This window comes from Neltuma alba, unplaced genomic scaffold (genome assembly GCF_004799145.2).
Source record: "Neltuma alba isolate B1F8T4 unplaced genomic scaffold, ASM479914v2 tig00011218_pilon, whole genome shotgun sequence".
Taxonomy (NCBI): Eukaryota; Viridiplantae; Streptophyta; class Magnoliopsida; order Fabales; family Fabaceae; genus Neltuma; species Neltuma alba.
The window spans coordinates 260,125-367,568 of record NW_021635941.1 but is presented as its reverse complement, the minus strand read 5'-3'; the positions used below and the strand labels follow the sequence as shown (position 1 = coordinate 367,568).

Below are 107,444 nucleotides of genomic sequence, written 5' to 3'. Positions count from 1 at the left end.
AGATATATGTTATTATATGGCTCAGTAAAACGACGTTAGCATGATAATTTAATTAAAGAGCAAGGCACGGTTCGTGGGACAACGGACAGGAATCCTGGCTGGAACCCATTTAAGCCTAAACAATACTCTTTTTCTGTCGTTGATCCATACCGAACAGCCACTGAGGAACACTATATCATGAAAAAGTGCAAATTATATTACTAATACTGTTTCTGTCATGGAAGCCAAGCTTACTCATCAACCATGTCAACACGTACATTATCGTAAATGTTGTAAATTTTATATCTAAGTGTGGAGAATTGTCGAATCAAAAACACATTCACACACAACATATATATAGTATTACGTGGCAATCCAATTACTCCCTCTCATTATTAATATACAAGCTAGCTAAAGGGTTGAATTTTGTTATAAAGGGTGTTTGGATATTCTTAAAAATATTTTTTTAAAAATATTTTGTCACAAATCAAGATAAATTTCTCTAAACATTTACTTTACAAACTGTAAAATTATTTCTAAAATTATGGTTTAATTTCCATCTAGACATCCCCTAAATATAAAATTTTAATCATTTTCATCTCTCATATTCATTATTTTTACTAAAATTAATTTACCTAACTTATAAATTGATATATAATTTGATATCGTACATATATATTTTAGAAAAATTATACCATATTTATTATAATTAACTAATTTATTTAAATTCTTCAATCTATTGAAATTAGTATAATAATTCTTATATTAAATAGATAGCACCATTGTCTTTGCGTGAGTGAGTGACTTTGTGATGAAATATACTTCATTTCATCTTAAATGTAAAAGTCCTATTAACTAATTTTATAGAATTAAAAAAATTAAGACAACCATTTATAATTATTTTATAGAGAATTTATAACTTTTTAACAAAAAAAATTACATCAATCATTTAATAACCAAGCCTTTCAAGAATATCAAGTTGATCCTTAAAAACTATCTTCATCTGATTGCACTTAAAGGGCGGTATTCATCGGCATTCTACTAAATGAACCACACCAATTAAAGGGTAGTATTATGCTAAAAAAAATATTAAAATTTTTTTGCATTTATTAACTAATTCGAACTAATTACTTCCTTAATTTCATGAAAGGAATGATCCCATACGAGAACCGGAGGAAGTAGTTTAATTTTGACGGGCATAAATGAAAGAATCATACCAATGGTAGTAATGGAACACGCAACAATGAAAGTAAACAACTTTGGTCGACATCAAACAATATTATATATAAACAAGATTGAGGATTCATTATCTGTTTATTAGATTGGATAAACTTTAGACGTATTGCCAGTGTCACCCTAACGTCTTTAACAAATCCAAAACCAGGTTTGTGTTGTATGTATGTGACCCTTGGAAACTCTCGTGAGACCAGTAACAAGTAATTTATAATTCCTGTGAAAACTTAACTACAGTATTTAAAGTACATGTAGGTATTTTTTTATTATCAAACTCCTATCATATTGAATCTAATCTGATATTAATTAACTTGTGTGACTATAAAGTAGGAAAAATTGCTCTTTAAGCTTGGATTTGGCAATGATAGCTGGATATAATCAGTGATTTGTGAAATCAAAAGGTTTCATTAAACTAATGATAAAGTGTTAAGCTTTTTCCAGGATGTCGAAATCATGGTAGGTTTTTTACACCAAGATTTGTCTTGTTCGTGACTTTTTTTTCCAGACGATGAACATTAATTACGTATATATCTTTGTCCTTGGACCAAGTTGGCACTAAACCTATTCTTGTTGAAAGAGATAATGTATTTATATAAACAATCTTTAACTTAGTTAATTCCGTGATCGATTGTTTTCGTCTAATAATTTTTTTTTTTGTCAAGTTGTTTGAAGTTGCACACAGACATTAACAAATTGTAAATAATAGTTGCAATTGTGAATATAATAAAAATCTTGCAATATATGTGCAAGCCACCCAACCAAATTTTAACATCTGTGGAATATATCATATTTAAAATCGCCATACAATTACATCTACAATTGTTATGCCATGTGACAATTAGAAACAATGGTTTTTACATAACGAAAGAAGACCAAAAAAAAAAAAGAGGGAAAATTGTTTTATAACCCAAGGATTTAATGCTCGTCATTAATTAACCTCTGGTCCGGGCGATATATGTTCATATCACCTCTTACTAAGAGTGGAGTGGAAGAATGCGGGATTTAATGAAAGTCTATGTGCTTATTATTCTCTCAGAAAGAGTTAGATAATTAGACTATAAAAATTAATAGAATTAGTTAAATTTGTTGTTGTCAAAATCTTAGAATTTAACATTTTTATAATTTTAACTTATAAAATTGTGTCACTTTTAAACTCATGTTAGCTGCAAACTTAGTTAGAATTACAAGTTCACTTACCAAGTCTATTGTTTTTAAGTTTTTAACTTACAAAGTCATGTCAATCTCAATTCGCTCTCAAATTAAACTTGTTCTAAATTTTTAAATTTATTTACATTTAATAACTCTATATGTGAATTTCATAGAAATTCTTTGTTGAATATAGTAGATTCTGAAGTTTGATAAATTTAATTTTAATTATTTGAATTTAAAATAAATTTAAATGAAATTATTGTCATTTTTATATTTTAATTATTTAATTATATATTTTTAATATCAATTTATTAATAAAGTAAACTTTTGCGCCTATACGATTCGAGCTTATAATTTATATCCCAATCATGATGATTAAACTCATAAGTTTGGCAATTTTGATTAAATCAGTTATTTATATAAAATATGGGTTGACTTTCCTAAAATATTTATTTCATAATTTATATGAAAAATTATCTTATTGGTACAAACCTCCCTTTAATAAGTGTAATAACAGGGATGGTTTAAAAAACTAATTTTGAAAGATAAAGTAGATCCTAAATTGAATTCTTAAAACAACCCTACAAATAGCTACTATATTTAACATGGAAAGGGGTAAAATATGTGAAGTTGAATTATGTCCTTGTCATATAAATATCTAATAGTGAAATATCTTTTTTTTTAATTTAATCATTCTGCATACTGAAACATAAAAGGAGAAATAAATGTCAATTATTTTTCCACAAACAACAACGAAAAAAGAGTTGAGATCAATCAAAATCGTGCTGGCTATAATTTCTAGCCGTGGATGTCATTTTTCCTTCCAGTTTGAATTTTCTATAATTTGGAGCTCTCAATAAAATAAATAACAAGATAATTGTAAATAGGGACCAAAAATATAATTATACCATAAATAAAAAAAGCAATACAAAAAAATGTGTATGGGATTTTTTATCCGATGATTTTTTGAAAGAGGTTTTTTCTTTCCTCCTCTTATTGTTATCTTTCCGTGTTTAAATATCTTCTTTTTCACTCTATCAATCGAAATAAAAAGTTTCATAGCATCAGAAAAAAGAACTTTTTACCCTTGAGAAAAACAACTTTTTAAAAAGAGTCAAAAGAAATTTAGAACTGTCGAAATATTTTCGACAAATACATCTGACATTCTGAAATATTTTAAAATAAATTCAGCATTATGGAGTATTTTTTATATGTGTTTAGCATCCTGAAATGTTTTTTTTTTTGTTTTGGTGCCAAATGAATCAAACAATATTTTTAGATGATAGACACGCCTAAAAACATTTTAAAAATACTAAATGCATCAAAAAATATTTTAAGATGTTAGATGTATTTGAAAAAAATATTTCGAGATACTTTAAAATATTATGTGTACTTAAAAAAAATTATTTTGAGGGTGCTAACACTTTTAAAAATTAAAACCAGAAAGCTCCTTAGACCAGCAAAACAGCAAAAGGTGCCAAAACCTATTGTCTTTTTAGGCACCTTTCCAACCATTTTTGTTCGCTTTTTCACTGAATAAAGGCTTCACGATCCTCCTTAAGCATTGCCGTTGTGGGGTTTCAAAGTTTTTTTCTTTTTTCCTCCATCGGATTTCAAAGTTACTTTCCGCGACTTAGCACTGAAATCTTGGAATGTACAGCTTATATATTCCAAATTTTAACAAGTACATTTATGAGGGGCAGAGAATATTTTTTAGTCCTAATTATAAATTATTGAGAGAATTTTTTTTTATAAATGTACAGTTTTATCTTTTATTTATTATTGTATTAATTTTGTTTGGATGAGGTATAATGTGTATTAAATAAAGATAAAATTAAAAATTATTTAATTTTAAATGAGATTTAATGAAATTTAAGATTTTTCTTAGTTTGTGTAAAATATTTTAAAAGTAACTTATAGATAGAATCAGAAAAGTACATCTGAGTGTAGGAATTTCTGGTCATTTTTTTAAAATTTGATGCTGACCTTTGACAATCTATGACTCATGCACCAAATTTTAATGTGGAATATTTAAAAAGTTTGTTTAATATATGTACATTTAGGTGCATAAAATTAATACTAACTCCAATCCTTAGTATAAGAGCTAATTAAAATTTAGATTTAATTTCAAATATAAGACCTAATTTACTTTATTTCTCATCTTTTTTCAAAATATTCCTATTAATTACAATGAGTTCTTAACAAGAGATAATTACAATCATCCAGTACACATGATTGAGAATGAGAGTTTCGGGATACTAACTAATTATTTGTGACAAATAATTTTTTTAAATATTTTTAAATTAATTATTTTACTCTTATATTAAGTATTGGTAGTGGTAGTTCTTTTTTCTCACTTGACATATATAGATATGATAATTTACAACTTATATTCTAAATTTTAACATAAAATTCCAAGGGGGGCCATATTTAGCCAGTAAATAGTCTCTCCATTTCTCTTCCTCTTCATTTTCATCCACTTTTCATGTCAACCATTAACATTAAAAGTTTAACGGTTCAGATTTCATGTTTTTAAAAAAAATTTTGTAAAGTATTTTTTTATTATTTTGAATTATACTAACTAAAATTTAGTGGTTTTATTTGATATTATTTATTTTTGAAAATTTAATATTTTATTTAATATTTTTTAAATATGAAATATAAACTATTAAAATCTCAATCTTATGATTGAGATGAGAAATGGATGAAAATTGGAAAAAAAAAAGGTGAAAACACCTCTTGCCCCACATTTAGCCAATAAATATAGATGCAGGATATTAGACAATTTGATACAAGGTGCGAGAATTTAAAAAATGTGACCTAAATCTTAAAAGAAAATCCAGATGTATTAAATTGCAATTTTACAATGAAATTAAATTTATCTATTTGTGTAATTTTTTTTTAGTCACCCACTCATTACGCTTTGCGCCGCCCCAGGGGCGAGGGATGAAAAGGAGTCATCGGGTGGATGGACAACAAATATTCATAATAAGTTTCCTTGCATTTGGTATAGGATTTAAAATAATATTTTACTGCATAATACAAGACTCAATTATTAAGTTAATATTAGTTTTAAATATAAAATTTTTTAAAATTATTCCTATTAATACTCCTTCAATTAAAACTAAAATAAGAGAGGTAGGAAGGATATTAAAGAAAATAATTATGATATTTAAAAAATAATAATATGTATATTTTACATACCACAAGACAAGGACTTTTTTAAATTAATTTTTTAAAATACTCTATTTATTTATTTTTTTAATGAAAACTTCTTTGCCGTGTGCGCTCAGCAGGATAATTGGAAAAAAGGGCAATAAAGTCAGGAAATAGAATATGGTTTAAGGAAAAACTATATTGGAGGTACCTATACTTTCTCTCAATTTTTAATTTGGTACCTATGTGTTTTTTGTTCTTAACTAAATCTTTAATTTTGCTCTATCAACATCATTAATCTTTATGTAGAGACTAAAAATATTAATAGAACAGAGTTATAAGAGCTAATGTTACTAACAAGATAAAATTAAATGTTTAATTAAAGGGAAAAAAACACATAGGTACCAAATTAAAATTGAGAGAAAGTATAGGTACTTCTAATATGGTTTTCCCTATGGTTTAATATTTAAAAGTAAAATAAAACTACTTCCGGTACTTAATATAAGAATTAGTTTACTAATTTGAATAGATTAAGAAAACTAGTTAAGTTAGTTATTTGTAGTAAATAGATATTTTTTCTAAAACATCCTTACTAATCAAAAGTATTGGTTAAAACTATTATTATTACGAGGATTACCTTAGAAAAAATAAATAAATATGATAAACAAAATGAATTAGATTTATATTTATAAATAAAAAAGTAGTATATATTTGTCTCTGCAGAGATCAAATAGAGATAGACTCTTCTAAAATACAGATGTAGAATGTAAAAATAGAGAGTAATAACAGTGTGATTGAACGAGAACAACTGTCGTCTATATTTCTCTTGATCAGAACGGTTTCAAACTTTATGAATGAAAATACTTGTCTAACAAACTTTAATTTAACTACTGATATCATCAAACAAGTGAAAAAAATAATTGAACCATAATATTTATATCTTATAGAGTAAATAATATGATTTATTACGCAAATTTTAAATTTACAATTTACATATCAGAATTGATGTTGAGAATTGAGATTGATATCTACTATGATTATCAGTTACATAAAATATCATGACAACAGTCTTAAGCTGGAGGCTATGATTAATTAAATTATTGTTCGGATAATGGTAGGACTCAATCAGCAAGCTGGCATGAAATTTAAAAGGATTCCTCGTTCTGTCAAGTTATTATCATCTCCGATTATGTATTCCTTCTTTTCTTTCTTGGTAGGCATTTATAACTGAGTAGAACTTTATTCTTTTTTTTTTTTTTAAGGCACCTCTTTACCACTTCACTATCATACTGTTATAATCTATTGCCTGTTTGGAGGATTCAGACACATTTATTCATCTAGTTCTTTTTCTTTCTGTTACTATTTTTTTGCCCTGAAAAATAAAGCTTTGAAATTGTTGTCCTGTAAAAATTATGGTTGAGATCACCAATGGAATCTTTACATGTTTTCATGATAAAGTCATGATTAATTTATATTTAAATTAATCGGATCACAACTACAAAAGAAGAATCTTATCATGAATTTTCTTTTTTCATGCTACTTCCGGTCTAAATACAAGAATTAGTTAACTAACTTGAATAGATTAAAAAAATAAATTGAATTAATTATTTATAATAAATAGGTGTTATATTTCTTTAAATATTTTTATTAATCAAGTGTATTGACTAGAATTACTATTATTATAAATACCACTTTGAGGGAAAAAAAATATAAATATAAGAGACAAAGTAGATTGGTTCTTATATTTAGGTTCAAAATAACAAATACACGAGAGTTTTATATTAAAGCCGGAGGTAAGTAAATTAGTAAAACTCAAAAATTTTCTGTTTAAGAAAAAAGGAAAAACGCCAAATATTTTTCGTTTTTAAAGATGTCCTTCTCGCTATTTAGTTTTCTGTTAAAATCCAAGCATCTAATCTGTGAACTAATTACAACTTCTAATTGATGAACTGATTTAACTAGTGGAGGTGCATGTAATTTATTGTCATATGTGAGGATTTGGTGGGTGGATGATTAAAAACGAATGAGTATCTCCACGACAATCTCTTAAAATGTGTTGTTTTGAGGGACCTTGGCAATCTCGCAATCACCTGAAAAAAAATATTTTCGCATAAATACAAATAAATCTTTTTATATACTTACCTCAAAAAAATAAGAAAAGTCTGGAACCAGACAATAAAAGAGAGGAGAGATAGGGACAGCGGAAAAATTTCTCACCTGAACGGGATATTTGAGCAACTTTAAAATCATTTTTAAACCTATTTTGTAATAAATTGAGATAAATTGTTCTACATATTTATTTCTCATATTGTAAAAGTATTTTTAAAATCAAAATTTTATTTTTACCTAAATACTTGAAGATCCCAGCCACGCGTAGCTCACCTAGAGGCCATAACAGCATTTTTTAACTGTGTCAGCATTCTCTCCTGCCATAGAGGATGACGGGGGATTAATTTATTCAATCGAAAAAGATAAAGATTAGGAATTGGGTTTTAATCAAGTTAAAAATTAAAAGATTGTGTTTCAACCGAATTAAAAATTGAGAGACTGAGTCGTATCGAATGATGCTTTATTGATTAAATTAAAACTCGAACAACCAAAAAATTAATTTTCTCTTAAATATTTCACTGCTTAGTTTTATCTCCGCTAAGGCGGTGAGTGATGTTTCTTGCTGTTAGTTATAAAATAAAAATATTTGGCAGAAATGTACGTTTGGTATAAACTGCTTGCGAGGAACGGGACAGGAACCGGGTTCGAATTTTTCCTTTGGTTGGGTTTTTTTTTTTTTGAGAAAAATAAGGGGGGAAAACAGAAGAAAAAGACTGCTTTTATTCTATTCCCCACTCAGATTTAAATAATAATTCATGCACAACTTGGAAGTAGCAAGGCAATCTTAAGTCGTCTAAACCACACACCAAATTATTAAATGACAAATGGATAGAGAGGAAGATGGGAGGGATTCCATCTTAGCCAAAAATGTGCACACAAGCATTAAATATTGAATTTTAATGTTTAAAACTGTGTTATTATATTTTAAAGAAATCACACCCACAGCTGTTCCAAACCAGGAAACCACTCAAAGGCGCCTGTTACCAAATCTTAAAACTATGGGCACTTTTGTGGAATGACCAGTATATCCATCCATATTTCGTGAATCCCAAGTCCAAACGCGTCATCTATGATTTATCAAGGTTTGTTTGAAATGGTGATAAAATTATTTTTAAATAAGTTTTTAATTATAATTTACAAGATGTAAAAAAATATGTCAGAAAAATTTTATTTTAAATTATCAGAAATACCTACTGAGCTGTGAGGGTGTCAGGGCGGCAACAAGAAGGATAATTTGGTAAAATAAAAGGGTGAGCCCGGATTGGCACATGAGATGAGCGTCCTGGGTTTAATGATTCCCATGTTGTGTGAGAAGTGAGCACAAGTGATCGAAATATCACTTGTGGGACCCACGTGCTTCTTTGGATAAGCCCTCTCCTCTCTGTCTCTCTTCTCTCACTGTTTCGGATAAAGTCTCAACTTTGTTCTCCTCCCAGCCCCCACTCCCCGCTTCGCACACCAACTCACGATTTTTTCTTCATCATGATTAAAAATCTAAATTTTTTGGCCATTTTTTTTTTGGACTGAAAAGTTTTTTTGCCAACTAAAAATATAAAATCTTAAATGAATGAAACTGCAATCTTCTCTTTCTTGTATTCGTTCATCTCACGATGATGACACATTATATTAAGCTACTCAAACCGTCTTAATATTTTCCTGTATTTCTAAACTACGTTAACACCATCATATCAATATAAAAAAAATCTGCCCAATAATTTTTTTCATTCATATCATCTTTAAAAAAATGTCCATTCACTGCTTCCATTTTGTTCTATTCACTCCCAATATAACATATTCCTTTACACTATTGTATCAACGTCGATGGTATTCTTACCAAAAAAAAAAAAAAGATTATTTGATGTCTGTGTGTTTCATGACTTAACTCCCATAAGTCATAGCCTCATAGGTTTTTATTTAAGTAATTTTTATATTATTATGTAAGAAAAATATTTGAACATTTGCAAAGTATAGTTCTCTCCCTAGACCTATTTATAAGCTTTAAATTTGAGAATCAATATGGTCCATTTTATAAGTTTTAATTTGAAATTTGTCTTAATATTTATGTATTTTATATTTTACTCTTAATTGTTTATTTTTTCTCTTTTATCATACTCTGTCTTTTTATATTTTTTTCATATGTTCCCTTTCATTTTTTTCATTTATTTTAAAAACATATTTAAAAACAAAACTATATTTTTAACTTATTTATTACTCTTTTTAAACTAACATTACTTCAGATCCTAATTATAAAATAATATTTATAGAATATAAATAAGGTTTTATAATTAAAAACAGATATAATAATAAGGGAAAATTGCAATTAAAATCCTGGAATTTGAAAAACACAGATAGAAACCCATGACAGCTTGACTATGGCTTTTGACAATAATAATAATATGTCATGAAATTGTCAAAACCCATAATGAAGTTGTCACGGATCTTTATCTGTGTTTTTCAAATTCCGGGATATTTTTTGTGATTCCCCCAATAATAATTGGTTATTTAAAATAAATGATGAAAGAGTATACACTGGCTACGCGGGGAATGATTGGTCAAGCTGACATGGCACTGCGCTGTTCATTGCACCAAACAACAAGCATGTCCCCCTGATTACTCCCGCCACTGAACCCATGACATGTGAGCTAATCAGAACAAAGGAGCATAATAAATCCAGGATTAGATCTTCTTATGCTTCTGCCCCTCTTCATTTCTCTATTCTAATTATTCTCTTTTTTCAATGATCATATCAGAGGACATACATTAATTCACACGTCCGAAAATTGGTTTTTCATCAACAAAATTTCCCTCACATCATGCTTTTCAAGGGAAAAGATTATAATTTTTCAGAAAATAAAAACTCAAAGCATTTTGCAGATTCACCAAGTTATTTGGAAGTGACTAAAATACAATATTCTTTTTCTCCTGTTTTTCACACAAAAAATATTGACATTAAATTTTTTATATTTATTATGTCAATTTTTAATGTCCCATTTTTAAATTATTAGCATTTAATTACCAAATTTACATGAAATAAAAAAGACACATGACCATGATATAATAAATATAAAGAACTTAACATAAGGCTTTTTTTTTCACACATGAACAATAATAAAACATAGTCCCCCTTGTACCTTGAAAGAAAGGAGAGTTAAATATCTTAAGTAAACCAATTATCATTAATTACTTTATTTCTTCTTTAAAAAAAATCATTCCATCAATTTACCAATCAGCATTGATCTTAATAAAAAAAGATTTTAACTACTTAAATATGAGATCATGAGGTGTTTGGGTAACCCCGTAATCACTTTTCAGAATGTTTTTTCGTAAATCGAGACAAATTCCTCCACATATTTACTTCGCATACTGTAAAAACATTTCTAAAACCACGATTTTGTTCTTATCTAAACACTCTCTAAGTTCAATTCTTATGAATGCAAAAATACTTTTAAAAAAACTACCCCAGTTAAATTCGATAATCATTTTTTTGACTTGAAATTCGATAATCACTAAATCTGACTAAATCAGATGTTTATATGAAAAAATATCATTCTCGCTGATCGAATAAGACCTAGTCTCCACTTTATATCGGATTTACATTGGGTGCTCATCAGTTTGATGAGCACCCAATGCTCATCAGATCTGGACGGTTTAGATTTATTTTTATTTTTTAAAATAATTATTTTAATAGGTATAAAATAAAAAATAAAAATAATCTCTTAACTATCATTTTTAAAAATATAATTTTTTCAATTTTAAAATAATTATTTAATAATATTAAATTTGAACGTCCAGATTTAATTTAAACGGTTAAGATTGCTCATCAGGTGATGAGCATTAGTTGCTCATCACCTGATTAGCACCGAACGGGACCCCTTTGTATCCCTGTAATTGGTCTCAGCACCAACTCAACAAGTGATTATTAAATCAACCCAAGAACTTATCATGTTCGCAGCGTCCAGGGTTTGCAGGGTGGAGATGCGGGTCCCGCGTAGGGCCAGACAGCCATCGCTTCTTTTTGTATATAAATCGCAGACATATCCATATGAGCTGCCCAACCCAACCCCACAGATTTCCCACTTCAAGCAGTTCTGAATCCTGATGTACAGAAAATCGGAGATGTTTCCGGCCACTCGCCTGATTTCCGACGAGATGTACAAAAACGGCGATGTTGCCATGAGTTTTCCCGATACAGTTTTTGCGTTTTGGGAGGATGTCAACTCCTCGTCGAAGAATTCATCTAACTCCGGCGACTTTCTGGATGAAGACAACAAGGAGTACGAGAATTTCGGCACCCTGCAACACAACAAAGCTTACTGGGACGAACAAGACCAGCTCCTCCAGGTACTAAATCAGATCCCAATATTTCATACAAGAGCCACCAAAACTTGATTGACTTTTCCCCACAAGTCAAGTTTACCAATCTCTCATCTCGTCGCTCAGAAAGCTAATTCCTTTTCTTTTCCATCCTTTTTTCAGGCCACTTTATGCAGAACAACCTCAATAGAGTCAAAAATTCGGCAAGCCACAAAGCAGGCTCTAAGAGAATCAAGCGTATCATCGGGTATGCAAACGCAATGCGCTTGCCGGCGACCGGCGATGTCGTACGGATGCCGGAGTTGCCTCCAGAGACAAATATGCGATCGCCTTTTGAACCAGGGCTTCAATTGCTCCATTTGTCAATCTAAATGGAAGAGCTCTTCAGAAATCCCATCAGGTATATCCATGATTCCAATTATAAAAGAGGGAAGGGAAAAAAAAAAAACAAACAAAACTTCCCTGAAGAATTAAATTAAGAAAATTTAATAGTGAAATATTAAATGCTTCTCTGGTAACTATTTCAGGAGAGCACACCTATCTGGAAGTGACTGATAAATCAAGCAGTAAAAGAGGAGAAGTGAGGGTGGTGATAGAGTTAAGTTTTAGAACTGAATTCGAGATGGCACGTGGGAGCGAAGATTACAACAGATTAGTTAGCCGATTGCCGGAAGTATTTGTGGGAAAGGTTGAGAGATTAAGAGTGTTAATTAAGATTTTGTGTTCGGCTGCTAAGAAATGCATGAAGGAGAAGAAAATGCACTTGGCACCGTGGAGAAAGCAGAAGTACATGGAAGCAAAGTGGCTGATCGGAACCTTCGACAGGTCGGCGGTGGCCCTGTCGGTGGCCGGAGACCATGTCCGGCCACTGAAACCCAAGACTTCAATGCTCACCTGTGACTTACTGGAGAACATTCCCGGCATGCGCCGTACTGTAGTTGAGGTTTTGTGAGATGAGAGTTGAGAAGAGGATGAAGGAAAATTTTGCTCCCGCGTGTTGGTCTCATTTCCTCTTTAATACCAGTGAGAAATAAATAAGATTTAATGGGGTGTGTGTGGATATATAGTTACCCAGACTCATTCCTGAGCTAACTTTCACTGGGTTAAAAAAATTCACTCAATACCTTTAAAATTTAATATGACGAGCTCCCAGATTCCTCCTAAACTAACTCTCACCAACCTTATGTTTGAGTCAAAAATATTCACCCCATCCCTTTAAAATTATATGACATTTTTAACTAATTTATACCTTCAACAAGTTGGTTAATGGCCTTTACAATTGCTGGTAAAGAAAAAAAAAAAAAAGACCTTTACAATTATACATTCTTTGTATATTTATCTAATGAACGTTTGAATTCTTTCCAAAAAAAAACGTTCATATTTAATATATGGCAGAATTTTAAATAGAATTGATTTTAAAAAATGATACTTGGGAAAAAAAAATGTCAAAACCTTATTAATTACAATCCTAATTAAAGACATTTTGGGAAAAGGTTTATTGATTACACCTTAAAATACTAAAGAATGCTATAAATTTGTTAACATAATACTATTTCTAACCTTTAATATAAGAGTTAGTTAGTTAATTTAAGTATAAGAAAAAATTTGTTAAGTTAGTTATTTATAACAAATATGTGTTATCTTCTTTAGAATATGTATTAGTTAGAACTAACATTTGATAGAACCTTTAATATAGTAGATTGGAGTCTTATATTTAGAATCAAATTAAATATCAAATTCACTATTGTATTAAGGATTGGAGGTAGTGTTCTAGAAAAAATGTCTTGTGATTTTATAAGGAGGGAGTTTTTTTTTTTTAAAAAAGCTCGCCAATAAAAGTTGACATGAAAAAGGGAGTTTGAATTTATTATTTTTGAAAATTAATTCGATAGATATACTTTTGACAAACTACAAATCAAATGTGTAAAAAATGAAACATACAATTAAGGAGGAAGGGGGGAAAAACCTGGTACCTTCAAACACTAGCAGATTAGCCTGCCTCGTGCTTTTGAGGGGAAAAAAGGTATGGGTGGGTGGGGCTCTGCTCTTGTCTCAGACTCTCAGCTGCCGCTGAAACCTGAAAAATTGAAAAGCTGCAGAGAAGGCCCTGCTTTATTTTGGTACAAAAGACAAAACAAAACTCTAAGCCGTTTGGGTGAAAACCGATCACGGCATACAAAGTAAATACATAAAAATAGTTTTGTGTCAGTTTGTATGCAAAAAGTGTTTCAGGGTTACCAAATATCCTTTAAGATTTGAAAACGAGAAGGCTCTAACTCGTATGTGTTTGTTGGTCTAAGGTAACAGCTCCCCCCCCCCCCCCAAAAAAAAAGCACAAAGATTCTCCGTTTGAAAGTAAATAAGTTTGAAATACTTTCAGATACTAAACATGGATACTTTTCTAAATAAGAATATTGTGAAAGACTAACATCTTCTACTAGACTCAACTTATTAGTGAGGTGACAGGCATTGAATTGATTAATCTGTACATGAAAATAAAAAAATGTCCAATAACCCCCGGCGTGGAGGTATGATCTTCATTTGTCTTCTTATTGTTTTTGTCATTCAGGTACACATTTTATTTTTGTCTACGTGAATCTCTCGTCCGATCCTCTTTTATTTTTGGGAAGACGGATAGATTTCATTTTTGACAATCAGCAGGAAATTGGGCCTAAGTATGGACCGAGTTTGTTGGGCCTACCTTATTCAGGTACACAGCTACATCAGAGGGCTGGGAAGAAAGGAAGAATAAGATTTTAGGATTTAGGGGGTGTTTGGATGAAACCAAATCATGATTTGGAGAATAGCTTCTAAAAAATAGATTTTGTGAAGAAATGATTCTGAGAAGTGAGAGTGTTTGAATAGTTATTATTAGAAGTATTTTTATATATACAAATTACTAAAAAAACACAAGTTAATATGATAATAACATAAAATATAGATTTTATAATATATTTTAATTTGAAGGAATAAAATTATTAATAATATATTTTTTCAACATAATTAATAATACATAAGATATGTAATTAATAATTAATTAATATATGTGTATATATATTATAGATATAAGATTAAATAATTTATAAAAAAATAATTGATGGGTGTTTAAAGTCATATTATTGTTGAGATCTGTGACAATCGTTTTTTAAAACCCATTTAGATCAAAATTTTCAATTTATTCGAACGATTAACCATGATAGAAAAGAAGAAACCTTAAAATTTTTAAAATCTATCATGATTAAAAGAAATAAATTATATTACGAGCCACATCAATCGTTAACTTGGGCCTTGGACTTTCAAAGTCTAGAAAAATTATTTAACGTTAGCCCAAACCAAACTTATACTTTCAAACACACGAACTGATAAAACATTTTAATATAAGTCATAGAGCCCATTAGTCAAAAGTCAACACTATCAAATGAGTGTAATACGCAAAGTCTTAAATATCTCTGGCCCTTCCAATGACCTCCCATATCAGATAGTAGTGATTAAAAGTATTAGTTTACAGCACTAGAGTATATGGGCCTTATGTGGCAATATATAACAAGTCAACACATAAAACAAAAGCAGGGAGGCTATACAAGCTATAACAGCACATTATGTCTCCGGAGCCTTCCCTGATAGGCCATCATCTGAACTATCACCTGAAGATAGTAAAAACCACAGGGTGAGACAAACGCCTCAATAACCAATTTTCCAACTCATCATACATACTAACATGTGCTCGTGAGGTGTCAAGTGGGATAATTATTAAATCTCAATATCTATATACCAATGAAAATACAAATATGTATACTCAAATAATCTCAATCATCCAAACCCTCATTACGGGGGCTAGCACACAAGCCACATAAGTCTATCCCTCACTATAGGGGATCAAACCAACCTATAGGTCTATCCCACACTTTGGGGGACGATTAAGTAGTCACAAAGGTCCATCCCACACTTTGGGGGACGAATAAAAAGTCACAAAGGTCTATCCTTTACTCTAGGAACGAAGGAAGAAGCCAACCAATGTGTACCAATGGCAGCCTTACCACGTGGTAGGATAGCGTTCAATCCAAAATTCAAATAACAACCAACCATTCACAATATAACAAAAATGTCTCAATCTTTTTCAGTATAATCCATAAGATATAAATCATAATCTTTTCCAAACTTCTCAATCACAATTCCAAAAATCTCACAAGACAATTTTCATAGCTCAAAAGATATAATTTATCTACTCGAGTTTCAAATAACAAATCATTATACCAAAATAGCAAAATACTCACAAACAACATATTAGCATATATAACAAGTGGAAAGTGGTTATCTTTCGCCAAAATAATACTAAGGATTATCACAAAATCAATCATTTGTTCAACCAATAATTAATCTACACAATTAATATAACCACGTATTAATATAAATTGATTAATTAATTACACTTCTCTATATTAGTTAAATTTCTAATTTAATTAAATTTTTATTCTAAATTCCTGCAACTCTCATAACCCAAAAATTTTAAGTATTTAGAAACAACTTAAAATTTCTAACAACCCAAATTATTTATTTACCACCTCCAAATTATTTACCTTAATAAAAAGAATTTTCCACAATTTCTAAATATAAAATTATTATGTTCTAAATTCTAAAAATCTCATTTTAAGTTTAAACCTTAAAACTAAACTATCAAAAATTCAATAATACTTCAAGTGTTTATAAATAAATAATCAGATCAAAAACTTTAATGGTATAACTACCACACACACACATATATATTTCCACAAATAATAAACTTTTTAGCTACAATAATTATTTTAAAAACCTCCAGTCACCCAATAAATAAAAAACTGATTAAAATCTTAATAATATGCCAAACAATCCAAATAAATTACTTAACTTGAATTTAATCGGTAAAAATATAATATAAATCATATATAACAGATTTTTCAACTAGAAAAACTAATTTAAATACTAAAAACCAACAAATAGACAAATCTAAACAATTAAAATTAACAACTCATTCACTTCTAAATTTCTATAGTCATCTTTTATTAAAACTCAATACTTAGATCATATATAAGTCTCAAAATTTTCTCTAATCACTATAGTAATAATGTAAATAGGAAGCTTAAAATATACAGGAAATATTTATAAATAAATTTTAATAAAAAGAAGAAATTTTATATACCTAAAATATCTTCAAAACTTGCCATCTGCTTCACCGGTATGCTCCTCTTTCTCACGCACACTCTAATCTCTCTTGCTCTCTTTCCTTCTTGCGCTGGGGAATTGGGTTGTGGGGAGTGTTAAAATAACACTCCCACACATGTATCAGGTCCCCTCGTAATAATCTTCAAACTCCTAACTCCCAACTCCAACTCTCATTTCAACCTTCACCCCTCAATTTCAACATTCATGCTCAACTTTCCACGCTACTCCAAATTTTCCACCTTCACACTTTAACTTTTCACCGAAAGTTGGTGGAAAGTTGACTCTTATATATATATTTTTTAATTAAATTAGATATTACAAGATCTATTTTGACAGACACAATCATAGTCTTTAATTTGAGCCAGAAGCGGAATGAATTTACTATTGAAATCATGGTTTTGGGTTCAAAATCATGGTTTTGACTCCAACAATGATTTCGGATTATACTACAAAATTGATGCTGTTTGAATGACATCCCACTCAAAATCATGATTTTGCAAACCATGGTTTTGGGGGCACTCAAACTAGAATTCTAAAACCATCCAATCATGGAAGAGAAGCGCTTTGCTCGACGCAAAACTCGTCCAACAGCGGCTAGCATGCCGACCGTAGAATTAAGAGTCTAAGCCAATGGCCTTTGTAAAATACTCATTAATTAACAAAATACATTAGAAAAATATTTTCATCTTAGGGGGCCCCGCAAATAGGTATTAAACGGAAGCATTCACTCTCCTCACCGGCCCTTTATTGCGCGGGTCAACAGTATTGATGAATTAGGTAAAGATGTGTGTGGAAACTGGAAAGAGAGGGATTCAAAACTCTCAGTGAACAAAAAACCTACATAGTAGTTCTGATGCTACGTCTTGAATCACTGGCCATCTCTCCTACGTAGCGATTACGTCCCAATGAATAGCGAGTTCTAATAAAAGTTTGAGATTTGAAATTCTACATTAATAAAATGAATTTAATTAAAATTAAAATTAAATAATTCAAATGAAATAATATTAATATTAAAATAATTAATTTTGAAATGAAAGGAAATAATATCTATTTAATTCGATTTAATTATATTAATTCTATTTATAATTTATAAAAAATAATTAATATAAATATTTATTAAAAAAGTAATATAATAAAATAAATTAAAATTAATTAGAAATTAATATAAATAAATATGTAAATATTTTGCCAAACGCTCAGTTCTATTTTTACTCCTCTGATGCTATTTATTGTAAAATAGAAAGAAAAGATTTTTTATTTATTCATAAGTTGTATTATTAAATTTTTTATGTGAAGGCATATTATTGGGTTAATTTTGCTCTCATGAAATATGGGTATATTAAATATAAATAAAATGAGAAAGTTGTTAAATTTTAAAGCCTAGTAATAAAATTTATATTTTCTTTGTTGTTATGATAAAACCTGTCAAATATGACTTATAAATAAGATAAAGAAGCTGTCTTTAGAAAATATAAACAATTTCCTCATTTATTTTCTCTCTCTCTCTACTCTCGACAAATGAGGGCATATTTATATATTTATTATGCATTTATTATCTCTGATTAATCTTAATTGACTTTTCAGTTAATGTAATCTAGTTGCTATAAGTTATAACAAGAATCGTTATTACTCGAAGCCACAAACTACAAAGGTGAAATTTCCTCATGGCATAAAGGCTGAATCTACAATTGCAAAAAAACCTCGTTAATATTAGAAAAATGCTTTGTTTAAGTTTGAACTATTGGCACCCTGCTCTATCAGTTTATCTACTATCCCTATTAATATTTCCTTGGACCAATGCCTTTGCATTGTAATAGGGAGCCAAAAAAAAAAAAAGGGAGTTTGTGTTGTTTGGTGTGTTGCAAAAGATCTGTATATAAAATAAAATGATTGTGTACAACTTACAAGTCCATGTTTGTGGGGATCATATTTTATATTTTTATTGTTATTATTTTGGAGCCATTCACTTTAAAGGTTTAACTACAATGTAGAAACTTTGAACCTTGCCACAATGGCATTTGAATTTTGGTGGGGAAAATGATGCGCATGACGCTTGATGCATAGTCAAGGTGGGCTGCTGGGCCTGGGCCTACTACATTCCTTTTTTTAATTTGATAAGTAATAAAAATAAAAGAAAACTATTGCATGACTTGATACCAATTAATACGTCATTATGCCTATGCCCCTTGAAAGCGATCGTTCTAGAATAGAACTCAAAGCCCGATGTTTAGTAGAAAGACTTCGGTCTCACAGCAAGTGTTGTACACTTGGAACTTCGATTGGCTTAGGCGAGCATGGGCAATATCACGGTCTTGTGTATTTTCCCCACCTAAACAACTTGAGTTTTATTATTATTATTATTTTTTCTCATTCAGTGGAGTTTTTAAGCATTAGTTGCCAAAATACTCTCTCTCATCTTATTTATAAGCTTTAAATTTGAGAAACGTGGTAGTTCATTTTATAAGCTTTAATTTGAATTTGTTTACTTTAATGTATTTTTTTTAAATATTGCTTTTAATTATTTCTCTTTGATTACATTTTTTTCACATATGTTTTTTATTCTTTTCGCTTTTGGTATAAGGGTATATTTGAAAACAAAAGATACTACTCTTCTAACCTATTTATTATTTTAAACCAATTTAATTATTTATTTATTATCTATAAATTAGTTTATTTAAAGTTTATAATAAGAATCGGAAAAGAGTATAAATTTTAGAGGTAATAAAACCCGGTACTAGGTTGACTCGCAAAATTTTGGCCGCGCCTGTAGACTTCAACATAATTTAAAATTAATTGCATTTTTTTAGAGTCTCCGGCGCACTTAAGCTAAGCCGCATTTGGACAAATCTTGAGTCTATATGTTCAATAGACGGTTAGGCCAAGCGCTAGTTGAATCACCCCCACCTATACGTCCATGCGTGTGAGGTATAATATGAAGGAAAAAAAACATTGAAAATTCTATTTTTAATAGAGTTAGGGTATATGAACTTAATATGCTGAGTTTAAAAAGTGATGTGCCAACCAGTTATATCATAAACGCATCTCTTTTTTAAGTTTAACGCCCAGATCGAACCCTATTTAGGTAAATTTTTTAATTAATCATTTTGACTAATTTTTTAAAAAATAATAATTTTAAAATTTTATTTTTATTTTAAATTTACACATGTTTAAAATAATTATTTTAAAAAATACAAGCAAAAACAAAAAGAGATCAAAAGCAAAGAATGCCACGTGGCGTTCCTGTTACCGCTGGATTGCCTTAGTGGCTGACACTGCCTGACTGAGCTCATTCATGCTAATCAATAATCTTAGTTAAATAAACTAATCTCTAACACAGGCCTCTAAGACTAATTCATTGCATACCAAATTAACTATATTTTTTAAAACTACCCGAATGCAAAGTAAAATGATTGCATACAAACGTACGATCCCTTGCTTGTGGGAAAATCTTTTCATTTTTTATTGCAAACTTTTTATTTTTTTAAACTACAGCGGATAGAAACTCTGAATCTGGCCATTAATTACATTCTTTAATTAAGCTTTTTACTGTTACATGAACTTGATGGAAATACGTCATTAAGATGATGTGTGCAGATCATAATTATAAAATATGCATGTGGGGTTCTAGGATCATTGTATCCTAGGATCAATGTGTTGGACCGAGACATCATACCTGCTTTATCATTCGGATTGTTTTATATTAATATATACTTCAAATCCAATTATTCTGTGAGCTTTTCATTGGGACGGACGGATATGCTAAATAATCAAGTGTCATACAGTCACCGACGGTTAGGTTAGGTTGAGTAAAAGAAGCTCAGATATTTTGTTAAAAAAAATAAAGTTAATTATTTTAAATTTTATGAATATAAATAAAATAACGTTGGGATGAGTACTTTCAAATTAGTTTGATAATATTCAAACATGATATGCCAAAAAAAGTGCCCTCACCGAGTTGATTTTGAAGCGCGTCACAGTATTAGGAAAAGCATATTTAAATGGAAACCATATTGAAGGTACCTATATTTCTCTCAATTTTAATTTAGTACTTATGTGTTTTTTCTCTTTAATTAAACCTTTAATTTTATCTTTTTAGCAACATTAGCTTTTATAACTTTGTTCTATTAATATTTTAGTCTCTACATAAGGATTAATGATGTTAATAGAGGAAAAAATAAAGATTTAGTTAAGAACAAAAAACATATAGGTACCAAATTAAAAATTGAAAAAAGTATAGGTACCTCCAATATGGTTTTCCCTATTTAAATTGCGGGTGAACCCCACTTCTTCCCTAAAATTTCTTTATGAAAAATATAATTGTACGGAAAAAAGGTGTTTTGTGTGGGATTCTTTGTATGCTTATTTTGCAATGATGTGTAATTGTTTATGCTCAAAGGCAGTCTATTTCCTATCTTTATGAGTTGAAAAGGGTGGCCTCATATTAAAAAATAGTTGCCCGGTTCTTAATATAATACTTGTTTAACTAATTGATTAGATTACGGAAATTAGGTAAGTTAGTTACTTATAAAAAATATGAATGTTTTTTCCTAAAACACCGTAATCATCTTTTTAATATTCCTTCTCTTATTCTATTTGATATGGTTGGAAAAATATTTATAGGGACAATTTGAAAAAAATTGATAAATATGAGAAATAGGTCTTATATTTAGAATCAAAATTAACTTAACAATTATGTCTTATATTAAGAACTGGAGGAGTATATATTAATAATAGTCATCGGGATACAGAACAATTGCACTTTTTTTTTATTTGAGCTCTTGATCTGAATACGTCATTACGATGACATGTGTGGTGTATAAGTTAAATATATTATATTGTGAGTCATATTAGTAATTTAGATTCAGAGGAATGGAAAGAAGTTTTGTACATGAGAAATCATTTCAGGGAGATACTCCAATACCGCCTCGACTCACGTGTATTGGGCGCACATGTCTACTTAATTAATATTTCAAAGCAATTTAAATTAATTATACTTTAATTAGATCCTAAGCCTTGTATCTAAGTGAGGGAATGGGATGAGCAGAGTAGACAAACACGAGAATCAAAATCTCTATCTTACTTAAATCATAGAAAACTACAAGTGTCTTGCTTATTCGTAAATATATTTATTTTGAGCAATGCGGTGTTCAAAAAATCTGTTTACTTAAGTAAATTTATTCAATCAAATTGGAAGCATTATTTTTGAGGAAAAATTAATTTGCAAATTCCCATAATTTTACATTTTTAATCGGGTTCTTGTATTTTTGTAAAATCAGATATATGTTGTTTCACTTAATCTTAATCAATTACTTGTAGTTCCCCCCTTTATTAGTTTCATCTGATTTTTAATCAAGGAAAAATTCCAAAAAAGCACTTAGAATATAGGGAATTTCATTTGGGTCTTGAAATTGTGTAAATGACAAAAGAGTAATGACCCAATTTATCATTTGTAAAATCAGGAAAAATTGACAACCTTTACTCTCATTTGTATTTATTTATTACAATGATTTAAGGAATCACTATAAGAGTTTAGGCGTCACCTAGATTCATGAGAGAAAATAACTATTTACTTTTTCGTAGTTAGGTGTCTTGTTATAACTACAATAATAATGTAATCACTAGAACAGTGTAAGCGTTACCTAGATTCGTGTAGAGAATAACTACTTATTTTTTCGTAGTTAGGTACTTGTTATTAATTACAATTAATTATGTAATCACTAGAACAGTGTAAGTGTTACCTAGATTCGTGTAGAGAATAATTACTCACTTTTTTGTTATCAGGTACCTTGTTATTAACTACAATTAATTATGTAATCACTAGAACAGTGTAAGCGTTACTTAGATTCGTGTAGAGAATAACTACTCACTTTTTCGTTGTCAGGTACCTTGTTATTAACTACAACTAATCATGTAATCACTAGAACAGTGTAAGCATGGTATAGATTTGTTTAGAGAAAAACTCACTTTTACTTAACCGGGGCAAAATTATCAATTCCTCTTAATTTTACAAATACATATTTGGTCATTGACCCTTTATGTTATTTGTACAATTTCAGGACCCAATCAGAAATTTCCTATATTCCAAGTTTTTTTTGGAATTGTCCCTTTAATAAAATCTTTGTAATTTATTTTTCTTCATGTTTAATGACTTGAAACTATGACTCGACTAAGAATCTTGTGAAACTATAAGAACTTGATATAACAAAATTTATAGGACATGATTAAAAATCTTGCAAAATTATGGGGACAGGAAATTATTTTTTTTATTCCACATACAAATTTATTAATTTTTTTCAAAAATTCACATTTTCTAATTTGATCTGAGAAGATCATATTAAATATATAGAGTTGAGTGTCTCATCCTTATCATTTTAAACGTGTTTCTTGAGTTGCCTACTTTTCATCAGGATCATATTGCTAATAGCATATGTTTAGATTCAAAGCATAGGGAGAGGAAAAAAAAAACTACCCATATACATAAACAGTATAACCCTGCTCAGTTTAAAATGGAAGGGGCGGGCGGGAGATTCAATTGGGAAATGCTGAAAATCAAAGGCATTTAATTAAGTGTGAAAATAGAGCATAGAAAAGCACGTTTAAAATAACTAATTAATAAGAGTTGACCCAAAACAGCAAGAAAAGGGACAAGATAAAGATAAAGCATGGATGGGAAAAGGCAAGTTGAAGAAGAGACCACAGTATTACCAGCGTTAGTGTTAAGGTGTTTGTTCCGGCAGCAAAGATATGACCAATAATTATGATTAGCATCAAATTAAGAATAGTTATGGCAAAACCGGACAGAGAGAAAAGGAGGAATTTCGAGGAAAAGGAAAGGAAATTAAAGCTTTTGGAAAACAGAGGAAAACAACAATAAACACTCATTATAATGACACGATTGACCAGATCCTTGCCAAAATTTAATCATTTATTTATTGTTACAATTTTTCAAAGAATATTGATTAAAAATCATAAATATGAAGTGTAAAATTAGATTTATATGATCTAGGCGTGTTGAAAGTGATGCTTGATTGGAAGGAAAAAGGGAGGAAGTGCGTGACTGCAGCCGCGACGTACGCAGAGATGCATTTGGATGTTCAGTCCTTAAGAAGAACGGCCACTCTCCCTTGACTTTCTTCTGTGATACACGCTTCCTTTCGTTGTCATTAGCCTGTCCCCCTTGCTTTATTTCCAGCGACACAAAATCAATGCTAGTACTCTTCCAACTCTAAATATAAAACTTCCTTATAAGACTAGTTGACTGATTTAAGAAGATTAAAAAAAAAATTAGTTAGTTACTAGGTGTTGTCTTTCCTAATATATTCTTGCTAATCAAGTATATTGGCTAGAACTATCATTGTTAGAAGGACTACCTTAAAAAAAATATATAAATATGAAAGACAAAGTAGATTGGGGTTTTATGTTTAGGACCAAAATAAAACTCAAACGAAATCTTATATGAAGGACCGGAGTTAGTACTTATTATAACTTATTCTTTTATATATTATAAAAATAATTTAAAATAGTTTGTCTTCGCTTTTTAGATATTTCTCAACACCGACTTTCCGTTATGTTTTTATATATATAACTCACTCATAGAAAAAAAAGTTTTAAATACAAGATATCTGTAACGTAGTTAGACGATATTTGGATAGAAACCAAACCATAATTTTAAAAGTGTTTTTACGGTATATGAAGTAAATATGTGGAGGAGTTTGTCTCAATTTATAAAAATATACTTTTTATTATTGCCAAACACCCCTCTTAATAGTCTTTTTCAATTTTATCTACTATGTTGAATACGCTTGAGGAATATAGGCAAGAGAAGATGTACTCTATATTTCAATACCCTTCCTTTAATAAGCAAATGTGAAAAGTTTATTAATTTAAAGCATTTTTTTAGTATGCTTGATATACGAAATGAAATACAAGTAACTTACGTATAGAAATAGAGTGCCGTGTGTGTGCGTATGTGTGTGTATATATTTTGCCGGTCTGTTTATAAGGTAGAAAGAAAGGATTTTTTTATCTTATTTATAAGTGATGTCATTAAATTTTTAATATAAATAGATTATTTTAGCTTTATCTATTATATATAACTGGTTATTTCTTTTGAAAAATGAATATATTAAATATGATAACATTGAAAAAATGTTAAATTTAAAAATATACCTAACGAGGTTTAATGTTTTTTCCCCCCACTGAAACATGAGGATTAGATGAATAACGGTTTTCTATAATGTAATCTACGATGAAGATCAATGGAAGTATGGGACTAATTTTTAAAATATTTTATGGTCTTTCATCAGGGATTTTTTTTACTATATATTCCTTCGGGTCTTATTTGTACGCTTCAAATTTAAAAAGAGACATAGTTTATTTTATAAGTTTTAATTTGAATTTGTTTTAATATTTAATGTATTTTTTTCAATGTTGTCCTTAATTATTTTTTACTTGTCACATTTTCCTCATATTTTTTTTCATCCGTTTTCTCATTTATGATAAAGATATATTTGAAAACAAAAATATATTTTTAACTTATTATTATTTTATTCAAAGTTTATAATAAGCATCAGCTAGTACTCCACATGAGAAACATTTATTAATTATCTTCTGAATATGGCCTTGGTAAAGTAGCCCTCTTTTTCTATTCTTTGAAAGTCCAGTATTAAAAAAATATTTTTATCATAAGTCAAAAAAAAGGTCTTTAGCAGACTCATGAACGCAGTGAATGGGAAGAATATCATGTTGGGTACGCAACGAAGGGGAGAAAAAACATTCCTTATAATTATCAGGTTATAGAGAAATGAAACATGAAAGAGAAAATACCAAGATAATTATTAGGGGAGAGAAGCAAAATATTTTTGTTTGATGAAGAACAAAATTTGTTTATTGCTTAGCTTCTTATAATAAATGAATTGTAGGCAATTCGTTCTTCCCTCGCTCCTATTGCATTTATTGGTGCAAAACGATCAATACCAACCAAAATTTTATTTTTATTCTTTTAAGATTGATTTTTCCTATAATAAAAAAAAATTTGTCATCTTCAAAGGCACATAAACCAAAACTTGTGCACTAAACAGGGAAGCGATTTTAATAATTAGTGGGACATGATGAATTAAGCAGTGTTTTATATTAAATAATTAATTCATATCAAAGTAGACAATATTATCTTATTGCACTTGAAATTGTTCTTTGATGGTTGACGTTCTGATGCTTATAATTGTTCAATGTATCTTCCTAGTGGAAAGGACCGGCAAGCAGAAAGAACAATAAAATATTATTAGCACGGTTATTCATGTAAACTAATATTCCGCATTAACGTCAACCAATGTCTAATTACTTAGTAATTACTTTATGATTTCGTTTCCATCTGAGAAAGTGGCGCTCTCAGCCACGCCAGGCAGCCAAAAAAGGGCTATAGAGAGGGATATTACGTGGCAACACATAAAAGAGGCACGTGGATATTGACTTTTTCTAATTTGACGGCGAGACGGAGGACAGATTGCTGACATCTCTGAGATGACGTTTCGGTGCGTCCCTCATTTATCACTCCCTCACTGTGCTTTTCGCCCACTTCGTCACCTTCCTGTTTCACACTGATCTCACTTCGCAATTCCCTAAACGCATCACACACACACACAAAATCCCATTTATATATATATATGTATGTGTGGGATCACGCAAACATTATATAGCGAACACAAATGAACTCATCCACCATCATCTTCGCAAACACAGCGGCAAGCTTCTTCGCAGAACCAAGGATAACAACAATGGAAGCTCAAGGAAGCCAGAATCATCCTCCCCCTCCTCCTCCTTCTTCCACCAAAGTCGAAAGAAAAATCATAGAGAAAAACAGAAGAAACCAGATGAAGATTCTCTACTCTAAGCTCAATTCTCTCCTGCCTGACCATAACCCAAAGGTTCTTTCTCTTGCTTCTTCAATTCCTCTGCATATTCTCTGTATGTGTGTAGATATGTAATGTACTGATGTGAGGCTCAATAATAATTTGTGTGGTGCAGGAAATACTGCCGCTTCCTGATCAAATAGATCAGGCCATAGATTACATAAAGAGTTTGGAGGCGAAGGTGAAGATGGCTCAAGAGAAGAGAGAAGGCTTGACGGGAAGGAAAAGGCCATTTGCTGCGAGCAGCTCCAGTAGTGTTATTGAGACTAAGAAAACTGTGGCAAGATCACCAGAAATCGAGATTCGTGAAGTGGGTTCGTCTCTAGAAATTGCTCTGATCACGGGATTAGATAACCAGTTCGTTTTCTATGAGATCGTTCGTATACTTCACGAAGAAAACATAGAGGTTGTGAGTGCTAACTCCTCGCTTGTTGGCGACTCAATGCACCACGTAGTGCATGCAGAGGTATATATATTATACGCTTAATAATTCTCAGGTTTTCCTTCACATTCTGTTTATTTTCCGAGAAAATCATATTTTTTCGGGAATCCGTGTAGGTGAACTAATATTTGGTTTTGTTTTGCTTATGTGGGTTTTGCAGATTGGGCAATCGTCGTATCAATTCGGAGCAACCAAGGTAAGCGAGAGGATAAAAAGATTTGTGTACGGGTCATCAAGTGATGTGGAAATAAACCCTGAGTGGTGGGATTTTGAGAACATTGCTTCTGAACCCTGGAACTTCTAATTAACCAGAGGATATATAATTAATTAAGAGCTTCAATAATCACTGCCCTCTATGTCCAATGGATATTAATTAATGGTGGTGTAAGATTTCAACTTCTTGCCGCCAAGACGTTATCCTGAAATCTAGCTTCGGATTTTCTCCTGTACAGTTGTACTTTGTAACTCTTCAATCATCTCATACAATATAAATAAGCGAGGTGCCTGTATTTAGCTTCAGATCTTCAAAGTGAGTATTCTTGTGACCTGTGCTTTAACTATTAGCATTATATTTTCATTTATTATTAAAAATTAGAGAACATGCATATGCTAACTCCAGAACATTAATGAATGGTAAATCTGACTTAAAAGAATTATGCCAATTAATAAGGAATTGATGAAGCTTCAATGAGTTAAACAATGCAAATACAATGGATCTCCTCCTTCAACAACAAGACAATATGATGAAGCTAAATAGCTAATTATAATGAGGAGCAATCTTGGCCAACTGAAAGAAGAACAAAGCAATCGAGATCTCCTCATTATTCAACAAGGCAACATGTCTGGTTCCTCCTTAGCTTCAACGAGCTGGTGGAAGGATCTAGAATGATCTGAAGGAATGGAAGGCTTTGATCATATGGAAACTGATGGAGAATATAATCCTCAATGCGGTATGATCTTTCCAAGCACTTTTAATTACATGATTTTGTTTGAGTATGATCTGAGATAATCATTTCATGATTTTGCTGAAAACATGCGGCATGATAATTTTCTCTCTATTAGAATCACTTGTGACTGAGGGGGAAATTGCTGTTTTGAATAATTTGTTGGTTCAATAAATTATTAGAGCCATGTTTTGAATGGAAGATTGTTTAATTTGGAACCGATGCTTACTTTATTTAGAAGATATAAGAAGACTATGTGAGATGGGTTTCAGAGGGAGATATCTTATCAGTGGCTATGGGTGAGGACTCAATCTTTATGAAATATGGTAGGAGACGTCTCACCCTATATGCTTGAATATTGAATGGTAATTTAACTCAGTTTCGTTGCGAATTGCGATAGCTCTGTTGTTTTGGAGGTTTGCAAAATCTTTTAGAACGCTTCTTTTATCTCTCGCCACAAGAGAGTTTCGTGACTATAGATAGAGATGCAGCTTAGGCATAAAGTAGTTAGCCTGTTTTGATGTGAAACCCACATGTCTTTGAAACATTTTGGAGCTATGTAGTAGCTAGGCTCTTTTGATGTGGAACTTAGGTACTCTTTAAATCATTTTAGACTTGAAACTGAATGCCTATTAATTAGATCTTGAGCTTTAAATAGTTAGATATTTTCTAATATTTAAACTCGTGTTCTTTTTCTTGCAGAAGTGAGGCTACTATTTTCTTAACTAATAACTTGTTAATAAGCGGTTAGGCTCTTTTAATTTAGAAGTCCTCCCTTTGACAATCGCCCATATGATGCATATGGAATTGACCGCTCAGTATTATACTTCCAATGCTCTTTATTACAAGAACCTCGTGTATTTTTTGTAATATAACATGTTTTAACCTCGTGCATTTTATTGAAGATAATTCTGATGTTTTATAAGAAATAATTAACCAATTCAACTAATTTTCCTATCTTATGTAAAGTAGTCAAGTGGAGCTTGCAAAAAAGGATGAGAAGGGATTATCATGATGGGACATTAATTATTTTGATTTTTCTGCCTAGACTCGTTGTCCTCGTGCTGTTTGTGGTAATTTTGTTGTTTTCCTGGAAGTGTCGTTAGTTTCTGTGGTGTCTTTGTACAAAGAGGAATCTAGGAGAAAGGAGATCCAAAAGAAGAGGCATGCAATTATCCAAGTCTAGCAGTCCCCCCCTCCCCACAGCACATTCGTATCCGTTACATGTTCAAATTTTGATGTATACCGCAGACCAATTGGACTTGGATCTAATTAAGTGCCTGTCACTATCTGTGGGTTCTCTTTCAATTGATAATATGAACTTTCCGTCCAGAAAGGAAGAGCAGACGATGCAGTTACGTGCACATAATCAAGTTCTGTCGGATTGTATAATTAAAGGTGCGCGTACCGTTCATTGAATTTTTCAACGACGAGGGTCTGACTTGCATGTGAAAGCAAAAGACTGCAACTTTTATTCTTTGCTGTTTCATCTTATTATCATGTATCTGTTTTTGGAATTTCTCTCTGCTTTTAACATGAATGGCTCAGGTTACCCCACTGATTCAGAAGGTTTTACCAGTATTGATTTTTATTTATTTTCAATAATTAATTAAAAATTCATAATTCTGATCAAACTGGATAAGTATGGCAAATTGGGAGCTAAACATTGATAGTTTAGTTTACAATCTTGTACTATTTGCTAGCCAAATCTGTTGGATTGCATGTAAAATTCCCAAGAGCTAAATAATTAACTCTTCGGGCCGCAGCTTCTTTTTGATTTTTCACATTACCCATTACTAACCATGGTTGTTAATTAATTGCTATGAAATGTTGAACATTTGTAGTTTTTGCTGATCATATAATAGGCCGGTGTGACTTTTAAACACAGCTAGTGAGAAGGGTTTAGGGGAGACTAAAAGTTTAAGGATTAATTAGTGAATGGTTTCCTACATGCTCTCAAAAATATCTACTGGGTGTGCTTTACGGAACCGCTCTTGCCTCTCCAATCTTCCAAGCTTCAAGAAATAGCCAAAGGAAACAAAAATTAAATTCTTCTGAGGCTGAACAATTTTTTTTTTCCCCCTGGAAAAACCACATCAGAAGTCCACAAGTTTCCATTAAGCAGTAAGTGCAAAAGCCTCATAGCCAAAGCCTCTAGAATAGGTTCATAAAAATTATATAGAACTATCTCTGTATCAAAGAAAAAGAAAACTACAAGACAAATTAGATTAGCCTTTGCATAGAAAGCTTACATCTGAAGCACAGAGGTGCTCCGAACTTGTACCGTATGCCATCAAACGATTAAAAAGGCTGCCTTCAAAAAGAATTCTTGTTCATTCAACTGTCGCCAGGCAGTAGAGTTTACATCATGAGTTGTTTCACAGAAACATTTTGTCGATATGCTGAATTAGAATTTAAAAAAGTGGGAGAAATGGCAAAATATTTCTACGCCTTAATTTCCAACTAAGCTAATGATGCTTTTAGATTGGGAACACAAGATATCTTTGATTATGATTACAATCTTTCACCAAAAATATAAGAAGTTTCATTTATAGAATAATTGGGAATGTTGCAGTTATTATTCCCACTCCAATGTCAGATAGGAGACTGCCATGAAACTTTCTGGACGTTTTATTGTTTAAAATGAACTTCTTTTATTCTCAGAAGAAGTCTGCAGAAATACGCTGAACTTTCAATAGAAGTGACATCAATCAAACAAGGACTGCCTCCCATTCAAGCGTTTCACCCGCGAACATGGGCACAATGTCTCCGAAAGGAAAGGAAAGGAAAGGAAAAAGTCTCGGGCACCCTCCGTTGAGCCTTCCTCAGCTTGATCTTTGAGTTGTTTCTTGGAAGGCCATAGAAGTCTGGTCCATTAAAGCTTGTGAAGGCCTCCAGCTTGTCGATTTACAATAATCATGCAAAGTGCGAGCCTTTCCTTCGAGCTAGTTGCATCACACAGATAAGCAGTTTACTACATATATATAATAAGCGAACAGAAATGCTAGTGACCATATCGCCTAGGGATCAATGGATATTTGCTTTAAAAGATTGAAGAAATAATTATGTTACCAGCATTAAGGAAAATAATATGCTTTGAGTCCACCAAGGATAAAGAAATAGCTAAAGGAAGAAGGATAAATCAGCAGAGGTTGGAATTCATACGCAGAAAGACCGCTTAAAGACCGCTTTTCAAACCTTTTCTTTGCATTGATGCAATCAAATGCTATTCATGAACCAACGCACTGAAATTTAAGCAAATACGAGTTCATCACTGGAACTCACCCCCTTCCCCTGCTCCTTAGACCTAACAATATGTTCATACGCCAATAGAAGACTTGAAACCATAAGAATGTAAAATCTAACATATGAATGAGGTGCCACCTCTTCAAAGACCTTGGCATAGAGTGATAGAGCGACAGGGGAGATGTGTATGCCAGTACATCCACAACTACATTCTTTTACGCCTTTCACGAGGAGCGCTGTCAGTTCCAAGGAAAAACCTTTTACTTCCACTAGTGACAGCAGAAACAATGGCCTGTCCTGCAAAACAAAAGTAACAACAAGGAAGCTTAAGGAAAGATAACAATATATATATATATATATATAATTATGAGAAGAAAAAATATCAGAAAATGAGACCGGCAGTAAGAATAATTTAAAACTCAATGGATGCAATCATATTATAAGTAGATCATAACATTCATGCCCTTTAAATCGTTTATTTCAAGTTTTTAATGAAGTCTGATATAGCACATGAAAGATATTGAAAATTGAAATTATTTGGACTAATATAACAGAAAAAACGTACTGTCGATTTCTCTTTTGAGCACTGGAAGACAGTAATTGTGGGGTTGCAGGCCACCTAGGAACAGAGCGTTGCAGTTCAGAAGAAGATGCTGGGGTGTAACAGTTGCAGCAACATAACCTGACAAATAAAGCAAATCATGAGAAAATTATGAGAAAAAAAACGAAATAATAACATAAAAATAAAGCTCATTCAACCTGATGATTAGACATACTTTCTCTGCAAGACTACAAATTTAACAACATACATGGTAGTAATATGTTCCATTACGACCTTCAGCTATGGAAGCCTTCGAAGTAAAGGCTCTAAAATTGTTTCAATAAAGACCTTTTCTTTATCGAAAACATCAACACTTGGATCTGTAATTTCCCCGTGAACCTGTAAAGAAAATGATTCAAGCATAAGGAAGTTACAAGAAAAGGCATCCTAAGTACTTTAAGACAGAAGAACAACCAACAGGAAAGAGGAAAACACGTCACTGGGTGGCTTGCAAAGCATCATTCAGTACATGCTTAAGGCTTCACATGTTTATCATAGCAACATGCTGCGAAATAGGGGTCCATTATGATAAAATCAATCATAAGGGGCTCATAAGATTTGAACAATTGTAAATCAGGAATCCTCCACTGGGAAAAGATTGTAAAATAAAAAACAAAAGACATTCTTAGTTATAGCCACATATAAACCGAGATCATACAGTTAAAAAGGAAAGAAACAATGGAAAGAAACAAGAGTAACAATTTTTTTTTTTTTTAAAAAGAAGACAAATAAGCAAGTTACATAAAATCATATAAGTACCAACAATGGTATATTCTGTCGAACCATCTCCTCTAGAGCAAGAAAACATTTCCCAGAAAGATCAGTAATACCATCTTGGGAGTTTGTGGTGGCACCACCAGGATAAAGCTTTACACCACAAATAACTCCACTTCTTTCTGTCAATGCAGTTAGCATCATCAATTAATGTAACATATTCATTAAAAAAAACAGATAAATAAACACAAAGATGGATGAAACAAGAATTTAAACAACAGATTGAAGAGCATATATATACAACCCTGGACATGCAAATTAAACTTGCTACTTCTTAAAAACTTCTTCTAGTCATATACTGGAATAAATTTCACAGGTAAATTTCTTTAACATTGTGTGCCCACAAACTAGACTCACTTGCAAGTTTAATCTCATCAGGGCTTGTCATGTCTGTTCGGTAAAGAGTCATTAGTGGAGTGAAGTTGCTATCTCCAGGGAGTGCTTTGCAGATGGACTCTTGATAAGCCACAGCAGTAGCCGTGGTAGTAATAGTTGGCCTCAAATTTGGCATAACTAGCCCTTCCAAAATGCTTTGCGCTGTAATGGGGTACTAGTCATTACTCAGGATTCAAAAATTATTTCATTTGTAGGAACATTGAAGGCACTAGAAGCAAGCATTCGTCGCATGCATTCCCTAAAATTCATGAGATTATATATGGATTGACTACAGACCTTTCCGTTATTAGGTGAATTTACTTGGAAGGAATGACAGCTTTGAGAAGGTTGCCATCATGAAGGTGAAGATGCCAGTCATCGGGTTGTGTAATAGTAAGCTCCATCTTTGGTCCTTTAGATCGTAGGTGCTTATGCACCTCAAATTTTTTAGATGAAAAATTTAATACCTATAAATGGAGATAACAAAATAGGCAATAGTATTATCATAGAAAGAGAGATAACTCACATGTAAGGCTGCGAAGCTCATGAAAATAGAGATTGGTTTCATAAATGAAACAAAAAATGAGTCAGATTGCAGAAACAGTTCAACGGGTAGCAGTAGCTGACCTTTAAGGAGAAAAGAGAGCAGCTGCACTTATTAGAGTTCAAATATGGTCATCAGCCAAGTATTGAAGACATTAGAAGGTAGGAATACAGCGGGACGTATCGCTTTTTTTTAAATACACAGAAGACTAGTAAAGGAAGATCGTGTCATTGAGTATTTGACTAGTAAAAACACTTTCACTTTCACAAATAAAGTTATATACAAAATTTGACAATCACTTGGTAAGGAAGGCACAAAGTCTTCATCATTCTTAACGCGGCAAAACCATCACAAGTATCTCAAAACTTGCAGAACTATCTGTTAGGAAGAAATTGTAAGATGGACGGAAATCAGTTTACTTTAGCGGGACCTAAAATGGCAGGCATTTCTATACAAAGGGGAACGAAAAAGATGAAGTGAAAATGGACTTGGTTATCAATCATTTGGTTGTAGTTTAGTCTAACAACCACGAAATAAGATGTAAAATGCAATAATTTGGCCTAGATATGTATGTCAAAAAAAAATTTAACCTGGATATGCTTCCCAATTGTTACTAGCACAATCATTAATCAAAGGCATGAACAATAATCCTTCATGCAAAAGGCCTGAATGGAATGTCACCGAGAATGATAGCTTTAGACAGATTTCTTATAACTTGGAGTTTACCGTGACATAGGGTGTTCTCCTAGGCATTTTATCAAACACCCTCAAATCAATCGATCACAGTGGTCCTCATAGGTCCAACGCATCAATCATCAATCAATTTGCTTGCAAAATAAAGCAACCCAGACTAACAGAATCTCATTGTTCATAAAAGCCCGAAGGTCTAAAGAGTCCACATCAAAATGTCACCCAAAAAAAAAAAAGATAATATCAGCACGATTTGTTGCAACGTCCAACTCTAAAAAGCCAATCCCATTTAGACATTTAAGAAAAAGTAATTTGGAGGTCTTTTAATTATACTCAGTTTTGAATCAAGTTCTTGAGTTTTTTTTCCTTTTTTATTGGATCCTTTAAATTTCCACCGTTATATGAACCACTCCCTAAACCTCAAAATGTTAAGTTAGAATTAACATCGTTGGAAGTTCTATCTGAATCATCATCTTCTTCGCCTTCCTCCCACCATAACCCCCAAGCTTTCTCTCTCCTTCCCGACCATTATACACCTCATTTGTCCATCCCCAACATGTATGCCATTAGAGCTCGACTCTTTTTGACTGCACAGCGGCCATTATTACTTGAACCATTGTACCCGTCATCAACCAGGATGCCTTCACATATGGGCCTGGCCATGTCGGATTCCATGACTGGTGCAGCAACTCTGCTTCTACGACGGAGGTAACCATGATCGATAAAGAACAGATATAATAATGCAGGCTCGACTCCGATGAGACATTTTGGAGAAGGAGAAATGGATGAGTTATATGCATTTCTTTCTCATTTGTTGAGGATGATGTCAATAACTGAACAAAATTCGACTTGGGGTGCTATAGTGATTAAAAGTTGTAATATGGATATGATCGCAAAATAGCACTCTGCGCGGAAACATAGGAATAATTTGGTTCATGCTCTGGTCACTCTAGATATCTTGTTGATTTAATTAGTGTCATAAAAAATGAGTTGGGTGTGAATTAGGTACATTTGCTGAGATATTTGATTAAAAGGCCTTGTGGATGATTTCTAAATAGCATCCACCAGCAAACAAGAAGTCATTTGCTGGTGAGTGCCATTTAGATTGGACATGGATGAGTCATATGTTGTGAGAAATAGATGAGTTATATGTATTTTTTATGATGGATATGCAGTTGGTCGGCCAGGTAAGCCGTTTAATGTGGGGGAAGGAGATGATATTGAGGAATGAAAAAAGGAGAGAGAAAGCTTGGGGTTACAGACTTACGGTGAAAGGAGGTTGAAGAAGAAGATAATTGAGATTTTTAACGAAATTTTTAATAGTGTTAGTTTTAATTAACAGTTTTAGGTCTTAGGGAGCAATAGATCTAACAATGAAAATTTAGATTCAATTAAAAAAAAAAAGTTAGGCACTTGATTCAAGATTGAGTATAATTATAAGGACCTCCAAATTAATTTTTTCCAAATATTTATGCAAGATAAGAAATTTAGAGATTTTTAGATGAAAATTAAATTATAATTTTAAAAATAATTTTACAGTATACGAAATAAATATACAAAAAAATTTATTTCAATTTGTGAAAAAGTGTTTTTAGAAAGTACTTTTGACAATGGCGAAGCATCCCCTTAGTTTAAGATAACCAAATCATATTTTCACAATCTCCACCCAATCTTCCAGCTAGGAGAAATGAAAATGATCACAAAGGGAAGGGCACGACAGTGGACAGGGCTAAGTTCTGAATCGATGACAAGCAGCGAAGGATGGCGGCGAACAGAGCTATTGGGTTTTAGATGTCGAAGGAGAAGATGAGAAATTGAAGATTACGATTTAATAAAAGCAATGGCCGAGATTATACATAGCGCAACGACGCAGTTTTCATGAAAATGCAGGGAGTGCATCTCAAGTGAATTGTAGAGGATTTAGATGGCAGGATCTTAGGGCTGACCCGCTGGTACATCCTATATGGTCACAGACTCACATGCACAGACAGACACAGACAGAGAGAGAGAGAGAGCTCAACGCACGGGTAATCTACCAAGGGCTTGGTGTCATTTCAGAAAGTGCTTGAGTGAAAACTAAACTTTAATTTTATAAATATTTTTATGATATATAAAATAAATATATAAAAAAATTTGTTTCGTTTTATAAAAAAATATTCTGTAAAACGCTTTTACTTGTTGCTAATGGATAACCCCAAAAATATTTTTTACAAATTAAGACAAACTTCTTTATATATTTACTTTGTATATTATAAAAACATTTTTAAAATCATAGTTTTTATTCTACTCAAACATTCCCTTAATAGAAGTTTCATTTAATAACACCCATTTGGTGCGAGGAGTTATTTTTCGAAGGAATTGGAATTGGAAATAAAAGTGAGAGTGAGTTTTGCATGTTGGTAGGTTGATGAAAGTAGGGTGAACTATAATTTTTAATTAAAATATGTATTTATAATATGAAAATACTAAATTACTCTTCAAACGAGGGGGGAAAAAAATGAAAAGCCAATTCCTTCCCTCTCATCTACTGCCGATAGTTCGTTCTTCCACCATCATGTGGCACCACTGTCCCCGGAAATGGGGAAGACCAGGACAAAACCAATGAAAAAAATGCACATCTCCAGCAGAAATGCAATGTAAACTTCACACTTTCGGACCTTCTTCTTCGGTCTTTTTCTTCGAACTTCACTCACAAAGCTCCATTGTCTATTAGAGGGGCATGAACCCAAGATCTGTCCATCATGAAGGATGAAGGATGACAGATCCGATCCGTGAAGACTAGAGGACGGGAAGAGTGAACATAAGCAGGACGGTGAAATCAAGAAGCATGACGGGATGTAGAGGGAGAAAGGCACGACATAGAAGGCTGTAACGAATAGAAAAGCGATGGGGAAAAAAGAAGAAAATTGTTAGAGAAGAAAGGAAGAAAGAAAATCAATGACCTTAGCTCCTTCAGCATCAATGGAATGAATCGTTCTGACCTTTCTCCTATTCGATAAAGAAAGAAATCGCAGATCAAAGGATGAAGGAGAATACAGATAGCCATCCACCATCATCATCGCCGTTGTCTATCGTCCTCGTCCTCACCCGTTGTCCTTGCCGCCGTCCTCATCGGACTGTTATGGCGGGAGAGCTCGATCTTTTCAAGGTGGGGGTGAGGGGCAAAATAGTCTCATTCTTCAGTTCCATGAAACTGGAACCCAGTTCCTTGGGCTTGGGTATGGAACCCCGTTCCACACAGAATTGGGTCCCCACATATCAAACGGCCCAAATTTTCAGTTCCCGCCCCAATCCCACTTCTCACTCCTACTTCCATGCCACCAAACTGATATGAGAAGGTCAATAATAGAAAAGTTCCTTTATCCTTAGCCGTCCCCGTCAATTGAAAGCTAGCCTGGGAATCGGAACATCAATATTAACAACTTTTTTATGTAGTTTTTATTTCACAATTTTTTTTATAAATTTTTTACAGATCCAGTAATAACTCCTCCCATTTTTGGAGGTTAAAATTTCAAAATTAGCAGCTCTTCTTTTATCATGTTTGCCCTATTTAATCATACAAATCATGATAGATTAACACTATTTCGTTATTGTTTAATCTTATGGATTGATACATCCTAACTAGGCAAAGCTGATATGTTTATACAAAAAAAAAAACTAAAAATATATTAGCTGAGGTTTATATATAATTTATAAAAAAAATCATTTTCCAGAAAATGAATGTGCCATTATGTTTACGGGTAGCAAATAGGGTGTTTCAATACCAAACGGCACTCTCATTTTTCTAAACCATTTATATGCTGGGTTACATCACCTATTAAAGACTCCATCATCCTAAAGAAAACATCTATTTATTATTTTTTGATACACAGAAAAAATCTATTTATTATGATAAGAAGGAAGCAGGCAAAAGGAAAGGCTTTGCTTTTTACACGCAAATTCCACCCTTAATTGGTTTATTTATAGTGGAGACGGATAAAGAAAAAGAGGAAAACAGTCAGTTTGAGCTATATATAAATAAAAGTGACCCTATACCCGTGCTGGCCACTGGTGCTGGTGTAAATGGAGACTGCAAAAAGGTGTATGAAGTAGTATATAATACTATTATATTTTATGAGAATAAAATTAATTTCAATGTATTTTACACAAATCAATAAAAATCTTAAAATTTATTAATTCTTATTTAAAATTTAATAACTTTTTAACTTTATCCTTATTTATTATACAATATATTTTATGAGAACAGAGTCAACACAATAATAAATAACAGGTAATTACGTTATATATTCATATGAAAATAGAAAAAAAAATTTCTTCTTTCTCTACCTTATAAATAGGTCCAAAATTTCTCTCTCTCTCTCTGTATCCAATATATAAGACCAAATGAGTAGTGGATATTATAAATAATTAATCTGGGGGCAGTATTAAAGATAGAGATAAAGACAGATTAAGAGAGAAGGGTGCATGGGGGTTTAGCAGTTACATAAAGCGACAACGACTATGTAAACAGAACTTGGAAAATAAAGCTGCCGTAGCGGTGAAGAAATAAGGCCAGATTTTTTTTTTTTCCCCCAACTTGGAGGGACGGCCAATGAAGAGACGGATGCATAAAGCTTGCATGGATAATAACGATAATAGGCGGTCCATATGTTGTTTTCTCTTCCTATGACCAATTGAATATATCTCATCAAAATTTTGAAGAGGTTTTTTTTTTCCCCCTTCCCGTAAGCATTAATTTGAATTTGTCTGATAATTTAGTTTTTTTTATTTTTGTCTGTGATTAATTATATGCTTTTGTCAATTTCTTTTTTTTCACTCATTTTCTCTTCCATTTATCCTCTTTGTAAATAAATGTGTTTTAGAAAAATAAGTTGTGTTTTTTTTTTTACATATGTATTATCTTTAACTAATTTTAATCAACTTTTTGAGTTGCCTAATTTAGTTATTTGATTGTTGTGTTTGAAATGGAATGAATATTATATGCATAGCATTACATATCTCCTGCCATTGGATCTGTGTTGTCTTGTTACATTGCCTCTTAATTTCATTTCCATGGTCTATCACTATCTGACAGCCCCCCATGAAGCACCTGTCAATTGTCCATATAAAATTCGCCAATCAACCATACACACACACGCGTGTGTGTGTGTATATATATATATATAGAGAGAGACGCTAGCTCTTTATGCTGTGTTTTGACTCCAACTTCATCTCCATTTTTCTTCATATTTCTTAAGACTAATGATATAGGCATGTTTCGCTCCTCAAACTGATTGATCAATAGCAAGAGGATTATGGGATTATAGGTTTCATATACTATATTAATCTAAAATATATAATAAAAGACAAAAATTTACTTATATTGGTTAGCTTATAAAAAACAAAATGAAATATGAATTCTTGGCAAGATTATTACAGGCCATCAATGATATTACAATAATACTTTCATGGTTGAAACCATTAACCCCAAACTCTTTAAAATTCTTGAGAGGAAAACATGTGTTAATTAATATCACTCTTTAGGTGAAAATTTAACCTCCCCACATCTATGAAATGATACACGACAATCACCAGCAAACTAACTAGGAGATTAATACTAATCATTACTAGCGAGGTTGTCTAACGGAATTGGCTATAGTCTCTCAGACTCTCACAATGCAGTGAATTAAAATTCAAATCTCTACAGAAAGAGATTATTATATTTAGTATCTGACAATACTTTGATCAGAATTGTCTCTAATAAGAAAATACGTATGCTTAACCAAAAAAACCACCAATCATCTTGACTAATTTAACCTCCCCTCATCAATAAAGGTTACAGTGTTGTACACTCGTTCATGCGTACGTACAAACTATCAAAAATCAACATCAAGAGTACTTTCTCTTGTTTTTGAATCGTTCAGATTCTAGTTGCACGGTACATCTTCTCCCACACAGTACTTTTAAGATTCAAAGAAAATATTTACGGAGAATTATTGAATATATTGTGGCTCATCCTTAATTAAGGTGAGTGACATGTGGCCAAATAAAATATCAGAGTGGAAAAATAAGTAATGACTTGGTCTTACCATTCATTCAATCGAGTATCAACCACATCGATCAAATCGGATTGAACTCTTCCAATTTCTCTAACACACACACACACCCCAAAGGGCAAAAACTCTCATTTTCATTGAGAAATTATGGTATTCATCACTTTCAGTGCGGCCCAGTCAATAATGACAATAGCCACTTTTACATCACACACGCACACACACAGACATCATGAAATAATAATAATAATAATAATAATAGCAGCAGCTTTCAGCTAGTCACCCAATTAACGCGATGATTTGCAAGAGCCATCTGTTCCAAAGGCCCGTTTAAGCTGGAGATTACCATACTTGAATTCTCAAGTGTGCTGTATATTCGTTTTGCTACTGCCTGCAACCACCACCATTTACAACACATGAACTTTTGGATTGTTTTTACTCACGGTTCAGTCTATCTCTAAGATTATAACTGGGATTGAATCCGTGACTTGTCCCACTTATAAAGAAGTTTTCATACTATTAGATTATAGGGCCATACACAATTTTTTAGGCTGGTTAAGACTAATCTCAATAAGGTATGTTTTATGTATAGAAATTGAAATGGAGAATTGAAAGGTGTTTTCAGTTATATAAAAACACATCTAGTATATCATGAAAATTGCAATTTACTTTTGATTACAATGCAAATTGACATATCATGACTGCTAAGAATTTGGTTTCTGCTAAAATTAAAATATATAACAAAATTAGCCTTAAGAGCAATAAAAATTTATTTCATTTGAGAGTTTAATTTGTAAAGATCTTTAAAAAAAAAGATATTGCAATATTGTTTATTTTAAATTAAAAATTATTCTTTATAATCAATTATATATTTATAATCTCAATAATATCTATATATATTGGTCAAGGAAGGTGTAATTAATTTAGAACCTCTTAAAAGATTATGATTTGATATACAGTAAGATACGGTAGTATTAGTATATACAGAGACCCAAAGCGTCAAAGCGATGCGGCGAGAAACATCGATTTTTTTTCCCACCCGCCCACTAGCCAACATAAACACATGCCTACCTCGTGCCCTCTTAATTTCATCTCCAAATCTAGGAGCCATCCAAGGAGAAAAACACCGAAGGATTTCCTCTTCTTCTGAATCAATCTGTGGGCTTTCCAAACAAATTCAAGGGGGTTGGAAATCCTGGCTTGGTTCATCTTAGGAATTGGAATTTGTAACAAGGCAATTTGATTCCCCCAGCGACCCTTGGAATTGGGATCCAGCATGTCCTTCACTGAACTATAACCTTCAGCCTCCCTGGTATTGAACATCACCACTGCTGTGGAATTTGCTTTCCCTGCCTTGCTCTTCATCTCTTGCATGTACTGCCTTATCCCACAGAAGATCATCCCAGCAATCACATCATTTGTTGTCTGCAAACAACATCAATGATTCAATTAGCTTAATCTGATACTCACGTGTGTGTGTGTGTGTGAGCTTAAAGAAACCAACAACAAGGTGTTAATATATATTTGTGTGTGTAGATATATATGAATCTTACCACTCCAAGCCTTGACTTGATTTCTTTGAAACTGTCAAGAGGGAATGATATGTCTGATAAGCCAAAAGGCTGAGACTCAGTTCCTTCAAATCCAGACCTTATGGGTGTAATGTCATCTGGAATCATTCCAGATTTTATCAAGCTCCAACCAAAGTCTGATATGGAGATGAAAGAGGAGGAAATAGCTGAGATCAGCCTCTGAAAGAAGTTCTTTCTGTGAGATTGTACAGGTTCTGAAGATGGTTTTCGTGAAGGAAAAGATAATGGAATAGAAGGATCATCGGCTCTATGAAGACAAGAAAGAAGAGCTCCCATGAGAGAGTAGCCATCTCCAAGTGAATGATGAATTTTCATGATGAGAGTTCCACAAGCCTTGCTCGTTGGATACTTAATCACATGAAATTCCCATAGTGGTTTGTTGCTTGGCGTCTTCTCTGTGAGAATCCTTGAAACATAGTCACTAAAATACTGATCATACAATCCTGAATCACTCTCAGGAAATATTGGCACCTTCACATGTTCTTCAGGCCTCACCTCAACACGCTTCCATATCATATTCCCATCTTCGTCTTTAACCTGTGGCCATATAACAAATAGTCACTACTGGTGTACGAAACTAAGAGCTCATATATATAAAACACTAGAAAAATGGAAGAGAGAGAGAACCATGATACAGGAGAAACGAGGGTTAATAGGGAGGAACACATGTTGAAGCAAATACATAGTTGGAGAGTCATCAATTGGAACTTCTGATTCTAAAAACCCAAAACAATACGAACATATCACCGAGCTGTTGAAGTATCGTCCTGCAGGACTCACGGGCTCTTCATAATCTTCATTCAAGTATTCCATAATGGTAACGTACTCGTTAGAGAGAGAGAGAGAGAGAGAGAGAGAGACTTGAGATGGGAGGACTGGTGGTTTTAGGACAAGTAGCCAAGTCAAAAAGCAAAGGGAATATATAATTGTGCAGCGAATGATGATACCAAAATATACAAAAGCGTATCTCCCTAACTGTTTCTTCATAAATGATTGGTTTTGAGTTTCAACGTTTCGTACTTGAGATGAAAGTTATGAATTTTATTTTGATGTATCGTTCTGCCAAGGGAAAACCATATTGAAGGTACCTATTCTTTCAATTTTTAATTTGGTACTTATATGTTTTTTTCTCTTTAATTAAACATTTAATTATATCTTTTTAGCAACATTAGCTCTTATAACTTTGTTCTATTGATATTTTTAGTCTCGACATAAGGATTGATGATGTTTATAGAGCAAAAATAAAGATTTAGTTAAGAACAAAAAACCCATAGGTACCAAATTGAAAATTAAAAAAAAGTATAGGTACCCCAAATATGGTTTTCCCTTCTGCTAATTGCCAAGAGAGGAACAAGATGAAAAGTTGAAACGTGTCACCCCAAATGAGTTTGATTATTGGAGCAGGAATGCGTGGTAACTAGTACTTTTTTTAGTCCTATTTATAAGTCATTTTATGTTTCACATAAATTAAGAAAAACCTTAAATTTTATTAACTCTCATTTAAAATTCAATAATTTTCTAACTTTATCCCTATTTAATATATATTATACCTCAAGTAAACAAAGTCAATACAATAATAAATAAAAGGTGAAATTATACATTCATATAAAAATTAAAATTTCTCTTAGTACCTATAAATAAGACCAAAAAACATCTTCTTTTCCTGTTCTATAAATAGAACTAGAAGAATAAGTTTCAATATTAATCCAGAATCTAGGTTGAATAAATTGTGGGAACATAAAATGGGATATTCCTACTATATTAGCCAGATTTTCCTTCTAATACGTATAAAGTCAAATAATATCATAAATTTATGAAGTGGATTTCTAGCTATGCTAAATGCGTACGTATAAGGTCAAATATTATCATAAATTTATGAAGTGGACTTCTAGCTATGCTAGGTGCATACGTACAAAGTCAAGTAATATGATAAATTTGTGAAGTGGATTTCTAGCCATGCTAAATGCACCCATTGTCACAAGTAGCTTAGCTGATACTTATTGTTCGATGTTGTTTTCATTGAAATATATACTACCCACTCCTTTTTAAATATCTAATTTCATTTAATGCGGAAAACTAGTATTGAGCATTTTTAGATTATTTCCAAAATTTAATTAATGGTATTTAACTTAAGATATAGTAGGTAGTACCATTTTTATTTCATTATATTATTAGATAGGGGTGTACTGTGACTAGTACTTAAAAAGGAAAGGAGTATATTGTGGTCAACAAAACTAGCTGGTACTCCCTCTTATTCTAAATATAACGTCAAGTTTTAATGTGATCCTAAATACAATATCCAATTTTCTCTTGTGCTATCTCCCATATACTTGTTTTCCATGATATTGTTATCTCTGCACGTCGAATTCTAGTAATTAAATGGCAGTTTTTTTTTTTAAAAAAAAAGGTGTGACAAATTCTATGCACATTAATTACAAATAATAATCTGAATTGTTTTTTAAATTTTACGAATTAGTTAAAATAATCTTATATGCAGTATAAGAAGGAGTAACAAACAAAGTTAAAAGGAGAGATGGAATTGCTTATGAAAATCAAAGCACTGATCCAAAAGGCCAAAGCCAACATGATTGATGATCATTTTGAAATGCTCGCGATGTTTAAGCCGTTGTAGATTTTTCGTACGTGTTTTGGTCCTTCAACACATAGCCAACTATTTATTTATTAGCCATAAATTTAGTTGCAGGCAAATTTAAAATGTCGGCAAAATGCTGCCACTTCATTAATTCTTGATAACGAAACGTGGGCCCCATTTTTATGCCGATATATGCCGTGTCGGAAACAAAATGTTCATAAATAATGCTGAGAAATTTCCTCATGAGTTAAATAGTACTATTACTTAGAATTTTTTTATATTTCTATGTTTTTTCCGGAATATAATTTTATGGTGTAGCATGGAATTAGTATTCATTTATATTATTGATGATATTCCAAAGGGTGGCATCATTAATTAATTCATTAGGCAGCTAATTAAATCAATGCCGATCTGGTAGGTCGAGAGGACAAATCATTTAAAAAATATAATACTACTACATACTCCCTTCATCCCTTATTATAAGATCTTTTTAATTAAATTGTGCAGTTTAAGAAAATAATTAAAATTAGTTAAAAGTAATTGATATGTAGCAAATACAATTTTTTTCAATATACATCTGTATATAAATGGGTAAATGTGAGAGAGTAACAGTGAGATAAATAAATAAATAAAATGTATTAAATATATTAAATTATGAATAAAATAGATAATAATGTATTAAATGCTTAAACAAACTCAAAAAAGATCTTATAAAAAGAAACAAATCTATTCAAAAAATTAGATCTTATGATAAAATACGGAGAAATACCATCCCCATTTGTCTATTAGTATTAGTATTTATTTAACGGTTGAGATATGTCTCTTCAACTGTCCATTATTCCCTTTAAGGAATATAACCGACCACAAAAATTTGCCTAAAACGTGTTTAATCGAAACTCTATATAAATGCAAAATTTTTATTCACTTGAAGTTAACAAAAACGTTTTCATTTTAACTTCAATTTTAATTTTACTTGTCTTTTTCTTTTTGGGGAGGAGGGGGGAATGTTTCACATTTGATTAAATTTAAAGTACTTCAGCTAAAGAAGGTCATATATATTTTAAACTACTCTCAAATTTGCTTGAAGCAAGGATTCCAATCAAAGTACTAAAATTTCAGAAGATGTCAAAAGAATAAATAAATAAATAAAACTAGGTAGGAGCACAATAAGTTCTCTTCTCTTATCTCTTTGCACCTTTTTTCTGGTAAATGACAGGTAACTCGTGGCTCCACAACTGTTGTCGGACATTTCATGACCAGGATACTCCTCTTCTAATTCTTAATACATAATTTATTTAATTAATTTGATTAGATTAAAAAATTAGATAAGTTAATTAATTATAAAAATTATGATATATTTTTTCTAAAATATCATTATTTTCTTTCTTAATATCCTCCCTCCATGAGAGTAATTTAAAAAAAATTGATAAATATGATACATAAGTCTTATATATAGGATCAAAATTAATTCAACAATTAGGTCATATATTAAGAACAAAGCTAGTATTTTCTTTTGAGAATGTAGTAATTGAATGATAATTAACAAGTAATACTCCCATCCTTTATATAAGAACTAGTTGATTAATTTGAATAGATTAAGAAAATTAGTTAAGTTAGTTATTTGTAATAAATAGGTGTTGTTTTTTCTAAAATATTCTCACTAATCAAGTGTATTGTTAGAATTATCATTATTACAAGGACTACTTTTGGGAAAAAAATAAATATGAGAGACAAAGTAAATTGAAATTTTATATTTAGGACCAAAATAAAAGTTAAATAAGTTTTTATATTGAGGACTGAATGTAGTGTTATTTAAATAATTATTTAGTGGTAAATAGATACCAGTATGATCAGTTTATTAATTAAATTGTATTTGTATATTAATAATTAATCTCATGAAGGATGGTGGCTGGGGGAATCACTATGTTTGGTGATCGGTATGTGTCGATCAATAATTCTCCGCGGTGCTCTACAGATGTAAAGCTTTTATGCAAAAGACAATCCTACCCTATGTATGCCTCATTTACCACTAAAATAATAAAGTTGTTGATTTCCATTGCAACAAACAATAATGTGAGAGTGGTCGAATTCTATATGAGAAATTGAGAGCAGGTTTTGTATGTAAGCCCAGTGCTCAAGTACTCAAAATGCACTGTTTTAAGTAAGTAAATTTAATTATGATCTTATGTTTTTTCCCCTCCTTTCTTTCTTAACATTTCGTGCTTAATAGCCCAAATTATTTTCCTAATTCAAAAGAGCATCATTTTGATGATGGGCACTCAGTCTTCAATCTGTTGAGCACCAAAAGGTTTATAGATAAGCACGTGAGAAAAATATTATCTTGACTTGCACCATATTAAGCAACTCCAGCATTGAATTTTGTCTCTATGCTATAATTTTTAATTACTCTCCTTAAAAATGGAAAGTAAGAGAAAATTTTAATAAATTTAATTTTAAAAAATAAAAAAGAGAAATCAAAAGTTTTAAATTAATTATTTTTTTTACTTTTCTAGTTTACATTATTTCTTTATTAAAATTAGTGAAGTTCTATGTATTATCTCAAGTTCTAATGCAGAATTGGTATAACTATACATTTTGTTATGAATTATGATTATCTTGTACGTTGAAGTGATTGGGAAAACTCACTTTTCTAAAATCCACATAATCTACTCGTCCATTTCTTTTTTCGCTTCACCCGAAAATTACTAGAAGGAATCCAAATTAAATAAAATGGTATTAATATGTGTAAAAAATTTATAGATTTTCAACCCGTTTGTTAAAGAGAATATTAATGATAAAAAATTTAAAAAAATAAATAACAGATAATTTACCCGAACGTTTAACTTTGTAGGCAACTAGCATCAATGGATAACAAAATTTTTTAAACACATATATATGGAATAAAAAAAAAAGATTTTTACTTAAACACAAATAAAATTTTTTCCTCTCTAAATAAATTTTTTTTTTTAAACCTAACTCTCTAAAGAACGCTTTATGTCATTTTCTTAGCACTAAATGGTCGCCCAAGAAGAACAGTCTCCGCTTTTAAAAGAGGAAGAAGAATGAATCAAAATTTCCCAATGCAGACTGAGAAAAATCAAACAATCTTCTTATGACTGCAGCGCAGGGCAGCATAGTGTGCAGCCAAATATGTGGATCGGTTTGGACTTAAGATTCAAAATCCTTATCGATCCGGAGGAAAATCTTCAAGCAACAAGCAAAAACCAATAAAAAGAAATTAGAGTGGATAGACGAATCAGAAAGAACGTAGCGAGGATAGTTTTGATCATTGATGATCACACATCCTTTAATTTGCTTTCATCCTCTTCGTCGTCATCTGAATCATTTATTTATTCGTTCAACACAATAAAATCACAACAAATCGAAAGGCCAAGAGAAAGAGATAAATTCAAATAGGACTTCCTGCGAAACAGCGACGCAACTCACCAGCTTGAGGAGACGAGAGAATGGCAGGGTGCAGAGAAACGACTCAGGGGCACGGCATTTAAACTGCTTCAGTGAAAACCCTAATCATTAATGCTTACTGACTTTGGGCTTCCCCGGGCAATCCTTTTCGTTTTGGACTTTGAGACTTTGAGCCTTGGGCCACCTGTGTTCCTACTATGGGCCTCAGTTTATTTGTCATTTTTTGAAAATGCGATGAGAAGATTTGGTCCAATTGGGTAAAGAGCATGGTAGAAATAATTAAAAAAACAAAGAGGGAGAAACACACGTTATTAATTGAGATTAAAAATAAAAAATATGCATATTAAATGTTGTAAATATATTCTGATTAATTCTTATTTGTTAATTTTATTCTTATAATGAATATTTAAATTTGAGTCTAGCTAGATTTTTCTCTCTCTTTAAAAAATTTATTTAATATAAATAAAGTTTGAGTTTTTTTTCAATTACTTAAACTTAAACTGTGAACTAGACGAATAATATTTTTTTTTCCGCCAAATAAGATTGAAACCACATCCTCTCATTTTTTTTCCTCTATTCTCTTCTTATACTTCCGTATCTATCTATTCTTAGATTAAAAATAAATGATTTAGATTTAATATGTGATAGTATCATTATTATAATATTTTATAAATTGATTTTTTTTCATTTTTTTGTATTGTAGTTACTGTGCATGTCAAATTTTAACAGCTTAATTTTTATATATTTATACTTATAATAATTTTATAAAATATTAAATTCAAATTATACATTTTTCATATAAGATTTTGAAAAGAAAAGGAGAAATGGAGAAGGAGAGGATCTTGAACCAAAAAGATTTGCAAGGATTTAATCAGGCTTCCATCTCAACAAAAAAAAAATCAACAAGTGACTGAAAAACCACAAGATAACAACTTATTTATGACCAACAACAGCAAATTACAGCTCAAACAAGCCCAACGAAGCAAACCAACAACAACATCACCCCAGCCCTGCAACCCATGCTAACAGAACCACCAAACCTCGGATACCCCGAAGATTTTGACGGCGACGGTGCCGGAGAATTATCACTAGCAGTTGGGCCCTCACTTGGCCAGGGTGACAAACTCCCCGGTGGCACGGCCGGTGGGCTTCCGCCTGCTGGAGACGGAGCCGGAGCAGCCGTCGGAGGGGAAGAAGGAGTGTTGTGCCTGACAGCCAAGACAACGACGATCAGCTTCTGACCCTTTTTGCAGTTTCCTGAGTTGCCACTGATAAAGAAGAAGGGACCTGATTTATCGAAAGTGAAGTTGGAATCACCGTCGTCCATCTTCTTCATGGGATTCTTGGTGTTGCAGGAATCGTAGTCCGTCTTGTTCACCACTAAAACTGAATCAGACCCTTTCTTGTACTTGAAATCTACATGAACACACAACAACATAAAATATCAAACTATTACGATGAAACATACGTTACGTTCGTTGTTCATGTCGGGTAGTGTTTGTAACTGTAAAAATTAAACGTCGACTTACAGAGCGTATCGTTGACCTGAAACCTAGTTCTTTCAGCCCAGTGATTGTAGTCTTCAGAAGGCTTGACAACCCAACCATCTTTGCCACCGACGTTGAACTTGAAAGCTTGAGATGATGAAAAGAAAAGTAGCAACGTGAGAGTCATCGTTGGAAGAAACAGACCAAGCAATCTATGTGGCTCAGACGCCATTAATGTTGCACTGAAACTGACTCAGAAATTAAGTAGTGATAAAAGAAAAAAAGAGAGAAATCAAGCTAATATGTCTGGAGAAGAAGATGAGACTGTAGGGAGAAAGGGACATTTATGGATATATATAGTAGTGATGGAGGGAGAAAATGAACGTTGGCAAATTCTGAGAATCATCTCTTCAATCCAATGGACATTAATTGATTATAAATCATTTTTTAAGCGTTTCCAAAACAGCCTTTATTGTTCCTTCGCTACATGATCTTATCTCTTTTTTTTTTTTCCTTTTTTTTTTAAACACACAACTATGATTCTGTGTATATTTTATGTTTATCCCCGAATTCAGGTGATACAGAATCTGGATCAGGATGCACGTTCATATTGGAAAGTGAGAAGATTTAGAAGATATACAGATAGATACATACATGTACAATTTTTAAACTTGATTATCGATGATTTTTAAAGTAACGGTTGCAAATTTTGTCCCAAAAAAAATTAACAGTTAAAAATTATCTGTATATTATGTATTTTTTTAAAAAAAGTGAAAGACAAGCAATGGGACTTAAATTATGAAAGCAGCGTTGAGAATCAGGGCAATGGCCAATGGGATACGCACACTGCGAATCCATTTTTGTAGAAACTGATTATAATTAATGATATTCTTTACTTCTTATTTGGGCAGAAGGAAAAAAAAAAAACAATGACATATATACAAAGCTCTCTGCAAAGTGCCAACAGCAAACGGCTAATTGCCAATCAAGGTGAATTGTAATTATTATTACTCTCTATTTTGTGTTTGTATTGAAATTTATTGCAAAATCTGATGATACTTAATTTGCAGATGTTGAGGAAATATGCTTGAAATAAATAGGAAAAAAAAAAAAGTTACCCGATCGGAGGTTTGGATATGGTTGGAAGTTGGAACTTGGAAGGATCTCGTCCCCTCCCCCCTCTTTTTAACCAACATCAGGTTCTTAAAATATCAGTTAAGATTTTGAGGGATTATTCATATTGAAAATTAGATATTCATGTGTATTTTGTTAACTTACTATTCTGGCCAAATAATTATGTCACAAAAGACTAACTACATAAATAAATATAATTTTTTGCTGGCCAAAAACATAGATAAAATCTTTTCAACTTTTTATTAAGATTAAATTCATTTAATTTATTATCAATTTTTCGGCAATTGGTATACTACATAAATAAATGGTATTTTGAGTTTTTTTCAATTGTATTAAGGATACGTGTAGGAATAATTCGGCTGGCAGTATATGTATTAATGTATATACGGGGGAATAATCCCACGCATCTTTACAGGCATGTTTTATAAGCCCATAATGGTCAGGCTTTGCGAGCCCGATTGGGTCGCTAGCTGACCCAAACAGAGAAGCTGGCGTTTTTTCATTCTATTGATTTTCTTATCTCATTTTATTTCTTTGGGCCTAGTCTTTAGTTTGCTTTCCGCACTTTGATTACAGATGTTTTTCTGGAGACATTTTTGATTAAGATACTGTTAAGAATTAGATGTAAACATTAGACTCAAATTTTGAAGGGTTAATTAATCCGCAAGTACTTATAGTTTTAACGAATTTTAAATCAGATCCCTATAGTTTTTTTATCAGGTCCTTATACTTTTACTTTTTTTTAATTAGGTCCTTGTATTTATTTTTCTTTTAATTAAGTCCTTATAATTTCACTAAATTTTTAATCAGGTCCATGTAGTTTTAATTTTTATTTATTAATTAAATATAAGCTTAATTAAATATATTAATACTGAAATATAAAATATTAATAATTAAATTAAATTAATGATTATGTAATAAAAAAGTAATAGAATTAATTAATGCAGGAAAATTTTTTACAACAATTAATTTTTTTTGCTGAAAAAAATAAAATCATTATAATAATTCAATATCTTTAGAATATTATTGTTTATAAACTAATATTAAATAATATATACTATTTTATGTTTATATAATAGTACTATTAGAATTTATAAAATAAGGAATAAAAAATTTAGGAACTTAATTAAAAATAAGGTGAACTTATAAGGACTTGATAAAAAGAAAAATAAATACAAGGACCTAATTAAAAACATGTGAAAGTATAAGGACCTGATAAAAAGAAAAAAAACTATAAGAACCTGATTCAAAATTAGTTAAAACTATAAAGAGCTGTGGATTAATTATCCCAATTTTGAATATGAAAAACTGATACTCCTCCGGTTCTTAATATAGGACCCAATTGTTAAGTTGGTTTTGGTCCTAAATATAAGACTCATTTATCATATTTATCAATTTTCTCTAAATTACTCTCATGGACACTTTCTCAACCATAATCAGGTAGGAGAGGAAAAAGGCGTATTAAGAAAGATGATTATAATGTTTTACGAAAAACATGTCATATTTTTTATAATTCACTAACTTACCTAATTTTCTTAATCTAATCAAATTAATTAAATAGGTTTTATATTAAAGACCGAAGGAATATTTTGTATTAGATCTAACTCCTTATAGTGTCAATTGGAAAGATAAAGAGGTAAAAGAAGAAATCATTTGTTACAAATACGTGTTAGTTTCTTAAAAACACATTTCCAACAATCATATGCTAAGGCGTAAATGCTTTACGAGACAAGTAATGTGTGTTGATTTTTCAGCCCAGAGAGAGCGTGAAGAAAGGGTAGCATGGGACGGGGACAAGCGGAACTGTACTGTAAATTCCAAGAGAGCTGTCTACTATCACACACACACACACACGCGTCTCATCCTCAGAAGCTTCGCGGTCCGCGGACTACGGTCTCTCTTGGCTATGTTAAATTGGACCACCATGCATTAAGGGGAAAAAAAAAAAGCAAAAGAAAAAGGTAGTGCGTGACGAGATAAATAATTTTGCATTTTTGAGGAAGCACGAGTACTCAGATCCAAACATTCACATTTAAGCATTTAATCTCAAGCCTATCCCTGATATTTTGACTCAGACTAGCTAAGATATTTTGGGCCGATAAAAGATCAAAAAATTGTCACCTTTTTACCTGAGTTACCTTTCGTGGCTTAATTATAAGCTTAATTTTGTTTAGCATGAAATGTAAACCAATCTTGCGTTGAAATGATATTATGTGAAATAATGAATAGCTACATGGAATGAGTCAACTATAACATGACGTGATACGTCAGCTTTAGTACATGCATACGGCGTTCTAATTAAAAATTATTAATCAGATTGGATAATCTTTAAGCATCTCAATCGTTGAGTCGCAGACGTATAATTAACCAAAGAAAGACAAGTTAACGTGACAAAAGCTTAGGATCTGTTTGGGTCAATGAAAGGAAGAAAATAAGAGGGATTTTAATAAAGGGAAGAGGATAGGAGGAGAGTGAAAAGATTTTAATATTACCTTGTTTAGATTTATAAAAAAAGAGAAAGAAGGGAGTTTTAATATTATCTTGTTTGGTTTATAAGGGGAGGAGAGAGAAAAATATTTTGACATAGACAATTTTACCCTTATTTTATTTAAGATTATTTTTTTAAATTTTATAGAATGTTTAATAAAATATAATTGTAAATAACATTTAATCTATTAAGCAATACTTATATTAAAATTCTAATATACTCTAGAGCGTGAAATATTATTGAAAAAAAGACTGAAGTAATGTTCAGCAATAACTTGTCCTGTATCCCATTTTTGAATGAAATATTTGGTCAAACAAATAAACTTATTAGACGTGGGATCTTGTTTTCATCTATTTTTATCTTTATGGCTACAAAGCTGTGAGAATTTAAATTTTGACATATAAAATTATATATGTCAAAATTTAAATCCTCAAAACTTTGTTTATTGAATTGTCCATTTTATCTTTTAAAATTTCACATTTACATACAAAGGAGGGAGCAACATTTGGAGACAAGAAGAAAAAGATTTAGTGTAGTATAGGGATATTAAAAATAAATATGAACATAATAATCATAACATGACAAAATATTGCTCTGTTCCTCCAAATCCTCCCAATTTTGGAGGGGAGGTTGAGGAGGGTATGGGAGGAAAAAAATTTTAAAATTTTCTCCCCCTCCTAAAATTTGTGTGTTGCTAAATAAGAAAAAATGATTAAAATCTTTTTCCCTCCCTCCCCTCTCTTCCAAATCCCTTGTACCAAACGCACGCTAGTAGGTTAATGAAATTGATACAAGCATTCATATTTTTCTTATGATATATATATATTTTGCTATGCATGACATATGTATTCTTCTAGAGATAATTTTATTAGAGATATTATCAAATATTAAATATAATCACCTCTTCTAACCAAAAGTTAAATTTTCCACACTCGATTCTCATTCCTAATTGATGCTAACAAGGGAAAAGCACGTAAGATCACAGGTATGGATTCAAAACCATTATCTATTCTGAACTTCTCATATCATTAACCTCGGAAAAAAATGTTTCTTTATGTAGAAATAAGAAGCAAAAATAGTTCCAAGAGAAAATTCTAAAGGGGGAAAAAGGCACAAAGCAATTAATCACTAAAATTTTTTTATAATAAATGACTAACATAACAACGACAAAGTTCCCATATAGGAAATTACAACAGGCTATTGGAATAGAAACAAAGGAACCGGTTGTTTTTCCTTAAACTGAAACCAATAAACTTTATTTTTCCATTTTTACCTCTGGCTTTTATAATTTTGTAATTAGAATTATAATTATTGCGCAGTTGATGTACGTTGTGTTGCAACTAACGCCTGAGTTTTACTTCAATGGCCTGGCCCCGATCCCGACCTAACTTCATGGTTCCGACATCTCACGCGATCTACGTACTGGGCCAGCGTCTACTAAATTGTTTTTCATTGCTACGTGACAACACTTTCCGTAAGGCGCGTGGCGAATTAGTACTCGCCCCCCGAACGAGAGCCAGTCTGACCTGCCTTTTTTTTTTTGGCCAAACAGTCTGACCTGCATTTACCAAAGCCACAGCACGGGGACTCGTCAACTCTCTACTGCTGGAGAACCCTGAAAAGAAATCTCCATGAAACTCCAAAATTATAATCTATTTATTTAATTATTTTATTAGCACAACGATGGCGGCATTTGGTGCTAAACAAGCTGGTGAAGGAATCTATTTTGCTTGAAAAATTGCATTTGGTGGTGATTATGTCGTTAGGCTTTCACTTTCTGTATCTGATGGACTTGTGACTCGTCGTTGGGCGTTGGTGGTTCTCTCCTTTGACTCCTCTTGAAGCAAACGCTCTCCTTCTTTTATGATATGGTAGTTTTTGGGTTAGCATTTCTGGTGCATTGTGATAAGCCGCAACTAAGGACTGCGCTGTGGGATTGCAGTTGAATTTTGATAGATATGGTATGCTTGAGATTTGACATGGTTACCGGCAGAAGATTGGGTTTCTGGTTGAGTAAGAGGAGGGGACTAGGGTTTCTATTGCAGGTTGCGTTTTGGTGGTGGGCTGTCCTGTTGTTTATTCGTCCCGTGGCGGGTCTGAGACCGCTAAGGGAGAGGACTCGGTCGTGGGGCGATGAGGTTAGTGTTGAAACTTGTAATTAAGTGCAGTGTTGATATTTGATTATGGTATTAAAGATGCATAATGTGAATTTTTATTGAGTAAAGTAATCTAGTTTTATCATGGAGCTCTTGCACTTAGTCCTTTATCTGTCGAGCGGCAGGAGTTGCTTTAGTTGTTACTTCTTTTCCTGGTATGAAGGTAGAAGCAAAAAATGAGGAGTTCAATGCGCGTGCTTCTGAATTAATTGAGTATTGTGGCTTAGAGCTGCACTGCATTGTTTTTGCATTAGATTCTGCAGGATTTGCATTGGGTAGGTAGGTCTTAATTTGTTTAGAACGTGATGAGCCATATCACGTTAACCATATTTTCTTTGATGAGAGAACCAGAGACGATTAACAAGTCTCAGCGGAATTGAAAGTGCACTGAAACGGTATCAAATATATTCGCTAAGAGATATCTAGAAGTTGCTCTGTTATTATATATGAACTGATTTACTGAAAACTATCCATCATTCATCTTTTGTATTTATCTTGTATTGTTTTTGGAGGGTAGAAGTATTTGATAATTTTATTAATCACGAGGCCAGTGAATCACAACTCATTCGCTTGCATCTTATTGATTTTACTTCTTTCAGTGGCTAATCACAAGAAAAGTGGAGAGTGAGCTCGGTCCATTTTCACAATGGAACATAACAGGAACATACAAAGGTTCGTATTCTTTACTACAATTACAGGGTTGGAGGGGCGTTATGTTTGCCTTATGGTTTGAGTCTGGTGTGTGACACAAATGAGAGAATTTCATCTAGTTCATTGACATCTTGTTCACTTAAAGGGGTGTTTATTCTTCACGCACACATGCACACTTGTTACGCTAAGGTGTTGCGGACTGAGTTTGCAAGTCTGTCACAATCTGAGGATATTTATTTGCTGCATTTACAGGAACATGGAAATTTTTAGATACCACCAATGGCTCTTCCAGATTTCCTGACATCAGAAATACAAATGGCAATACTGTAATTGAATTAGCTAGTACACCCACAAAAATACATGGTGTGCATTATGTGCAGGTGAGATGTTAAACTGTATTGTTGGTTTCATTTCAGCTGGAATTCTGCACTCTTCTGTGATTTATTTTCTTATTTGTTATATTCACTATTTTAAATCGGTTCAACTTCTGATAAAAGCACTTCCAGCTTAAGGGAGGGCTAGATTAGTGTCGAGTCTAAAGAATATTTGTTGGAAATATCAGTTGATATAGTGATTGTATTAAATAGTAAAGTTTTGATGCAAATCATGCTCGTGATATACTAAATCATGCAAAGTATCTTCTCCTTGCTAGTATCTTGCTCCACTTGAATGCTGGTCAAGATTGGTTTTAAAGTTGTGATGTCACTTGCATCATTTGAGGTTTCTAGACCATAGTTTCTGTTCATTGAGATGCCATCATTCGCATTTAATATTAGGTTGGTTTTTCAGGCCTAAGAAGAAATATTAGGTTGGTTTCTGTAAATTCACTCTTTGTAATATGGGGAGGGTGAGGGAATGCCATAATGTATGATAGAAGCATTTGTGTGCTATACTGATGGTTGCAATCTCAATGATGATAAGTTCTGTACACCTGTACCCATTAATGTGCATTATTTTATTGGGCATTTGGATGCAGCACTAGTACAGCTTTGATTTTCTCCACCTTCTGTCTCTCCTTTTCCTCTCTCCATCCATGTGTGTCATTATGTATTAATTTGTATTTGTGTGCATTTTTATTTTCTGATGAAAGAATTTGTGTGTATATTTTCTGGTATGTATTATAAACAGAAATTGCCGCTTACCGCTAAGTAGACAATGACATGCTGTACTTGGTGTCTTCTTGGGAATCATCAGTTCAAACTGTACTGGTGCATTTTCCATGTACAAATGGCTATTTTAGTGTTCAACAGGATCGAAGCATGACTCTCTTTCCTCCAAATGTTTGTGAATTGATTCTTGAGGGTTTGCTGGATAGTAATTTGTTTCATTGAGTTTTTGTACATATTTGGACATCAGTCTCTTTACTAATAAAATGGAGACTGGAGAGAATAATGATCTGTAAAGGTTTCAATGCTATCAGGGATCGTATTCTGTTGCATCTGTCACTGTTGCTGAGTCAAGCATATCCCTGTATTTCATGCTTCTAGTTTATATGTGAATAATCAGTGTTCTGGTAAAATGATTTAAATTTTCCCCCCCTAACTCTTGACTTTCAGTTATGGCAAGTCCTTATAACTGTTTGTATAATACTAATAATTCTTTTATCAAAGATACTTACCTCATTTTCTTGCTTTTTATCAGGGAGTAGTTATATTCCATGATGTGTTTGACACTGAGTTCAATGTCGGTGGAGCTCAAATCAGAGTAGAAGGTGTATATATATGGCCATTTAGACAGCTTCGAATGGTTGCCAACAGGTGATTTTCATAGATATTAGCACTCTGATGCAAAACTCAAGATTGTATAGTGACTTATTGTCAGATTTGGGGGGAAAAAAATCTTTTTATATTAGTTCAGTTAGATGACTATGTAGAGGTTGATGTATGCTAAAATAACAGCTTTCCCTTTAACAACGAAGCTATAATTTATTGGCTAAAAGAGGATTTGAAATTTAAGGAAAAGAAATATGAACTACACTTTTATGCATGTGGTGAAGATGAGGTAGTATTTAATGAATTTCAAAATTTCAAGCCCTGGTTTCAGAAGTCAGAACTCTGGAAAGTTAGAACATGTGATCATCAGTCTAGAATAAAGCTGATTGATGGACAGTAAAGGAAATAATGGTAAGCAGTTAATTAAGGAAGCCCCTTTTTTGGAGGGTGACAGAGTAAGCTATGCAGGAAAGCTTGGCTGTAGTTAGAGGCATTTTTAATACTACCTCCGGTCTTAATTATAAGACCCAGTTGACTTATTTGAGGAGATTAAGGAAGTAAGTTAAGTTAGTTATTTGTAATAAATAAGTGTTGTCATTCTTAAAATATCCTTGCTAATTAAGTATATTGGCTAGAACTATCATTATCAGAAGGATTATCTTGGAAAAAAATGCATAAATATGAGAGACAAAATGGATTGGGGTCTTATAATTAGGACCAAATAAAAAGTCAAACGGGGTCTTATAATAAGGACCGAAGGTAGTATTTCAATAACAGCTACCAGCAGTTTTAAAGGAATTTTAATGTATTCTTGTCAAACAGACTCAGATCAACAACATCTATAGGACGGTTATGAAAACTTCCTAACTCTGTCTTGTTGCAACTGAGCAGATCAGACATGATCAAAACACTCTTTTTTTGTTCCTTACTGCATAAAATTTTGAAATACATTCCGATTTAATTTCAGTTATGTTTAATCAGGTCTTGCTTTGCTTTTCACAGGAAGCATATTTGACCAATATTAAAATGGATATCCACTTTTCCCCCAACTTTCTTTGAGCCCTAGTTTGGCTTTATATGTTTTCCAATAATGTGTTGGCACAGCTTTTCTTTTTAATTTTATTTTTTTGTCCTTAAATTCTATATGATATTGAAACAGTGATATGTAAAACTAAATATCTGAGTTCTGATAATGCTGTTTCTTTATGTTTCCCCTAATGCAGTGGAAAAGAGGGAGAGTTAAATCAGGGTGAAGATAATATTTTATCTAATCCATATCATCTGGTAATATATCTTGTTTTTAATATATTTATAGTTATAATTGCAATTGTATATGAAACATTTGACTGTCATGCATTAGGTCGGAAAAAGGTTTCTAAAATCGTTATGTTATGAATGTCAGTTCAGACAAAAAAAATTAATTTATGTATTCATATCTTCCCCATGAAGGGGCATTTATACTTTCCAGAGTTCAGGAATTTCTGTAACTCTGATTATATGTTTGGATGGAAATTTGTGCCTTTCTTTCTTAGACTTGTCATTACAAACAGATTTCCTGCGAAGATTATGAAGTGCTGTGTGATTAGGATCCAATGTTTGCTTTGACATGTTATGCTTTTCCCGTCATAAACTTGCCATTTACGCTGGTCTTTGCTTTGTTGGCTTAATCTTACTCTCTGTACAACTATTTGGTCTATCTCTTTTTCTTGGAGGGCGTCTACTGATTCCCATTTGTAATTTTCTTTCTTAATAAAAAATTCTCTTATCAAAGCAAATAGTTGCTTGATCTTTAACCGTTTTTACTGTATTATACATCTATTGCACCCTATGAGTGCTCTCTTACAAAGTTCTTTACCTTGTATTTTTAGCTGGTGAATATAATGTGGCCTTTTCAAAATTTTCAATGTTAGAACGCTTTGTTATCTTTAAGATTTGGGATCCTTATACAGGATTTGGACATTATCTAGACATCTAGATTTCTGTAAATTCATTTGAGAACAGCAAGTGTTAGGTCTTCATTATGGTTGTGCGAATGAGAAGGGAAGAAATTTTTGTTACCTTTATAGTTCCAGTAAGTATCTGGAGTACTTACTACATATATTGGTTTCTCTGCAAGCTTGGAGTCTTCTCATCCCAAGTATTCCAAGAATCTTCACGAGATAAGATGTGGAGAAGAAAACATTGTAATATTCCCTCTTACTAATATACTTTAGTGCATAGTCTTTCTTCTTTAACTTTCTTATGACGTTATAGTTAACTGCTATTATTTGCTGATCACAGCTTCAATATATGACGTGGAGAAACGTTGCAATTTTGAAATTGCCGCACAAATTTCAAGACAGTCATCATCAAAAAATGGTACTTGAGCTCTCTCAGCGTATGAGTACTTTCTGTTCTTTCTTCTTTTTCTTTTCCTCAATGATCATTGGGATAATTGATTTCTTTCTATGATTCAGTGATATTGTAGAAGATTTAGTGATTATTATTTAACAGAATTACCTGCCTCCTTTAACATTCAATTTTAGATTTCAAAGTTCAACTTAAGTGTCCGTGTATGCGTATCTGGTGTTCTGATTCTCTAAACAGATTTGACTTAACATGAGGAAGTATAGATGAATGTTAAGGTGTTTCATGGTTTATGTTTTTCATTTGCATTTGCAACTTTTTGGTTGTGGCATCTGTTTTATGCATGGTGTAATATGTAAACTAATAATAGATAAGATTTCAAATGGCAGACAAGCTCTAGTCTGTTTAAAGAAGCAATTATAAAGGTTTGGATTAAATTGGTATTTTGGATTAGTTGGAAAACAGGTCATCTTTGTAGTGCTTTGATCACCGATCCTTGAATATATTGTCTTGATAAACAAGCCATGAGACAGCCTTTACTAGTCCTGCATTAACAAGTAACTAAAAGGATTTGAATTAAAGTAAGTATTTTTGGATGGATTGGAAAAGGGGTCATCTTTCTAGGGTTTTGCCATCCATCCTTAAAATTATTATCTTTGTAAACTAGCCTTAAGCTAGTGCCCCTCTCTCCCCTGCTTTCCATCTAAATTTTGTTTATGGCAATATAGATCTTGAAAGAGAATAATAGTCTCAACTCATAAGTTGTGGCTAATTCTTCACTGATCACAGATGCCACTATTTTACCTGCTGTAGAAGACATAACATGCTATTGGTCGGGGCCATCATTCATGGGGGGATCAAATGATCTGCGATTTTTTTTATGTTTTGATGTGTATAGACAATACAGAGTCAACCCTGTATTTTCCCCTTCATGTTTGCGTTATGGAGTTGAGTAGCAGAAAAGAGATGAGAGAAATAGGATGAGGAAAATACTTTGAGCAGCCCCATTGTAATGCAAGCGCCAAATGTTTTATCTTGTTATTAATAGATAATCAGTAATGTACAATAACTTGATGATGCTAATATTAACGTGGGGCCATAGTACTTCTGCAATTTTAATCTCTTTCATTGCATTTTTCTTATTGGTATGAAATGTTATTTTGTCCTTATGATCGTAAATTCTTGTAGATGGGGATCAGGATCTTTTCCATCTTGAAGGGCTAACAGAGAGTCCCTCAACTGATGATGATGGGGACTGCTTCTCACCTTTACTACTAAATGCAACTTCTGTTAACATTGAGGTCTATTATAGCAAGGCAGTGAACTACACATTGATGGTTACCTTTGTATCCTTCAATCATTAACATCGTTGCAAATGAGGACACTGTTAGTGCCCATTCCATTATTGCTTGAGCTCCTTAATATGCATATATCAGGTGTCTTTCTTGCAAGTTCTCTTATTGATTCGACAAATGGAGCATAGTAACACGCAATCTGTAAGAATTTATCTAAACACAATGATATTTCACGTTTGTTATTTCTTAATATGAGGAATATTTTAGCTTTCCGGTGGTTTTACATGGCAACATTTGTCTCATGATTTAGTATTGTATTTATTGAAACTAATCTAATTTTGCATATACCTCTGCAGGGAGCTGCCAAGGTTTCAATTTTTATGATTGGCCAACAGGCAATCATGGATGCTTATCTTTGCCTCTTACATCTGACTGCTGGGATACTAGTTGGTAATTTTATATGATAAGTTCTAAAAATTCTAATTTCTTGGGATTGCCCAACAGACTTGGTGCATTCTCTTTCTGTCTTCCCTCATACTAATCTCGTTTGTCTGTAAATTGATTAATAAAGGGGGGAAATCTTTTGCAGCATGAAAAAATTCAAATCATTTGCATTCATAAAATTGTCGATTGGCAGGCTAGCTAAAATATTTTTCTGTGCCCTTATCTTTTCCTTTGTACATACAAGTTGCAATAAATGGGCAATTGTGTACTCGGATGGTCGTGGAAAGGAGATATTGATGTTATCATTGAAACTCATACACACTGGTAGATTTACCTGGATGGCCAGGACCTTGAGACTATGAATATGCTCGTATTAGTACCATTTAATGTCTTTAACACTAATTTATTCCTGATAACTAATTCTGTTCTAGTCTAGACCTTATGATATACTATACTTGATCCATAAAGCCCTCTGCAAAACACTTGTGCATACATCCGCTCACCTGAGGCAATAGAGAAGTGTAATGTTTTCATGTTTTTTGTATTATCATTGTCACAAAAGATGTGGCTTGATGAACGATTATCTTCTTTAGGTAAGATTGTGAATAGCTGGTTGCTTTCTGCCATGCAGAGTCTCTGTTCAATGCTTTTGCAACTGCTGCTTTTTTCAAGTTTGTGGTCTTCTCAATATTTGAGATGAGATATCTCCTTGCCATATGGAAGGCAAGTAGGCCTTTCAACAATGGGGAAGGTTGGGAAACAATGAGACGGGAGCTTTCAGTTTTATACAGTCGTTTCTGTAAGTATTCATTTAGACAGATTTTATACAGGATGCCATATATGAGATAGCTTAAAGCAAGTATTGACTAGTAATGAACTAATGATCAACTGTTACAAAGGTAACGATCAACTGTTCCACTTAGAAGTGAATCCTTGAGCTTCTTAATTGGATAGTTGAAGCATCTGTTACAAGGGTCTTAATCAATTGCTGCCTTCCAGAGATTCAAAACCAAGCGAAATAATACATAAACATACGTGAAATCCTTAGTTCACCCGTATGCTTTCTGTATCTCTCTTATATACCCTAGCCAAATAATACATAATCATTCCTGCGTCCAAATGTGTGATCCAAGTTTTTTGTGCTCTAGCCTTTATGTAGTGCGCAAAATCAGTTAATAACTCTGCCTTGGTCATATAATATGTTTCCTGTTTTAATGGGTATGGAGGGTTCCTTGTTTGAAGAAGTGTGGTTCAAATTTGACTTAAATGTCTGTCGTCTTTTGCAGATGGGATCCTGTTGGGTGGCATTCTGCTCATGTATGAGTTTCATAGTTATTTGAGACCTATCATTCTTCTTATGTACTCCTTTTGGATACCTCAAATTATCACCAATGTTGTTCGTGATTCACGCAAACCATTGCATCCTCACTATATCATAGGGACAACCATCACTCGGCTAGCAATCCCATTATATATTTTCGGTTGCCCTAACAATTTCATGCGCATCGAACCACACAAGAATTGGTGTATTTGTTTGGTCGTATTCGTTGGGTTTCAAGCCGGGGCTCTTTTGCTTCAGCACTACCTTGGATCCCGCTGGTTCATTCCTCGCCAGGTTGGGGATCTAACTCCTATTTCTTCCTGATAATTGCCTTCTTGTTCAATTGGGTTAATTTTATCCAAATATTTTAAATTTGAAGTTTTTATATGAGCAGAATTTTTTCGGTAAGGATGGACAATAACATTATCCTTGTCGTTTTAGATTCTGAGCTCAGCAGCATTGCCTCTAGGATTTATTTTTGAATCAAACTTGCAACATGATTCAGCATGCTCCCTCTTTGCCCTTAACTGGTCGTCATGATTTACAGATCCTACCCGAGAAATACAGCTATTATAGGAGGTTTGATCAAGACAGAAGTCATGCTTCAGACTGTGTTATTTGCATGACGGCCATTGATTTTTCTCAGCGATCCAATGAATGCATGGTATTTGAATATAAGTTCGATCTGCTAGAATCATAATTCACACACTGGGATCAGTCTAAACCTCAAACTCTTTCAGGTAACACCTTGCGATCATTTCTTCCACTCTGGTTGCTTGCAAAGATGGATGGATATAAAGATGGAGTGTCCGACTTGCCGCCGGCCCCTGCCTCCTGCCTAGAGAAACTTCCATTGTGTTTACATCAATGGGACCAATTGACGGTGCTTGGTAATTTCGGTAATGACTTGATGGCACCCAAGGTGTACACTGTTTTGATAGGTGAAAGCACATCGTTAGAAATTTTCTTCCCTCGCACCAGAGTATAGGTTTTGTACATAATTAATAATTTCAGAAGGAAATGAACACTATTGTTTTTCTCGAAATATAAAATTTATTCTTGTTCCTTTCTTCCATGTTATTACTGTTCGAAATTAACATTCATTCCTCTGTTTCTAACTGTGTTTCCCAACCGAGTCCGATGGTAACCAGCGGGGCAGTGATATGATTTTAATTGAGTTCCAATTGTTTTATACTTATGCAGAATTCAAAATCAGCATGCATCTTCTGTAATAGGCAGCAGCATGAACCGTGATCTCATTCTTACTCGTGGCATTGGTTTGTAGCTGACAATGCAGTATCTAGAATATCCACACTATTCCCTTCATTTTTCATTTTCTGGTAATAAACTTACAATATCTTGCACATTAGAAAATCCTAACAGGTGATAATATATTTCTTCTCTGATAAAGAAAATGACCAAGGTAGCTCTATCCAATTCCAGACACAGTACTCATTCCCACGACGTTCTGTCCAAAACATGCAATAATGGAACAGTTCCAAAAGAGGAACGATAACAGCAGGAAAGCCCAAAGAAGGTGATAACCTAATTTTCACTAGGAATTCCAAGAGTGGCCTAAAAGAAAATAGGATAGAAAAAGGAAATCATGTCATTTAGGATGGAAAGCAAAGAGTGCTATTTTAAAAGGAGATTTCTCCCTAATTTTGCCAGAATAACAACCACATTAACATGGACAGCCACGAGTAGAGCATTTCCTTAAACACCCTTTTTTTTTTGGGGGGGGGGGGGGGAGTAATTTCAGGATACTGAACACGATGGACGACGCCAGTATTGTCTATTTCACAAGATCAAGCACAATCCAAACAAACTTTGAAGGATGGGAGAGAAATTTTTAACTTTTTGCCAATAGGACGGTGGAAAATACAGAGTTTGAAACTCCAGATGAAACCCAATCAGAAGTATGCAAAACTAAGATATCAAAATATCAAACACATCAAATTTTAGGAAGCCCAAAAATACCATCTTTAGTATATCCGAAAGTACTAAATTAAAAAGGAACAAACACAACCGTCTTGTGAAATTATCGTCATCATTCTGTCTCAAGTCTTAACCACCACCAGATCCATATTTCTTTCCGAAGAGAATGAGCTGGAGCTTGTCATAACCAGCAAGCACACCAGCACCTGCAACAGCACGCAATATGTTTGCACCAGCACCTTTGAAGAGTGACTTGGCACCCTCGTTCTTGATGATTGTCTGGAAGGCATGGAGAGAACTGTTGTATTTCACAGCTTCTCCAGAAGTCATCATCATTCTTCTCCGCACTGTGTCAATTGGGTAAGATGCCAAACCTGCACCTATTGTAATCCCCCATCCCAGAAAGAAACTAGCGAGGAAACTATCCTGTTAACAAGAGCAATGCATGTGTAAGTAAGGATTAAAATCTATTTTTTTTAATTTAAAAGAAAATGGAGAGGTTTCAAGAAAAATACATCTGTGGGCAAGCACCAAAATCTATTCCCATTTTGAATAATTTGGCACCTATAATGAATTGCATCATTTAAGAACAACTAGAAGCTACATTATGACAGGCTTAGACTCATAACTGAAAAATCAGAAGTGCACTTGAAAATGTCTGGCCAAAGAATCTAACTAGTCATATACCCAAACCCTGTAAATAAAACACTAGGAGAACTAGAAGAATACGAATAGCATGGTTCATGGATATATGACATTCCAGAATGAGGTTATAATTCCAAATTCTGCACGTACCTGTAGTCCACCAACCAGAACGACTGGCTTCAGAGAATCATACATTCCAAAGTAAAGACCCCGGTACACTATGATTCCAACACATGAGATGTTGAATCCACGGTAGAGACCAGCAATGCCATCAGACTTAATGGTTTTCTTGTAAACATCAATCAAGCCATTGAACTGCCTCTCACCACCCTTCTTTGCAGCTTTCGCATCATTAGCCAAACGAGTTCGAGCATAGTCAAGAGAATAAACAAACAAGAGGGAGGAAGCACCAGCAGCCCCACCAGAGGCCAGATTACCAGCAAACCACTTCCAGTATCCATCTCTGTCTTTTTTGAAGTTGAAAAGCCTCTTGAAATAATCCTTGAAAGCAAAATTCAAAGCCTGGAATAGACAATTAGTAATAAATATTAGAAAATAAATGGCAAAGAAATAGAATAGGGAAAGTACCAAAACTATAATGGCACACCATACGTGCATCAGATTTGTTCATGTGTTCAACACTGAATTCAAAGTATTGGTAAGAAGCTGGAAGAGATCATGAGTATGCTTAAATCAGACGGCAGTGGACAACAATCTGAAGGGGAAGACGATGACTCTCCCAGACATGACACCATTTAAAACACAACAACAACGAACAATTTTATGTCTTCCATCAGCAAAGATAAAGATGACAATTGCATACAGCGCTCTTTAAGACGGTCAGGAAAAATACACCTGATGGCAGAGTTAGCTCATACTTGAAAGTTGAAATGAAGGAAAAATACCTGAGTAGGGAAGTATCTGATAACATTAGCAGTGTTTCCTCTCCAAAGAGCCACAACACCTTCATCCTTCATTGTTCGGGCAAAACAATCACCTATCCCCTTGTATGGTTCAGACAATCGACCACTTTTGATCATTTCATCCTGATTTTGAATAAGCAATTTGACTCGTTCAATTGGAGCAGCAGCAGTCTTAGAGACAGCAGCAGATACTCCTCCCATCAGGAAATCCACTAGAAATGCAGATGCCCCTTTCTCTGCTGGAGCATGCGCAGTAACGGGCAACATTGGCGGGACAACTGCCATGCCACTGACATTGCTTGCCAGCTGCAAAGAAGATTGTTCACCTCCAATGAAGTAATTTCCATTTGTACTATAGTTTCTGGAGTGAAAATTGGGGGAAAGCTTGGACACAAGATATGACTGTCCAGCCATCTTCTGAACTACTGATGGATGCCTTGACCCCTCCGCCATGATTGCAATACAGACGGTGACCTGCACATATTTAATCATACATCATACATAAGTTGAAAGCATATGACAAGCTCATTCGCTTTACACTTTGCAACTTTTTGAAAGAAAAATTCTTCCTACATCTGCTGTAATGCTAAGGTGAAATAGGCTAGCACCACCAGCCCCCTTTTCCCTCACATGAACTAATCGGATTAAGTCTTAAAAGTCATATAACCACATTTTCTAGCTACACGAAAAAAGAAAAAAAAACCCCTTAATCAACAGATGGGAAAAACAGGAACATTCCGCTTCAGAAGCACCGCAATACCACATAAACCAAGCCCAAGAATCCAAAGATTTAGTATAATTGTTAAAGTATAGAGCGAGGCAATAACAAGTGCCGAAAAGCCAAACTGAAGCATGCAATTGTTTGACTAAGTTTGACTGAGAAGTAACTCATCACTACCACCTCGACGAAAAAGATCTGAGCTAAGAAAAACCACAAATACACAAGCCATGAAGTAGACTGGTCTATGACAATTCAATTTGAAAGTAAACATAAGGAATGATAACTTCAATGAATGGAATGAGTATCGTCCATTGCGAAATCATCGTTAGGTCACTGACAAAATGCATAAAAAAGAAAACAGATCTGTTGAGAAAATAATAAATTACGGACATAATCACAACAAAAAATAACTTATTTCCATAGAAACAAGAATTGAACGGATTAGAAGCAACAATGGAGATTAGGACCTGAAAAGGCCGCCGAGAGTCACAATGCGTCCTCCTCAGATGCCAAGGGAGGGGGAAATGAACAACGAGAGTGTCGTATAAATGGCAGCTCCAAGGAGACTAGGGTTTTTATTTAATGACGTATTTGCCCTTGCCACGCAAAGAAGACCAAAGTCCAAACCGCCGGCGCGAAAATAAATTTAGATTTCCCCATCGTCTTCCACTTATAAAAATTATTTATGACTTCAGTCAATCTCTTAATTTTCTTTATAATTTTAAGTTTATTTCTCCCACATCATAGTATTATGTAAAGAATAACTTGTACTTTTCAATATTTATAATCTTGAAAATTGTTATTAGACTGTGAAAACAATTATGAATATTCAACATATTAATTTTAACTTTTTGTTAAAAAATTAATAATGAAAAGATTGAAGTGAAGACAATCGGATTCTAGCGCAATATCCAATGAAAAATTTAAAAAAAACCCTAAATTCATACCAAGCATTTACAAGTACTATATAATATATGTAATTCATGAAAACTATAGCTCGATAAATAATATATACTAAAAAAATTGCAAATTATATTTACAAGCATGATATACTATATGCATGTGTGCGCATAACAAGTATGCTTGCATGCTATAAAAATAATTTTTTATATAATTATCTAATATTCAGGGAAATTGAATGTTTTCGACTTCAATTCATCATTGATATAAAAAAGATTTGTTGTTTTCTATGAATAAGTGGAAATGCGAAGGAATTAGCCTTTTGCCTTTAATAAGGAAGAGCTCAAATTTGTATGGATATATGGTTGATTGAAGTTACTAAGGACATCCAGTTTGGCATCATTGAGAATTATGGAAATTATAAATACAAAGGTCAATACAACTTTTAGTCCCTTAAATTTGAGCCCGTCTATTTTAGTATTGGTTTCTAAAATTTTAAACTCGTAATCCGTTAGCAAATGTTAGTACCTAATAGTGGAGGGCTACTGTTAAATTTTGTTGAGATGTAAAAGAAATACCAGGGACTAACGTTTGCTAACGCCCTAGATTTTAGGGATCAAAGTCTGGATCTGAAATTTCATGAACCAATCCAATACTAAAATGAGTCCAAATTTAAATGACCAAAAGTGATATTAACCTTAAATATAAATTTTACATCCTATGTTTGGCGCCGAACCAGACCAGAGACCTGACAATGAACACTTATCCAAGGAGAATAAAATCTTAGGCCAATATAATGAGTCAAGGAATCCAACAGTGTTACCCAACAGATATTTTCCTGTTAGAAGAGGCTTTGACGGCATATGCACAAAATCTCAATATCGAGTCTGTGTGAATGCAAAACACATCTTTAAAAGATCTACCTGATACTAGTATATCACTTCCAGTATCCATCTTCTTTTACCTTTTGTTTTGTTTTTCACCCTCTTCTTTCACTTCAGCGTGCCAAGGCAAGTTGTGATCATTGCGACTTCCATAGCACGTCTTATCAGCAGCACAACAGGCAAAACAGGATTCTCCAATTAAGCATGCCTGACTCCCTGGAGTTTCCATTATTTATTTTCCCGATAAATAACTATAAAACACCCAAGACGCCTGCAGCAATAAAAATGCCTTCCTCGCATTTGTCATATCCAGACAAAGCCAGAACCAGGTGGCATTATAGGCTTATAGTAATAGCCAGCTTTATACTTGACGAGGATCTATAGAAAAATAAAGCAGATGGCCACATTCGTATTCAATTCTTCACAGTCTCATTGTAGTTTTGGCAACAGAAGTTATCCATACTCAAAAACATTTTACATTTTCATATCAAACATGAATAGAAAAACAATCCATATTCTTTTGTAATGTTATATTGACTGGCTTAGCTTAGTATTATGACCAGCTATGCATTTAGGCAAACCAACTACTTTGCGCTCGTTAAGCATACATATAAGAAGGTACTTAGGTCTGTCTCCAAGTTTCTTACAATAACTCATTGGTCTAAATCCATATTTTCACCTCAAGATGCGACATAGGAATAGTTAAAATGGACATACACATCCACAGGATGACAGAAGAGAGAGAGCATGCTTTGAAGCAGCAGGCAATTAGATTATCTTATCTCATCTGGAAATGCTTATAAGTAGCATTATCTTGGGTGCTGTTCTGAATTCTCCCTCTATCATCACTCTGCTCACGAGTTTTGTCCTTCAACTGCTTGCCTGACCCTTTGCAGCTCCAGCCTTCCGACTGGGACTCGCAGTTCTTTCTTCGCCGTTCGTTGTGTCCAGCCAAACGCTGGCGACAACTCCTTTTAGCATCATCAAATTCAGCTAACTCATGAAACCTGCAGCACTATATGTAGTTTAGATGCATAAACAAATTAGCCTAAGGTTGAAATACATGAATGTACTACGAAATCCTGACAATTTAAACGGCAAGACAGCGCAATAAAGATATGACTTCAGTCCATTTCCTAGAATATTATCACACCATATGTAACATACGCTAAGTACAATATTAATATCCAGAGAGTTGCAAAAAAAACATTCCAAGAGATGAATATATCACTTCAATATATAGTTGGTACAGAATTAGAGTCGAACATAGTATGGATTAGTCCAGTCAGATTGAATCCCAAAATAGCAAAGAGTGAAAACCTATCCGGATATATATATAATAATACGTCTCTTGCACAATGAAGAAACTAAAGCACAACTCCTCGATCACCAATTTGGATATCAGATAAGAAGAAGAAAGGGGAGTTGTGAAGTAAGCATACCACTTAGATCTTAATCCCAAGCCTTCTAACGTATATAAAAATTTGTTCAAACTCTGCGATTCTACTTTATGAAACTTGATCAGCAGAATATATAAATGAAAACAAAAATCCATACATAAGAGGTGATTCCCCAGTAGAGGAACCGAAATTAGGAACAGTGAAAAAAACCAGAGAAGACAAAGAAAAACAATCCTAGAAATTAAATGGGGAAAAAGCCCCCAAAAGTCGAACCTCCCAAACCTGCTACATTGCTGACAAAAACGCTGTCGTATCCCACACACAAGCACTGCCTGAGCCTTGGCATGATCCTCACACACCTTGTGCCTCCTGTGATAGTACTTCTCATCACTGAGATCGGCGGTGCAGTTATCCGCTTGGCAGCACCGTGAAGCACCGGATCCTTTCTTCCCATTGCCATTTTTTCCGGCGTATTCCTCCGTCGCCTCCCTCTTCGGCGGCTTCTGGTTGGCCATTTTTGGCATGAAGCCGTCTATTTTTGCAGCATCCATCCACGAACGAGAGAGGGAGTGCAGAATCAGGGAAGGTGAAGCATATGAGAAAGAGATGCGAAGGAGGGATTGAAAGCAAGTCCAAGGCGAAAGGGAATATAAATGGGAGAAAAAGTGGAAAACTGGTAGAGGAAGAGTGAGCCAGTGAGGACCACAAGCTGCTCCATTTTTTCCACACCTCAATTTTGTCTCTTTGCTTTCAATTTCTCGTACATATAGCGGGGAAGGTGGTGAAGAGTGTGAATCGCATCAAAAGAAAAAAAATTGAAATCTCCCAAGGAGAAAAGTTTTCTCTTTCTTACAGCAGTCTTGCTAGCTGGCTGGCTCCCGTGCTTCTTTTCCTGCGTTGAAGGAGACTTGTGAATGTGCCTTTCTTGTTAGCATTATGCAGATCGAAATGACAGCAAAATTAAACTAATTGGGAAAAAAAAAAAACTCGTCTATGGATATACAGGAGTATTCTCTTATTCTCTTCACAAATACATATAATTAGTGTACACTGTTTACGCACTAGTAAACATATCAGCTTGTGTTTAATACTAAACAGATGCATGATTTTAGATATAATTTTACTGTATATGAAATAAATATATGAAATAATTTGTTTTGATTTGTAAAAAAATATTTTTAAAAAGTATCTCTGCTAATATCTAAACACCCCCTAATGCTTCATCCTTTTTATTATTCATGGATACGAGTGCCAGTAAAAGACTCACACCCAGAAGAAAAGATACGCACAATAAGCCAAGTATGTCCTTCTGAACTGGGCGGCATCAAATTCATAAATTCATTGAGTAGAATGGTAAATGCAATTGTTGGAATCACATACCGAAAAGGACTGCGTCCGCGTGCTTAATGACGATACTGGTCCCAGGAGGGAGATGCGGTGTAATAATAAAGCAAGAGGAAGGTGGCTCGGAGACGGGATCCGGGGGAGATTTCAAAAGGCACGGCACTGAAAATAACTGCCGACAGTGACAGTTAGCGTAGCGGCTTCTCGAGGTCGAGGTGGCCATGCCGACAAACGACTCTCGGCCGTACACTGTTATTTCATGGATCCCTCTTCCACTGATTGCATTATCGCAGCCACTGTAATGCAATTGCAAGCTTCCACGATAATCCACGTTTCAGCACATATTCCCCTCTCTGTAAAGACACGAGAAAGCATCAATAATATCTGCGTTTATTTTTGGAGCCGCTAATTTGGCTGTCTATTTAGAATAATTTATAGTTAATTTTTTAATTATTATTTAAGAAATATAAGTATGTAAAAAAAATTTTGTTTCGACTTATATAAAACATGCTTATAAATAATTCCAAATATAGTTCTAGACAAAGCCTAAGCATTTTTAAACACGACTTATTTTTCAATCAGAATTTATATAATAGGAGATAAGTATGTTATGAGAATTGTTTTGCTCATGTAAATATGTTTACAAGTATTTATATTAATCAGCTTCAAATAAGCAAAGCCAAAATAAAACTTCCGCTATTTCTGATAATATCTACTGCTATTCTAAACAAGCCCACATGTTTGGAGAGCAAATACACAAGGTTGCATGGAATTTGATCAAATTATATGTTGTTCCCTTCACTGTTCAAGACACAGGAGGAGACGGGGGGAAAAATCAACGTCCTTTCTCTAGTAGAGGAGCATGTTTTCAAAGATTGAAATGCCGTACATGAAAAATAAATAATTGTGAAAAATTAACTTAAGGAGGAGTGAATTACTTAAGATCTGTCGCGTAACATTATCGCAAGGTGCAGAAATCCAACATCAAGATTACATAGAAGGTTAAGAATTAAGCTGCTCATGCCATGGCCGATGCACGAGTGCTCGAACGTTACGGAATCCGAACATCGGAACCATTTTTATTGACAAAGTGACTCAGTTGCATCATTCTTTTGCCATTTAGTTTTAGCGGCAAAATCAAATTTTTACCGCCTTATTAATCATCAATTAAAATTATACGATCGGCGGTACAAGCAAGAGACGTTGACCAAGAATAAGATCCAGTGAATTTCACTTCCTCTCAAATTCCATGAAGCCTCTAACATGCGATGAAAAAAGAAAGTGGAGTGACCATGGAACTGGTTCGCGTACAGTTCAAAGAACTTTCTGCGTGGACTTGTGCACTTCGCAAGCCTGTTTTATTTATTCGTTTCCTCGGCCCAAGTGCGAATTCTAAAATCGGTAAAGAATAATCTGCCCAAGAAATGGGGGAAAAACCCAAACCGAACAAAATGAAGAGGACAGGTGTCGTTGACTTCATGCTCGAGGGGAGGTAAGGGCAAATGTGTCATTATATAAAACCCTAGTCTCTTCCGCTGCTGTCATTTATACGCCTGGCACTTCTCCTTCCTCACGATCCGAGAAGGAGTTGGCGACCTTTTCAGGTTTTATTTTGTCCGGTTGATTCTGCATCCCTTCGTTTCGCCTACTTGGAAATTTGAGCATGTTATATTGTTGATCACCTTCTCTTACTACTTTTTTCCGTTGAAGGTCCGTAATTTGTTTTTTCTCTCTCCATGGCCCAGCGTATATTTTAGCTATGGGCCGTGCTTGATCAGCAAGTTCATTCTTTGTAATGTAAAATGTTATCGTTTACTGTGCTTAGTTGTGAATTAAATGGTCTTAAGTGTAGTCCCCGAAATTTGTGGAGTAGTACGTGAATTTTTTTTTTCTTCTCAAGAGCAATGATGCGAGTCTGAGAGGTTAACTTCACTGAATAATCTCATATGGACTGCTTACTTCTTAGTCAAACTGAGTCAAATAATTACATGGGACTTCAGTTTAGCTCATTGGGGCTTATGACTACCCCTCGATTTGGTGGTTCTTCGGATTCTGTTCTGTATGGTCGTGGTGTGTTTAGGATTGCCGTGCTACTAAAAGGACATGTTTCTGTAGTGGCTAGCTTATTGCTACATGGTCAAAAGTAATTTTTATGCGGACGTAGATTGAAGATATGGAGCAAATCATCTATAAAGATATTTGTGTACTTAAGTGAGTCACACTTCTGAAGAAAAAGGGGGCTGGCAGGGAATTTCAGCCATGTTTGCATTTCTTCTGGTTTATGCATATCGTCATGGTAGTAAGGATTCCGAAATTTTTTCATTTATGGTATGCATTTTTATTCAATTAGAAACTCTAACTTTACGAAGAATGATGCATTATACCATTACAGTAGCGAGGAAAAACTTTTATTTATTTTTTCCTGACGTTTTTAAATTAAATAAATGAGTTGGCCCGGTGCTGTCATCAAATATGTGATGATGTAGGATTAAATGTTCACAGGTCACCGTCTAAATTGCAATCATGGCTGATGGTTCGCGGCAGCCTTCTGTAGTTCAGAAGATGGCTGGACAGTCTTATTTTGTGTCCAAGCTTTCCCCCAATTTTCACCATCGAAGTTATCCTACAACTGGTAGTTACTTAAATGGAGGTGTACGGCCTTCTTTGCAGCTGGCATGCAATGTCAGTGGCATGGCAGTTGTCCCACCAATGCAGCCAGTTACTGTGCATGCTCCAGCAGAGAAAGGGGCAACTGCATTTTTGGTGGATTTCCTGATGGGAGGAGTGTCTGCTGCAGTCTCTAAGACTGCTGCTGCTCCAATTGAACGAGTCAAATTGCTTATTCAAAATCAGGATGAAATGCTCAAAAGTGGTAGATTGTCTGAACCATACAAGGGAATAGGTGATTGTTTTGCCCGAACAATGAAGGATGAAGGTGTTGTGGCTCTTTGGAGAGGGAACACTGCTAATGTTATCAGATACTTCCCTACTCAGGTATTTTTCCTTTGTTTCAAGTATGAGCTAACACTGCTTTTATGCGTTTCTCTCATGATCTTAGAGATCACTAGACTCGACCATACTATTTCTGTGCAAGTTACTTTCTATTTTTAATTTTTTGTTTTGTCTATTCTAGGCTCTTAACTTTGCTTTCAAGGATTACTTCAAGAGGCTTTTCAACTTTAAGAAAGACAGAGATGGGTACTGGAAATGGTTTGCTGGTAATTTGGCCTCTGGAGGGGCCGCTGGGGCTTCCTCCCTCTTGTTTGTCTATTCTCTTGACTATGCTCGAACTCGCTTGGCTAATGATGCAAAAGCTGCTAAGAAGGGCGGTGAGAGGCAGTTCAATGGATTGATTGATGTTTACAAGAAAACCATTAAGTCTGATGGCGTGGCTGGTCTCTACCGTGGATTCAACATCTCATGTGTTGGAATCATAGTTTACCGTGGTCTTTACTTTGGAATGTATGATTCTTTGAAACCAGTGGTTTTGGTTGGCGGGTTGCAGGTATGTTCAGGATCTGGCTTTCCCCCCTCTCTCTTTTTTTTTTTTTGGGTAGAATTCACTCACCTTTCTGCATCTCAGTTCAACTTGCATTCAATTTTCTTTGCATTTTATGCATGAATACCCAGGCTATAACAAGTTGGTTGAATTGACTTAGCTTTGGCTACACCTGTCCTATTGCACTTTTGATTTCAGTGACCCTGTTCTTGAATTTTATTGTCAGAGGCCAGGTAATGATGTGCCTCCGACAGTTTTGAAAGCGAGGCAATTTGCTGTTGCTGTCCTTATTCAACATGCGAATATGTCTCTTATTGCTATTGCAAATGTTGACTGACCCCCCCGCCAACTTTTTGGAATGATATTCTGTCTATGCTTTCTTACACATGCCTCACTCTTGTTGCCAGGATAGTTTCTTCGCTAGTTTCCTTTTGGGATGGGGGATCACAATAGGTGCTGGTTTGGCGTCTTACCCAATTGACACAGTGCGGAGAAGGATGATGATGACTTCTGGTGAAGCTGTGAAATACGATAGCTCTCTCCATGCCTTCCGGACAATCATCAAGAAAGAGGGTGCCAAGTCACTCTTCAAAGGTGCTGGTGCAAACATTCTACGTGCTGTTGCAGGCGCTGGTGTTCTTGCTGGTTATGACAAGCTCCAGCTCATTCTCTTTGGAAAGAAATACGGATCTGGAGGTGGTTAAGACACAGATAATGATGACAAAATATATATGGGACAGTTAGGTTAGTCCCTCTGAATAGAATAAATTTTGGATACGAAAGATAGTGGCCGAGATTTTCGAAAGATTTGCAGACTTGAAATTTAGATAATAGTGTTGTGAACCTGTAATTTTATTGTTCGTGACATGGAGCTTTTGAGCCGTGTAGTTTCCAGCCCTCTTATTGAAATAATTAAAAACCGGTGGCTTTCTCGGTTGAAGTTTGGTTGGATTGTGCTCTATGTCCCCAGGAAAGTCTTATTTTATTGTCTCCTTCCGGTCCGATATAAAGGCGAGTAATGGTTTCAATTGTCAAATATTTGCTATATATGTATATGGAATATTTTCTGCTGATTCCTATCAAATAATTGGGATGAAAAGTAGCACTGCACTTCACGTACGTTATATTTTTCCAAATTCAGAAAATGTTATCTGTTGTACCTGGATTGCCATGCAATGAATGCAGTGGTGCCTCGATCCTCACATGTTTGACTCGCGCACGAAGCTAGGTTTCCATAAACAAGCATCATTATAAACAAATGAAATAGTCGTTATCTTGAGGTCAGCCCCGAATGTCATATTGCTCTCATGCTCCCACACTTTCGCGCTAATTCTGACAGCATTAGATTGCATAATATAGGGAAAATGGCCTAATCAGCAAATTTATTAGGAAAAAGGACCTGAATTGGACATGACTAGATGAAATAAGGCTCAGAGAAAAAAATTTGCGAATTCTGAAGTAGGTCCTTTATTTGTCAATTCATTTGCTTTTGAGGTCCGCCCATAATATTTGTTCATCTTCAGGGGGACACCACGCTTCTATTTCAAATAACATTGCTTAAAGTTAGTGTTGATGGTGTGCCAAAAAAAAAAAAAAGGTTAGTGTTGATGCGAAGAACATTGAAGAATTTTTCTTTTGGCACAAGTATTGAAGATTTTATAATCTTTCATCCCCAACCAACTGCATCTAGCAACAAGTGTGATCTCGGTAGCCCTAATAAAATAACACTTCGCCTTGTCATTTCAGTATCGGTTATGTAAGTTAGTTTCTTTCGTTTGTATGTTTTTGAGCTTGCTTGGAGCTGTTTGCAACAAGTGCTTATAACTACTTTATGAGTTTCACATAAATCGATATGCTTTGTTTGAAAGATTCAATTGCAATTACAAAGTAGCCTTTTATTGGATCTATGGTATCGAATTCGTTATTCATACTATGCATCTTGTAGTTTTTTTTATTAAAAAAAAATGGTGATCTTATGTTTACAACTAAGGTTAATATAAATTTTAGCTCTTTAAGTTTGTTCTTATTTTGATTTTGGTCCTTTAAATTTCAAACTATAGATTTTGATCCCTTAAGTTTGTTTTCATCTAAAATATTAGTTCTTATGATTTAATAAAAACTTAAACAATTTTGCCTATTGAGGGATCAAAACCAAAATAAGAGTAAACATGAAGAACTAAATATTATATTAACTTTTAAAATAATATATCACGTTATTAAAAAAGAGAAAAAAACACTAAAATATCCTCAAAAATACTAAAGGACAAATAAGGGTAGCTAAATTTTAAAATTTCAAATCAGACCCCAAATATTATTTTGAAATTTTTAAATCTTGTGAAATAACAACACTGTTTTTACTCTTAGTAACTACTTTCATATAACTATTGACTACTCTAATTTAACTATTGACTATTTTTGTTTTCAAAGTTCTGGTGACTACTTTTATATAACTATTAACTATATAAGAATAGTAAATAACTAAACAAAAAGTAATCACCAAATCTCCAACAACACTTAATGTATTTTTTGAATTTTTGAAACAAAAGTAGTCGATAGCAAAACTAGAGTAGTCAATAACTAAATAAGAGTAGTCACCAAAATTTTAAAAATAAAAGTAGTCAGTCATAATACTAAAGTAGTCAGTAGCTAAATAATAGTGGTCACCAGAGTTTTAAAAAAAATATAGTTAATAACTAAAAAAGAGTAATCAATACATTAGAAAGAGTAGTTACCAGAGCTCTAATGACCGGTTATCGGAGTTTCGGTGATATGTCGCCAGAGCTCTGGTGGCTGGCCACTAGCAGGGTCACCGGTGCCGGAGCTCCGATGGCCGAAAGTGCTGAGTTGACAATATTTAAAAAACATAATAAAAGGTATTTATATAATTTTACAAAATTTAAAAATTTCAAAAAGGTACCTAGATCTGAGTTGAAATTTTAAAATTCACCTACTTTCACTTACTTTTTAGTATTTTTAGGGTGTTTTAGTGACCTTTTTTCATTAAAAAAATTGGTCTTATCTTGCCCTCAAGAGAAAAGAATAAATGGGAGAAGGGAAGAGCGAAAAGAACAAAATATGGTTAATAACATTTAAAATAAAATATAATTTTAACAAAATTAATGAGGGGCTGATATGTTGTGTTTATATGTTTTAAGCAAAAGTACGTCTTAGTTGAAAAATGAAGAGCATAATCTTCGTTGGACTTTTTTTTTTTTTTGCCTGTCTTCGTTGTACCTAAATTTATACAATGGTTTACCAAAGTAAATGCTATTATTATTTTGTAGTACAACACATTTATATGGCATTAAACTTTATTTTATACCACCTACCAAATCAGTTCGTATGTTCCCTACAGATAATAAAGATATTACTACCTCCAGGCCTTAATATAAAATCTGGGTTTGAGTTTTATTTTAATCTTAATTATAAGACCTCAATCCATTTTGTTCCTCATATTTATGTATTCTTTTCTAAGATAGTCCCTCTAAAATAGTAGTTCTAGCTAATAAATTTGATTAGTAAGGATATTTTAGGAAAGACAATACATACTTATTATAAATAATTAACTTAACTTATTTTTTTAATCTTCTCAAATTAATCAATTAGCTCTTATAATTAGGACCGGAGGTAATATAATTTTGACGTCGTGATACCAAAGACATGACCTCTAAGCCTTAACTTTAATTTAAGTCTTTTTTTTTTGTCAACTAAACTTTAATTTAAGTCATACTATTTATAATTAGTTTTTTTTTTGGTTAGATACGCATTTTGTATTTTATAGGGGTTCCCTGGTTTCTTTTTCTCGTAATAATAAATAAACCCCTTACTTACAACTCGTTTTATTTTTAATAACGGTTATCACTCCTATATATTGACCTAAATACAAGACATCTTAGAAATTCCCATCCTCTTATAATATTCAAGCAATAAATAAACTAAACTTTCTACACGAGAAGACAAAGAGGTTTAATATATTATTACACGATTTATTATTATTTCTTGCATAATTAAGATTATTTACAATTTTTAGAGGATATCTCAGGCTATAAATTGAAAAATTGCAATCTAAGTTTAAATTTTTGAAAGAGTTGTACTTCAACTCAGGTTACGAATAATGTTGCTGCAAATTTTGAGTGTTAAATTGTTGTATTCTCTCCATTTCTTAGCAAAAATTGAGACCAGATAGATAATTATGTTGATGACTCAATTATTACATAGAGCTTCGTTATTAATTACTACCTTCGGTCCTAATTATAAGAACTAGTTGACTAATTTGAGAAGATTAAGGAAAGAAGTTAAGTTAGTACTCCTCCGATCCTAAATATAATACCTTCATATTAGTATGTATAAGGGTTTGATATTTATATATGAGAATCTTATATTTAAGACTAAAGGAGTAGTATTTATATAATAAAAACTATTTAGAGTTGCATCATTTACATGCCATAAAAAGTTATCGCCAATATTGAATTCTTAACAGATGGACAAAATGGACTAAATATAGAGTGTTAACGGAAATGTCAGGTTCGTTTAAGTCAAACTAATTAAGTCTGTATTAATTTTTTTTTTTTGGAGATTTATTCTCTTGCGTGGATGTAAGAAATTAAAATCCTGAACACAGTGTAGACAATGATGAGCAGCTAATAATAATTGCTAATCAGATCTCATTTTATACAACAAACTATTACAAATAGAGCCAAGAAAATATGTCAATATTTTTAGGCTATTAAGGTACCTAGATACATTTTGAATGTATTTATTATAATTTCTCAATAAAATTGCAACACAATAAAAATTACATGAAAGCAGTTATGTGTACAGTAATATAAATCATAGTGCAGAAAGAAATATTGTTGAATGTGTTGGAAATTTTATTAGTGAAAAGGATTTGATAGATCTTGTATACCAAAAGTATTAATATTCTGTAAATTTTGTGTAAACAAAGTACCATGATATAAATCTTTTTTAATGATTAATATAATTTTTAGTTTTTTAAATTTGTTCCCGATTTATTTTTGTCCTTAAAATTTTAAAATATAGGTTTTGGTCCTTCGAGTTTTTTCTTATTTAAAACATTAGTCTTTATAATTCAATAAAAACTTAGACTATTTTGCTTTTTGAGGGATTAAAATCTATTATTTGAAACTTAAAAGACCAAAATTAAAATGATGACAAACTTGAAGAACAGAAAATATAGAAACCTTTATTTTTATTAATAAAATTTTTAATTGAATTTTTTTGGCTAATTCTCCGAATACTTTTCTCCTCTCACAATTTAATCTTTAAGAAATAAATAGGCAATAGGGATAGAAAAGTTCTTTTCATGTCCTACAAAGATACAAAGATGAGAAGTTTCTGAATTTGTATCAAGAAGAGAAGCTTCTATACGAGTGAAGACAGAAAGGAGAACCAGAGATATTGATACATTACTCCTGTAGTTAACTTAAAATCTATTTAATTAGATTAAGAAAGTTAGGTAAGTTAGTTACGTGAGATTTTTTTTTAAAAACATCATAATCATCTTCTTTAATATCCTCCATTCCTCTTCTACTTTATTATGATTGAATGAATATCAATAAAAATAATTTAAAAAAATTGATAAATATAAAAAAAATTATGTCTTATATTTAAAACTAAATCAATTCCATAATTAGATACTATATTAAGTACCAGATGAGTAAGATAAGATAATACTTATCTAGTTCCTATTTATAAGTTACTTCCAACATATTTTACACAGACCAAGGAAACATTGAACTTCCTTAACTTTCATTTAAAATTTAATAATTTTTTTTAATTTTATCCCTATTTAATATACATTATACTTCATATAATCAAAAACAACACAATAATAAATGAAAGGTAAAATTACACATTCAGACAAAAAATTCTTCCGAGTATCTTATAAATAGACTAAAAAACATCTTCTTTCTCTTTATAAAGAGAACCGGGGGTACTTTTTTATTTCTGAAATATATGAGTTAGTCAAAAGAATTAACTTCATTCCTAAATATACTCCTCCGGTCCTAATTATAAGACCCAATTGACTTATTTGAGGAGATTAAGGAAGTAAGTTAAATTGGTTATTTATAATAAATAAGTGTTGTTATTCCTAAAATATCCTTGCTAATTAAGTATATTAGCTAAAACTATCATTATTAGAAGGATTATCTTGGAAAAAAATGCATAAATATAAAAGAGAAAATGAATTGGGTCTTATAATTAGGACCAAATAAAAAATCAAATTGGGTCTTATAATAAGGACCGGAGGAATAATATTTTAATGTATTTTTTATGCATTAATTTTTTCAAACTAATTTACACAACTTACAAATTGGAGAGTTAACTAATTTATTTTTTAAATTTATTTAAATTAATCAAGCATGTACGCATATGAATATGCGTGAGAGGGCAAAGCCAGGCGAGGTTAGAATGCAGTGACAGAAACACCCTCGACAGACAATTGGCCGTCCAGTTCAGTCCTTCCCACCGAGCCACCATCCATGTGCATCCTTTTCTTGCCGTAACATCTGATTCCGAGCTCCTCTCTTTCTTACTTCCCTTCGTTATATAATAATACGCAAAGTAAAAAAAATCACACAAGCGAGAAAACAACAACCCAAAATCTCATCTTGATTCTTCTTCCTCTTCCTCTTCTTCGTTGTAGTTCGCTTTCTCTCGCTCTCTCTCCTTCTCTCATCTGTTTCACAAGCATATATATAGAGCAGTGAGTGAGCATTTTACCAATCCCTCTTTCTGAAGCACCAATGCCTGCGCAGAAGCGGTCTTTGCCAGAGTCTACGGACGATGGAGAGGTCTCAGAACTTTACAACCACCGCCATGCGAAGCAATCTCATCGGGACCGAGAGCTACAAGGCGAGGAAAAGAGGGCAGAGGAAGATGAGCAAGGGGAGCTTGGTGAAGGGGAAGAAGAAGGACAACAGAACGAGCAAGAGCAGGATAAGGAGGAGAAAGCAGAGGGTTACGTATAATTTTTTTTCCTTATTCATCTTGCTTTGTGATTATACGTTTGTACAGTGCCAAATTGGTTTTTGTCAGCTGGGTTTTGGTCTGGCTTCGCGATCCCGCGAGTTCTGAAGTTTTTGTTTGTCTTGCCAGATTCTGAGGAAAGCCCATCTTCTGAAACCGAAGAGAAACCTGAGTATACTCTCTCTTTCTCTTTCTCTCTCACGCATTGCTCATATTCTTCCACACTTGTATGTGCTTCTAGATTTCACGTTTTGATCGTATATATCTGTTTCGGGCGGTGGCTGGGGGTGAATTTTGTAGTTTCTACTCTTCTTTTGTTGAATTCGAACGCTTACATTTTGTGTAGCACTGGATTTCCTTCTCTGTTGAAGGGGGTAGTGACAGTTCAAGTCATTTAAGTTGCGACGTCTGTATGCTTTGGTTCTCCCTAATCTGATTCGTTATATGTCGTTTGCATGCCTGGCTTTTCGTCTTGTTTATGCTCGAAACTCTGTCATTCGTTCCTCAGTGAACGAAAGTTATTTTTTTTTCCGCATAGATTTTTGTTACCCTGTCTATGGCGTGAATTCTACATTTTAGTGTTATTTCATAGCCTTTCGATTCATGGAGTGTTGGAAGAACCAGTGACTGAGTGCGTAATGACGCAGTCACGAGCAGTCTTAGCCTTCCAGCTTGGATCGAGTTTTTAGCGATGTGCGTTAGCGGGCATCGAGTTGTCAAATCTAATTTATACTGATTTGTATGAAAAAGATTCGGAGCTAAATTTTACTGAAACTCCGTGATCGTCACTTGCTATGGTAGAAATGGTCTAAATTATGAATAATCCCGAGTTTAGGACCTGGGATTCTTTTAAACTTCTGATAGTTTGATAATTAGGTATTGCTGTCTTCCTTGAAAAAGAAATCTGTCTTTCATGTTCAATGGATGTTAGTAGTTCCGTAATGACTTTGAATTAATAATAATTGGATACTTAATCATAATATTGAACGGTGACCGCAAAGGTTCACATATGACAAAAAAGCATATTAGTATGTGTTAGGCAGTTTGCGTGAGTTAAAGGTTTGATGACTGGTGTACATCCACCAAATCAGAAAGCAAGTGTTGAAGTTCTTGCAACTGGTGATCAAATATATGTTGCTGTTGTAGCTTATACAGGCTGATCATCGCTTGTACCGTAGAGGCCATATTGTTCATGGTCTTGCAGGTTTTTCAGAGCATTCAAATGTTGGATCTTTTTCCTTATTTAAATAAGCTTAAGAAAAGAATGAAAATGATATCCACCAGGTATTAGATATGGCTTATCTGTACTATATTGTTCCGTTACATAGAGCAACCGATTTGGATAACTTCTTTCTCTCTTGTTATGATTTATAAATATGATGCTTGGTGGGAATTAGATAATCTATAAACATGCTGGAGAAGTGCCTTTGATAAACTCTCCACGTGACTGGTAATTCTTCGCATGACTAAAATTCAGCTGGCAAAAAAACCTGATGAGTTTGACTGTAACAGATATATTGAACACATTTATCAGTGTACATCCTCTTTCACTCTTGATATTGGGAAAATATCGCAAATGATTTGCATGCTGTAAAAGGATTTGACGGTCTAGAATAACATGGTGCTGTCATGCTTCCGACAATAATTTTGGAGGCCGGATCAAGTTTTGTTCACATAACAAGTTTCAATATTCTTAACCTTTTTCTGGCCAAAAAAGAAGAAGAAGAAAATCTTAGCTTCTTGCTAGCAAAGGCATTAGTCTTGCACAACCACTATAAGCGTAATAAAATCACCATGGCACTTCCATTATAGAGAATACATATAAATCAAGATTTCTTTATTAATAATTGTTATCAGTCTTTCTAAGGATCATATCATATTGGATGCAAGAAGGTCAAGAAAGCAATTGGTAAATTGCAATTATAGGAAGGATGATAACTATCTATCACAAAAAAAATTGGCATTGATTATCTACGAGACTGTAACTATAGTTTGAAACAAATATCTTTTCTACCCTGTCTAATTTTTTGTCACTTTGTAGAAGCTATAAATGAATTGTGAAATTTCATTCTACCACCATCTTTAGATGACCAAGGAGCGCGGTGAACATTTTATTCTGATATCTTATTTTGTATTACTCAATACTCTATTTCATTAGTTATGAAGGGAGTCAACATATTTGTGACAGCAGAATTGATGGGCACATGCATTAAGTCAATTTGAGATTTACTTTAAGAAGCCGAGGCTTATCTTCTGTGTTTAAGATTTTGGATATTTTGTTATTGTGCTATTGTTGTTACTACTACTCTCTCTCTCTCTCTCTCTATATATATATATATATATATATTTATATTTTTCCTATCAAGACTCAGGTCCTTGTAGATATGCTGATGCAAATACCTCACGAAGTAATGGCCTCTCAAGTTTATGTTCATTTTTTTCTTCCGCAGATTTGTGTTTGTCGAACTTCTGGAAATTCGTAAAGATGTCCAATGTCCAATTTGCCTCGGTAAAGTTTTTTACCCTCTCGAATGACATAATTGGGCAGCTAAATCGTGTGATTTTTTTTTGTTATAGTCAAATTATATTCTGAGCTATAGGCTAGGACATAGGAGTTAGGATTGCTTTCCTGCCTCTGATCAGTTCTATCTTTGATGGCACTCGTTTCAAATCGTAGAAATCTTGCTTTCTCAACAATTGAATCAAATAATTAATGTTTATGTCAAATGCTGATACTATAGTGATCACAAATTAGTGTTATATTTTCTATTGTTGTCAATGTTTTAGATTTGGACTTTAAAGTTAAATTTTTTATGCTTCTTCTTCTCTTATCTGAAGTTTCAAACCATTGTTACATTTATTATGTGTACTAAGCTAAATTGTCGAAATATTGTATTCAATAATAGTTTGAAAAGATGAATTGTTAATATACATGCCTCATTTAACAAAATCTGTGAAACCTCTCAATTCTTTTTTTTTTTTTTTTTGGGGACCAAAATGTGAAACCTCTCAATTAGTTATTCAGGTACTAGCTAAAATCAAATGAGTAAGTCCTACCCTGTCCCCTCCTAAAGCAAAACCAACAAACAATCTGTGAGTTTTTCTTTATTGTATATGGAAGATTTTCCCCACTTTTTCCATTCTCGTTTACGCCCATTTACAATTATATATTACTTCAGTTCTGCAAAGGACTACCATATTATTTTTGCATGAAATATTTTTGTTAAAGATAAAAGGGTATTCGGTGAAACATGAACAATTCAAAGTTTAGGGGCAGGAATCAACTGACCCTGATTTCATGGATTAACCTATTGTGGTAGAAATGGAAGGAGGAATCCTGATAGTGTTGAAATCCAGGAACTTATGGTGTAATGGAACTTCTTACTAATGATACCATCCTTTGTTTTTCAAACCTTCCTTTCTGTGAAGGAGAAGTCTCCACTGTGATTTAAGCATTACTTCTGTCTTCCTTTTCTGGAGTCCCTGATGTCCTATCAAGTAACATCTGGAACCTAGAAAATGTAAACTTCGTTGTGCAAAATATAAATGCCAGTTAGCTCAAATTTCCAAGTGGATTATTAGGCTCTTGGTTGTGCTATACCTAAATCTTTTTCACCCACACTAAATAGCGTTTATAGAAAGGGAAATCCAGAAGACCTCAATTACTGACAAGTGAAAAAAACACTGGCTGCTCATGTCTGTAATTGGGATGCTAGTTTATTTAGTATGGGCCCTTTTTTCACTCTAGATAAAGTGGTCAAATACTAACAGTAATATTATCTCCTACTGCTGTTTTTAAAGATGACTTTGCTAGGTTCTGCATTTCATTGTGCAGGAAATTTTTGTGACCTGCAGCCCCCAATTCATGCTTGATTTCTGGCAAATGTTTTCTCTGTGTTAGAAATAACCAACTACTCTAAGTGCTTAAACAGGTATTATCAAGAAAACACGGACCGTCATGGAATGCTTGCACCGGTTTTGCAGGGAATGCATTGACAAGTCAATGAGACTAGGGTAAAACACAAGAAGCCATCAGTGTTTTTGCTTCTGTTTGATATACTGCTGATAGTTGGAATCTAGGTTTTTGGCTTGCTTCTCATTGAGCTTTCTGGTTGCGATTTCTGTGTGGGATCAGATTTATTATTTTTGTGTTGTCTCAGGAATAATGAATGCCCAGCTTGCCGCACACATTGTGCCAGTCGTCGTTCCTTGAGAGATGATCCAAACTATGATTCTCTAATTGCTGCTCTATATCCAGACATTGAGAAGTATGAGGAAGAGGTATAACTTGACTTGTTTATTGTTTATTTCTCCATCTCTACTGCACATGCATGAATCTTTACTTAAATATCAATAGCAATACTTTTGATTGTCTCATTCTAGGAGCTTGAATTTCGTGAAGAGGAGAAGAACCGCAATAAGCAGGTGAATATTTTTTTTGAACAAACTTGTTAAAGCATGGGTTCACCTTCTAGATGTGTGTTCACTGGTTAGACTAGTGAGGCCTTCTGTAGTCTCAAGTTTATCTGACTTGGTTTTACTCCTAGTCAACAAAAGTTAGTCTTGTTAATCACCTTTATTGTAATTTCTTTTCCTCAAACACTTGTTGGCAAATTTTATTCATTTATTGATTATTGATATTGAGTTGTTGAGAACCTGGGTGACATGTTATCTTTGAAATACCTTTCTCATTTTAATATATATAAATTTCTGCCGTGGTTATCCTCGTGCATTCTGAAAAGTGAAAAGTAGTGAAGTGTAATCTTTGCTAGCATTCTCTAATTATCAAATCCTTAGTCAACATTACTTTTGTTCCTGGTGTGTCATTTAATAGCTTTATTGACAGATTCAAGCTTCAATTGCAAAAGTGGTTCAGCGGCAATCTGAAGCACTGGTTAAGAGGCGTAATAAGGATACACCACCAGGTGCATTTGTCACCAGGTCACAGCGCAATAATAGGAATGTTGGTAGGAGACAAAACCATGGAATTGATCAAGGATCAGAAGACAATGAAGAGGAAAATGAAAATAATGGAGAGAAAGACTCATCCTCCACTGATGAGCGGAGTGCAGAACCAAAGAAAAAGCGAAAGAGAGGGACAAGAGTTCGTCCCTCCCAACCTTCCTCATCAATGGCAAGCCCTGATGGTGGCTTTATAGAAAGTGATGTTGATATAATCAGAGAAAATCGAGGAATTTCTTCAAGGCATCTGTCAAAACCTCAGAAGCTTACTTGGGGAAGGGGTGGTTTTAGGAGCCACACTCGACATGGCAGTGGCAGCGGCAGCTCTAGCAAGAATGCTCGCGGTAGTCGCGTGTCTAAGTTTGTTGATTATTTAAGAAGCTTAGATGAAAACACAGATGAGGTATAGGATGTTGTTATCTGCATGTTTTTTTGTCTCTTGTTAGTGTATACATGGGTGACACGTTTTGCTCCTGGATTCTTTTGTTGTTTTGCTTCAATCCAATAAATTAACTCTAATATTCTTGCTCACAGTATGACATCCATCTTATGCTTGTTTCCTTGGACAAAGAAAGTATACCAAGTTTGCAGCAGCCACACCTTTGCTGTCGGCCAACTCTGTCCGTCAAGCACCTGTGCGAAGTGAGATGTCTCTTTTCCTCTACTGTTTCATATCATAGTTGTGACAAAAGTACCTTTGTTGGCCACTTTGATCTGAATATTTCCCCTAATTTATTAGTTCATATAATAAGTATCAACTTTTTGGATTGAAAAATGTAAATTTTTTTTTTTTTTTTAAATTTGGGTTGCAATTTTTGTGTTGTTTGTTGGATACCTTCACCATTCCAATTTGAGGCGTAGGCTATAGAATAATGGAGTAAATTAACAATTTGATCTCAAGATTGTCAGGCTTATGTAACTTGGCCTCTGAAAGTAAGTGCACCGGTTCCCTTAAAATAGCAAATCGGTTGCATGTTAGTCTTTTTATCAATTCTTGTGATCCAATCATAAGTTTACTCCAAAGATAAAGCTTTTGATTTCCTAGACTTCTCTCTTGTTGCTTCATTTTTGCGCAGTATATTGCTCAGCAGACCCTATTGCCAGCTGAAGAAATTGAGATATTGGCCGTTAAAGGATGCTGCAGCATCATCTGTGATAAGTCAGCCGATGAGGCTTCAACCTTGCACAATGACGAGCTCACCACACTGGTTTTAGATCCCTGCAAAGATGAACTGGAAATTTTGCAAGTACATGAAACTTTGGCGGGGCTCAAGTCCAAATTCACGTCTAAAATGGAGCACCTGGTGAGTATTCACTATTCAGGGCAATCTAACTTCTCTATATTTTAAAAAGTGAAAGAATGTAATGGATTAAAAGACACAAGAGAGCAAGAAGTTGATGATTTGGATGAGGTTTATATCCCCTGTAACCTCTCTGTTTTTTTTTTTTTGGGGGGGGGGGGGACGTAACATGATTTTCATATATAGTTGCATTCTTTTTTGTATTTTTTCCTCCCAATGCATATATATGTGTGTGTGGATATAAAGGTTCCAATTTGATGCCCGTCGGAGATATGTGATGTTTTCACTACATGTGTAATGGCTGGCTGATCCTCTTTCTCCTGTTTCAGATTCTGGCATTTAGGAGGAAGGAGAAAATATAGTCAGGCTTGAACAGACCGTTTTGATGTCGAGGATGGCCGAACTACCTGTACATATAAAGTGACCGATCGTCAATTCTAGTTGCATTCTCAAGGAAGTGAATATACAGCATAAATTATAGAAACATGTTATCTTTGAAGCCTAAAAGATTATATATCTCACAGAAATTTAGATACATTTTCGAGAATAATTATTATATAGAGGGGATTTGTGCATGGCGTCATCACAGTCGCGGTCTCTTTTTCTTTGGGATTATTCATGTGGATACGTATCATAATTAGGATTTTGAAGCATATGCATGCTTTGTCATTAAATGTTTTATAAAGGGGACGCTATAATTGTTGAATGTTTTGTCATTAAATGAGGTAATGATCATAACATTTTAAAGTGATGAATTTACGGATGGCAAAAAAAAAAATTGATAAATTTACGAATTAAAAAGTTGTGTAATTTTTTAATGGTCAAGGTTTATTTATAAAAAAAATTAATTTTTGTATAACTGTATTGATACTGTGGCGTCAATACAATAATAAGAGAGTACTCCCATGATCTCTGATTTCTCACTTCGTTCATGTTAAAGATGTTTATGAGATGCCCTTTCTGATTTCAGATACCGTATGTATGAAGCAAATAACTAACTAATGTGGCAGTTGGGATTTTTAATTCTGACCCCAAATAACTTTTTTGGCCCTCTGTCCCAAATAAAATTTATTTTCCAAGAATACTTTCGTTTAATTGTATGTTTTTAATTCCACATATGAAAAATAACTCATAAAAGAACACAGTGCAAGTTCCAAAAACAAGTTTCTCTCCGGCATGCAATGGGGGGGAGTAGAAGGACCTATAATTTCAAGTCATTTTACGTTGGATTCTTGTTTCAAGTAGAAAGACACGTCTCAAGGTGTAAGGTTTTGATGTGAGGTTTTAAATTAAAATGTAACGTGGTGACCCTATATGTGCATTATTCCTCTGCTGCTCCATAGTAATATGATTTGTCTGAGTTGGCGAGGAAAACAATACATGTTTTCAGAATCAATATGTTTTTTGATCTTACATCATCATTACAAAAGAATTGATATTGATTTAATTGACATTTTACATGATTCTTTCCGGACAAATGTACACAAGAAGTGTGTCAGATGGGTTCAGGAGTTCTTGAACGCTCGCAACCCTAATAAATCATCTTAATCTGGCAGCAGGACTAGAAGCCACTGTCCCATTTAAAATCTTTCGTCTCTCTTTTCTGTGTATTACACGCAAGTTTGGTGACTTTGCCTTCGTTGCCTCTTTAACCGACCTGTTCACACGCAAGTTTGGCATCAGGAGTGCTTTTGAGCAAGTATAATAATCAAAGGGGAGAGATGGTTATATCATTGATCATACTTTTGGGGAATAAATGGATGCTCAAAATTAGGAACTGGTCTAGCATGGGGAACCATTGTCCGTCTCAACTGTTTTAACGCCTTCTCTTCCTCAATCTGCATATTTGCAGTCAAAATGTGAAATTTATATTTATATTTATAAATATATTCGCATTGGCATTTATAGTAAAGAAAGAGTAGTGGAATACCATTCTTGCAGTCTCACTCTCCTCCCTATACCGCTTGTACATCATTTCCTTCTCCTTGATCTGTACAACAACTATAAACTCTTAGTATTGTCCAAATCATATATTCTAACTCATTCATTGAAGAACAACTTTTCCCATTTGCAATGAAGATATTCCCATTGAAGAATAAAAGTACTTGCCCTTTGATCAAATTCTGCTCTATCCACTGCTCGCTCATTCACATGCAGGCTGAACTCCTGAACTTGTGTAAGGGGTTTGCGAACCTTCTCAGGAACTGGGATAGGGTCCCTGCACAAGATAAACATTCAAAGAGGAAGAATTTAATTCACTTGTACTTATTTCTTCGGCAACACATGCAAACGAAAAAAAAAAAAACTTTTTCAATGCAAAGTGCTTACTCTTGTAAGATTGGCTGCGCTCTGAAAATTCTCATTTCGGCCTCTTCTCTCTCTTTTCTAAGCCTTTCTTCCATTTCCCTCTCCATCTCTTCCTCATGTCTTACCAGACTCTCTAGTTGGAATGGCTCTGCTTTGGTACATGGCTTGGGTTCCGGTTTTGGTGGGATCTGTATGTAATATTAGTAAATTTATATCGATAACAGTTATTTCATTCAACAATTAGAATCAAATCGAGCCAAGAATTAGCAATTAGTACCACAGGATAGTCAGTAGTGTAAGGGTACGGATTCGCCTTGCGAACTCTGGCTCTTTCCTCTTCCAACTGTTTCATTTGAAGTTCCATGAGAAGTCTCTTCTCTTTCTCAGCACCTCTTTCCTGACAAATAAGAAGTATGTTGGGGGAAAAAATTTCCTAAAAACCATCCAATTACTGCACTTTAGATGAAACGGAAAGAAATGAACCAACCTCCGTGTAGAGATGAAATGGATTTGGGATTGTATTTGTTGGAATTGGGTTTTTATGTGCAGGTTCAGAATTCAAAGATAACTGCAAAACCAGAAAATGGTGACATTAATATTTTAGTTTTACGGGAAAAGTCCAAAATTTATTTCACATTACACTGTTACGTTCAAAATTGATTTCAAATTACCTTGTCAAATAGATCTACTACAACAGAAGGTGGAGGAATCCTTTCATTTGTTGCAAAATGAAATTCTCGTGGTTGAGTGACAAGTTTCTTGGTATGGCAAAAAATTCCAATATCTCCTTTACTCTCAAAAATCTAATAAACGGAATATGTTCTTGGGTTAGCTGAATGATGGAATGAAGCTCAGTTTATAACATAAAAAATTAACAAAATTACCTTCTTATTTAGGGGCCTGGCTTTAAATTTAGGAATCTTTTCAAGCTCCTCCTGCTCTAATTCCAGTGAACTTTTCACCTTAGGTGGGCGGGCCCTTAGTGATGTTTGGAGCAGTGGCGTTTTAGGCTCCGTGAGATGAGGCTTCCATGGTTCCTGATTCGCAGAATGGAAACACATTGACTAATTGTTGAGTAGTGATCCAAACTTCTTTTAAGAAAAAAAGTAGTGACCCAAAGGGTTGATATCGGCTTCAACAAAATACCTGATGTGACGATTTTCCTGAAGCCACTGAGGCTGAATCTGCATGCTGAATGGCCCTAGCTGCTGTTTCTAGATGAAATTCCTGAAAAGAAAAGTTGCTTAATTCAACATTATGGCTAATTTGCTTAAAGTATCAGTTCTCAATGGGAAAGTGCAAGTCACCTTGAACTCTGGTGGTTGGGGTGTACTTCTTGATACAATACGCACAGTAGGAGCTTGCAAAATCTGAAATGCCAAATCGCAGACAAAGGTAATCATGAACTATACATTGTTCAAGACTTGGCAAAATTCGAGTGTAAAAATAAGAGTTAAAAAATTGTTTTAGGACTTCACAGATAATGATAATGTTTCAAGGTTACTCACTAGAACTAAATAACATCTTACGATTTTACAAAGTAACTGATCAGGACCATTTATCATGTTATTATTGATGTTGAAGTTAGGATTTGAAAAGTTGAGGTTATGTACCTTCTTATTTAGGGGTCGAGCCTTGAATTTTGGCATTTTAGCCATCATCTCTTCCTCGAGCTCGGCGGTGCTCTTCACTTTGACCGACCGGGCTCGTTGAGCAGTCTCAAATTCCGGTTCTTTAGGCCTGGTCAATGTGAGTTTTGGTTTCGGCTGGATCATGGAACCGGCATCTCCCTGAATTAGTCAAAAGTATTTAACCAAAGGGAAAAAAACAAAAGAAAGAATTCAAATTATAGTGGAGGATATCATAACAGGATCTATGTATTACATGAGAATGACCGGTGTTGGCATTTGGCAAAGACAAGTCTCTGGTGCTTGAATGGAATTTTCTCATCATTTCTGCCATTGATATAAATGGTACTGACGCTGGTGTTGGCATTTCACGAACATAAACCTTCATCCAAAGTTCATGGGCTTTTAATGCAAAGTTCAGCACCAAAAAAAAAAAAAAAGGTTATACAGCATTAATGGATCAGACAAACCAACCTTTCTATCTTCCCTGTTAGTTTTGCTAGCATTTGAAGAGATACTAGCACTGCTAGTGGCTGAACTCAGTTTTGACTTGTGCGGCAAATTTTGAGGTTTAACGTGCAAAATCTGAAAATTCGTAGAGAAAATTAAGCGTCATTATTATCTTTTTAGTTTTTTGGATAGTTTTTAGTATATTACCATACAATGCCAAGGGTGTCGAAACATGAGAAAGTAATTCAGGAACGACCCGGATGTCATAGCCTAGTCTACTGCAACTAGAGTTAAATAGTTCATTGGAAAGATTCTGAAAGACTAGGATTAAATGCAAAAGAAGCCTAAGCAGCCAACTCTCGTCATAACCTATCTACTTTCAAATAACACTTCCCTAAGGAAGCGGAAAGAGAGGAGGAATGATAAAAAAACCAATCATTGCAGTTCAAAAGATCTAATCGCAGACATTTCTTATTAGATCCAGATACTGAGTTGCTGAGAAAGAAAAATGGGCACAGCAGCTCGTTTTCAAGGAGGTGCGTGCTAAATATAGTGACAACACCCCAATATTTTGTTTGTCAAGTGAGAAATCTTACTAACTCTTTTAAGTATTTCAGAAATTTATTTTGTCTATCTGGATAGAAACTTGGGAGCTTAGAATTCTAAATAAAAGCCTGACACAAAATTAGAAGTGTTGTCACTTATTCGATATGAATATGTATGAGCTATACACGTATGATAAACAAAAAATAAAATTAGAATTAAAAATAAAATGACAAAAATGATGACAGTTACCTGTCTTGCTTTTCCTCCTTCCAATTTCTGCCTCTTAATAGCTTGATTTTCTTGTGATAAGTGGGAACTCCCACCGGCGCTCTTCATTGTTGAGGACTGAGCTTTTGTCTTCATTGCTGATGGTGGCAATTTTGTCTTCAGAGCTGATGACTGCAACTGAGCTTTTGCCTTCAATGCTGATGGATTCTTAACTAAAGCGGCTATCTTTCTAGCTGTTTCTTGCTTCTTCGAAATCGCAGTCATGACTCTTTTCTGCGATGCTATACACGGATTGGGCGTACATGCTTCTTTAACAACTTCAATGCATGCACACTCCCCTTCATCAGCATGTGGATGACTTCTTCCTCTGTCACCAGAAACCTGAGAAAATGAATTATGAGGAGAAAGTGAGAACTGGGAAACCAGATATGAGATTAGAACGATAAAAACTGAATCACAATTTACCGCATGAAAAGGAGTCATGTATATTACCTCATCGCCGCTACATTGTGCTTCTTCCTTCAGTTTGGTAACCGTGCGTTGTGGCAGACTATCGTCACTTAAGCATGCGTCTTCCCCATCATCATCATCATTGCGACTTCTTTCCTCTTGGACTTCACTGGAAAGTACTTCTTCCTTTATTTTGGCACTCGTGCATTGAGGTTGAATGTTGACATCCAAATTATTATTACCATCAGGTTTTAGATCGGCTGACCCTGATGTCTAGTGAGAACAATATTAAATCAGTGTTTTTAAAGAAATCATATTGTGTGTGTACCGCTATTGTGAGTATCGCTATTGGAACTAACAGTACCTTCTGCATTTTGTCAGCTTCGCTAAAATCGCACAAGCTCTCAACGGTAATAGATCTTCCAGTCTTGATTTTTGGCATGAATGCTGCAACATATTAGAACACCCAAAAAAATCAAGTAGTTTTCCCTTACAAGAAATTCAGGAAAACAAAGAAAAAGCTGGTCTGAAGCTCAAGCATAAACCAGGAAGATAAAGCAAAAACGCAAGAATGTTGTGCATTCAAGTGATAGATAAACGTAATATATGAAAATACAATTAGGCGCGAATATTTAATCGACAGAAAGCGCCAGTTTCAATAATTTAAAACATCACGTGCTTTCGATGATCTGCCCTCAGTCAAACCATAAATGCAAGCAAAACCAAAAAAAAAAAAAAAAATCAGGCCATCATTGTAAAACATCTACCTAAACAAGCACCAAAGAACAAACCAAACCGGAACAGAACAGAACTCGCAAGTGAATTTATCAACCAGCCTTCAATTCAAATGAATAATGCTAACGTAATTCAACAACCGACTCAAAAAGCAACAATTTTAAACTGAAACCCTATAGCTTCCAAGAAAATCCAATTTGATCGGGAATAGAACAGGAGTAGACCATTTAGGGTACGAATTAATAAAGAAAATATAGGAAAAAGGTTGCAAGAGGAAGAACCGTACGAGAAGGTGCGTAAGAAAGAGCAGTTTCAAACCAGAGTTCTGCTCTTCTCGAGTCCTCCTCGGACTCCGCCTTCATAAAATCGAAGAAGCGTGGTGCCGAGAATTCGTATGTCTCGTCGATCATCGTGATCCCGCCGGTGCTTTCCTCTGCCACCGCCATTTTCAGGTTCAGTTTTTATGTGTAGGACTTTTACTGCTTTAAAAGAAGAATCAGAGGATCTTCGCGGCTTATGAAGGAGGCTGCAAGAGAAATGTGTGAGAGATAAGAGTCGAGGGAGAGAAATTGTAACGTTTGGATCTCCAACGGTCGAAAAATTGAAAATGGGGCCAGCTCTCTTAACGGTATGACTGGTGGCATCTGTCCAAAGCGTAAAAGAAACTTGCCAACGGCTCTCTCTCCATTCGCACGCTCCATAGTAACATAAAACGCTGTCGTTTTAAACGCCCTATAGGGCTTTTATTTCCAGGGCAAAACCGTCTCCATGACGTGGCTGTTTGCTATTGGTCGCTGAATTCTCACCCCATGTGTTCCTTTTTTCTTAACCTTCCAAGATCAGCAAAGCTAAATAAGATAGATGGTTAATACAAATTTTTTGTCTTTTAAGTTTATTTTTATTTTAGTTTTAGTTCAAGTCTTAAACTATAGGTTTTGGTTCATCAAGTTTTTTTTTTCATTTAAAATATTAATATTTATAATTCGATAAAAACTTGGATTATTTTGCCTTTTGATGAACCAAAACCTACAATTTGAAATTTGAAGGACTAAAACTAAAATGAAGGCAAACTTAATAGACCAGAGATTATATTAACTTTAAGATAAATAAAGAAATAAATTAAATCTAAATTTTTTTGTTGTGCAAAGTGTGACCATAAGACCCCCTGTGTGAGAGGTTGGAATCCCTATTAGAAAACATGTCACATTTAATACATAATAGTGTCTCGAATAAGATTGACTTCAATAAAAAATACATGTATCATTAAAATAAAAAAAAAGATCCACTGTGAGGGAAAATGGCTTCTTTTTTATGTTATGTGATAAAACTTCTCCCATACTTTATATTATTTACTTGATATGGTATAAAATCACTTAAAGTAAGTTAATTCAAATATTTTTAGTTGATGGATCAATATAAATATACTCTGACGGCAACCTTTTTGTCAATAGCAGAATAGCAGGATAGCTCTTATAAGTGAAGTAATGAAATCTTAAACTGTCGAAAATCCTACTGAGAACATGTCATATATCCAACTCTATTTCCTTAGCTAGTTAGCTTGAACGTATGAATTGCTTCTAAATCATCATCAACCCCACCGCCAACAAGAGTACTTAGTTCAATTGATAAAAAATTGACTCATAACTCACAAGATCATGAGTTTAAATCTCGCTGCCGATGTGAAGACCTTGTTGGTAGATGATATATAAATACCTCTATAAGTATTTTTTGAGTTTAGAAACATGTCCTGACTATGATGAGTCTCTAGGACCTAACTCACCTAAGCTTTTTTATAAATAAAAAAAAAAAACATCAACCCAACCATCTACCTTCTAATAGTCTAATTGATTATGTTTTTAGGTTTTTTTAGGAACAAAACACAGACAAATAAATAAAGTTTTATAATAGTTACAGATCCTTTAAAGATGTCAGTCAATGACAATAAAAGATGGCAAATTTTGAAAATTCCAAATAATTATACATTACAAACTAAATTTTATATTTAGGACCAGAAATAATATGTGTGTGTGTGTGTATATATATATCATCTCATGGGATCCATGTTTAATAATTAATTATTTGTTGTTAGATCCATGAAGATTCAGTGACTTATTCCTTATCTAATACTACTTCTAGTCCTAATTATAAGAGCTAGTTAATTAATTTGAAGAGTTTAAGAAAATAAGTTAAGTTAGTTATTTGTAATAAATATGTGTTGTTTTTCCTAAAATATCCTTACTAATCAAGTGTATTAGTTAGAATTATTATTATTAGAAGGATAATCTTGAAAAAAAATACATAAATATGAAAGTTAAAATAAATTAAAGTTTTATATTTAAGATTAAAATAAAAATTAAACAAGATTATATATTAAAGAGTAGAGGTAGTATATTTAATATTCCCAAAGAAAAATGGGAAAATTACACTCAAGTCCCATGTAAGGGAATCTATTACTGACAGGTCCCGTGAAATCATCAAATGATTAGTAAGTCCCAAGGGACTTGAGAGTAAGAAAATCTAATTGTGAAATCACTAACATACCCTTGTCAATTTGGGGAAAAAAAGTGGAAGAAAATAGAGAGGATTTTGCTCATGCTCATTTACACGAGGGTAGCTATAACTCGATGGGTTCTTCAGCTAGGACCTTCTTCTGTGACGAAGAGAGCAAATTGGGTAGAAGACTGAAGAGGCAACTGGAGCGGAGACCAAAAGACGCTGTTAACAAGACCAGAGGATGTGAATGAAGTTGACAGAAAAGGGAGCTAGTTTGTCTTCTTCAACCTTTGATGGCAAGAGCTGGAATAGGGGAAGAGGAAGATGTCGCCATTATTAGTATTCATCTTCATCATCGCGATCTAAACCAGCAAGAGAGGGAGGCCACGAGCAACTGTTCATGGCCATATCACTCATCCAGGTGTGAAATATGAGGACCAAGTGAGGCGTTGCTGAAAAGGGAATATGAACTTAAAGTTTTTTGATTGATGTGAATTAAGTTTATAATGAAGAATGAATTGAATTTATGAAAATAAAATTGGGAAATGATATTACAACCCAAGAGAAAGCTATTGACAATTTAGGCTGTGTTTCTGATAAAAATGAATGAAAATGACAGATTTTATTGTTATAATCCCTGTAATGCGATGGTTAAATGTCTTGTTAATGGGTGCATTGAAGGTTGTTAATATAACTGTATGACTTGTTATTAACAAGTAATTGTGACAGGTTGATATGAAGGATGACAACTTCAAGTGGGAAGCATTTGTTCTGTTACTTCCATATAGGAGGATAATTTATTAATGGTGTAAGAGGTGAAATGCAATATGTTGGAGGTGGTGTGAGAACAAGAATGATAAAGGAAGGCACATCATTTGAAGAATTTAGAACAATGATAGTATCAATTATGAAAAAAGAAAGTAATAAAATAGTTATGAAATTCACAGTAACCTTTGATGAGTACACATTTGTGGACCTTGTAGATAAAATGTAAATCTGGTGTAGTTACATTGTACATATATATAAAGTGGTAAATGAAATTTGGTTGTAATCTGATATAATATCATATCTGTATTTTGCTGTACTTGTCAATAGGTTGTCATGGACTTGTTATCAGACGCTGTGGAGGTTGTCATTGGCAGTCTGAATTAAGTTACTCATATAAAGAGACAATTTCTCCTACTTGCAGTGTTCAATGATTTTTTAACACATATGATATGATGGAAAGGCTGAAAAGAATTAGTTTTGATAAATTGTCAATTAATGCCTGCTGATTACTTGTCATTCACTACTATCAAGGTTATTCCTTTTTTTGGTTTCTTTTTTGTAGAGAGATTGTTTCTACCAAGTTTTTCGTAGAGTGAAGTCCAGTACTATTTGATGAAAGGGACAAAATTGACAAGGAAGTCACATGACTTGAAGGTTGGATGCTTGTGGTGGCTTGTAACTTATAGGAACAACCTGCATGGTGATCAAGTGCCATCTTTGCTACGAGGAAAGCTCCAAAGCAAGAGGAAGAAATAAACAACCAGCATATATTGTATTTAATTTTTTTATTTGACAAAATAATGACAACTGAATGTAAAATTCACATTTTATTTTTCATTTGACAGCATAATGACAGTTGAAAGTAAAGTTCAGATTTTGTTTTTTTATTTAACCATATAATGACAGCTGAAAGTAAAGTTTAGATTTTGTTTTTTTATTTGACCATATAATGATAGCTGAATGTTAAGTTATGTTAATATGATTGGCATCGTTTACTGGTTATAAAGTTGTTGTAATGGCATTCATGTGTTTTGATAACCACAAAATTTCTTATTTCAAACCTGAATCATATCCAGAAATGAAGACTTAATAAAACCGGATAAACAAATGCTAACCATGATGACATGATAAGTATATATCGCAGTCCTCTCTGCTAGATCCATTTACAACCCCAATGGCGTTTATTAACAACCTGAGGAGAAGTGCTTAACAATCTTAGCAGTGCCCTTGACAACTCACTCTGTGGGATACCACGACTTCTTAAAAAATTGTATTATCAGCACATACAATAACCTTGACAATATAATGAGAGACATTTTAAAGTCATTAACAGCTTTAAGTAAACCCAGCAGGATTACAGCACATTTTTATTGTAGATATTCATTTACAACCTCAACGGCAGCTGTTAACAACCTGAGGAGAAGTGGTTAACAATTTCGGCAGTACCCCTGGCAACTCACTTTGTCGGATATCACAGCTTCTAAAAAAATTGTATTATCAGCACATATAACGACCTTAACAATATAATGTGAGGCATTTTGAAGTCATTAACAGTTGTAACTGAATCCAATAGGATTACAATAGATTTTTATTGCAGAGATTCATTTACAACCTCAACAGCGGGTGTTGACAACCCGAGGAGAAGTGGTTAACAACCTCAGCAGTGTCCCTGACAACTCACGCTGTGGGATATCACAGCCTCCACATAACATCAAATTATAACTAAATCATATACTATTACAACTTTAACACAACAATCATGTGTTAAGAAATCATTGAACACTGCAAGTAGGAGAAATTATCACTTTATATCAGTAACATAATTCAGACTGCTAATGACAACCTCCACGGTGTCTGATAATAAGTTCATTACAGCCTATTGACAAGTACATCAAAATACAGATATGATATTATATCAGATTACAACCAGATGTTATTTACCACTTGATATATATATGTACAATGTAACTACACCAAATTTACAACCCATTCAAAAAAGCATACGGGTTGCATGTGTGGATAATGACAGACAACTTGAGGTGTGGGTTATGACATTTACAAAACAATTTTGTCACAAGCATTCACAAAAAGAAATATAAACAAGCCACCAACAAAGCTCAACTTGGATTGGGGTTCTGGCAAGTCTTCACAGTGTGGCCTGGCTTATGGCATCTTCCACAGTGGTGAAGTTTTTTGTTTTGAAATTGAGATTCAATCCTTCTTTTCTTTGGCCTCCCTGAGGGTCTTTTAGTGATTGGTGTGCCTTCCTTTATCATTTTTATTCTCACACCACCTCCAACATATTGCATTTCACCTCTTACACCATTAATAAATTGTCCCCCTATATGGAGGTAACAGGACAAATGCTTCCCACTTGAAGTTGTCATCCTTCATATCAACCTGTCACAATCACTTGTTAATAACAAGTCATACAGTTACATTAACAACCTTCGATGCACCCATTAACAAGACATTTAACCATCGCATTACAGGGATTATAACAATAAAATCTGTCATTTTCATTCATTTTTATCAGAAACACAGCCTAAATTGTCAATAGCTTTCTCTTGGGTTGTAATATCATTTCCCAATTTTATTTTCATAAATTCAATTCATTCTTCATTATAAACTTAATTCACATCAATCAAAAAACTTTAAGTTCATATTCCCTTTTCAGCAACGCCTCACTTGGTCCTCATATTTCACACCTGGATGAGTGATATGGCCATGAACAGTTGCTCGTGGCCTCCCTCTCTTGCTGGTTTAGATCGCGATGATGAAGATGAATACTAATAATGGCGACATCTTCCTCTTCCCCTATTCCAGCTCTTGCCATCAAAGGTTGAAGAAGACAAACTAGCTCCCTTTTCTGTCAACTTCATTCACATCCTCTGGTCTTGTTAACAGCGTCTTTTGGTCTCCGCTCCAATCGCCTCTTCAGTCTTCTACCCAATCTGCTCTCTTCGTCACAAAAGAAGGTCCTAGCTGAATAACCCATCGAGTTATAGCTACCCTCGCGTAAATGAGCATGAGCAAAATCCTCTCTATTTTCTTCCAATTTTTTCCCCAAATTGACAAGGGTATGTTAGTGATTTCACAATTAGATTTTCTTACTCTCAAGTCCCTTGGGACTTACTAATCATTTGATGATTTCACAGGACATGTCAGTAATAGATTTCTTTAGATGGGACTTGAGTGTAATTTTTCCAAGAAAAATTATCCGAGTCCAATAATTGAATCTCCGCAGACGGCGGCAACGCATCCTGAAGAAGTAGGCCCAAGCTGCTTCCAGAATAGGGATATGGTTATAATCAAATTAAATAAATATGGTTCAATCTGTTGGCTAGTGTCACCATATGTGTGGTATCACTGGTATGAATGCGAGCTAAAATATATACTCCAATCAATTGGACATATTTTAATTTAATCTGGATAAAGTTGGTACAAATACATTGCATTCCCTATAGAGACAAATCGCTTTGTAGTGATGTAAAATTGGGTCCACAACACAACCGCGTAACATAACATTAGGAGCATTCTTGATAATTTCCCCATATTCATTTTAGAAAATTACTGAAAATATTTTCTTGCTACAAAATTTAATGTTTAAAAGTACCTAAATTCCAAACTTCTGAGAAGATGCAACTTATTTTTAGCCGTGTGCAAATATCTTTTAATTTTATGAGTAATTGAAAATAAGTTACACACAAAGAGAAGAAGAATTATAACATTGAATATCAGTTTACATATGAGTTTTTAAATAAATTTTTTAGATAATAAATTTCGGGAATGGCCGTAGGAATTTTTCAGCAATTTTTTTTCCTATTAACATAGATTAGATTGTACTAGTTTTTAATATAAGATCCCGTTTGACTTTTATTTTAATCCTAATTATAAGACTCCAATCAATTTTGTCTTTCATATTTATGCATTCTTTTCTAAAGTAGTCCCTCTAATAATGATAGTTCTAATCAATAAATTTATTTAGTAAGGATATTTTAGAAAAGACAATATATATTTATTACAAATAACTAACTTAATTCACTTCTTTAATCTCTTCAAATTGATCGACTAGCTCTTATAATTAGGACTGGAAGTAGTATTAATATTAATTAGTGTGAAATTTTGTCAAATCAATCATCAATCAAGCAATAAGTGGGTTTTCTTTTTCTTTTCTCTAATTGATTATCAGCCCTATATCTTCTGCTTTAAGACACTCGAATGCTTCCCCTCACCAAATCATGCATCATACATCTACCTTTCCGCAATAATTCACCCTTTTTTTTCTCTCTATTTAAACAACACTTTAAAAAAGATTTGTCTCATATGACACTCTATAATATAATTACTTTAAATGATTAAATTGATGATACATTTAATGTCTGCGTTATTATCCACGTTTTTTAGTCTCCTTAATTAGTAATTTAGTATATTCTCCCATCACAAATCTTTTTATCAAGCAAGTGGGACACACATTTGAATGATTGTGATCAAATCCTTCTCTTTTGATTTTTTTTAAGTCATATATTTTCTTTCATAATTCATAGTAAATACTTTTCCCTCCATAAGCAACAAGTTGCATTGTACATTGATAAAACTTGTTCTTCAAATTCTATGTAACATATGTAAAAAAAAAAACGCCTAATTAAAAATAAAAACGTAAGTTACGCTCGATTAAAATATAAAGTCATCCATGTACCTCCTAATATATCTTGTGAAAAAGCAAAGGGAGAAAACTTTACAGAAACGATAAATCACCCAATAAATCTTTGACACTAGATAGACTAACCGTTGGATAGGAAGAAAAATTCCCAACAAAATACTACTGCAATTTTTTATTTAAAAAAATGCCGTTTTCCTTCCTAATATCTTTTTTTCTCTATTTTCCCCATCTAAATCTAAACTAAGCCTAAGTATATAAATTACGCTTCAAAAAGCAGTATCATGTTACATACTTGTGTCAACGTTCACACCTTAATCTCCTCGATACAAAATATTGGTCTTCCAGTCAGCTTCTGTGTTCCTCTCTCTTTTTTTTTTTTGGTTCTTTGTGGGAAAGATTCTTTCTTCCTGGCCACAATTAATTAGCGGCCCTTATCTGCTAAGAAACTTCTTAGTCTGTCCTGATCTCTTTTTCCACTTGTCAATGAAAATTTTATAGATATATACTCCTCCGGTCTTTAATATAGGACCCAATTCTTAATTTGGTTTTGGTCCTAAATATAAGACCAATTTATTATATTTATCAATTTTTTCTAAATTAACCCTATAGATACTCCCTCAACCATAATCAAGTAGAAGAAGGAAAGAGGGTATTAAGAAAGATGATTGTGGTATTTTAGGAAAAACGTGTCACATTTCTTATACTTAACTAACTTACCTAATTTCCTTAATCTAATCAAATTAGTTAAATTGATCATATATTAAGAACTGGAGGAGTATATATATATGGGGATAATATTAGATTGATTGGTATCATCAAAATGAGATTGTGACTTCTGGATGATAAAAACAGAGAGAGAAATTGTAACTTTCTCAACAGCCAAACTGATTATACATTATAGATAATACCAGCTCCAGTTCTTAATATAAAAAATAGTTAACTAATTTACGTAGATATATAAGAGTTAGTTAACTAATTTACATAGAGTAAAAAAATTAATTAAGTTAATTATTTGTAATAATCAAGTATTGTTTTTCTTAAAATATCCTTGTTAATCAAGTGTATTAGCTAAAACTACCATTATTATAAGGATTATTTTGAAAATAAATAAATAAACATGAGAGACAAAATAGATTAAAAATCTTATATTTAATACTAAAATAAAAATTAAACTAGTTTTGAAAGCTAATAATAGGCTAGTTAAACTTGTATTGCTGGGTAAAACAATGGGAATGAAACTACTAGTGGGAAACAAGATTTTAGGGGTATTTGAAAACCTTAAAAAATATTTTATAATAAATTGAAATAAATTTTTTTTATATTTATTTTATATGTTGTAAAAATATTTTTAAAATTATGATTTTATTTCTAAATGAAATGGAAGTAGAATGAATAAGAAGACTTGGAAAAGTTGAGGTCGTCGGCAAGCGAGTACGCGCTGTTTGAAAAAGACGCGGTCTCCCCATAATAATAATGCAAAGAAAAGTTCACAGTTTCAACTAGTTCACGTGCTTAAAAGTCAAAGTTCTTCCATTTCCTTATTTATTACTTCTTCCGTTTCTTATTATAAGAGACATTTAATATTTAAGGTATGTTTTTATATATAAGAAACACTTAAAATATATCTCTACTTTTTTGTGTTGATTTCTTATTTTATCTATATTTATTATCTCCAACTCACACTCTTTCTCCCTTCCACTTCTCTTTTTTTAATAATTTAATCGTTCTCTCTCATACTCTCTCTCTTTATTAATAAAGGTATTTTTGAAATAAAAATTATACTTTTTATATATTAATTATTCTGAACTAATTTTAATTATTTTTTTTATCAACGTACTTTAATTATTTGTAACGGAAAGAGTGCTATTATTGCTCACCCATGTCCTCTCTTTCTCTCTGTCATCTACTCTTTCTTTATCTCTGTCTCTGAACTCCGAGGCCTGAGCTAACAGATCTTCTGGGAAAAAAAACACAAGTAAATCAACATGACTGGCAGAGAAATCCTTCACAAAATGAAGGTAAGTGGCACATACCTTCATTCTCTTTCATGCCGCTTAAGCATGGCCAATTCTTTTTTTTTTGGTTCCTGTGTACTAGAAAAACTGGTTTAATTTTGCTCATGGGTGCTCTTGAAAAATGAAAATCCCTGCAAATTTATGATTCTGCTGTCCACAAGCATATGGTTTGTGTTAAAAAATGATAAAGATCGAGACTTGCTTGCAGGTGAAAGCAGGGTTCGGGACATCAGGATGCGATCGAGGGAAAGGTAAAAGCAAAATGTCAAAGAACATAACACATGGATTTCACTTGATGAAGGGGAAATCAGCTCATGCTATGGAAGACTATGTAGTTTCAAAGTTCAAGCAAGAGAAGGACAAGGAATTAGGGTTGTTTGCCATATTTGATGGTCACTTAGGCCATGATGTAGCAAGCTATTTGCAGAACAACCTTTTCGACAACATCCTAAAACAGGTACGCAGGTGTTGTACGTATATTACCTGACTTTCACTGCGATTCACCCACTTCTCTGGAATTTCCCGTGTTTGATATGGCTCACGATCACGATTTCGAATTTTGGCGGAAGCAGGAAGACTTTTGGACTGAGACAGAAAGTGCAGTGAAGAGAGCTTACCTTATAACAGATGACAAAATATTGGAACAATCATTTGAGTTGGGACGGGGAGGATCAACCGCCGTAACTGCAATACTGATAAATGGTCAGAAACTTGTAGTAGCAAACGTTGGGGATTCTCGAGCTGTTCTTAGCAAGAATGGCAAGCCCAAGCAATTATCCATCGATCACGAGCCAAGCAAGGAAAAAAATATGATCGAGAGCCGTGGTGGTTTCGTCTCAAACATTCCAGGTAGCTTTTTTCAGGTTAAGCTCTCTGTTGGATTCTGCCCTGTCGTACGTTGTATCATTTGGGTTTGTTACAATTATTATAGGACATTAGTAGTCCTGTGAAATTCTGTCTGTTGCAGGAGATGTGCCTCGTGTAGATGGAAAGCTGGCTGTAGCAAGGGCTTTTGGTGATAAGAGCTTAAAGATGCATCTTACTTCTGAACCTGATGTGATCGTAGAGAATGTTGAAGAAGGCACAGAGTTCCTTATTTTGGCAAGCGATGGAATCTGGAAGGTTAGCTTTCAAATTCTCACAAAAGTTTGCAGTTCAGTACTACTCAACGGAAAATGGAAGTAAAAAAGAAATTTTAGAAATTTGGATCCACTGAAGCAAAACTAGTACTTCATCTTCAGTTAAGAAAAGATCAAAGTTGCACATAAAGATTTCAAATCCACAGAATCATTCAATATTTGGAATTTTTATTACTTGGCTTCATCTGGTTGCTTACTTAGCTGATAAAGATTGTATGTGTTGAATTTAAAGGTGATGTCAAACCAAGAAGCAGTGGATTGTATCAGAAAAGCAAAGGATGCTCAGGCTGCAGCGAAGCGCTTGATAGAAGAAGCTGTGGCTAGGAACAGTAAGGATGACATATCCTGCATCATTGTCAAGTTCCAGTAATGACACAATCTTTTCTTGAATAAACAAATGCAATATATATGTTTAAGCCAGCAGAGGGAACTAAATTGTATAATATTCTCATAACAACTCACTGTATGTCTAAATCATCCAATCGAATCAAATGCTGTTTTACTTTTTTCCTCAAGATTCTTCTGCGTCTGCCATAATATGCATGTTCTGTTCTGCCTCATATATTTGTGGTTTGTATAATTGTATTACTTTAGTTGCTGTGAACTGATCAAGTGACGAAGCGATTAACTAACAGATTTCACCAAACACGTATTAATTGAATGTGTCTCAAACTGTGTTTTCCTATGATGTTTCACGTTTGTGGGGTGAATTTTTGAGGTGGCTGGTATGAGTTTCCTAGATCCAACCATATCAAGCCTCTTAGGGAGCTCATTGAAAATCAATATCAACGTAGGATTTTGTTACATAGTAGTACATTTGATTGATTTTTATATACGCAAGAACAGAGCAATGTTCAGTGCAGGATATGCTTGTTCAGTAGTCAAAGCAATTTTGCCTTTATTCCCGTCCGTGTGTGTGTGTGATGTTGGGCATGGGAAAGAGTGTTTTATGAGAAAAATGGAAAATGTACCTAGAAAAGGAACGGGATATATGCATTTTCCTTTTTAAAAAAAAAAACTTTTCTACATACCAAATATTACGCTATTTTCAGGTCAAATACTGGTACATGGATCCTAATCCTATATTTGGCAAAGAGGATTATTTATGATTTATAAATGATACAGTTTTTTTATATATAAATTTTATATTATATACTACATATAGTGGTGATTTG

At 33.4% G+C, this 107,444-nt stretch overlaps 11 protein-coding genes, 1 non-coding gene and 1 pseudogene across 22 annotated transcripts; 6 read left to right on the top strand and 7 right to left on the bottom strand.

Moving 5' to 3' along the window:
- The first annotated feature begins 11,729 nt into the window (after positions 1-11,729).
- LOC114762549 (uncharacterized) lies at positions 11,730-13,161 on the top strand. The gene is made up of 3 exons (XM_028952041.1): positions 11,730-11,967; positions 12,103-12,340; positions 12,468-13,161. The coding sequence occupies exons 1-3, from the start codon at positions 11,743-11,745 to the stop codon at positions 12,890-12,892; spliced, it is 888 nt and encodes a 295-aa protein (XP_028807874.1). The 5' UTR covers positions 11,730-11,742; the 3' UTR covers positions 12,893-13,161.
- Positions 13,162-26,862: 13,701 nt separating this feature from the next.
- Positions 26,863-27,961, top strand: LOC114762496 (transcription factor bHLH162-like). Its single transcript, XM_028951989.1, has 3 exons — positions 26,863-27,062; positions 27,163-27,513; positions 27,650-27,961. Exons 1-3 carry the CDS (start codon positions 26,913-26,915, stop codon positions 27,791-27,793), a joined length of 645 nt encoding a protein of 214 aa, XP_028807822.1. The 5' UTR covers positions 26,863-26,912; the 3' UTR covers positions 27,794-27,961.
- Positions 27,962-31,144: 3,183 nt separating this feature from the next.
- LOC114762497 (dihydroorotase, mitochondrial-like) lies at positions 31,145-33,833 on the bottom strand (annotated as a pseudogene).
- Positions 33,834-37,835: 4,002 nt separating this feature from the next.
- On the bottom strand, positions 37,836-43,150 carry LOC114762521 (O-acyltransferase WSD1-like). Its single transcript, XM_028952013.1, has 5 exons — positions 42,915-43,150; positions 42,249-42,824; positions 41,767-42,120; positions 40,979-41,086; positions 37,836-38,057 (listed from the first exon to the last, which is right to left on the bottom strand). Exons 1-5 carry the CDS (start codon positions 43,098-43,100, stop codon positions 37,836-37,838), a joined length of 1,446 nt encoding a protein of 481 aa, XP_028807846.1. The 5' UTR covers positions 43,101-43,150.
- Positions 43,151-48,129: 4,979 nt separating this feature from the next.
- Positions 48,130-48,213, bottom strand: LOC114762558 (small nucleolar RNA R32/R81/Z41). Its single transcript, XR_003742262.1, has one exon. It is a non-coding gene; the product is annotated as a small nucleolar RNA R32/R81/Z41 (small nucleolar RNA).
- Positions 48,214-49,270: 1,057 nt separating this feature from the next.
- Positions 49,271-50,025, bottom strand: LOC114762520 (early nodulin-like protein 2). The gene is made up of 2 exons (XM_028952012.1): positions 49,836-50,025; positions 49,271-49,722 (listed from the first exon to the last, which is right to left on the bottom strand). Exons 1-2 carry the CDS (start codon positions 50,023-50,025, stop codon positions 49,271-49,273), a joined length of 642 nt encoding a protein of 213 aa, XP_028807845.1.
- Positions 50,026-55,014: 4,989 nt separating this feature from the next.
- LOC114762551 (transmembrane E3 ubiquitin-protein ligase FLY1) lies at positions 55,015-64,755 on the top strand. Of its 2 annotated transcripts, none has more exons than XR_003742261.1 (15): positions 55,015-55,553; positions 56,171-56,243; positions 56,475-56,602; positions 57,864-57,979; positions 59,158-59,218; positions 60,051-60,117; positions 60,215-60,292; positions 61,469-61,626; positions 61,717-61,776; positions 61,932-62,025; positions 62,651-62,818; positions 63,306-63,634; positions 63,888-64,004; positions 64,081-64,239; positions 64,544-64,755. XR_003742261.1 is itself a non-coding variant. In XM_028952044.1 (15 exons), the coding sequence occupies exons 2-15, from the start codon at positions 55,374-55,376 to the stop codon at positions 64,180-64,182; spliced, it is 1,731 nt and encodes a 576-aa protein (XP_028807877.1). In that variant the 5' UTR covers positions 55,015-55,286; positions 55,358-55,373; the 3' UTR covers positions 64,183-64,532. The 2 variants fall into 2 exon arrangements, 1 of the variants encoding a protein (XP_028807877.1); XM_028952044.1 differs by lacking the exon at positions 64,544-64,755 and having other exon boundaries at positions 55,015-55,286; positions 55,358-55,553; positions 64,081-64,532.
- A 349-nt stretch (positions 64,756-65,104) lies between these two features.
- LOC114762553 (ADP,ATP carrier protein 3, mitochondrial) lies at positions 65,105-74,867 on the bottom strand. 2 transcript variants are annotated; one of them, XM_028952047.1, is made up of 4 exons: positions 74,849-74,867; positions 66,829-67,048; positions 66,074-66,445; positions 65,105-65,704 (listed from the first exon to the last, which is right to left on the bottom strand). In XM_028952047.1, exons 1-4 carry the CDS (start codon positions 74,851-74,853, stop codon positions 65,408-65,410), a joined length of 894 nt encoding a protein of 297 aa, XP_028807880.1. In that variant the 5' UTR covers positions 74,854-74,867; the 3' UTR covers positions 65,105-65,407. The 2 variants fall into 2 exon arrangements, with proteins under 2 accessions (XP_028807880.1, XP_028807879.1); XM_028952046.1 differs by lacking the exon at positions 74,849-74,867 and adding an exon at positions 68,035-68,163 and having other exon boundaries at positions 66,829-67,320.
- LOC114762554 (ADP,ATP carrier protein 3, mitochondrial) lies at positions 67,027-76,630 on the top strand. Of its 7 annotated transcripts, none has more exons than XM_028952054.1 (4): positions 67,027-67,069; positions 74,870-75,089; positions 75,229-75,600; positions 76,002-76,630. In XM_028952054.1, exons 1-4 carry the CDS (start codon positions 67,065-67,067, stop codon positions 76,296-76,298), a joined length of 894 nt encoding a protein of 297 aa, XP_028807887.1. In that variant the 5' UTR covers positions 67,027-67,064; the 3' UTR covers positions 76,299-76,630. The 7 variants fall into 7 exon arrangements, with proteins under 7 accessions (XP_028807887.1, XP_028807886.1, XP_028807885.1 ...); XM_028952053.1 differs by lacking the exon at positions 67,027-67,069 and adding an exon at positions 67,086-67,163 and having other exon boundaries at positions 74,658-75,089; positions 76,002-76,546; XM_028952052.1 differs by lacking the exon at positions 67,027-67,069 and adding an exon at positions 73,415-73,587 and having other exon boundaries at positions 74,598-75,089.
- Positions 69,731-71,570, bottom strand: LOC114762556 (squamosa promoter-binding protein 1-like). 2 transcript variants are annotated; one of them, XM_028952056.1, is made up of 2 exons: positions 71,025-71,570; positions 69,731-70,358 (listed from the first exon to the last, which is right to left on the bottom strand). In XM_028952056.1, exons 1-2 carry the CDS (start codon positions 71,300-71,302, stop codon positions 70,130-70,132), a joined length of 507 nt encoding a protein of 168 aa, XP_028807889.1. In that variant the 5' UTR covers positions 71,303-71,570; the 3' UTR covers positions 69,731-70,129. The 2 variants fall into 2 exon arrangements, with proteins under 2 accessions (XP_028807889.1, XP_028807890.1); XM_028952057.1 differs by having other exon boundaries at positions 71,034-71,568.
- Positions 76,631-82,096: 5,466 nt separating the features above from the next.
- Positions 82,097-89,521, top strand: LOC114762552 (putative E3 ubiquitin-protein ligase RING1a). The gene is made up of 10 exons (XM_028952045.1): positions 82,097-82,575; positions 82,714-82,756; positions 85,035-85,093; positions 86,517-86,598; positions 86,745-86,865; positions 86,968-87,009; positions 87,431-87,949; positions 88,081-88,188; positions 88,623-88,850; positions 89,177-89,521. Exons 1-10 carry the CDS (start codon positions 82,362-82,364, stop codon positions 89,207-89,209), a joined length of 1,449 nt encoding a protein of 482 aa, XP_028807878.1. The 5' UTR covers positions 82,097-82,361; the 3' UTR covers positions 89,210-89,521.
- A 743-nt stretch (positions 89,522-90,264) lies between these two features.
- LOC114762550 (protein TPX2) lies at positions 90,265-95,650 on the bottom strand. Of its 2 annotated transcripts, none has more exons than XM_028952042.1 (18): positions 95,478-95,650; positions 94,821-94,903; positions 94,499-94,729; positions 94,028-94,387; positions 93,257-93,367; positions 93,039-93,164; positions 92,768-92,944; positions 92,462-92,524; positions 92,301-92,381; positions 92,039-92,191; positions 91,826-91,957; positions 91,642-91,722; positions 91,432-91,551; positions 91,176-91,342; positions 90,957-91,065; positions 90,778-90,837; positions 90,591-90,685; positions 90,265-90,504 (listed from the first exon to the last, which is right to left on the bottom strand). In XM_028952042.1, exons 1-18 carry the CDS (start codon positions 95,635-95,637, stop codon positions 90,387-90,389), a joined length of 2,427 nt encoding a protein of 808 aa, XP_028807875.1. In that variant the 5' UTR covers positions 95,638-95,650; the 3' UTR covers positions 90,265-90,386. The 2 variants fall into 2 exon arrangements, with proteins under 2 accessions (XP_028807875.1, XP_028807876.1); XM_028952043.1 differs by having other exon boundaries at positions 92,768-92,920.
- Positions 95,651-105,022: 9,372 nt separating this feature from the next.
- LOC114762555 (probable protein phosphatase 2C 58) lies at positions 105,023-106,784 on the top strand. The gene is made up of 5 exons (XM_028952055.1): positions 105,023-105,133; positions 105,339-105,587; positions 105,703-105,979; positions 106,098-106,252; positions 106,502-106,784. Exons 1-5 carry the CDS (start codon positions 105,101-105,103, stop codon positions 106,637-106,639), a joined length of 852 nt encoding a protein of 283 aa, XP_028807888.1. The 5' UTR covers positions 105,023-105,100; the 3' UTR covers positions 106,640-106,784.
- The last annotated feature ends 660 nt before the right edge of the window (positions 106,785-107,444 follow it).

What these genes read in the sequence shown, in the direction of transcription:
- LOC114762549 (XM_028952041.1), top strand. Translation starts at nt 11,743, where the DNA reads ATGTTTCCGGCCACTCGCCTGATTTCCGACGAGATGTACAAAAACGGC. An exon ending in AACAAGACCAGCTCCTCCAG is followed by an intron (nt 11,968 to 12,102) that starts GTACTAAATCAG and finishes TCCTTTTTTCAG; the next exon opens with GCCACTTTATGCAGAACAAC. An exon ending in CTCTTCAGAAATCCCATCAG is followed by an intron (nt 12,341 to 12,467) that starts GTATATCCATGA and finishes TAACTATTTCAG; the next exon opens with GAGAGCACACCTATCTGGAA.
- LOC114762496 (XM_028951989.1), top strand. Translation starts at nt 26,913, where the DNA reads ATGGAAGCTCAAGGAAGCCAGAATCATCCTCCCCCTCCTCCTCCTTCT. An exon ending in TGCCTGACCATAACCCAAAG is followed by an intron (nt 27,063 to 27,162) that starts GTTCTTTCTCTT and finishes TGTGTGGTGCAG; the next exon opens with GAAATACTGCCGCTTCCTGA. An exon ending in ACCACGTAGTGCATGCAGAG is followed by an intron (nt 27,514 to 27,649) that starts GTATATATATTA and finishes TGGGTTTTGCAG; the next exon opens with ATTGGGCAATCGTCGTATCA.
- LOC114762521 (XM_028952013.1), bottom strand. Translation starts at nt 43,100, where the DNA reads ATGGAATACTTGAATGAAGATTATGAAGAGCCCGTGAGTCCTGCAGGA. An exon ending in TCAAGTCAAGGCTTGGAGTG is followed by an intron (nt 42,121 to 42,248) that starts GTAAGATTCATA and finishes TGTTGTTTGCAG; the next exon opens with ACAACAAATGATGTGATTGC. An exon ending in TGAAATTAAGAGGGCACGAG is followed by an intron (nt 41,087 to 41,766) that starts GTAGGCATGTGT and finishes TGGTGGTTGCAG; the next exon opens with GCAGTAGCAAAACGAATATA.
- LOC114762520 (XM_028952012.1), bottom strand. Translation starts at nt 50,025, where the DNA reads ATGGCGTCTGAGCCACATAGATTGCTTGGTCTGTTTCTTCCAACGATG. An exon ending in TCAGGTCAACGATACGCTCT is followed by an intron (nt 49,723 to 49,835) that starts GTAAGTCGACGT and finishes GTGTTCATGTAG; the next exon opens with ATTTCAAGTACAAGAAAGGG.
- LOC114762551 (XM_028952044.1), top strand. Translation starts at nt 55,374, where the DNA reads ATGGTATGCTTGAGATTTGACATGGTTACCGGCAGAAGATTGGGTTTC. An exon ending in CTCGGTCGTGGGGCGATGAG is followed by an intron (nt 55,554 to 56,170) that starts GTTAGTGTTGAA and finishes TACTTCTTTCAG; the next exon opens with TGGCTAATCACAAGAAAAGT. An exon ending in AGCATAGTAACACGCAATCT is followed by an intron (nt 61,777 to 61,931) that starts GTAAGAATTTAT and finishes ATACCTCTGCAG; the next exon opens with GGAGCTGCCAAGGTTTCAAT.
- LOC114762553 (XM_028952046.1), bottom strand. Translation starts at nt 67,299, where the DNA reads ATGGCGGAGGGGTCAAGGCATCCATCAGTAGTTCAGAAGATGGCTGGA. An exon ending in TCAGATACTTCCCTACTCAG is followed by an intron (nt 66,446 to 66,828) that starts GTATTTTTCCTT and finishes TGTCTATTCCAG; the next exon opens with GCTTTGAATTTTGCTTTCAA. An exon ending in TTCTGGTTGGTGGACTACAG is followed by an intron (nt 65,705 to 66,073) that starts GTACGTGCAGAA and finishes TCTTGTTAACAG; the next exon opens with GATAGTTTCCTCGCTAGTTT.
- LOC114762556 (XM_028952056.1), bottom strand. Translation starts at nt 71,302, where the DNA reads ATGGATGCTGCAAAAATAGACGGCTTCATGCCAAAAATGGCCAACCAG. An exon ending in CAATGTAGCAGGTTTGGGAG is followed by an intron (nt 70,359 to 71,024) that starts GTTCGACTTTTG and finishes ATAGTGCTGCAG; the next exon opens with GTTTCATGAGTTAGCTGAAT.
- LOC114762554 (XM_028952052.1), top strand. Translation starts at nt 74,619, where the DNA reads ATGGCTGATGGTTCGCGGCAGCCTTCTGTAGTTCAGAAGATGGCTGGA. An exon ending in TCAGATACTTCCCTACTCAG is followed by an intron (nt 75,090 to 75,228) that starts GTATTTTTCCTT and finishes TGTCTATTCTAG; the next exon opens with GCTCTTAACTTTGCTTTCAA. An exon ending in TTTTGGTTGGCGGGTTGCAG is followed by an intron (nt 75,601 to 76,001) that starts GTATGTTCAGGA and finishes TCTTGTTGCCAG; the next exon opens with GATAGTTTCTTCGCTAGTTT.
- LOC114762552 (XM_028952045.1), top strand. Translation starts at nt 82,362, where the DNA reads ATGCCTGCGCAGAAGCGGTCTTTGCCAGAGTCTACGGACGATGGAGAG. An exon ending in TAAGGAGGAGAAAGCAGAGG is followed by an intron (nt 82,576 to 82,713) that starts GTTACGTATAAT and finishes TTGTCTTGCCAG; the next exon opens with ATTCTGAGGAAAGCCCATCT. An exon ending in CCGTCAAGCACCTGTGCGAA is followed by an intron (nt 88,189 to 88,622) that starts GTGAGATGTCTC and finishes ATTTTTGCGCAG; the next exon opens with TATATTGCTCAGCAGACCCT.
- LOC114762550 (XM_028952042.1), bottom strand. Translation starts at nt 95,637, where the DNA reads ATGGCGGTGGCAGAGGAAAGCACCGGCGGGATCACGATGATCGACGAG. An exon ending in CTAACAGGGAAGATAGAAAG is followed by an intron (nt 93,165 to 93,256) that starts GTTGGTTTGTCT and finishes CTTTGGATGAAG; the next exon opens with GTTTATGTTCGTGAAATGCC. An exon ending in CCAGGCCCCTAAATAAGAAG is followed by an intron (nt 91,958 to 92,038) that starts GTAATTTTGTTA and finishes TCCGTTTATTAG; the next exon opens with ATTTTTGAGAGTAAAGGAGA.
- LOC114762555 (XM_028952055.1), top strand. Translation starts at nt 105,101, where the DNA reads ATGACTGGCAGAGAAATCCTTCACAAAATGAAG. An exon ending in AAATCCTTCACAAAATGAAG is followed by an intron (nt 105,134 to 105,338) that starts GTAAGTGGCACA and finishes ACTTGCTTGCAG; the next exon opens with GTGAAAGCAGGGTTCGGGAC. An exon ending in TCGACAACATCCTAAAACAG is followed by an intron (nt 105,588 to 105,702) that starts GTACGCAGGTGT and finishes TGGCGGAAGCAG; the next exon opens with GAAGACTTTTGGACTGAGAC.